This window comes from Emys orbicularis, chromosome 1 (genome assembly GCF_028017835.1).
Source record: "Emys orbicularis isolate rEmyOrb1 chromosome 1, rEmyOrb1.hap1, whole genome shotgun sequence".
In the NCBI taxonomy this organism is placed as follows: domain Eukaryota; kingdom Metazoa; phylum Chordata; order Testudines; family Emydidae; genus Emys; species Emys orbicularis.
In genome coordinates, this window is record NC_088683.1 from 355381701 (window position 1) to 355525879 (window position 144179).

General features: G+C 44.2%; 2 protein-coding genes across 2 annotated transcripts; one reads left to right on the plus strand and one right to left on the minus strand.

The window, feature by feature from the left end:
- Nucleotides 1–38833: 38833 nt before the first annotated feature.
- On the minus strand, nt 38834–89748 carry EMSY (EMSY transcriptional repressor, BRCA2 interacting). The gene is made up of 20 exons (XM_065407417.1): nt 89674–89748; nt 87112–87220; nt 82603–82702; nt 81978–82052; nt 79336–79511; nt 77608–77760; nt 73324–73583; nt 69893–70148; nt 65666–65917; nt 63296–63445; nt 60655–60828; nt 58186–58322; nt 56309–56482; nt 54255–54453; nt 49625–49789; nt 49224–49379; nt 45947–46149; nt 42797–43360; nt 41434–41946; nt 38834–39251 (listed from the first exon to the last, which is right to left on the minus strand). Exons 2-20 carry the CDS (start codon nt 87179–87181, stop codon nt 39057–39059), a joined length of 3972 nt encoding a protein of 1323 aa, XP_065263489.1. The 5' UTR covers nt 87182–87220; nt 89674–89748; the 3' UTR covers nt 38834–39056.
- A 20001-nt stretch (nt 89749–109749) lies between these two features.
- THAP12 (THAP domain containing 12) lies at nt 109750–130474 on the plus strand. Its single transcript, XM_065415557.1, has 5 exons — nt 109750–109884; nt 122624–122744; nt 124672–124779; nt 125837–125873; nt 127596–130474. The coding sequence occupies exons 1-5, from the start codon at nt 109796–109798 to the stop codon at nt 129542–129544; spliced, it is 2304 nt and encodes a 767-aa protein (XP_065271629.1). The 5' UTR covers nt 109750–109795; the 3' UTR covers nt 129545–130474.
- Nucleotides 130475–144179: the final 13705 nt, after the last annotated feature.

Here is a 144179-nt window from a genome sequence, read left to right on the forward strand (position 1 = left end):
AAAGGAGAGACCAGGTTTCCCTGGAACAACAAAAACACATCTCTAACACTAGAGTGACCCCCACCACCAAAATTCAAGTCCCTGTGTGAAAGAACAGAGGAGGTGCTAGACATTTTGAAAGAAAGGAAATTAGAAAGGAGAATCAGATGATAATCTAATGAATCCAAAGCATTTGTTCAGGTGTGCACATGTTCACACATCCGCATGCACACACACAAAGGTATATTTACATGACTGAAATATAAAACATTATTATTCCATTTTCCCTAGAATGTTATTGTTACCTCTAAGGGTATGTCTACACTACGAGGGTATTTCGATTTCACTTAAATCGAATATGTGGAATCGATATTGCAAAGTCGAACTTGTGTGTCCACACTAAGGACAGTAATTCGACTTTGTGAGTCCACACTAACGGGGAAAGCATCGACATTGGAAGCGGTGCACTGTGGGCAGCTATCCCACAGTTCCCGCAGTCCCCGCTGCCCATTGGAATTCTGGGTCGAGCCGCCAATGCCTTCTGGGTAAAAAAAAAGGGTCGAGGGTGCTTTTGGGTAATTGTCGTCATCCGTCTGTCACTACCGCCCTCCCTCCCTCCCTGAAAGCGCCGGCGGGAAATCAGTTCGCGCACTTTTCGGGTCAGTGACAGCGCGGACGCCACAGCACTGCGAGCATGGATCCCGCTGCGACCATCGCTGCAGTTGTGGCACTTGTCAACGCCTCGCAGGTTATCATCCACCTTTCCCAGAGGCAGATGCAGATAAACCAGGCGAGGAGGCTACGCCACCGCGGTGAGGGCCTGAAGTCTGAGACTGGCACAGACCTCTCACAAAGCACGGGACCCAGCTCCGAGGACATCACGGTGACAATGGGTCATGTGGATGTTGTCGAAAGGCGATTCTGGGCACGGGAAACAAGCACGGACTGGTGGGACAGCATAGTGCTGCAGGTCTGGGACAAATCCCAGTGGCTGCGAAACTTTCGCATGCGGAAGGGGACTTTCCTGGAACTTTGTGAGTTGCTGTCCCCTGCCCTGAAGCGCAATGACACCCGGATGCGAGCAGCCCTGACTGTCCAGAAGCGAGTGGCCATAGCCCTCTGGAAGCTTGCAACGCCGGACAGCTACCGGTCTGTCGCGAACCACTTTGGCGTGGGCAAATCTACCGTGGGGGTTGTTGTGATGCAAGTAGCCAACGCAATCGTCAAGGTACTGCTCTCAAAGGTAGTGACCCTGGGAAACGTGGAGGTCATCATAGATGGCTTCGCCGCGATGGGATTCCCAAACTGCGGTGGGGCTATAGATGGAACTCACATCCCTATCCTGGGACCGGACCACCAGGCCAGCCAGTACATCAACCGAAAGGGCTACTTTTCAATGGTGCTGCAAGCACTGGTGGACCACAGGGGACGTTTTACCAACATCAACGTTGGATGGCTGGGCAAGGTTCATGATGCTCGCGTCTTCAGGAACTCTGGTCTGTTTAGACAGCTGCAGGAAGGTATTTACTTCCCGGACCACAAAATAACTCTTGGGGATGTGGAGATGCCTACAGTGATCCTTGGGGACCCAGCCTACCCGCTAATGCCCTGGCTCATGAAGCCCTACACTGGCGCCCTGGACACTGAAAAAGAACTCTTCAACTACCGGCTGAGCAAGTGCAGAACGGTGGTGGAGTGTGCTTTTGGACGTCTCAAGGGGAGATGGAGAAGCTTACTCACTCGCTGTGATCTCAGCGAAACCAATATCCCCATTGTTATAGCTGCTTGCTGTGTGCTCCACAATCTGTGTGAGAGCAAGGGGGAGACCTTTATGGCGGGGTGGGAGGTTGAGGCAAATAGCCTGGCATCTGATTACGCCCAGCCAGACAGCCGGGCGATTAGAAGAGCCCAGCGGGACGCGCTGTGCATCCGGGAGGCTTTGAAAGCCAGGTTCCACAGTGAGAAGGGTAACCAGTGACTTTTAAGTTTCTGTACAGAGAAGCTGAACCTGCCCCCGTTTCTTTACCCAGTTAAGGATGACTATCCTCTCCAGTTAGAGACCCCCTCCACCCCCTTCCAAAAAAATAAAATCAGTTTTACTTTTGTTATTGAACACCGTTGTCTTTAGTACTGTTTTCGCGGGAATCTTTGAAACCGGGGACGCAGACTGTGGTGGGGAGCGGGTGTAGTGTACTGATGCAAATGATCCTTCTAAACTCCAGGAATGACAGGATTCACAGTAGCGGACTGGTTGTTTCAACGGAGCCTGCCAGCCCTCCTGAGTGGGACTGCGTGTATGTGGGGGCTATGTGACTTTATGGCAGGGGGAGGAGGGTTACAGATCCCCTGCTGCGTGGCTCTGTGATCCAGGACAAGGACCGCTGCATACGATCTGTAACTGCCCTCCCCCGCCACAAAGTCACAGAGCAACTAACCCCCCCCCACCCCCCACAGAACATGAAAACCACCTCCCAGACTGACCAGGGTAACTAGTCACTGCACTGTGTATGTGCCCTGCTGCTGGACCTGCCCCCGCCTCTAGCCTGCTAAAGGTGACTGTCCTGTCCAATTACCAAGCCCCTTCCCCCCCTGCAGACAGACTCTCCCTCAAAACAGCCTGACTGAAACAGTAATGAACAGAAACGTATTTTTTATTAACAATCACACATGAAACTGGGGGGTGAAACTTGGACGGGGCCTTGGGTGAGGCGGCCAGGAAAGGACTTTTCAAATTTTGGGGAATGACAGCCTTCTGGTGCTTGAGCAGTCTGCAGGGGTGGAGTGAGAGTTTTCACGGACTCTTCCGCCCCTCCTTCTTTGGACTTTGGGCGAGGGGGGTATGGGACTTGGTGGCGGGGGAGTGCGGTTACTGATAGACTGCAGCGGGGCTCTGTCCTCCTGCCTCCGTTCCTGCAGAACATCAACAAGACGCCGGAGCGTGTCCGTTTGCTCCCTCAGAAGTCCAAGCAGCGTTTGAGTCGCCTGCTGGTCTTCCTGCCGCCACCTCTCCTCACGTTCCATGTGTGTCCGGTGCATTTGGGACAAATTCTCCCTCCACTGGTTCTGCTGTGCTGCCTGGGCTCGGGAGCAGCCCATTAGTTCTGAGAACATGTTCTCTCGCGTCTTCTTCTTCCTCCGCCTAATGTGCGCTAGCCTCTGGGAGTGTGATGCCAGGCTGGGTTGGGAGACAGTTGCAGATGTGGCTGTGGGAATGAGGAAAAGGCAGTGAATTCCTCCGAAAGATAAATGTAGTTGTGAATCAAGAACATAGTCTTTCTCTGTGAACAAGACCATGAACCACACCTATCACATGCGCACTGAGGACAAGGTCGAATTTTCGAACCTCGCCTTCAGTGCCTGGGCTTTTGCACTGCCGATCTGGGAACCGGGGCAGGACACGGTACTCTCTGTAGCAGGCAAACATGGTAAGCCGTAGACTTGTGGCAGATTAAAACTTTAGGAGTACCACTGGCCTCCTTTCACATTGAAAGCACTGCCAGTCTGTGCTGCCAGCAATCGGCCAAGCAGGAACTCTGGCCCTGTCCCACCCCCTCGCGGATGTGCCAGGGAAAGATCCCTGGATGCTGGCCCTCTCCCGCCCCCACCGCGTGGCTGTAAACCAGCGGTCACAGTTCTGTAAAGGAACTTGTTGCAAGCAGTCCCAATACTAACAGTCCCCTACCTAATTCAAAGCAGGTTGTCATGAGCGACATTACTCTCATGAGGATCCCGGACACCAAGATCCAAAGGATGCTTTGAGAAAGCCTGCAGAGACCGGGGCCCTATGCCGCCATGCTATGCAAGGCACTGATACCAGAGTACCTGCTTGTCTCCTGGCGCGGGAACGTCTCGTACTTCGGAGGACCAAGTAAAGCCGCTCTCCCCAGGAACCTGATGAACAGGCTATCCCATTATCTGCAGGAGAGCTTTGTGGAGATGTCCGTGGAGGACTATTGCTCTATCCCCGGACATATAGACCGGCTTTTCATATAGCTGCAGTAGCAGGGACAAAAGAGTGGAGCAGCTTGGGCAGCACAATCATGCACAACCGGACACTGTTTGATTTTTTTTAAATAGTTGTTACTGATTACTTAAGCGCCCAGGGGGAAGAAATCATGAATCACACATTGTTCTTATTGTTAATATTCCAGTTTTGTAAAAAATAAATGTTTAGATGTTTAAAGCACTTACCGCTTGATCCTTCCCCTGAATCTGTGTCCGGGTTACATGCTGGGGAGGGTTGGTAGGGGATCTCTGTAAGGGTGATGAAGAGCTCCTGGCTGTCGGGGAAATCAGCTTGGTAAGCACTGTCGACTGCCTCGTCCTCCTCATCTCCTTCCTCATCTTCCCCGTCCGCTAACATGTCCGAGGAACCGGCTGTGAACAATATCCCATCCTCAGAGTCCACGGTCAGTGGTGGGGTAGTGGTGGCGGCCGCACCCAGGATGGAATGCAGTGCCTCGTAGAAACGGGATGTGTGGGGCTGGGATCCGGAGCGTCCGTTTGCCTGTTTGGTTTTTTGGTAGCCTTGTCTCAGCTCCTTGATTTTCACGCGGCACTGCGTTGCATCCCGGCTGTATCCTCTCTCTGCCATGGCTTTAGAGATCTTCTCATAGATCTTTGCGTTCCGTCTTTTGGAGCGCAGCTCGGAAAGCACGGACTCATCGCCCCACACAGCGATGAGATCCAAGACTTCCCGATCAGTCCATGCTAGGGCCCTCTTTCTATTCTGGGATTGCACGGCCATCTCGGCTGGAGAGCTCTGCATCGTTGCCAGTGCTGCTGAGCTCGCCACGCTGTCCAAACAGGGAATGAGATTCAAACTGCCCAGACAGGAAAAGGAATTCAAATTTTCCCGGGCCTTTTCCTGTGTGGCTGGTCAGAGCATCCGAGCTCGGACTGCTGTCCAGAGCGTCAACAGTGTGGTGCACTGTGGGATAGCTCCCGGAGCTATTACCGTCGATTTCCATCCACACCAAGCCTAATTCGATATGGCCATGTCGAATTTAGCGCTACTCCCCTCGTTGGGGAGGAGTACAGAAGTCGAATTTAAGAGCCCTCTATGTCATAAGAACATAAGAACATAAGAAAGGCCGTACTGGGTCAGACCAAAGGTCCATCTAGCCCAGTATCTGTCTACCGACAGTGGCCAATGCCAGGTGCCCCAGAGGGAGTGAACCTAACAGGCAATGATCAAGTGATCTCTCTCCTGCCATCCATCTCCATCCTCTGACGAACAGAGGCTAGGGACACCATTCTTACCCATCCTGGCTAATAGCCATTTATGGACTTAGCCACCATGAATTTATCCAGTCCCCTTTTAAACATTGTTATAGTCCTAGCCTTCACAACCTCCTCAGGTAAGGAGTTCCACAAGTTGACTGTGCGCTGCGTGAAGAAGAACTTCCTTTTATTTGTTTTAAACCTGCTGCCTATTAATTTCATTTGGTGACCCCTAGTTCTTGTATTATGGGAATAAGTTATTTACGAACTAAATAGCCTCGTGGTGTGGACGGGTGCAGGGTTAATTCGATTTAACGGTGCTAAATTCGACATAAACGCCTAGTGTAGACCAGGCCTAATGGTAGGATATAACTGTGAGGCTGGTAAACCCAGGTTCCAGCTCTTGTCAAGTCTGTAGCTGTCAGCTGAGCACTGATAAATTCATAGTTGGAAACCAGACCCGCTCGCCTATGTGTTAATATTGTTCAAGAGACCTGCTGAACTTGTAAGAATGTGTTTAGACTATGAAATGCTAGTAAGTTGCTGCATGCATTAATCTTACTTGTAATGTCTGTATCCCACACTACAAGGCATAGGCGCCGACTCTGTGGGTGTTCCGGGGCTGGAGCACCCAGGGATAAAAATGGGGGTGCTCAGCACCCACTGGGATGACCAGTTGTTGGTGGCCAGGGATCAGCTGTTGTGTGGGGGTCCCTCAGCAGATGAGCTGTTTGGAATGGGCAGCCTGTGCGCAGCAGCTGCAATCAGCTGTTTGGTGGGTAAGCTCAGATCAGCTGTTTCCCATCTCCCTGCTCTGGCAAGGGCTGGGTGAGACACACACACGCCTTAGGATTTGGGGTGGGTGGGAGTGCTGGGCTATCAGCAGCTGTGTAGCGAGCCCTTGTTCACCTGGGGCCGCCCCCGCACCTCTTGCCTGGTGGCCATGGTGTCCACCTGTATGGTTTCTCCCTCCCAGCCAGGCTCCACTCTGGCCACAGCAGGTGTCAGGTGACCCAAGGGAGCCCAGCTAGGCTAGGGCTGGTGGGTGCTGTGGCAGATTAGGGGAAGAGAAGCCCTCACTGGGGAAAGGGAGAGGAGCCCCCCCGACTCCAGCAGTAGCCATGCTGGGAGGGAAGAGGGAACCCCCCCCCAGCAGGAGCCACACTGGGGGACGGAGGGGGATGAGGAGTCTTGTCTAGGACTGGGAGCAACCTGAATATTTTGTGATTTTTACTGTTAGTGACCATTTATCACTAAGTCCAGTTTGCCTGGTGGCAAGATAGACAGGAGTGCTCAGGGAGACTGTCTGTGATTCCATGGTAAGATGGTTAAAGTGATCCAGTTCACATTTGTGACTGGGTTGGTAAAATCTAATTATAGAACATAACCAGTTTGGGGTGTCTGTCCTGCTTTTCACAGTCTGCCCTGAAGTTGGCATTCAGTCATGAGCCACTCCAGACAGCATGACAACACTGAAGGAAATGTGTGTTGCGTAGTTAGTTAACTCCTTTCACATCCTTTGTCTTATGTACCGTCTTTGTCACCTGCATTTTTGTCCCATGCTAAGATCCTTAACTGCTCAAACAAAGACTTGGAGTGCAAACAGTAGAGGAAGTGTTTTTCCTCATAAAATAAATGCTAGGATTTTTAACTTATCAATCTCAGGCTTAGATTCCAACTTCAGGATCTTGCTTCTTCACAAAATAAGTATTGGAAAAAATATTTTACTGAGAGGTATATCATCATATTCCTCTCTTCAAGTAGAGAGACAAGTTGGGTGAAGTACTTGTGACATACCAGAGTACAATCCAGACCAATGAGTAGCTATGTCACCCCTGCCCTGTAACCTGGAGTGCCCTTTACAATGCCTTGCTGCCAGAGCCGGATTTCCAATTAGGCACCTGCCTAGTGGCGCCTAAAAGTTAAAAGTGGGTTAAAAGTTTCATTTTTTACAGAAAACATGAAGGTCAGCTGTAGGCTGGGGGGGCACTGAAGATGCTGCGCCTAGGGGCATGTAAAGTGTAAATCCGGCCCTGCTTGCTGCTGTAGCCTCCAACCTGGACAGCTCACAAATACCCTCCAGCATGTAAGTTACTCCCAGCTATGTCTGTATGTGTGCTGCATTCAGCCAGCCACACCTTGGCTTTTACCAGCCTTAAAAATTACCACAAGGTGACGCCCATATATTCCCAAGCCCAGGTTCAGCCTCTCCCGCCCCCCTCCCATCCCGAAATATATGTCCTGTACTGTCTTCTCCTGGACAGTACAAATCTATTAAGTCCATTATTCCTTTAAGGGAATAATATGCACACAACTTGTTACCCCAAATGGAGTTATCCGGACACTTCCACTTGTATATACTGGATTATATACAACAATAAAACAAGTTTATCAATTACAAAGAGAGATTTTAGTCAGGACAAGTAATGAGGCATAAAATTCAGAAATGGTTACAAGAAAAAAATAAAGAAAACACTTACTGGTGCCTAACAAACTATATTAGATTCAAAGCAAAATTTTCTCACCATGTGCTTTCAGCAGTCTTACTGACCAAACTCTTTAGGTCATAACCCCTCCCCCGGAGTCCAGTGGCTGCTGTGTCTTTTCAGGTGCAGAGAATGTGATAGGAAGGGAAAGAGAGGGGTGTTTGCCCCTTCTTTTTATAGTTCCAGTCCCCCTCTTGAAAAACGTTTCCAGCTAGGAGCAAGGCAACAAGCAGTCTGTGTGGAAGGAAACTCCATGCTGTTAGTTTGCTAAGATGTAGAATTTTGCCCCTGCCCCCTTTCCACTTAGGCCACTTAGCAGGTTCTTGTTTACACCTGGCTGAGGCATCAGTTTGGCCCCTGTCTCTGAGGAACTGGTTTGGCCACTCCCCAGACTTATCTGGAAAACACACTTTTAGTCACAATCTCATCTTATGTTTATAACTTCACATATAACGCTGCGAGGTGCATTTTGCCATGATATTAGTGATCAGCAAATTAGGAGTTATTAAATGATACCTCACAAGGCATACCTTGAACAAACATGATTACAATAGTGTGTAGGGTATGGACACAAGTATATTCTGTCACAATAATATCTTTTATTGGACCAACTTCCGCTGGTGAGAGAGACACTTTCGAGCCACACAGAGTTCTTCTTTACAGTAGTGCCTCGGCGCTCCAACTGAGATTAAGACCCCATTATGCTAGGCATTGCACACACTTACAAGGTAATTGCTTGTCCCAGAGTTTACCCTCTAAATAGACAAATGGTGGGCGGGGAACCACAAGCAGAGATATTAAGTGACTGGCTCAGTGGTAAAGCCAGGAACTGAACCCAAGTTTCCTGAGTTCTAACCCAGTGCAATTTCCTCTTATGAAGACTAAAAGAACTGAATGAGTGAAAAAATATGAATAACTTCTGAATGGAAATGTGGCTCCAGCCAATTGATAATGATATAAACATAGAACCAACATCTACTGGGACACCATGTCTGCAAGCTATGTCTCTAACAGATCAAGAAAGACTGAGCCAGATTGTTGGAAGGAAGATAAAGTGGGAAGACACCCTAACTACGCTCCACAGTTGGTTTGGGACCTTAATCTATTTACTTTTAGTGGGAAACGTGAGTAGGTTAATATGTGATCTGAATGGATATTTTAGGTAAGGAGTTTAAATTATCCATCATCCAAGTACTATCCTATTCTCTCTGTTTAGGTTGTGAGATTCCCCCAAAATCTCAGAACAAGGTGCAATAATTGCCCATATTTAAATTAGTCCTGGATCTGTATTTTCTGGCTTGTAAATCAAGCAGCTCTCATGTCACTGCTACCCCCAAACAAACATCTGTTGCCATCACACTTATAACAATACCTCTTTATAGCACTTCAGATGCTGGCTGTTCAAGGATGTTTTATAAACAGGATGCGTGCGAGCTTTCTATATAAAAATAACTAGATGCCTGCAGTTGCTAAGTATTAATAGATGTTTCATAATAGTGTGTTTTATGTTATGGCCAACATATAAAAGAGCAGCTTGGTTGTAGAGGGGTTTGTTTATCCACTCATAACCAAACATTGGCCCGGGCAAGGATTTTATTTCACTATCATTCTTTTTCTGAGACTTGTTGCACTAAACACAGACAATTGTCATCCTAACTCGGCTGTTTGTTTAATAAATCCATCCTCCCACTATGTAAATGACCAATAGCCACCCTCTCTGACTTTTGTACTGGCCGGGAGGAAGAGACTAAAGGCAATAGCAGTGTGATCAACTAGAGACGCAGCTACAGGAAGTGGAGATATCTGTTCTGCCTCCGAGGTAAATGAATGAATTACCTCTGAAATAAATACAATCAAATGATAAAGAATTGGCCTCTTGACAAATATAATAGCTTATAATGCAGAAAGCACCACTGAAATGAAGACTCTCTGGGCTAGGAGGTGGTAGCCCAGCCAGAGTATAGTATAACAATGGGAAGGAGGAGGAAAATCTGGCAAAGGAAACTAGTGTTTACTTTTACAAAAGGTGTGAGGGGACAGGAACTGTAGCCCAGAGAGCTAGCTTAGCCTTTTATTTTACTCAGCGGTAATGCAAGGAACATACATGCCTGTATCCTGTTAGACATTGACTTAAGCAAGTTAGCATATGTATAGTAGGCCTATGACCTTTAGCATAAATAAAATGGCCCGTCACTTACCCTCAATTACGGGGAACTGGGAATAGCTTGCTCAATAGCGGGAGCTGGTACATAACGGTACCAGGCAACCGCAGGAATATTAGGGATGATTTTTTTTTTAAATGAGACTTAAAACCAAGATCCTGAACACAGGTGGTCATTGATTACATGGCATCCTTCATAAGGATAGTGACAAATTTTAATTGGGCAAATACATTCCACCTACCTAAATTCACTGGAAGACAAGTGATGGTTGGTGACAGATGGACTGTCAGTCATGGGGATTACAGGACCCGGGGGGGAAGGATCTGGAAGAGGATGGCACATGGTCATTGACAGACTGGCGGTTAGTCTGAGATGTTACTGGAACTAAAGGGAATGTTTTGGAAGAAGGTGTCAGTCAACAACAGACAGGAAGTCAGAGCAATTATAGGGACATGAGGGAATGTTCTGGAAGAGGCTAGTAGGTGGTCAATTAAAAGCTGCCATTTAGCCAGGGAAGTTACAGTGAGGCAGAGAAAAGGTTCTAGAAGAGGATGTCAGAAGGTCAGTGACAGACCAGCAGTTAGTCAGGGCTCTGGAGGTGGTAGTGGCACTGGGGAGGTGGCCACTTACTGATGGGCAGTTACATCAGGAACGTTACAGGGACCTGAGGGAAGATTCTAGAAGAGGATGGCAGTTGGTCAGTGAAAAGGACAGTTAGTCAGGGATATTATGAGACCTGGGGGAAGGTCCTGGAAGAAGGTGTCAGTCAGTATGGTACAGCTAGGCAGTCAACCGAGGATGTGCAGGGACCTGAGGGTAGCCATTTTTTTTTTTTTTTTTTTTTTTACTAAAAGCAGCTAATTAGTCAGGGAAGTTACAGGGCCCTAGGGGAAGATTCTGAAAGAGGATGCCAGATGGTCAGTGACAGACTGGCACTTAGTCAGGGGTGTAACTCAGGTCTGAGGAACTGCAGGGGGGTGGCTGTTAATCAGTTACAAATTGGCAGTTACATCAGGAATATTACAGGGATCTGAGGGAAGCTTCTAGGAGAGGATTTGCCTATCTAGGTTCTTATATGGCCCTAATCACCATCTCACACCCATTAATAGATTTTATCCTCATAAGACCCCTGTGAGGTAGGGAAGTATTATCCTCATTTCACAGATGAAGAACTGAGGCACAGTGTAGATTAAGTGACCTGCCTAAGGTCACATAAGCTGTTATAGAGCTAGGAACTGAACACAGCCAGTCCAGTGGCTGAAGCACAAGGGCATTCCACTTCTCAAGGACAGCACTTAGTCAGTGACAGACTAGTAATTATTCAGGAATGATCCAGGGACTTGGCAGGAAGGATTTGGAAGATGAAGACAGTTAGCCACTAAGACTAGAGCTCATCCAAAAGAAATTCCATCAAAATTGTCAACAAAAATGAAAAATATACTTTTCCCCCCAAGTTTTCCATGGGAAATTTCAATTTTTTTGGTTTAAAACCTGAAAAGCCAAAGTACTTTGGCCCAAAATGAAAGTTGCAATTTGCTCCATGCTCTTGTAGGACTAGACTACGTTGCCCATAATGCATCACAGTTTCCCCTCTTGGAGGAATCTGTGGCTCCTGGAGTCCCTGGCCATGGTGCATTATGGGAGATGTAGTCCACCTGTGGATCCCAGCCCACAGAGGAGAATGGGGACCCAAAGGGCAAACTACAATTAGCGTAAGGCTCTATAACTCCAATTTTCAGCCAAAATATTTCTGTTTTCTCTCAAAATAGGTCAACAAAAAAATGAAATTTTCTGCAGAAAGCAAAAAAATGTTGTGGACATTTTTTAGTCAACCCCCCAATTTTCTGACAAAAACAGTTTTGACAGAAAATTTTCAAGCATTCCTAATTGACAGACTCGCAGTCTGAGAGGAAATTCTATAAAAGCGTGGCAGATGGTCAGTGACAGACTGACAGCTATTCAGGGATGATAGAGAGAATCTGGGGGGAAGGCCCTGGAAGTCAGTCTGTCTGTTACATATTGAAACTTAGTCAGCTGTGTCACAGAAACTAGTGGGAAGGGTTAGGAAGGCAATGGCAGTTGGTCAGGGATGTTGCAGAGGACGGGGAAGGCGGCTCTGGAAGGAAATGGCAGTCAATCTGTTATATACTGCAGTTAATCAGAGATGTTATAGAGACCAGAAAGAAGGTTCTGGAAGGGTGATGGGATTGGTCAGTTACACACTGGCAAAGTGACCATGACTTTGTTTATCAAGCAGCCAGTTTGGGGAGAAGTTAATCTAGTTGTTGTCCTGACGAAGTGATGTGACATGGAAGTCCCACTTGTCAGTTGGCTCGCATATGTGCTCTGTCAGCGGGCTGTCCAGCTCCGTGCAGATAGCTGGTTTAGCAACCTTGATAGAACTACCCAGTGTTGTTAAGTTCTGAAAACTGGAATGTTGTTGCCTTAGTAACGCTGTTCAGGCTATCCTTGGAACCCCAATATTATTAATTATTATTATTATTAACAGCAGATAAGGCAGCCGCTCATTCAGCAGACCTCCATGTTACTCATAAAGAATGACCACAGGCATGGTTCTGTGACAAAGGCACTCAGCCAGGTTTATTGCCCCCGAGGCACAGGCCTAGCACCCTGGCACCGTGGTTACAGGTACGCTAACACGAGTGCCCCATGGCAAGGAGTGGCTCAGTCAGCAGTGGAAATCTCCGCTGTCCCTTGGCCACGCAAAGGATTATGGTGAAGTACCCCGACATTTATAGGCTAAAACAAACAACTAAAATACACAACTTACACACCACCTTACGTATTTCATGACATATGTTTGTTACCTCCCTTTGTTCCTGATATCTTAAACAAAACATCCCTATTCATTATTCTGTCAAACCATCTTATCTTGTGCTACATTGGGATGTATCCGTACTAGCTGGAATATATTTACAAAGAAAAATTTGCAGAAACTGTTACCTGTCCGTGACTTTTACTAAAATTATCCATGACAAAATGGGGATCTGCGGGTCACTACACCGCCAGTAGTGGCACAGCTGTACAGGGGCTAGGTGCTGTATGCAAAGGGAAACCGAGGCACATTACCCTATTGCTTTTATGGTTAAATGCCAAGATTCCTATACTATGGACAACATTAATATCTACATTGTCTTGATATTAATTGGGTTCCAAACATTGCCAGAGCTTGTATGGATAAAGTAGCTATGGTCTTTAGCTCTTGGAAAGATCACATGAGACATACAGGAACCATGCTGCAAGAGCAGGTCCAATACACTATTGTTCTAACCAAGTTTCACCTTGAGTTTGTAAAGAGATTCAATCATGTTATTGAACATGACTTTGATAAACCATTTCTGTTATACACTGATACAGTTTATAATCCAATACTAGCTGTAGTAAGACAGAACCAAGAATGGGGAGCTCTTGGGATGCAGTCAGCGATGTTTGTGTCATCCCTTCCTGCATCAATTTTGTGTTGGGGGGGTGATGTTATTGACATGAACTATGACCATATAGATCATTGTTGCAACCACAGTCCTATAGTGGCACCAAATCTTGTACAAAGGAGGTCATGTAAGGGGTCCATGAAAAGGTTATGATTTGCTGGTTATGATTATGCTATCTGTATACATGTATCATTTTTGTATTTAAAGTTATAAGTATTGGCTCTATACTGTCTGTATTTCAAACTTGTGCTATGCTTCTGGGTGACACCCCAGACAATTTGGCATCAGCACCGCCTAGCCTGCTTGATGGCCCATTAAGGACCATCAGCTATACAACTGACCCATTGAGAGAAGGCAGATACAACTTGTGACTCAGCAAGGCATGCAGGGACATGCCTATGGACAGAACTCTAAGGTTTTTCCATGCCATGTGTTGGGTAGCTTGTGTTTGGAACAAAGGAAGCACAAGCCACATGGCAAAAGGACTATAAAAGGCAGCTGCATCATCTCTATTTGGTCTTCAGTCCTGCTTCTAACCTCTGGGGGAACTTGGCTACATTGAAGCTCTGAACAAAGGACTGAATGACCCATCCCAGCTGTGGATGTACTCCAGAGACTTAATTTGAGCCTGCAGCTTATTCCATCACTGCTACAAGCCTGAACCAAGAACTTTGCCATTACTGTATGTAATTGATTCCATTTCACCAATTTTAGCTCTCATCTATGTGTCTTTCTTTTATGAATAAACCTTTAGATTTTAGATTCTAAAGGATTGACAACAGCGTGATTTGTGGGTAAGATCAGACTTGTATACTGACCTAGGTCTGGGGCTTGGTCCTTTGGGATCTGGAGAACTTTTCTTTTACTGGAGTATTGGTTTTCATAACCAGTCATCCCCATAACGAGTGGCACTGGTGGTGGAAACTGGAGTGTCTAAGAGAACTGCTTGTATGACTTGTGGTTAGCCAGTGGGGTGAGACCGAAGTCCTCTCGGTTTGGCTGGTTTGGTTTGCCTTAATAGTAAAGGAACTCCAGCTTTGGGCTGTAACTGCTCTGCTCTAAGCAATTGTCCTGAATTGATGCTCTCAGTTGTGTCCCACCAGAGGCAGAGAAAGAAAGCCGAACAGCAACCTGAAAGCACAGTGCAGGCCTGGGAGAAGCCAAGAGAGAGGTTCTGGAGTGGGGGGGGGGCCGTAAGCTAAGAAATTACTGATTTTGTTTGTGGTTCCTTCTGCTTTTGGAGAAGCAGGACTTTGTACATTCCTTGTAAATAAACAAGATTGCATCAAAGAAAATACCAGACTCCATCATCAATTTCCGATACTAACTGGGCCCCAAACTTTGACTAGCCACTCTTGTCAAAAAGCAGTCACATAACTTTGCACCTAAATAATTAATTTCCAGTGTACTGCAGAATTTTATATGGCAAATGAGAGAGGAAAGCTTAAGGTTTTGGAAGCTGGGACAGCTGGGGCTTTTGGCATCGGGGAAGGTGAGGGGGTGGTTTGGGGGATGTTTTGGCTAGACTGATCAGCAGTGAAATAGTTGCCAATGTTGACATTTCAGGTGCCATTTCTGTTGGGGAGGGAAAGAAGTGTAGGAGGGATGGGAATTCCTGGCATCCAGGCACTAGTAGGAAGTAGAATATATTTATTTATCCATGTTAAAACATGCATATTTCCCTTGATCCCCTATATCTTGTGTTTTTGCTCTCAGTGTAAAAATTAAGAATGAGGAAACCACACAGACAGAGCTGGGTTCCAAATAACTATGTTTACTAACTATATAGAGAAATAGAGTTTAAGGCCAGAAGGGACCACCAGATCATTTAGTCTGACCTCCTGCCTATCACAGGCCACCATCACCTCCCAACATCTGCACACTAAACCAACTGAAATTAAATCGAAGTATTACAGTGCACAAGAAACTAGACTAATATTGCCACAGGCAGAGAATAAGAGGGGCCGAGGTGTACCAGTATCCAAGGCCCCCTACAATGGCAGGGAAATGAGAACATGAGATAAACCCAGATAATCCTGGCAAATGACCAGCACCCTCACCTTGCAGAGGATGGTGAGAAACCCCAAAGGTCACTGCCATTCTGACCTGGGGGGGAAATTCCTTCCTGATCCCACATATGGTGATCAGTTGTACCCTGAGCATGCAAATAAGAACTAGCCAGCCAAGCAGCAGAGAGAGAGAGAGAATGCTTGGTGCCTCCTCAGAGCCCTGGCCCTCCCCATCCAATGTCCCATCTCCAGATGTGGCCATCCCTGATGTTTCAGAAGGAGATTAAAAACAAAAAACAGAACACATTGGAAGGGAAACGTACCTTCCTGACCCCTGCAGGTGGCCAGCTGAAATCTTCAAGCATGAGCTTTTAGGAATATAAGACAAACTGGAAGTGAGCCCCAAGGCTGCTGAGGTCTGCCCCCTACAATCGTTAGCAACCCTGTCATACAATCACACTCAGACATGTCCAGCTCTCTCTAAAAATCTAATTGTTTGCCCATGCAACTCCTGATGGGAGGCTGTTCCAGAACTCAGCCCTTTGATGATGAGAAACCTTGTTTCCATTTCCAGTCTGAATTTGTTCATAGCCAGTTTATATCCATTTGTTCTTGTGCCAACATTGCCCTTTAGCTTAAATAGCTCTTCACCCTGCCTGGTATTTACCCCCCTAATATGTGTGTGTATGATATATACGTCTCTACACACACACAGCTTAGCTACATATGTATATTACTGCTCTGTTACGTTACAGTGGCTTCTGTAATCGAAGATAAGAGGAGGCCCACTAAAGGGCTATCAAACTAAAGAAATACTACCCAATTCCTGTACGCTACACCATAAGAACAGCTCCATTCTTGTAAGGTGTCCTCTGCCAACATCCCCAAACTCAGGAGGTTCTCTCTGCAGGTTTAGAAATGGGCAGGTTCAATACTTTGAACCCAGGCCCTCTGGTTCTTAAAATCACAGATCTCTTACTGCTCGAACAAAAGGACAAAGTCTACCAGCTCAAAGACAGTAGCTACTCATAAATTTCCCCATAGAGTCTAGCCCAGGGGTCAGCAACCTTTCAGAAGTGGTGTGCCGAGTCTTCGCTTATTCAGTCTAATTTAAGGTTTCGCATGCCAGTAATACATTTTAATGTTTTTAGAAGGTCTCTTTCTATAATATATAACTAAACTATTGTATGTAAAGTAAATAAGGTTTTTAAAATGTTTAAGAAGTTTCATTTAAAATTAAATTAAAATGCAGAGCCCCCTGGACCGGTGGCCAGGACCCGGGCAGTGAGAGTGCCACTGAAAATCAGCTTGCGTGCTGCCTTTGGCACGTGTGCCATAGGTTGTCTACCCCGGTCTAGCCATTAGAGGAGGAAAAAGCATGGGTTACACTTAACCTCCATAGGAGTCTGAAATTTCCCTTCCTCCCCACTCTTCCTTGCTCTCAGCAGATGTTTGACTCTCCAGAAGAGTCTTCTAGATTGCTTTCTCCTCTAGTAGGATTGTATATCCATAATCCTAGTAATCAAAGATGGAAATGACCTATCAGGGCACTAAGCCCATCTCTGAGGCCCACATCAAGATTGTAGATTGTTCTCTACAGAGTGCCCCCAAAGCTTTGCCTAGTCTAATTTTAAGCATCTCAAGCAATAGGGCTTCCACCACTTCTTCTGGGAGATGATTAGAGTTGAATAGAAAAAGGGTTCTCAATCTTTTTATTTCTGAAGCCTCCACCACATACTATAAAAACTCCCCAGCCCACTTGTGCCGCAACAACTGTTTTTCTACATAAAAAGCCAGGACCAGCATTAGTGGGTAGCAAGCAGGGCAACTGTCCGGGGCCCTATGCCACAGGGGGCCCTGTGAAGATAAGTTGCTCAGGCTTCAGCTTTAGCCCTGGGAGGCAGGACTCGGGACCCCGGGCTTCAGCCCCATGCAGTGGGGCTTCAGCTTTCTGATCTGGGACTCAAAGTCTAACGCTGGCCCTGCTTGGCGGGCCCCCTGAAACCTGATCGCATTCCCCCAGGGAGCCCCGGACCCCTGGTTGAGAACAACTGTAATAGATCTCACAATTTGAAAATACTTCCTGATATTCAGCCTAATAAATTTTCCCTTGCTCAGTTTCATTCCTCAAAGATCCCATTACATTCTTCATTGGAGAAGTGGTGTCCTAACCAAATTCAGCTTGAGCAATTAAATTCTGCCTATATAAATTCATGGTAAATTCAGGGGATACAAGGATCCCTTTGCTCAGCCAGTCTTGCTGTCCCATTTGTTCCTCTCTCACATCTATGAATTTTTCCACACTGCCCCGAGTGCTTAGAATGAGTGCCCTATTCGACTACACCAAGCTGCCACCATCTCCTCATTCAAATCATTTGCACAAGAAGTCAGACTACAATCATTATGGGTGGGGGGGCGGAAAACACCAATGAATCTTCAGCTGTGGATTTCTCAGTGCATTCTGTTTTCTACATGCCTGTCTTGAAATAATAACAATTCTTCAACACTCATATTAAACTGTTGCAAAATTTTGCTCTGTACCATTAAACAGTTACAGAATTTGTAAGCCTGCCTCTCACAAGCAAGGAAGTGGGTGGGAGATCATTGTTTGTTTACTCCTGGAAGGCACTCAGATGCTTTTGTAATGGGCACCAGAACAAGAAACTAGGGGTAGAATGTGATGGTGGCATCGTTCCTCTGTACAGTTTGTAAGGTGTACTGGGAGCTATATAAAATTATTATTATTTACATAATTTAGCTACAAATTCAGCTTTAAAGAGGTGTTCCGTTCTCTCCATTTTTTGCTGAGTTGGAGAAAGAAATGAAGAGTCTATGTGAGTTTAGTTTAGCAAAGTGCACCAATGTAAATAAATTTAGGAATATTTTTGTAATTACTTGATGAAGCTGTGACATTTTCTTTTGCAAGAGATCTTGAAAATGGTCATAGGCCACTTTTGGCCCAAGCAGTAACAAAACAGAGTGATAGTTAAATTTTATTGTTCTTCAGATGGAAATTTGTTTACAAGAGGATGTGGTATGTTTTGTTCTGGCTTGGTATTTAATGGTTTACCAGTTACAGTTCATGAGTAACATCTGTGTAGATGGCTTATAATTTCTGTGTAACAAGAATGGGCTTGGAAACTTGCTGAAAGGACTTCAATTGATTTCTATTTGACTTCATATAGGTTACCTGTGACAAAGTTATTTCACTCTATTTTTCTGAAATATCAAAAAAATATTTGTATAAATGATCTTAGAAATATAGTATTTCCATTACATTTAATTTTAATTTCCAAACCTAAGCCATTTTTTCCTCACTTCCTCATTTCCTTGTAAAGTCATGTATCTTGGTTTTAGAATTTCAAGCATCCAGTCAACGTGTCTGTCTTTCTTGAACACCCACGTCTGCTGTCTCTCCTCTATTATATTCATGTTCTGTTCTGATTATTTTTATCATGTGGTAAACAGGTTATACAATGGCTGAAACAAAACACAACACAGGTCAAAACCACCGCACAAAGAACAAGAAAAATCCAATGCAGAAATGGCCTTCACCTCCTCAATGCAACGTATCGATCTTATGCCCCTGCATTACTTACTGTCATTAAGGCCAGGTCTACACTACATACTTACCGCACTATAATTATGTCACTCAGGGTTTTGAAAAATCTTGGGGAGATGGAGTTATTAAGCCGATGGGAGAGCTCCCTCCTGTTAGCTTAGAGCATCTTCACCAGAAGCGCTACAGCGGCGCAGCTACACCAATGCAAGTTTCTAGCATACACTTGCCTTTATTCTTGATATCCATGGGTACCGTGTTTCCTTATTTCCACCTACCCGCAATATTCCAAATACCCCTGCATCCTTAAGGTATTCTACCCCTGACACTTTTGGCCATCTGGCAGCCACAGCTACCCTCTCCTCTGTATCATTCAACCATCTTTGAGAACAGCCCAGATTCATCTGCCCTTGGCTAGAGCAGAGGGTTTAACAAACAGAAGCTGCTGGGGTACTCCCCCAGTGTTGCTCACTGAGCCTGAATCCAGTCAAGTGGATTTGTTTGTGTTTGACAGAGTTGGGTTCAGGCAGGTGGGTATTTTGTTTGGTAAGCTGGCATCTGGCATTGGTCACAGGTCTGGCCTAGCCTCAGTGATAAGCAAACTGTTTGTGTTCAGCTTGGTCCACTTTGACCAGTTCTGCAGAGCAAGAACAGGCAGCAGAGGCTGTATGATCCGTTCACTTACTCTAAGACCCATTGGCCTTTAAGTCACCAAGATGAACTTCTCCTGCCCTTCTTTTGGAGATGGGGCATGAAGACTCTGGTTTATGGTGAGAAGAGGAGAGAAAACCTCTGACCCCTTCACAAGGAAGGGAGTAAAGTCACAATCGGTTAGTATGGCTCCTCCCAGTTTCCAACAGGGGATACAGGCAGGGCCGGCTCCAGGCACCAGGCAACCAAGCACATGCTTGGTGCAGCACCTGGTAAGGGGCGGCCAATCTTGGGGTGGCGGGGGGCAGCGCGGCGCGGCATTCCGCGGGGGGGCGCTCCGGCGGCGCGGCGCTCGGCGGGGGGGGCGGGCTCCGGCGGCGCGATGCTCGGGAGGGCGGCGCGGGGCGCGGCGCTCGGGGGGGGGGGGTTCCGGCGGCGCGGCGCTCGGAGGGGGGTGGGCTCCAGCAGCAGGGGCTCAGCGGGGCGGCGCTTTTTTCTGCTGCTTGGGGCAGCAAAAAAGTTAGAGCCGGCCCTGGATACAGGTGTCAACTTCTGCTTAGCCACATTTTATAAGTCCCTCTCTACAACTCTGCTCTGATGTGATGAGCATGGCATGGCCATGAGGAGGGCTGAAATGTAGCAGGAGCAGAAGGGGAGGCAAAAATATGGGGAGAAGACCCCTCTCAGCCCAGATGTAGGACACTGCTTAATGCAGAACATTTGTCATGGGGATAAGGCGATAAGATTTTTGTATTCACTTACTGCCATAGGCAAGAGGGAGACTCCATTCCCAGAGTTACTGCTGCGGCTGCTCTTACAAGAGAACTTTTCAGGTCCAAAGACAGCAGCAAGAAAACTGAGATATCAATCCTTTGTTTGTTTGTTTGTTTGTTCTGGTCAGGGTTTCTGCTGCAGAATGGCATGGCTGCAAACTCCAAAGGACAGTAATGTGGATCAGACCTTTACACTGCTCTTCTCCAATAGCCCAGTAGCTCTAGTGAGACCTACGGTGGGGCCAGGCCCATAAATAGAAGTCAGATAAGAGACCAGCTGAATGGAGAAACAATGTTTTTCAAAAGTGAATTTTAGAAAATGAAATCTTGTGGTAACATGCTGACAGCATAGGCAGCAAGAATGGAAGCTTCCCCCACCAATGTACATCAACCTAGAGTAGAAGGGGCCATCTCTAGAAGTTAGAAGGGGGTTTAGTGTTCATGGCCTATTCAGTTGTTTGGACACCCCAAATTAAAAAACATAGTAAGAGAACCAAAAAAGAGCCACCATGGCTAAACGACAAAGTAAAAGAAGCAGTGAGAGACCAAAAGGCATCCTTTAAAAAGTGGAAGTTAAATCCTAGTGAGGAAAATAGAAAGGAGAATAAAATCTGGCAAGTGAAGTGTAAAAATATAATTAGGAAGGCCAAAAAAGAATTTGAAGAATAGCTAGCCAAAGCCTCAAAAAGTAATAGCAACAATTTTTGTAAGTATATCAGAAGCTTGAAGCCTGCTAAACAACCAGTGGGGCCACTGGATTATTGAGATGTTAAAGGAGCACTCAAGGATGATAAGGCCATTGCAGAGAAACCAAATGAATTCTTTGCATCGGTCTTCATGGCTGAGGATGTGAGGGAGATTCCCAAAGCTGAGCCATTCTTTTTAGGTGACAAATCTGACAACTGTCCCAGATTGAGGTGTCATCAGAGGAGGTTTTGGAATAAATTGATAAACTAACAGTAACAAGTCACCAGGACCAGATGGTATTCACCCAAGAGTTCTGAAGGAACTCAAATGTGAAATTGCAGAACTAACAACTATAGTTTGTAATCAATCATTTAAATCAGCTTCTGTACCAAATGACTGGAGAATAGCTAATGTGACGCCAATTTTTAAAAAGGGCTCCAGAGGTGATCCCGGCAATTACAGGCTGGTAAGCCTGACTTCAGTACCGGGCAAACTGGTTGAAACTATAGTAAAGAACAAAATTGTCAGACACATAGATTAACATAATTTGTTGGTGAAGAGTCAACATGGTTTTTGTAAAGGCAAATCATGCCTCCCCAATCTACTAGAATTCTTTGAGGGGGTCAACAAGCATGTGGACAAGGGGGATCCATTGGATATATGTTCTTGGATTTTCAGAAGGCCTTTGACAAGGTCCCTCAACAAAGGCTCTTAAGCAAAGTAAGCTGTCATGGAATAAGAGGGAAAGTCCTCTCATGGATTGGTAACTGGTTAAAACATAGGAAACAAAGGGTAGGAATAAATGGTCAGTTTTCAGAATGGAGAGAGGTAAATAGTGGTGTCCCCCAGGAGTCTGTACTGGGATCAGTCCTATTCAACATATTCATAAATGATCTGGAAAAAGGGGTAAACAGTGAGGTGGCAAAATTTGCAGATGATACAAAACTACTCAAGATAGTTAAGTCCCAAGCAGACTGCAAACAGCTACAAAAGGATCTCACAAAACTGGGTGGACTGGGCAACAAAATGGCAGATGAAAATCAATGTTGATAAATGCAAAACAATGCATATTGGAAAACATAATCCCAACTATACATATAGAATGATGGGATCTAAATTAGCTGTTACCACCCAAGAAAGAGATCTTGGAGTCATTGTGGATAGTTCTCTGAAAACATCCACTCAATGTGCAGCGGCAGTCAAAAAAAGCTAACAGAATGTTGGGATCATTAAGAAAGGGATAGATAATAAGACAGAAAATATCATATTGCCTTTATATAAATCCATGGTATGCCCACATCTTGAATACTGCATGCAGATGTGGTCACCCCATCTCAAAAAAGATATATTGGAATTGGAAAAGTTACAGAAAAGGGCAACAAAAATGATTAGGGGTAAGGAATGGCTTCCATATGAAGAGTGATTAATAAGACTGGGACTTTTCAGCTTGGAAAAGAGATGACTAAGGAAGGATATGATAGAGGTCTATAAAATCATGACCAGTGTAGAGAAAGTAAATAAGGAAGTATTATTTACTCCTCCTCATAACACAAGAACTAGGGGTCACCAAATGAAATTAATAGGCAGCAGGTTTAAAACAAACAAGAGGAAGTATTTTTTCCACATAACACAGAGTCAACCTGTGGAACTCCTAGCCAGAGGATGTTGTGAAGGCCAAGACTATAACAGGGTTCAAAAAAGAACTAGATAAGTTCATAGAGGATAGGTTCATCAATGGCTATTAGCCAGGATGGGCAGGAATGGTGTCCCTAGCCTCTTTTTGACAGAAGCTGGGAATGGGCGACAGGGGATGGATCACTTGATGATTACCTGTTCTGTTCATTCCCTCTGGAGCACCTGGCATTGGCCACTGTCGGAAGATAGAATAATGGGCTAGATGGACCTGTGGTCTGACCCAGTTTGGCCGTTCTTAAGTTCACCTACCTGTTGTGACGAACTGGGACTGTTCTTACTGTGATCTGTGAATGCTGACAGGGGAGTGTGGCTGGGATGGTCTCCATTGGGGGATGGGAGAATGACTGAAGGGAAATACCTGAGCCTGTAACATGAGAACCCAGGAGGGGGCTGGGGCGAGGTGACACCTTTGCCCGGGAAACTGAACAAAGGCTGTGGGAGGGGTCGCTGAAGGCAGACTCTGGGAAGCTGGCTGGTGAGGTGGCTGGAGGCAGGGAGGGCTCTGACCTCTGGAGGGGGCCTGGGGTGCCCGAGGACCCCAAGATGGACCTAACTGAGGGGTATCCTGTTGTCTGTGCCTGCAAGACCTGTCTCGGACTGTATTCCCGTCATCTAAATAAACCTTCTGCTTTACTGGCTGGCTGAGAGTCATGGTGAATCGCAGGAAGCCGGGGGTGCAGGGCCCTGAGTCCCCCCATACTCCGTGACAACTGGTGGCAGCGGTGGGATCTACTGCACCCCGTGGACGGCGCTTCCTGCAGTAAGTGACTGGGGAGAAGTAAAACGAAGGGGGATTGACGGGGACCAGGCGTGCTGAGGAATCAGAGAGAGACGGTTATCACCCCTGGGAGTGTGTGACCAGCGAGAAGGACTTTTGCAGTAACAGGGTCCCCCGGGGGATCGCAGCGAGTGGTCCCAGGGGCGGAGGAGTCTGCAGCTCGACCCTGGCAGAGAGGTGGTGACCTCGAGAAGGGCTGGCACACTAGGGGTCTCCCTGGAGACTGTGGGGAGCGGTGAGCACACAGGCCTGTGAGTGGCCAGCAGGAAGATGTATGCCAAGCGGCTTAAGAGCGACCTGGTGGAGCTGTGCAAGCAGAGGGGGGTGCGCATTGGGAAGCTCACCAAAGAACAGCTCATTGCCCAGCTGGAGAAGGGAGATCGCGCGAATGAACTGATCCCTGTCTCTGAGGGAAGCAGCCTGGCAGATGCAGCGCAGGCCCCAGTGTCTGTCCCAGCTGGGAGTGGTCAGCTGGCTGCTGAGGGCTTCCAGAGACCCCTCCTTCCTATGCCTAGGGGAAGGGTGGGGAGAAGCCCAGCAAATACCGAGGGCGCAGGGACCCCCCCGGCCAGCAGGGGATCCTCCCGGCAACGCTCGCCGGCCAGCAGGGGATCCTCCCGGCCACGCGCAGCATCCGTGGAGCGGAATGGGCTGGAATGGGAGAAAGAGCTGGAGGATCGTGAACACCAGAGACAGCATGAAGAGCGACAGAGACAGCATGAACGGGAGGAGAAAGAGAAACTGAGGCAGCATGAACGGGAGGAGAAAAAGAAACTGAGGCAGCATGAACAGGAGGAGAAAGAGAAACTGAGGCAGCATGAACGGGAGGAGAATGAGAGACAAAGGCAGCATGAAGAGAGAGAGAGGCTGAGGCATCATGAACTGGAGCTGGCGAGGCTGAAGGGCCGCGAGCCCCCGGCTGCGGTGAGTGAGGGGGGACCCAGGACTGCACGAAGCTTTGATAAGTGCATCCTGGCCCCACGTAAGGAGGGGGAGGACATGGATGACTTCCTGGAGGCCTTTAAGACGGCCTGCGAGCTGCACCAGGTTCATCCTGCAGACAAACTCCGGGCTCTCACCCCCTTACTGGACCCCAAAGCCTTGGCCTTGTACCGCCAACTGGAAGAGGCGGAAAAAAGGGACTATGAACTATTCAAAAAGGCCCTGCTACGTGAGTTTGGGCTGACTTCTGAGATGTACCGGGAAAGGTTCCGGAGTCAGGATAAAACCCCGGAGATCTCATATCTGCAACTAGCCGTCCGCATGGAAGGATACGCCAGCAAGTGGGCTGCTGGGGCCCAGACAAAGGAGGACCTGGTTAAACTGCTGGTACTGGAGCAACTGTATGAGCGGTGCCCATCCGACCTGAGGCTGTGGTTGAGGGACAAAAAACCAGAGAACCCGCGACATGCAGGCCGGCTGGCCGATGAGTTTGTGAAGAGCCGGTCAGGGGCTGGCAGGGAGGAGTCCCAAAGGAGCAGTCCCACCTCAACGCAGAGCGAGAGTCACCATGGGCCATCCCAGCGGGAAAATGCGGAGAAACCCCACCAAAGGGGAAGATCCAGCGTCAGGTCCATCCAACCCACTCGAGGGGACCCCTGGGACATGGTCTGCTATCACTGTGACCAAAGAGGTCACATACGGGCCCAGTGCCCCAGGCTCAGGGACAGACTGAGCAGACCAAACCCACAGAGGGTTGACTGGGTAGAGACCCAGCCGGGCGAGAGGCAGCACTCCCAGGGAAGGGGGGCTGGCAGAGTACCACCTGCTAAGGAGGGAGGAGAGCTCCAGGCCTGCTCCTCTGCGGGGCGGGATGCTCCAGACTCAGGGTTTTTGGTTTATACGGTGGGCGCGGGGCGGTCCCTCCGGAAAGAGTACCTCGTTCCCCTGGAGGTGGATGGGAGGAAGGTCGATGGATACTGGGATACGGGCGCAGAGGTGACGCTGGCCCGGCCCGAGGTGGTGGCCGCAGATCAGGTGGTGCCCAACACCTACCTGACCCTGACGGGGGTGGGCGGGACACCAGTCAAAGTGCCCGTGGCGAGGGTACACCTGAAGTGGGGGGCCAAGGAGGGCCCCAAGGATGTGGGGGTACACCCGTATTTGCCCACTGAGGTGTTGATGGGGGGGGACCTGGAGGACTGGTCAAGCAACCCACCAAGTGCACTGGTTGTGACCCGCAGTCAGAGCCGGCGAGGGGCACTGCGCCCTGGCCTTGGGGAGGGTGCCTTGCCCGAGGCGCAGGACCCTAACCTGGTGGGGAGGGAACGCCCAGGGACACGGCTCAGGGAGGCTGCGGCCCCAGACCCAGCCGGCAAGAGAGAGCAGGTGGCCATCCCTGTCCCAGCTGCTGAGTTCCAGGCCGAGGTGCAGAAAGACCCCTCCTTACGGAAGATAAGGGACCTGGCCGACCTCGGTGCGGTACAGACTATGGGGAGAGGTGGCCGGAAAAGGTTCCTGTGGGAGAAGGGGTTCCTGTACCGAGAATGGGCTCCCCCAGGGAAAATGGAGTCAGGGGGGATCAGGAGGCAGCTGGTGGTACCCCAGAAGTATCGCCGCCAGCTGCTGTACCGGGCCCATGACATTCCCCTCTCAGGGCACCAGGGAACCTGGCGTACCCAGCAGAGGCTGCTACGGAGCTTTTACTGGCCTGGGGTCTTTGTTACTGTCCGGCAGTACTGCCGATCCTGTGACCCCTGTCAGAGGGGAAGGAAGGCCCGGGACAAGGGGAAAACGGCTTTAGGACCCTTGCCCAGCATAGAGGAGCCTTTCCAGAGGGCGGCCAGGGTAAAAAGGGGGGCTCTGAACCAAGAGAGCCCGAAGCACAGACCTCCAGACTGGAGCGCTGGGAGAAGACCGCAGCCCAGTTGGAACCCCAGGGGTATTGGTGTGGGAAAAGGGCACAGGCCGCATAACCCTTCCCCCATGCGAACTGCAAATGCCCTCGAGCACCCTCGACCTAAGGGGGGGAGTGAAACTGGAGGGGCCTGGTGTAATTCTCACCCAGGAATGGGAGGGATGCGGGGGCATCCATGGGAACGGGGGTAGTTTCGAACTTCCCCGGGTCACTGGCTAAAGTGACCCCGCTCAGTTCGGTCTCGAAGGGGGGAGATGTGACGAACTGGGACTGTTCTTACTGTGATCTGTGAATGCTGACAGGGGAGTGTGGCTGGGATGGTCTCCATTGGGGGATGGGAGAATGACTGAAGGGAAATACCTGAGCCTGTAACATGAGAACCCAGGAGGGGGCTGGGGCGAGGTGACACCTTTGCCCGGGAAACTGAACAAAGGCTGTGGGAGGGGTCGCTGAAGGCAGACTCTGGGAAGCTGGCTGGTGAGGTGGCTGGAGGCAGGGAGGGCTCTGACCTCTGGAGGGGGTCTGGGGTGCCCGAGGACCCCAAGATGGACCTAACTGAGGGGTATCCTGTTGTCTGTGCCTGCAAGACCTGTCTCGGACTGTATTCCCGTCATCTAAATAAACCTTCTGCTTTACTGGCTGGCTGAGAGTCATGGTGAATCGCAGGAAGCCGGGGGTGCAGGGCCCTGAGTCCCCCCATACTCCGTGACACCTGTCCAGTGGGAATCAGACTGAAACCACCTACTTATTTCATATGCACCCAGGGTTGTGAGTTCAATCCTTGAGGGGGCCATTTAGGGATCTGGGTCAAAAATCTGTCTGGGGATTGGTCCTGCTTCGAGCAGCAGGTTGGACTAGATGATCTCCTGAGGTCCCTTCCAACCCTGATATTCTATGATTCTATGAGTCACATGGTATGATATTTTTCTAAAATATATTTTAAAATCCTGGTAATGTAAGAACACTTCTCTGATCTTTGGCTCATTACAGCAAAAAATGTCTGAGTAATGATAAAAGATAAACACAGCCATTCTGATCTTGGCACCTCATGGCAGTCCACCAGAGAGGTGCCTTGGGCCTAGTACTTGGGGTGCCTCGTCTTATGAATCCTTCTATCAGAGAGCAGTTAGGTATTGGCCTTGAAGTCTCCCTGCCCAGGATTCAATCTTGTAATGAGTGATCTTGTTGGGGACCTCTCTGCTGCTGCATTTTCATCCTCTTATCCATATGTAGCCAGCTACCTTATACTTGCTTGCAGGCTGCTTTCCCTGGAGGAACAGTCCACACACCCCACAATCCTCATTGTGTGGTCTACCTCTGTTTTTGGTGAATATAGCTGCCGCTTTGCTTTGTGCCAAACACCTGCTCAGATCAGACTCCTACTCCAGGCTAATCCATTGCATCTGAACATCTTGGCTGCACACACTTTATTAGATGTTACAGCCCTTCTAGGAAAAGTGGCTGCTGTGTTCATGTTTCAGGCCCCTTTTTAGTTCGCTCTGGCTTTAGTGTCCTTTATCCCCAGTCAGCTACTTCTCCACAGGTTCAGCTTCTGCTACTAATGGCCCACTCCCCTGCTGGGTTTTCCTGGCCACACCTCTCACCGTTCAGGCTGCCTCCAACTGTTGCAGAATTCCCAGGGAGAGAATTCCTGTCTAGGGACAGACCCTTCTAAAGGGTTTCTGGCTCCCTTTCTTCAAGGATATGGGACATGATCTGCTTTTCCACTCTCCTTGCTGAACATTCTCCTTCCAAGAGAGGAGAGAGAATAGTGACTCTGTTGTTCAGCAGATTCACCACAGTACTTAGTCACCCCACCCTCTGCATCCTCTGGCCTCTCTATACCAAGTCCATCCTGTATGCTCAAGGCTCTGCATCCTGCATGTTCTGGGTCCTCTCCCTACACAATTTAAATCATTTAAAGAACTTTCTTACAAAAGACTAAGGGAAACCTAGCTCCTGCTTTGAGATTTTAATAACATAGCCTGGGGTATGAAACTTACCTCAGAACACTTGGCTTTTGACTAGATCCTTTTTTGTATAAGTTGTTACAGTGTACATGTTCTCAAAAACGCTTCTTTCGGGGTTCTGAGGAATAGCTACTGCTATAATAGATACAACTGCTGTACAGACAGCTACAGCAATGTTAACCTCGGGCGTTAAGGAGCCTGGAAATCATGTAAAGAAACAGGTAAGAACAGCAGAAGTGCTGATAGAAGCTAACGTTAGATTTTCCTGTTCTGGCACTAGTGGACAAAACCAACCATCTCCTGGTTTTTACATTGTTGTTGCCATAATAAAAAGGACGGAGAGGGAAACCTTGTTCTAGCCTGCAAGCTTGTTATAGTCCAGAAGTGATATTCTTTTCTAGCTCATTCATCTCTTTGTTCTAGTTAAAGGGGTAGAGGAGCAAGTCCAAGTCCACTTCTTCATATCAGAATGTTTCATTTGTTTGAGTCAAATTAGTCACTGGTGAATCTCTGCTGACTTCAGTAAAGGCTAGAAACGTCCATACATGTATACCTGGGATCTCCAGAATGGATAGCAAGGGGCTAAAGAACAGAGCGGTCCTGTTTAATCAGGAATTATGAAAAGTTGTTTTTAAATTATAAGTTTTTTAATAAGCCAGGAGAAACATGAAGTACAAACAACATTGTGGGGACCCTGCACAGGAGGGTGTGAATGAGAGTGCCTCCAGGGCTCGGGCTCTGGCTCTGTTCTGGGGCCCCCTCACATGGATAAGGCCAGGCCTCCAGCAATGTGTGATCAGCCCAGTGTAGGAGGTGCTCTTAGTCCTGAGCTGAAACTGGGATTTCTAAACACCTTCCCCCATCTCCATCTACCAGTAGCCCCTGACTTATCCCTCCTCTCGGTCTCACCCCACTGGAGATGTGCAGGCACCCTCATAGGATTGTGAGCATCCTACACTTCCCTTATGTGTTTGCAACCCTCTTTCGGCACCCATACCTTTCCCAGTAGTGGTGGGAAATTGAGAGCAAGTGTTTGTGTGCATTTCCCAGGAGAAGGCTGGAGGAGGTTCATTGTGAAAAGAAGTCCTACAAGGTCACTTCTGGCACCGCCTGGAATAGAGATCAAGTCCCCAAAATGGCAAACTGTAGCTCTCATATACTCAGTCAGGCTATCTTTTATATTGAATATGTCAAAGGTATGTGCTTGGCTACCCACTTTGTAACAACTTCAGTAACCGCTGCTGTAGACTACATTCTCCTCCCAATGCTACGAACTGAACCCAGGAATCCTGATTCCCACTATTCTGTTTCTAGCAAATATTTGTGTAGCCTACAGGCAATGTATGTCAGGTCCCTTTTAGCGATCATGAGCCATATAGGGTCAGATACTCCTTTTGCTTAGTGATAGAGGCCTCTCGTAGGTCTAATTTGCAGGTCCAATATGTAAATCTTGATGCTGACTCGCAGAGATTCTTCTGTTTGCAAGAGATGGAACTTCTGTTATTTCCCCCCTCCCCAGTTTCTTTTGTAATAGTATTTCTGGAGTTGGTGAGTGAACTTCTTTGAGTGTCTATGTTTACATGAGTAGAGGCATGTCTATATGCTCATCTGCATATGCTTTTTATTGTTGCATGCCCGGGGGTCTGCAATGAGGGGCAGGGAGTGGAAATATTTCAGATCAATCCCCCCCAGACAAATATTCATTCCCTTTCACTGTCCCCTGTGCAGTAATAACAATGTGACTTTTAGAAAAGAGTATAAAGTCTGGACAGGGCAAAATGAGAAGACACCCCTCTATGTGTAAATCCCCTACGGGATCCCTCTAGGTGGTAGTATTGATCATAGGAACGTATGGAGGCTTCTGGATGGCCCAAGATATTGGATGGTGAAGATGCATGATCCCCTACAATATCTGGGGGCAATGACCCATTTCTTTGGGTCTCCTGACCTCCATTTGTGCTCTTTGTTTCAGCTCTTGCCTATTTGCTGTTTGACGAAGAACCCTCAATTGGTAGAAATATCTTTGCCATCTTTGAGCAGATGAACTGGCCTGCACCACACAGACAGTCCTTCTCACTGAGAAGCCACTTCTACTACAGCTTCTCATGGTAACTCTGAAAGAATGGCAGCTGTTTAATCGGCCTGAGGGGAGTCACTGTTGAGCTCCTCCAAGATATTGGAGTAGTTGACAGTGAGGATACAGGGGGGGCACCTGGGATATGTTGTGTTTAGATCACAGTGAAAAGGTAGAGGGTATTTCTCCTAGAGATTTCGGGGGTCTTTTTGCTTTAGTTCTGACCTGTATTTCCTCTTTGTTACCCACTCAAGGGTTTGTAATTTGTCCTGAAACTCTGTCCATAGCACCTGTCCCGCTACACATTTATACTGCGCTCATTATTGTAGTATCTGAACATGCCCTTTGTTTCCATCAGATTGGCACAGGAAGCCAGAAGAAATTGGACAGTTGCTCTCCTGAAAAGGCTCTCCTCCTGCTTCTGTTGGTAAACTTTGTTTCATACATTGTATATGAGTAACATGCATTAACAGCAGCACCAAGTATTGCCAGAACTTGTCTAGTTTATTTGCCAGGAAGGTTTTGCTGTAGTAATCTAAAGTCGAACCAATGATTTACCATAGACATATTCTAGTTGAATTGCTGTAGAATCAGGCCTAGAAGTGTTTTGACAAATGGCCGTGTGCTCCCCTAATACATTCTACTTGAGCTCAGTTCCCAGACCACTGCGTTGTTCCTTCAGTGCAGCTACAGGGTGAGCCCTGAGGGGCTCTCGCTTCTGGCTCCAAGCGCCTGGCACATGCCGGGCATGACCAACTCCAGTGTCAGGTGGGGAGTTTGACTGGGGCGGTAAAACTGCAAAAGCTAGTGAAAGAGTCCGAAGGCAAGAACAGGGAAGACAGAAACCTTCCATGGAACAGAAGGGCAAAAAGCTCAGTGTAGCTGCAGACATGCCAATCCTGGTGCTCAGCATGTGTGTTTAGATTAACACTGTTCATTTGTTCTCCTATAAACCCTCATTCATAAAAGGATTCTTTCCCTAACAGTGTCTCTTGTATTAAATCTTCTCCAGACCAAGGAACAACCACCATGGAATACCAACACACGGGGGAGTCAGTCCTGCCCCCTATTGCGATGCTGCCTCATCACAGAATGTAAAGCAAGAACATCACTGTACAACAGAAGGGGATGGACTGTCAACTTGCCAGAAGGCTGGTGGCTGAAACTTAATTTGTAGATAGGCTTGTATAAATGTTTGCACCTTTCTGATTTTTAATAAAACGTGCCCTATTTCCTTAATTTTGCTAGTTGTGGTGTTGATGTTTGTGATGTGGACACCTGTCTGTATTTAAAACTAGACTAAGATCACCAACTCAAACCACGAGTTGCTACCATAATAAAAATGATAAATAATTGCCCTTAGGCCACCAGTTGTCAGAGGCAAAGAATTTTAATACTGCTGACCTGGGGCAAACTGCCAGATACTGCAGGGTCTAAAATTCTCTCTATCCTGTTGCCAGTTCCCTTCCTACCAGACCCCTGGTTTAACCCTCCGAGTTCAGGGCTAAAACCCTTGTAATAATTTCATTATTATGGAAGACACAACTCCCCCCAGACTGAGCTATCCCTCCCCCCAGGGATAAACTCAGTAAAACCAATCAAAACTGGCCATGGAAAAGGGCCCTAAAGTGAACAACAATAAAACAAAAAGATTGTATTGAAAAAAATGGAAAATTGAGAAAAATCAAGCTGTTTTCATAAGACTTTCCGTTTTCCAAAAATGGCCAAGTTTTGTCCCAAAAAAATTCAAATGATTTTGAATAAACAGAAAACAAACCCTACCTGAAGCAGTTAGCCTCCCACTGAGAAATGAGGACACTGCTGGACCACTGGTTATAATGCCTTAGAATCATAGGATTGGAAGGGACCTCAAGAGGTCATCTAGTCCAGTCCCCTGCACTCATGGCAGGACTAAGTATTATCTAGACCAGCCTTATAAGCTTTAACAATGATTCAGAGCCAAACTGATACCGTTTTTAATAACACTTTAAAAAACTCTCAGCTATCACCTATCCCCCCAATCCCATCCAATGATTCCAAGATATTCATCTCCCTAGAAACCATTTGTTAATTAAGACCCAACAAATCCTTGGGGTATCCAAATTGACCTCAATGTGATATATTTGTCATTTAATTATTACCCCTTATTTACACAGACTTTAAGTAACTTTTGAGCCCCATCTGAATTCTACTGTACAAGTAAAATTATGAGACTGCTGAATGTTTTAACTAAAATATTACATCTGCTGTTTCCTTACATTTGCTGTTCACACTGTCACCTCTAGGTGCTTATAAATTTCTCCTCATATTGGTTCTAATACTTTTTCATAGATTTAAGGCCAGAAGGTGCCATTATGATCATCTAATCTTACCTTCTGTATGACACAAGTCATGAATTTCACTCAGTAATTCCTGTACTTGTGGTTGAACTACAGCATAGCTTTTAGAAAGACACCCAATCTTCATTTAAAGACGCCAAGCAATAGAGAATTTATCGTTTTCCAGGGTAACCTATTCTAAAAGTTACTCTCAACCTTATTTCCAATTTGAATTTTTCTAATTTGAATTTCTAGCCTTTGAATCTTGTTATGTCCGTCTGCTAGATTAAAGGGTCCCGAATACCAGTTATCTTCTCCTTGTAGACCATGATATCACATCACCGCTTTCTAAACATTCTCTTTTGGTACACTAAACATATCTAGCTCTTGTGAGGTACATTTTCCATTTTAAGGAACAAAGTTGGACTTACCTATAATAACTGACAGATCAGCTGTAAGAGATCAGTGTAAGTGCATGGCTTTATAATAAACATCAAGAAAAGTTCCTTAATTCCCTCAACAAGGATAACTCACCTGGGAGTGGACATAGACAGCTTGGAGGCAAAAGTCTACCCATCACTTGACAGATTCCAGTAGATCCAGTATCTCATATCTATACTGCAAAAGAGCATGAGGCCAACTAATGCTCAACTGTCCTCAGTTAGTGGGCCCCCCGGTTGCATAAATATGCATAGGGATCACCCCAAGAGTGTGATTGCACATAAGGTGTCTGACATATTACTGAAAGTATGGGACCACTCCCTGGAATGCATGATGAATCACATGCTGGTCCCAAAGCAGGTACTCAAGACCCTAAGATGATGGGCAGTCCCAAGGAATGCTCACGAGCACATTCCCATATGTCTTCCAGACCCTCTGGTTCACACAACTGATGCCAGCCTGTAGAGCTGGGGAGCACATCAGGGACCCGGAACCACTCAAAGCATCTGGAGCCGCAACAGAAAGCGACCACAGGATCAATCTCCTAGAGCTCTGCGCCTTCAGACTGCCCCTATGAAGGTGCCAGAACCATCTAGTAGAAAATCATGTCCTGGTCCAGTCAGACAACACAATTCCAGTTGCATACATAAATAGGTTATAAGGACAGGGAACTCAGCACTACATGCAGAAATAATGACAATAATGAGATGGGCAGAAAAGTCTCTCCCTTCCCTAAAAGCGATTCACACAAAAGTGGAGCTGAACCAAAAGGCAGACTGGCACAGCAGATGCAAAGTCAACAACTCAGAGTGGCGTTTGAACCAGAAAGTCTTCAACTGATCTTGCAGTTGTTTGGTCTTCCATCACCCGAATACAAAATGTCTGAAGTACTTTGCCAAGGAAGCATACCCTAAGTTCTTAGGAACACATGCCTGCAGTATTCATTCCCACCTTTCCCATTCACAGAGCAAATGATTCAAAAGATACAGTGGGAACAAGCAAAGATGACAGTGCTAGCTTTGTAGTGGCCAAGGAGACCCCGGTTTGCTGGTCTGATAGAACTGAAACTGGAATCACTGTCACGGCTACCAGCAATACCAGACTTCTTTTTCTGAGGTATATTTCCCCAACTGGACCCAGACTGTCTTCATCTAACAGCTTAGCTTTTGAAAAGAAAGCATCAGTAGCACTTGGCGTGTCTTCCAAGGTGACTGGAACTTCGCTCTCATCCAGGAATCTCTACCTTAAATACCCATTCCTCCCTCTGGGCCAAGTTCTGTATCTGGTACAGGCGCACACAGACCCAAGAGACCCAGGGATTCCAGCTATCCTGGGCTTTTTCCAAGAAGGTGTGGATTAATGTCTTTAACCCAGCACCATAGCACGTCAGTTATCAGTGGTTACTAGCATTCTATTCACAGGATCCCCAGGATCCTTGGTAGCGAACCCCCAGGTTTCTAGATTTTTCAGCAGTCAGACTGGCCAGACCAGCCATCAGACCAATCTTCCTTCATTGGGATCTACCATTAGCATTAAACACCCTGACCACTCAAGCCTTTTTAGCCTCTGGCTTCAATATCAGCGTTCTTCTCTCCATCAAAATCAGTTTTCTGGTTGCCATTGCATCTGCTAGGCAAGTTTCTGAGCTGGCAGACTTGCCTGTGCAGGGACATTACTGCATGTTCCACAATGACAAAGTGGTGCTGAGAACTCCAGAATCTTTTCTCCCCAAACTGAAATCTCCTTTCCATACCTCACAGGAGGTTATCCTTCATTCTGCTCAACAACCACAGCAGCTGACCAAGAAACTGTGGCACACTTGAGACATCAGAAGGGTGCTGAAGAGTTATATCTAGTATACAGAATCCACAAGGAGATCATGCACCATTTGTCTCCTTCCATCCAAAGTGTCAAGGACCCAGAGCCTCCAAGCTATCCCTCACTAGATGGATCAGACTGTGCATTATTGAGGCCTACTAGGCATCAGGCATTTCGCTCCAGAAGGAATCAAGGCACACGCCACAAGACTCATGGCGACCTTGTGGGCTGAATAAGCACATTCTTTCACTGCTGAGATATGCAGAGTGGTCACTTAGTGATCAGCAAACACCTTTATAAGACACTATAAAGTGGACTTCATGTCTTCTGCAGAGGCCTCCTTCGGCAGGAAGGTGCTGCAGGATGTGGCCCAGTAAAAGCAATCTTTATGGGGGGAGAAGGAGTGTCTCCTTACCTCATTCTGTTTCAATCTATCTTTATCCCTCCTCACTCCAGTTCACGGCTTGCTACTTCCCATGCATAGCAGAATTGTGGGAGACACTGGGCTGCACTATGGAAAATGTCTTGCCCGATAATTTCCTTTCTATTAGCAGCATCTCCCACAATTCTACCCACCGTGGATAGCTTTACAGGCAAGGGTCACCATTTTATATGGATTATTACTATGCAGGCAGTCATCTGCTGTACATAATTAATGAACTGGCATGTTATTGTTACTAATATTCTTCTATGAGTTTTACACAGCTTTGGAACGACTAATCTGGCAGCAAGCGGGAAAAGGAGGCATAGCCAGCAAACACTGTGCTGCAGCTTTGAACTACCGCTGGGAACTGCAGAGAGGAGGGAAACAGCCCATGTGTAGCAGAATTGTGGGAGATACTGCTAACAGAAAGGAAATTATTTGGTAAGAAATTTTCCATTTCTCTCATTACAACACACTAATTATTAATATAAACAAAAATAAGCAATTCTACACAGCTCATTTTTGAGCTATTCCATTGCAAAGACAAACAGGAAGTCAAATCTCTTCCATTTAAGGAAGATAAAACGTATCTAGCAAGAGTAAACTGAAAATAATTTCAAGCACATACCTTTGGCAGGTAGCGACAGAGATTGTTTGTTGGGAACTTAAAGAGTACATGTTTTATTTTAGTAGAGCTATGATAAGGATGTGAAGAGTAATCACGAAAGTAAAGGAAATGTAATGGATGACAATCTACTTTCAGCTACTGTAGCTGAAACACAAAACATAGTCTGGACTTCAGGTGCAGTATCAAAACCTATTATCTTGTAGATTTCTTTCTAATGAAACTAGTTACCAATTCCAGCATATTCACCAAAGATCATAAATCAAACAATTTAGGGCCTCAATTCACAACTGGTTTGGGAAAGGATTAGGAAAGAAGGAAATCTGAACTTAAGTTTAATGCAGAGAGGTGGGAGTTAGGATATCAGCATTCTTTTCCTATCTACCCAACAGACTTCGTGTATATCTGTGGGCAAAGCAGTTAACACGTGCCTCAGTTTACCAATCTGTAAAATATTTACCTTTCATAACAGAGGTGTTGTGAGCCTTCATGTTTGTAAAGGCTCAATGATAGGAAATGACACTATGTAAGTGCAACATATAATTTCACTACAGATATAACCCTTAGTTTCATGGACCTCTCTCAAAATTTCTTTGCAGCTATCTTAAAACAAGACCACCACAATATAAACTTTTCTGTCAAGAAACCAAAATTGGGCCAGAACTTAAACTGTGTAATACGCTATGAGTATTAAGATAAATTTAACACTTCATTTGTTTTTTTAAAATCTGTTTGTAGAAAAGAGAGCAGCCATCTAAAGTTTCATAGAGATAATAAATTTAAGCGTGGAGCCATACTTTATGGCAAAGTTGTAAACTTCTTATAGTGTAGCAACAGAAATACTGAAAGGGGCTTTCTTCTCTCCTCCTTTTAGCTCGGCCTATGACAGGGACATCCAATATATTGTAAGACCACGAGTGACAACAGCTTGACACAAGCCACTGGGTTTCATCTCATCTGCATAGAATTTGAAATCCATTTTTATGAACAGTAAATATATAGACCAGGCTCATACTAACCCCTTCAATGACAGATGACTAGAAAAGACAGCTTGCCTGAATCTACTAGCAATAAAATCTGCAGCTGATAAGCTTTGTTGTCATCTTTCTTGTCAAGCTTTGTTGTCACAGCCTTTGGGGGGTGGCCATACTTTAAGTATCTCTGTTCTAGAAACAAACACAGCTATTAAAACTGAAATACCATCTAGAATGACTGACAATATTTCTGTATTAATTTTTAACTAGAAAAAAGGCATAAGGTATTTTCCATTTCATATATTCTCTCTTCTCTCCAACCTGAGTGCTTCTAATGTTATGTAAAATAAAGTGGAGGAACAAGTGCTTGTCACAGTATTCAATGTTGTAACGTATTGGTGATGCAGAGAAGACAATCCAATTCTTACCCAACTATGTACAGCTTTTCCATAATATTCAGGCTGAACACTTCTCTTTGCCATTTAGGCTTATAATTAACAGACAAAACAAACATAAAAATGAAAGTCACAAGGACTTTATAAATGAAGTAACTGCTAACAGAGGCTAAAAGGAGAACCAACAGCACCATCTACAGGAGACTGCAGTGTTGTTACGTACATAGATGTTCAGGACAAATATGTTCAGCTTTTTAGGTTCTGTATGTTAGTGTGATGAGCGTTTCTTCAGTTGGAATTTAAAAAACTACAATATCAACAGTAAAATCACATCTTAAAAAAGACTGACACAAAACCTGTATTATACTTTGGGATGAATTATACTTACAGTAGTACTTCAGCACCAAAAAATGGGCAGTTATGCTGATAGATGTATGTACAATTGAATGAGATGTCAAAGTCTTAAAATGCTTAGTTATTTATAATGAAATCTATACAAAATGGTTAAAAAACTTTTCTATATACATTGTTTTAAAAAAAGAAAAGTATTGTCTTCATTACCAGAACGTATTAAAACGGCCTCTCGTCATTCCACCTGCACCCAAATCTCTCTCCGTGGCTTGTAACAATCATAAAAACCCAACATATTGCTTGAACAAGTCAAGTCATAAGGCTGAGGATTACCTCTGAAACATACAACTAATCAATTTAAACTTTTAAACCCCCCAAATGGTCATTTTAAAAACAGCATGTAAGAGTAAAATATAGATTTTTAAAAGCCTCAGCTTGCATCTGAATACAGCAGGCTGAAGTTATGAGATAATGAACCAAATATTTCCAAACTCTGAACATTTGTTTTAAACCAGAATACTTTTCTGCTACCCCACAGCATTAGAATGAAAACATTTGCCTGTTTAACAGGAACTAGTTAAGCAACTTGGCCTGGTTTTAAATCACTGCATTTAAATAAATTATCAGAGGTTAATTAATTAGACTAAATGGGCATTTCATGTGCTTGTGGCAAAAAAAGAAATGTTTTGCACATTAAATTAGCATATTTCTTGTAATATAAGAAAACAAAATCCACCAAACCATGTTACCTGTTAGTGATTTTGCTTATGTCCAAACATTCACCAACAAGTAATTAAAAAAATAAACTATATTTTACGCTTATTAAAAATATGAACATTAATTGAGCTCAAGTGCAAGAAAGCTAACCAATTCAGAAATTCCTGGGGCTTTTCCAGTACTGTCAGAGATACCTTTTATCTCACATGCTATTTAAAAATACAAATATCTACTAAACATTCTTTGTGATGGTGTTTTGCTCAATAGCTACAAAAAGAAAGACACAGCAAAGTAAAAGGTCCCTTTTTACTGAAAAGTTTCAGTATCTGGTCAAGAGCTTCATAGCAAGAACTTCTACTCAATCTTTTCAATTCACTATAGCTTTGCCCCCCCTCCTTTTTTTTTTTTTAAGACATACATTCCACTGTCACAGGTTTACTGTATCTTGGTAACCATCTTTTTTGAAACAATTTTAAGATGTCGTTTCTGCAATACTGTCTTGTTAAAACACACTGATGCTTCAAGGGTCCAATGAACAACTCTAATAGGCAAAGTGCTCTAATACATCACAATACAACGGCATCTTGGACACTCAATTGCCAAGATGAATTTAAAGTGCACTCCAGTGTCCCAATTCATTAGGATTGTTCAGCAGAACTTTGAGAGGGGCTGGGCTCAGTGCCTTCCTCAGTACTGCTGTCCACATCTTGTTCCATTGCTGTCTCCTCATCATCAAGACGTTGACTAGTAAAGTTATTGAGCTCCAGGAGCCCACTGGGTTCCACTACCACATTGGAGCTGGAGTGACAAGGGATGGAGTATTGAGGGATAGTCTAAAGAAAGAAAAAATGAAGTTTTAATACACAGTTTTGACAGGTGAGTTAAGGATTTGTCTGTTTAAATGAAAGAGATACTCATGCCTATTAAACAGTTGTAAGAATCCCAGAAACACTTTCCCAAAGTCAATAAATTTGTTTTCATCCTATTGTTACAATATTGCTAAATTAAATGTAGCATGAAAGGATCATTTTGCAGGATTTTTTCACTGAAGGATAAATTGAAATAATTACAATTAAAGAAAGGATAGTCTTGTGGTTAAGGCTGATGGCTGGGACTCAAAAGATCTGGGATCAATTGCCAGCTCTGCCAGACTTCTTGTGTAACTTTTGACAAGTTACTTAATCTGTTTGCTATCTGGCCCATCTGTAAAATAGGAGTAACACACTCTCGCCCGCTGTATGTTCTGTCTATTTAGACTAAGTATTTTGGGGTCGAGACTTCTGACTGTTGTATGTACAACATATTGCACAATGGGTCCCTGAAATAGGTTGGATCAATACAAAGAAAGAATAGATTTAACTGATAAAAGTACCGCAATAACAAAGGAATACAGTAAATGACTAAATCTTTTTTTGTTTTTAATTTCTAGATCGTATGGAAAATATATCTACATTTTAATTATTAAATTGATAATCAGATAGGTATTTTGATTTTGAAATGGCCCAGACATCATAACCACACCTAAATACTATGGTGATTAGCATCATATAAATATCTATGATATACTGATTATTTTACTCTACTACATCTATCTCTTAGCCCTCACTCCTCAAGAGATACAAAATCCTGAGTATTCCTAGAAAAACTACTTAGTTTCAAGGAAAATATTACAAAATAATTCAAAGCATTTGTAAACTTTATAAATAAATCAAAGTTAGCATATTTGTTTCCATCACAATTACACATTTTTCACCATAACAAGTGTATATAATATACAATAAAATCTCTAAGTCAAACACTGCATACAAACACAATGGCATTCTGTCCACTTCCCTGCAATGAGTCACTATCATAGCATCACAGAAGTGTAGGACTGGAAGGGACCTCGAGAGGTCATCTAGTCTAGTCCCCTGCACTTATGGCAGGATTAAGTATTATCTAGACCATCCCTGACAGGTGTTTGTCTAACCTGCCCTTAAAAATCTCTCGTGATGGAGATTCCACAACCTCCCTAGGCAATTTATTCCAGTGCTTAACTACCTTGACAGTTAGGAATTTTTTCCCTAATGTCCAACCTAAATTACCCTTGCCACTACGTAAGCCCATTGCTTCTTGTCCTATCCTCAGATGTTAAGGAAAACAATTTTTCTCCCTCCTTGTAACAACCTTTTATGTACTTATACTTGTGTATAATTAGGGTTCTGTAAGTGAGATTTCAGATGACTAAAATGTCAATGCTTTGACAATCCGTACTATGGAATGCTTTGACAATCCGTACTATGGAATATAATAATACGTTATGAAGTATCAAAATAAAACTAAATTTGAATAAATAAACATTTTCACATTTGTTCACTTAGGCCCTGATTCATCAAAGCACATAAGCATCTGCCTAATTTAAGGATGTACGTAGTCCTGCTGACTTCAAATCAATGAGATTTACTCATATGCATGAAGTTAATAATGTACTCAAGTGCTTTGATGAATCTGACCCTTATTTACTAATTTGCAAAAGGTCTCCCAGTCAGTTTGAATTAGTGAGATTCTACTAAATCTACTTTATGCTGAAGAAAGTTTTACACTAAAAAACAGGTAAGACTGTAAGACACTGTAAAAAGACATGGCACGAATCATACCTCCATGGTAACAGCAAAAGTTGCATGTTCAAGCATTTCAGTTAGAAGGTGATTTGGAATATCTAGCAAGTTTGGTTTGTTTCCTTAATGGGAAAGCAAAGCAGAACACTTAAAATGCTCAGGAGACAGACAGTAGGAATGCAGTGACCAGCATGTTTGAGAAACTGTATTTAACAACTTATTGCCAATTTAATAAAACAAGTGCCCAACATTTTTATATTCTTAAATCACTTACTGTTTTGGGGTAGAGGAGAACCAAAGTAAGAAAGGGAAAAAAAATACTTGAACATTGTTCAGATGCTATTAAGGCTTTAGACACGCAAACCTAGAAAATATCTGCTTTATTTCTTTACCTTTATTTGCTCTGCTCTTCTCTTACCTGGATAATAATTTCAGATGCAATCTCTTCAGCTTTCTTTTGGGATATATTCTGAATGTGTATAAACTGGTTTGTTGAAGGCACTCCTTGTGCATCCACTTTCTTCTCTGTTAAAGCAGGATCAGCAGCAGGAGGACTTGAACAGGACTCTTTGCATTTCAGTTGCTGAGAGATGGAAGTTGCCGTCATCCCTACTGCAGTCACCCTTGGCACCTGGATCCGAGGTGATGATTCTGCTTCACTAGCGAGTTTACTAGTGGACATGGCCTTGTTTGGGGGATCCACTACCATATGTTCTATGTTTGTGTCAATCTGAGCTTCCATCATAGACATTTTCAAAATGTCTGCTACTGCTGTCTTCACAGATGCCTGCATGGGTAATAGGCTTGTAACTGGCGATGCCAGTTTGGGCACAGAATTGCCGCCTGCTACCTTTGAAACAGTAGGAGGCTGTCGCCCCTCAAAAGTTATCTTTGTAACAGTGGATCCTTGAGTTATAATTGGCTGCTGCACCTGAAAATCAAATTTTTGTTGTGCATGTTACAGCTATTTTTTTATTTAAACCTAATCAATATTTATCTGGACAATATGGCACAAACAACATACTTGCTATTAGGAAGACAGTTGAAGCTCAGTGTTTTAACAAAGGAATCAGCAGTGATACGATAACATTTAATTGAAGCCTGGGGAAGGTAGTTTTTGGACTGCTAGACAATGTTTCTAGCAGAATATCACAGCAGCCTCATTTTCCTTTGGGATTTATATCCCCATGTGATGTATATTAATCCCTTCTTCTTATTTTATATATGCTTCATGGGGCAGGGGAGTAGTAGGTTTTTGGAGTTAGTTAAAATACATATATAGTATTTCATTTTCCTCAGTCTTTACATCTTCCCCTCCCAAGGAAAGTAAAATTGCTCCTCTAGGTACAATTATTTAACTGAAGGGTGATGGTGATGTAAACTACCAAGGAAGACGTACAATGGAGATCCTTGGGAGACTGCAGTGTATTCATCTTTATTTCTACAGAATTTTTTTAAAATGTTACGGGAACGGAAATCAATAATATGTTATACCCAAAAAAATAAAAGAAATTAGGGGCAAATTCCATGCACTGTTGGTTGCAGAAATTCACAAAAAACTGTCCAACAAAATTGATTTGTGAGCTCTATGGATTTTTTCCCCTATATAACAACATGTGCTTCTCTTTCCTAGTGTCAACCTTCTGATGGGGAAATTAATACCAGCGTAATGAGGAGTTCTCTCTTGCCAGGAGAAAACACGGCTACAGCAACTGGGTTGGTGTTTGGATTTTTCCTTGAACAGCGACGTTTTATTTTGCATGCTATCAATATTCTGTTACCTGGCTTGCGGGCTGTTTCTCTGAAGAGGCAGGTAGCTGCAACTGACTCTGGGGGGGTTGGGGTTGCATGTAGATTTTTTGTGCCGTTGGTGCCTGTTGCAGTTTGGGCAGCTGCTGCGTGGTTTTTACTGCAAGCACCTGTACTACAGTTTGCTGTGGCTGTGCCACTAAGGTAGGGAGTTGCCTTTCTTTGGCCATCATGTGGTGTGGGGTGTGCTGTGCATCTGGTTTGGTCTGTGCTTGCTCTTGCTGAAGTGGGGTTAGCTTTTGATGCCGGATAGAAAGCTGGGGCATTTGTGGGAGTTTGTGCTGGATCTGATCAGCCTGCAGGTGGATGGTTTGCTTTTGTTTAGTCTGGAAGCACTGCAGCGTTTTCACTTGCAGTTGAGTCTGTTCCAGCTGTGGTTGACTCAGTTTCTGCTGTTTTTGTGCCTGTGACTGCGTCAGGGCAGATCTGTAAAATAGACCAGTCTGAGGATCTAGGGTATCCATCTCTTCCACTTCTCCTTCCTCAGTTCCAAGTTGTTCACTGTGTTTGGTAAATGCAGTGTGGCTGCTTAAAGCCTTAATAAAAAAAGTTACAAATGAAAAAGTAATGAGACATCATCTAATTTACTGCAGAATACACAAATCTAGTGACATTACAGAATATTTAAACTGAACTGTTTTAAAAGCAGAATAGGTCACAGGATTTCAGGCATACAACTCATGTATAAAAGCAGAAATATCCTAAGATGCTGAGTTCCCAAAGCCATAGCACTTCAATGGCTATTTCCATACCATAACAAACTAAGCCCTGGTGTGCCACCCACTACCTGCCTTTTAACTGTAGATGTCTTGCCCTCAGTGGAGCTTAGGTTGCTCTTACATTTGAAAGATTAAGATTCAGATCACCTCAAACTCCATGATGTCTGAATGGGAAATGGAAGGGATTGGCTGATCCAACAGAGATCTTAGGTTGGTGAATAGATGGTTCCTAGCTTTAACAAGAACCTATTATCTTAAGAGATTTTGATTCTGTTTCCTAACACTGTCTCCTCGGATGCTTCTTGGTGACTTCTTCTACACCACTTTTTACACCTGGAACCTGCCCCATTTCCCATGCACCAAAGCATAATCTCTCCCTCCTTTTCAGACCCAGTTCTTCCTGGGTTGATTTCCTCACCACTGCCATGTCTGTACCGTAATACGCATCAAAACTACTGTCCCATATATCATGTTTGAGTTGGACTAAGTTCCTTAGGGGGCAAGAACACTGTCTTATTACACAATCCTAAATAATAACTAAGTAGCCTCATTCAGCAAAATTCTACCTCTACAGATGCTCTCTACAGAGGCTTTACAACAGACCTTATCTAAATATGAACTATATAGAAAGTGAATGGTGTACATTTACCCAGGGGACCTCACAAAACTAGAGTAGCTTTATTTTTGTTACTGCTGACAGATAACAGAAATGCTAATTCTTGAATTAAATAAGAAAATTAAACTATTTAAACAAGAACACACCAGAGGCTACTTCCTCTGCTTTTTACTGGGTTGTCCCTTTCACTTGGGCTGTTCACCACACATTTTAAAGCAGTCTCACAGTTGTGACTTCGCAAGTTGAGAATTTGCCAGAGGCCTCTGCAGTTTGGCACCTTACAAAGCCAAGCTCCAAATCAAAGGCATCCTGCTTCTTTATTGTCTCCAATTCTACTCCTTTTCCTTCCTCTGCTTCAAGACTAAGGTCTTGTCTATACTACAGAGTTTTGTCAACAAAAGTTATGCCGCTTTAATTAAACCACTGTTGTATGTCCACACTGTGCTCCTTGTGTTGGCAGAGCGCATCCACACCAGCAGCTCTCACATCGACAGAGAGAGAAGAGCACTGTGGATAGCTATCCCACTGTGCAACTGGCCACAGGATGCTTTGGGAAGGGTTTGCAATGCCTCGTGGGGCAGGCACAGCATCATGTGATGCAGGTTTCTCAACCCCATCATTCCATGGGCATCCTACTAGATTGCCAGCTGCTTTTCAACTGAAGTGTGGGTGTGTGTCGGGGGAGAGAGAGAGAGTGTGTGAGTGTGGTGGGGAAGTGTGTATGTGAGAGAGACAGAGTGCGTGTGGTGGGAGAGTGAGTGTGTCAGCATGCAGTCTCCAAGTTCAGACAGCGGCTGGAAACATCCAGTCCTGAGGCACAGGGAGGGGGACACCGCTGACATCAGCCCCCACCTCCCTCCCCGCCTCTGCACAGCACTGCAGTCTCACACACACACACCCTTCCCTGCCTGCCGCTGTGTTCCTAGTGCTGGGGGAGAGCAGAACTCCATGTTAATCATTTGCTTTTGCTGCCGGCATGCTCAGAACTTCCCGGAACTTTGAAAGGGGAGAGCCGCATGCCTGTGTAGTTGGAATGCAGGGCAGCCAAGTTCAAAACAGCAAGCAGAGGCGTCATGGCAGGCATTGTGGGATACTGGGAGAGGCCAGTTATGGCGACATAACGAACAGCAGCGTCTACACTGACGCTTTGTCACTTTAACTTTGCTGCAAAAAGCTCTGTCTCTTGTTGAGGTGGTTTTATTTTGTCAGCAAAACAGGAGAGTTTTTCTGCCTTTTGCTGACAAAACTCTGTAGTGTAGACAAGGCCTAACATAGAATCTTTAGGGCCCTTCCCCCTTTCATTACTGGGTACGAGACAGGCAAGTCCTACACCGCTGTCAAGTGAACCCCACACAAATGGGGAGGGATCATGTAGGCAGCAACATCCTTTCAAAATGGCCAATAGCAAACATGTAGCATATATAAAACAACCCCTCCACTTACTAGACAAGGTACATGAGGTAATACCTTACTGGACCAACTTCTGTTGGTTAAAGGTACAAGCTTTCAAGATAAAAGATATTACCTCACCTACCTTGTCCCATGTCCTGGGACCAACATGGCTACATCAACACTGCAATCAATTATGGAAGATATTCTTAGATAGTCTTTTTTTTTGTCCCACGCTCAAGGAACAGCAACTCACAATGGGCCAAATTCTGTTCTTATGCTTGGGCTTCCACTGACACAAACCAACATGACATGTGCATTCAAATCAAAACCTGGCCCTATATAATTCACATTGTCTACTTATGTTCACAGAGTGTTTGGAAAAGAAAAGGTACAACCTGCTGCATGATATGGGTAATTGCGCCTGTGGAAGATGCAGGGATAGATTTCACCACAACAGAAGTCTGTGTTGCTGTCTGCGACTGAGCCACATGCTGCAGCAGAGTCCTCTGGGGCTGGGATGACTGCTGGTGGGGCTGAGACCGATGACTGACTGAAAGTAAAGAGGTCAATGGCACTTCCCCAGAACTAACTGTAGTAGCTGAAGCTACTTGCTTTGTTGTTTTACCTTCAAGTGAAAGCAAATATGGATGAAATAAAAATCTGAGTATGAAATAAGTCCTTTACTGTATGCTAGCTTCAATCTTAAAGTGTAGATCTACTCTGAGAAGGATCTTAAAAATAGTATCATGGAGTCTGGTGTTTGTCTGAGCAAGTGTGTGCTCAGTTTTAAAATGTCCCTCGCCTCCCAAATGCTAGTCCTGCAAACTGAATTTGTACTCAGAGTCTCAAGCTGGGTTCTTTCATACATCATCAGTATGGACCATTCTGAAGTCCGAATTATGCTGTTACATTTTTGCAACTCCATTGAAGGCAATGCGGTTGCACAGACATAACTGAAAATGCCAAGATGTGATTACAGAAAGAAGGAGAGAACTTTAGGACTCTCAAACCTTACATTAAATGTACAGGGCTGGCAATTAGAAAGTGTTTACGTGTAAAGAACTTGAACAAATTTGCTCAGAAGTCAATGAGACAACAAACATGGACCCATCATACCTCTTTTTAGAGTCACTTATCAGAGTAGAACCACATCAACTTTGGGGCTATAGTTTTGGCTCCATAACTAACAAGATGGGTGGGCAGAGTGAAATAGTCCTAAAGTCAGATAATGATTTATTCTATTATCTAACAAAGCAGTCAACAGCATAAGACAACAGCATCAATGGAGAACCCAAATTAGCTTATACCAACTCATACCATTAAGTAGATATTTGCTTTAATTAGCTTATTCCTAAATGCATCAGGTACTGGAAAACATGGTATGGTACTGGATGGCTCAGAGGAATATGATTATATCCAGATGAAACTGACAGTGACTAGTAGTCATTCTTTTCTGGGTAGTTAGAAGGGAGGCCAAAGTTTTGATGAATATGGAAACTTAACTTGCCACTCCTAGAGGGGGTTGGATAAAGTCAGCATTGCCTTTCATGCTGTACCAGCTATTAGTGGATATCCCCAACAGTTTCTACAGAATTTAAAACTTCATTTAAAAATAAAGTTTCTAACCTATATGGTTGTGAAGAAATTCTTCCGAATGTGAACCAATACAGAGTTGTCTTCCTGAGTCTGCAGACAGACAAAAAATGATAATACTAAGAGGTGTGAACTCCCCCATTCAATTCAATGGGTGTTAATACTGAAGCCCAGCAGCTATTTAAATTTATTTAAAATGTACCTAAACCTTTGCTCTAGGTCCATGTATAAAAATTCACAACATATAAATGTCAATATAGTACATTATTTCACTGCTTATCATATTAGCAGAAAATCCACCTATTCTGGGATTAGTGGCATACTTTTTTGTTTCATATACACATTCAATGACCCCCGTTCCTTAAATTCAAGTGGGAAGGAACTGAAGAAGTAACTGTAGTTGTATGCTGTTACGAAGGCTGCTGCTGTCCAACCCATGGTTGGTTGCATTTAATTGGTGGGAAAAGCAAATGACCCCTACCATGCACATTCCCTGTAATTCTGTAAATAACTTTGAGCTCTGTAAAAAAAACAACCAGTTTTAAGTTACTGATTATTGTAAGTTCAGGGAAGCGTTCATTGCTGTTGTCTGGTATCCTGGATCTATAGATAAAGAGGATTTCAAACTACACGAATATTGAACGGGCATCTTTTCTAAGTACTGATTTAAAATATATGTATAATTCAACTTGACTTTTCCAGTAGATCTTGGAGGAAACTGGAGACTCGAATACAAGGTACAACACACAGTGTATGGTGATGTCAGGGAATATGACTGATCTTCAGATAACTGGTGATCAGTTTAATAATGTTATCATGTACGCTTACTTGTTATTAAATACTTATCATACTACTTGTTATCCAAACAACATTTTAATATTAAGTCAATGCTTTCCCACCAGGGATCCATGGGAGTTATGACTCTCTCACTCAGAATTGAAGCCAGATACAGTAGGCAGTATATATATAAAAAAAAAAGTCCCATCCAACTTAAATCTGGATAGCAGGGGGCGAAAGTGGAGGGGAAAATGAAAAATGGAAATACCAGATTAGACGTTAACAAATACTAAAAACACTGAAATCATATTTTAAATATATTTTAATATAAACAAGCTTTATCCTGTATTTAAACAGACATTTTCACCACAGTTAAAACTTAATTGGGAAATGCAAAATGCAAGCATGTAGAGTATTAATTCAAATGCTGAATTTAAGAAGCTAAACATGCTAACCCTTTCACACTGAATTTATTAAATGGTGCAAATGTCTAGGGGCAGATGAGTGTTCCAGTTTGTGGGAGATATAGTTTAATTAGACACATGTCCAGAGAAAAACACTGAAGGATTGAGGCAACATGAGGACTAGAAAGATGTTTTAGACAGAGAGTAGGTCAGTTAAGGTTAGGGAAAGCTGAATCCCAATAATAAGTGTGATGTGCCAGTTTGAAGCATTAATTTGGCACTGTAAAATGAATATAGAAAACGTTATTAGCCCAAACACAAAATGTACTTGCCCACTATATCATAAGGATGGCAATTATAATGGAAAATGCCCAACTGGCCAAAAAAAGGCTACCTGCTCAGTACCGGTAAGTGAGTTGAATTCCACAAAGTTGGGTGAACTAATTCTGCAAGAAGTCTTTTATCCTTTCACAACAGATAAGTCATATAATGAGAATCCCGAGCTTCATTTTCTACCTTTCCTTCCCAAGAGTTTGCCCCAAAGACATCAACAGGGGCACTTTGCCCTTTTACCACAAGCTCAGAGTATGTTTAAATTATTTAACTTGAAACAATGACCTTTTGTTTCATTTTACACCAGAAACAGATAGATGCACATTCTCTGACCTACCAACGAAGAGCAGAAGCATCCCATGCCCCTTAATATGTCCTCAAAGTAGGGGAAGAAGACTAGCATGAATTTCCTTTACAGAAATACTATGAGGAAAGGAAGACAGAAAATACTGTTCCCCTCCCCCCCACCATATGCAACAATAAAACAACAACAACAAAAAGGCTTTCCACTGAAAACCAGCCATCCTAATTCTAGTATTCATAGTATGTTTTTGTAGCCACTTACCAGTTGTGATATATTCAGCAACTAATTCTGATTCTACCACAGCAATGGAAGGGCTTTCTGGAGAATGCCTCTTCTCCTGAGTCATCTGAATAGGAACTGCCATTTGGCTCAGGTCAATGGTAGGTTGTCTTGGTTTTGATTCTAACTTCTCCTTCACTGCTTAAAGATATTTGGGCGGAGGGGGTGAGGGGAGAGAATGCACCTTTTAGTAAAATAGACTCCAACTGAAGTTAAATACACAGAATGATAAGAGAATCAAACCGCCCCAAGAAAGTGGGACATAATCAAGATATACTGTACTTCCAAACTGAACACTTGCAAGAGCAAAAATACTGAATTTTCATCTAATAAACAATGCAATTGGCTAACATGATTCAAAGTGATCCCAAACACCCACACACCTGTTGTCTGCTGAAGTTCCAGCAGTGCTTTTATTGTAGAAGTAGCTGATTGCGATTCATTGGATACATCTTGATAAATTATTGTGGGGCTGGTGTCCACAGCAATTTCATGTTCTGACCAGTCCTGACTTCTAGACGCAATCACGTGAACGACAGGCTGGGAATCTGTTACACAGAAGAATGAGGACAAATCAAATCAACCAACTGCAACATTTTTATTCAGTGTTTATTACAAGTGGAGCTGGTAGCAACACCTATTGTTAAGGTTGCCTAAATTTCCATTATAAAATATTATTTTCAGTTGCTTTTAACTTTGCCAAATTTTAACCATTCAAACTGAAGTTTTTCTGAGTGTCTGCCTCAAGCTGACTTTTTTTGGAAAATTTCAGCTGTTCAGATATTCAAGTTATTCAGTATTCAAATATTGAACAAAACAAGCCTTAATTTCTTTAAATTTGATCACATTAAGTTCCTTGAAAACCAGGAGTTCCCAAAAAACACTATCAATGTGGAAGGAAAAGTTACTCACCTTGTGCAGTAACTGGAGCTCTTGGAGATGTGTCCCCCTGTGGGCGCTTCACTTTGGGTGCCCGTGTGTCCTGCACCTTTGATTGAAGATTTTTGGAACAGTGCCTGTTTGCTCTGTGTACGTGCCCCACACATCCTAGTACCCTGTGCTGAGGCTATATGGCGAACCACTTTCAATTCCTTTTCCACCAAAGTCCCCCAAAGGAGATTCTGAAGCAGAGGTGGAGATGGGCAAGTAGTGGAGCACCCACAGGGAGACACGTCTCAAAGAACTCCAGTTACTGCACAACGTGAGTAACCTTTCCTTTTTTGAGTAGTGTCCCTGTGGATGCTTGACCTCAGGTGACACCTAGGGAGTATCCCCTAAGGAGGCAGGAGATTCGGAGCAGAGTCCAATATAGGAGAGAGAACTGCATTGCCTACAACAGCATCTGACCTTGCAGCAGGCACCAAGGCATAGTGATTAGAAGTATGAACAGAGGATTACATTGTCGCTCTACTGATGTATACAATTGGTACATCCTTAAGTTAGGTTATAAATGCAGATAGTACATTCCACAGGAGCACTATCAGTCTCACAGGGGGCTGAACATGAGTTCGATCATAACAGATCTTAATACATTCAGAGATCCACTTTGATAACCTGTTTTGAAATTACCAAACCCTTGTTTCTGTCTGCGATGGATACAAATAGTCTAGCAGATCTTCTAAAAGGTTTGATCCTATCTAGGTAAAAAGCTAATGCCCTCCTCTCATCTAGGGTATGGAATATGGCTGTTTCATTAGACCAATGTGGTTTTGGGACAAAACATGACCTTAGTTAAAAATCTTGGATAGGCCCATAGTGATAATTTCTCTCTGGTGAACACCATAAATAGAGAGGGTCTGCCATTAACATTCCCAATTCTCCAACCCTTCAGGCAGAAGTGATAGCCACCAGAAAGGCTGTCTTCATTGATAAATCTAATAAAGAACATATAGCCAGTGGCTCAAAAGGATGCTTTTAAAAGGCAATTAAGGACTAGGTTTAGGTCCCAGCTAGGCACAGAATCTCTTATTTGTTGGGAGAGATTTGACAAACCTCTGGCTGGGTGAGCAAAGAGCAAAAAGCCCTCTATGGGTGTGTGAAAAGCTGTTGTTGACACTAAAGGTATCCTAATGGAGTTCACAGAAAGACCCAATGTTTTCAATTCCAACAGGTAATCCTGTGCTAGCGGCAGCAGCGTCCTGAGCCCTGGGCCCTTTTAAATCGCCGGCCCTAGAGCAACTGCTCCCTTTGGGCCCCCCCCCCCCCCCCGGCCCATTGGCGGCTGCGAGGGGGGGGGCAAAAGGGGCAGGGACATTAAATGAAACTGTGATGCCTCCACCACATTCTATGGCCAATGACTTCAGGCAGTTTCAAGAACTGATGAAGCAAATTGCTGACCTGTTACACATTCCCTTAGAGGAGGTTCAGGAGTCCAACTATAAACTCCTAGATATTTTACACACCTCCACATCTATGAACATTCCCATTCTGGTCAAGGAAGCTCTTATGGAGCCTGCTAAGACTTGTTTGGCAAACCCCAGCTACTGCACCACCTACCTGCAGAAGTATGGATAATAAGTATTCTGTCCCTGCCAGAGAATCAGAGCTTCTATTTTCTCACTCATCTCAAAATTCCCTGGTAGTGAAGGCTGTTAATGAGTGTGGTAGACAGCAGAGCTCAAAGTCCACCCCGTACAGTAAGGACCACAAGAGGCTCAGTCTTTTTAGTCCCAATATTAGTAAGAGGTGTCACCTCTTTACCACCCTTCTTGCTCCTCAAAGGTCTCCTCCTTTGGCATAGATGGTGATAGAGGACGTTGAGAAGAATGGGCCCTTCTCTGCTCCCTCCAGCGGTATGGAGACGTAATTGAAAATTGTCAACAGAATGCCTACAGGCCTCAGCAAGACCACTGAGAGGGGCCAAATGGCATAGATAGAGGCATTCATCTGTGTTCCCGCCATGGGTGTATCATTTGAGATCTATCCTCATGAAATAGGTCAGTGTAGGAGGGAGAGCGATGTGACCTAGAATACCCAGGGGAACCCTAGACCAATATTTGAGAGTCTGAGGAGTGCTCTTCCACATGCTCCAAGGGAAAGGGTGGGGCGGGGAATAGTTGTTCTGCCTGCGAAGTAGGCAAGAGTGCATATGGTACTCTAGTAGACAGAGGGGTCTGTGACTGAGAGAGTCTTGAAGCTGATAAACCCCCAGCACTCGTTAACAGAGGAGACTCTGGCTCCAAAGATGTTATCAGGTCTTCAGGGTACCTAAATTTTTGCAGGACCAAAGGTATCATAGACTGGGTCGAGCGAGAACCTGTGAAGGATGGCTTCAGTACCGATACAGTTGGTACCAAGTGCTTGGCATGGGACTGAATAGACTCAATCTGTAAACAGAAAGTATATGAGCAGTCTTTGGTACCACTGACTTTCTAGTGTTATTCGGGGATGGGCTTAGCCTTTTTTCAACTGCATCTCTGCCACTCTAGGAACTCAGTACTGACTTTGGCTTAGATGATTGACTCCTCTTCACCTTTGTAGTAAAGACGCTCCCCAGGTTACGCAAATCCGGAATGGAACTCCTGCGTAAGTCGGGGAGCGTCTGTAGTGGCATCACTGCATAGAACTCCCCTTGGGACCTGAGGTCTCCATAGTCATCTTGTGTGTTGGTGACAGATTTTCTTGGAGATTTATGCCTTGCCTCCTTTTGCTTAGAGGCAGATATTGAGATTAATCTCCGTTGACCAAGATCTTGATGTGGACGCTGCACTAGTGGTACATCAGGAGGTCTATGTACATAGGTTCCTCCACCCCCTGGATCCGAAGCTGATCATAAAGCTGGCTCCATTATCAGGAGCTTAAAGTTGATTTCCCAATTTTTTGGGGCTCTACCACTGAAGGAAGTGCAGATCTTACACTTACTGGAGACATGAGCACCACCCAGACAGTGGAGGCACTGGGAATGCCAAGACACTGACTGGAGTAGCCTCACGGCAGGATAGGCACCTTTTGAATCCCTGGGAGCCCAGCATTCTTGAGCAAATAAACAAAAACTGATCCCCTATGAAGGGGAAACATCTTAACATCTAACTATATCTATGAATAACTTGGCGCAGGGGTTGGTTTTTTTCTTTTTTTCAGTGAAAGGAAAAGGGGAATATCTGTTCCAACAACTAAAAACACTAAAAGGTCACAGACTATATGCTAACTAGCTAATTGTTGAATACTAGAGAGAACAAGCACAGGTAAACGCCATCTCATGTTGATTGTGGTTAAGAAGGAACTGAGGGACAGTTTGCCTGTGCAGCCTCTTCTAGCCTCGGCGTGGAGCATAAACACGTGTGAGGTGCCCGGGCGGGCCCGATGGGAACAACCACCAAAAATCTCCAATCTAAGGCACAGGGCGCAGGTGCACCTGAAGTGGAAAGCCCACAGGGACACTACTCGAAGAACAAGTTTTTAAAAGTTACATTGAAGGGATGAATGGAAGAGGAGGGCGGCTAGGTATATGAAAAAGATAAAAGGTGTTTGCAGATAAAAACTGACCATTTTGCCTTTGTCTAAAGGACATGTTTAAAAATACTTGTGTATATAGTCTCTTAATGAGTGCGCAAATCTCCTAATGTTACAATGGATGCCACTGCCCAGGTTAGCTGGGGATCAAAGGAAGACCTGAACAGTATGATTTTTTTTTAAAAAGTAAATTATTTTATATTTAGGGAACTGATGATTTTGAGGTGAAAAGTAAAACATTTCTGATTAATACTACATACTTCTCCAGAATATGTCATCAACAAATCTCAAAGTGCTTTCAGAAGTTAATCCTCAACACCCCTGCAAGTAGTAATATCCTCATTTTTCAGATGGGGAACTGAGACATGGGGTTACAGGACTCACAAAAAGTCAATATTTAGAAGCAATTCTCAGGAGTCCTGATCTCCAGTCACCTAACCAGATCAGATGACCATGCATTTAAAACATAATAAAGAGAAACAACAGGTTATAAAAAAACTAGCTTACATCTTTGGGAGAGGAAATCAAAGATTATTTAGCAAACAAAGTGATTATATTTACCCTGGGAGCTCTGGGAGGACTCTGTAGAAGAGGAGCTGCTATCAGTGTAGCTCTGTGGTTCTTCTTTCACTTCTGGGAGAGAGGCGTTTCCTGCCTCTGCCACCCTGGATGCCTGCTGCAATGTTTCAGTTACCAACTGCCTTGTCTGCTCACTCACAACCGTAGCTTGAAATGTCACTGGCTTTGGTTTTATGAGAACCTAATAGAAAAAACAATGTTTCTATTTACAGTAAGAGCACTCAAGAAAGGATCAAACATCAATCAAAGAGTTTCTTGAGCTTCAATTGCACACAGTCGCCTGATATGAAATCAAGACAGCATATACAACCCCTACAGAATCCTCTTTTTGTATATTCCTGTCCATACAGAAGCATGGCAGATTCCTACACAACCAATTAGCATCTGTGAATACTAAGAACTATATAGATCATCTAATTTAAGGTCTATTCTTAAGGTCACAAGCTCCTGATTATTATGCTATAAGGAACTAATCCAGTAAAGTACTTAAGCATGTGCTTAACACAAGTGATATATGGGATTGGGCACTAATTTATTTAGACATGCAACAGGTTTTTCTAGTCCTGACCAATTCAGATAGATTCTGAAAGCCTGTATATGAATATAACTTTCTTTCATTTATCGATACAAGATTAAACTTGAACTCTGTTTAGACTTATAGAGTGCCCAGAATTAGGATAGATTCAATAACATAGGGTGCAGAGGGCTAACATACTAGTCTTTTAACTCTGCAGTCTAGAGTTTATGCCTACAATTAGAGTATACACTTAAAGTTGAGAAACCCAGTAACCATATTACATGCCTGTGTACTACAGCTGTCAATCTGTACTCAATGGCATAGGACCAGAATAGCAGGAGTCAGGACTAAGGTTCATTAGAAGAATTGAAGTTTGCAAGGACCTTGCCTACTTTGTACTTGGCTCAAGCCACTGCTATTAAGCCATCAATTTTATGAGCACTAAATTCATACATAAACATAACAAAAAAGGTATCAAACAAAGGTATCTTCACAGTACCTAAATTCCTACATCTAATCATATCAGATTGTTTTGAACAGGTTCTGGCAGACAAAAGGAAGATAAGAATTACCATATCAGAACTGACTAAGAGTCTAACTACTCTGATATCCTGTTGATGCCAGATGTTTCAAAGTCACTCCACAGGGCAGGATTCACCCTGTTTCTTCCCAGTCCCTCAGGTTGACAGATTATGGAGAGATTCCTCCCATCTTTCATGGCCTCAAGCCCGGCTACGTATTTTCTTTAGGCTACAGTTGAAAGCAGTAGCTTCCCTTCAGGAATATGAGCAGCCCTGAAGAATGAGGTGATTTTTATTCCACACAAAATGTGTTCTTAAACGTGCCATTTTTAACCATATATGATTTCCCTTACTACTCTGAAGCAGTGAATTCCACAAGTTAGTCATACATTGCTTAATAAGTATTTCCTTTAATGTTTAAAATGTGTTGCCTTTTAATTTCATCATGCACTTCTTCTATCATAAAACAGAAGACTGAATAGTGCCTGACTGGCCTTCTCTATATATTTCTACCATATAACTATATCTCAGTCCTTTCAATCTCTCCTCACATGAAATAACCTTCTCTTCCATACCTGTAATCCTCTCTCCTCCTCATTATAGCTTCATGCCTTATCTGATTTTGGGACCTTTGTTGCACAGAATGTTTGTTCAACTGTATAAATCTTCCTGAATGATTCAATCTTAATATATTCTGCTTGAGCTTTACAAATACAGTCACTGGCCTCAAAGGTGAGAGTTGGGCTTCTTCCCCTGGAAAGTAATATGCTTAGATACCCATCTAGAGTGCTAATGGAGCACCAAACTGCCAATCTATGTTAGGCTCCAGGGAGAGACTTACGTCATGAAGTGCGTAAGATACACATTACTATAACCAGATCAATTTCACCCCACACCAAAGGCTCTGAAGTGCAAAGGACTCAACACCATGAAGGCTTGTTTCTCTTTTTATAGAAATCTAAGTGTGTTTCATAAGACAGAAGGAGACCTTGCTGTACCTGTGTTTTCCCTTGCTGCCCATAAACAATTTTGGTTGGGATGATTTTGGTGGCTGGCTGGACAGTAGATCCTATTCCTTTCGGCTGTGTGACAATCATTTTTGTGATGGGCCTGGTTGCAGTGATGATGGCAGGTTTTGCTCCTGCTGGCACTGCTTGAATAGTTTTCTCCCCCTGAAGTAAAGGCAAAATGTACATGTTAACTTGCAATGCAATTTCTTCAGTGATACAGAACACCCTCTTATCTAAACAGATGTAAAATTCATATAAGAGGCAGTACAGTGGTTGCTCTGTAACATGCCAACCAATTTCTTTCATCAGGTTGGTTTCAAGGAGTAGGTGCATTTAATAGGAAGTAAATTCAAAAACCAAGTACAAAAATATCTACTCATTTAACCTTACTATAATGAGGAGGCTGATGATGAAAGGACTAGTAAGAGTTTATGTGGCGTTAAGAAAAAACTCTCTTTTCTGGGAAAGTAGAATTTTACAAGATGTTTAAAGGTATACTCAAAACTTTTAAGAGTTGTTCTTTCTCAGTAACAACATCTTAGATTATTAAAATGGACAACACTTTAATATTTTATTTACCTTTTACAATTTATGCTGTTATGAATTTATTTTGGTTTCCACAATGAAACTAGTTTGGCCAGTTTTATTTCTAATTCTCGTGTGGTTTTCTTGCAGGTGTGGTGGAGGGAAAAGGTGGCTTTCAACAGTGCAAGGGAATGTTCACTTTTAATTTGTTAAGCACATACAGATGCTACATAAGACACAGCTATCAAGATAATCTCTGCTTCAAAGAATTCACAAAACAGAAAACAGAATCCTCTGCAACTCCTTTGCAAACATGCTTTAAAAGCAAGTTAAAAAAATACCAAATCTTTATTAACATTAATTTTTATAAAGAATTTTACCAAATCTAAATCTGGAGTTTACAATGTTTTGACAGTTTGTTCCTTTAATCTATTTTATGTTATTATGCCTATCACCGGGATATCCAGTACAGCTGGTCAGGAATTTTCCAACAAAAAAAATTTTTTTTTTTTTAAATCAGAAAATGCCGATTTGTCAAAATTGAACCTTTTCATGGGAACGGTTCTATTTCAGCTAACTTCCAATGGACCCCAGGCAGACCAGACTCCTGTTAACTTGACAACAAAAGTCTCCTCAGTTTCACTGCTGCCATTTAGTGGTTGGCAGCAGTAAAACTGTCAAGAGTCATTCAATTTCGTTCAGCAGCTGCCAGGGCTTCCAGGGTCTCTGGCTCTGCTGCAGGCGATGCTGGGGAGCATATTTTGTTTTGGAACATCACCTTCTGGTGTTTCTTAAATAATGCAGGATTTCAGTTTAGTGAAAATCTGAGTTTTCAGCTTTTCATCCTAATTCAGGATTGCCGTGAAAAGCTTAGAAGTAAAGGGTATACTTAACTAACAGATGTACAGCTTGATATAAAATTTTACAAACGACATTAAATGTGCAGAATATTTGAAAAAGGACCCTCCCTTCACACATTGGATCAGATGAGATCCTATTCTCACATTAAAATAATTGGTACAAGAATCCAGTCATTTTGTATGGCTCCATCCTTTTTGGACTGGGCAGCCTCTGTAACCCAGAGACAGCTGGACAGGGAATTCAAAGAAGGAGAACATATGAGGCTTTAACCCAACTTTAACAGTCCCTAGTGAGCCTCCGCTTTTGTTAACTGCTCTAGTCCCTGACCTAGGCCCACGCTACATCTGCTAGACAGCTAATGAGAGTTCTGCTAGCCAGGACCACTATATGAAACTAAGTTTATTACAAATAGAGAAAGGCAGAAGGCAACACACACACTTACTTGGTCTACGGATTCTAGACTTAAAACTCTTGCTTACCCCAGCATTTAACAATGTTGTAACAACATTTTTGCCTGGAAGTCCTTGAATAGTTGTTCCTTTTCCAGTAGTCTTTTGCACAACAATCACATTGGGCTTGGATGTCATTGGGATTGTAGTAATTTTGGTTGTAGTTCCTTAAAGCAAGTGGGAAGAAGAGAGGCTTGGGTTAAAAGTGATGAGGCTCATTTATTTTTATGTATATATTTCATGTAACTCTAGAATCTTTATAAAAATGCTTTGGGTGCAGCATAAGGAAGATAATTAGGGCTTCTGATTTTCAGTTTTAATCAGTAAACACCAATAAAACACCCCGGATACAAAAAAATAAAATAAAAATGAAAACAGTGTTTATCCAATAAACACTGGAAAAACACCAGAAATGGTTACTTGTATATAAGGGCTTGTTTATATGGAGCAGTAATACGGACAAGGGATGTGACTTCTAAAGCATGCTAATATGTTGCACATTATGTGGTCCAGGTAGACCCTGCTGGTGCGCACTAAAGGTTCCCTAATGTGCTTTAATATAGTGCTACTATGTTAAAGCACACTAGGGGACATTACAAAGAGATTCATTACTCATTACAATGTGTACAAAGAGAAAGTCCTGAACCACCCCGATTTTTGGAAAGCTATATAAAACTTGAAAATTGCTAAACAAACCCTGAAAAATGAAATTGATATAAACTGAAAAACAGAAGCCCTAAAGATAATCCTACCATCATGGCAGGTTTAAATGCAACTGAAAAAAGTTAAACTGCTAAAGAGACGACATTTAATGCGTGACCTGAAGCCAAGCATGTAGGGCGCACAATAACTGCAGATCCTGTAAGGGGAGCACAGAGCCGAACAGTTTTTATGGTTGATACAAACCAAAGGACAATTTCTGAACAGCTATCATGGAAGGTACAGGTACAAATATTATGGTTGTGTGCATTTTTCTTTGACATATTCTGTAAATATACACATTAGCTCCGGCTCTCAGTATTGCAAATTTTGGGCATCCCTGTGCTAAAAGAAAGTTGTCTACCAAATAAATTACTTCAAATAGAAATAAAGATTGAAAATTGTAGATCAAGCAATTCTATCTTTAGCAGATTTTGCAAGAGAAAAATCTGAGAGTTTACACCTTATAAAAGGGAGGTTTCCCATTCAGGAGAAAGCTGTTCATATGCTGAGAACACATTAACACTATTTTCTCTCTTTTCCATCAAGGGAGGCCAGGTTTTTACTATGGCTAATGTATGGGAATACAGAATTCTGTTACTGGAATTATAAGACAAACTTTTGGTTTCTTTCACAGCATTATTTTTCTTAAAAAAAACTCTTTCCTTTTGAACCCCAGAGTTCAGAAGACATTTTTCTACTGATGAACTTCTTGTTCTTCTTCCCTCCTACCATATAATAACTTGCCTTTAGTGGCTTCTTGTTTATTTACAATGACCCTTTCTGAACAGCTTCTCACAATGGCTAACAGAACATACAAGTCACCAGTGGTATCAATCTGCCCATTTTAGTAATTACTTTTCTGCTCAGATAACTACCACTTCTGTTTTTCCCTAAAAATAGTTCCAACTCTCTGTAAATACATCACACCTAGCTGCTGAAGTGCATGCCAACAAAGAATCCTGGTCATCAACTTCAACCCATCATTGATACCTGGGCAGCTACTTCATAACACATTCCAGATTTAAAAATACATTTAATTTGTACCAATTTTGAGAAAGGGAAATAATTCTAAGATGGTGAAAGTAGGGTTTCTCTCAATTCTAACCTGTTATGAACCTATGAAACCCCTAGTGAATGCTCCACTGAATGGAAAGATTACTTAGATGCCCTGCTCAAAACCTGCATTATTTTCAGCACCTCATGTACTATGCTTCCTTGGAATAAAGGCCAACTACTGATCTCAAGTGCACAGGTTGGTATCAAAGGACAATGGTGCATATGCCATTCTATGAAACCTCCACTAGATCTAGAAATCTCATCAATACTCTGCAGAGATGCTCTCTGCAGGCTACAAAAAAACTAATTTTTTTTTTACTCCACCCGCATTTCCAAAGGAGCTGATATAACCCTCCCTGCCTTCTACAACGTATCACTAATCGTTTTTCCACTCATCAAGCTTTCTTCTGGCTTCTCAGGCTCCTCTTACATTAAGATGCTAAAAATTTGCTTCCTTCCTAAATCTAAGGCATGCCCTAACCCCTGACAATATCTCCTTCCATTCTTCAACACCTTCACCCTCCTTCTCGTTCCTCTCTTATCAATCCGCCATTTCTGATATGTCTAAAGAAGAATAACTCTTTTACAATAATTGGTCCTAAATGCAAAAAATATTTTCAAACATGTACCAAAACTATTTGTCTGTGTACCCACAGAGATAAATCAAACGTGAGGCCTAAAGTATTTGCGTGTCTCTAGAAGTTTTGTATCTCAGATAAGGCTTTATACCAATACACCTACCAGAAACAATATTACTGCTTATAATCTTGCCTCCCAGTGTAGCCAGCGATTTCGGCACTACAGTAATGATGCTGCCACTGGTTGTTTTCACATAAGTGGCAGCGCCTGGAGTTCCAGCCATCCGAGCCCCAATAGAGGGGCTTACCGTTGGACGAGTATATGTTGCTTGTGTCCCTATTTCAAAGTAAAACAATAAAAACAGGCTTGCAATTAAAATATGAAACACTATGAGTATTGCAAATTGTGAAAGAAGGTTTAGATCAAAGAGAAGTATTTAGTTCCACTATAAGAAATTGAACATAGGGACAGAGGAGAGGAAGGGACCTCTCCTGGGTCATCAAGTCCAGTCCATTGCTATCTACAGGCAAACTCACCATACAATCCTATTCATAAATTTATCATGCTCCATTTTAAAACACTAGTTAGTTTGTTCGCCCCCACTACTCCTATTGGGAGGTTGTTCCAGAACCTCACTCTTCTGATGGTTAGAAATCATCTTCTAATTTCCAGTCTAAATTTATTCATGGCCAGTTTATACCCATTTGTTCTTGTGCCAACGTTGTCCTTTAGCTTCAACAGCTCTTCTCCCTTCCTTCCATTACCCCTCTGATGTATTCATAGAGAGCAACCATATCCCCCTTCAGCCTTTGACTGGATACAGTGCTATTTATCATTACCCTTTAAGATCCTCCAGCTAGTTTTCAGTCGGCGTCACAACGTTCAGATACATGCTAATTTAAATTAAATGAAAGATTTCATAAAGCACTGTCTCAAACGTTTTGTCTATCACATTTCAAGTTAAAACTATTCTAGTTGGTAATGGATTTGCTCTTTATAAACTGATGACCTTTATGTTCATGGCTCTGTTGTTCACAAGGTGTTTAGATTCTCTCTCAATATTTGTCCTTTATTTTATTATGGGCCAAAGTGAGGATGTAATTTGCTAGAACTGATCTCTTCCTCTTTAAGAAGAGTGGGGAGAGAGCACATAAACCAATAGAAGTGGCTTAAAAGAATTGATGTCCAGCCTAAATTTCGCTTAGTGAAAGTTATACCATCACTCTTTATAATACAATAATTACTACAATAATAAATACAACTATACATTTTAGAAGTATTTATGAATTCAAGCTAATCTTCTCAATACCCAACAGATAGATAGACCTGGTGTCTGTTTCCTTTCTCCTATTAACTTCAATGGGAGCAATACAGGGCCCACAGAATTAAGGAACTCACTCTAAGGCTACATCCTCACTACGGGGGGGGTCGATTTAAGATACGCAAATTCAGCTACGCGAATAGCGTAGCTGAATTCGACGTATCAGATCCGACTTACCCTGTTGTGAGGACGGCGGCAAAATCGACTGCCGCGGCTCCCAGTCGACGGCGCTTACTCCCACCTCCGCTGGTGGAGTAAGCGCGTTGATTCGGGGATCGATTGTCGCGTCCTGACGAGACGCGATAAGTCGATCCCCAAGAGATCGATTTCTACCCGCCGATTCAGGCGGGTAGTGTAGACCTAGCCTTAGTCACAGAGTGAGTCGGGGGAGAGGTAGAATATGAACTCAATTCCTCACTACCAGTCCCATGCTCAGTCCTCTCAACCACTACGATTAACAGGTATTAGTTATACTTCTGCACATATCTATGATTCTATGATAGTGCAGACTAAACATTGCAGACCTCTTCTTTGTTGCTAAAAGTTATTATACAAAACAGCTAGATTGAATTGGGAAACCTAATATTCAAAACTGGTCTGAAGAGAGAAAGCAATTGGCCTAATCAAGATTTACCAATTAAAAATGAAAAAAACCTCACAAAAAATTATATTCCAAACACTCACTTTCACTTGTTTAAAATGTATCAGGATAATGTTTTATCTGGGTAAAGAATTTAAAGGTGAATTGAAAAGCTAGACTAAAAATTGAGTTAAGCACAGATTTATACCACCTACCCCAACATGTGTGGCGCACTTAGCAAAGAAATGAATTTTGATCAAACTTTAAAGAAAGTCAGCCTTGCCCCATAATCTTCTTCATACATCCAACACTACCCTAACACATCAGTCTGTAACATTGCTGATATAGAAAGGAAGTGTCTCTACTGGTGAATACATAGAATAGAGTTGGGGGATCTGGGTTCTATTCCTGGCTCCTCTATGCACTTACTGTGAGACCCTGAGCAAGTCAACTGTCTCTCAAATCCCCCATCAATAAGACAGGAATAATGATATTTACCTACCTTAAAGGAATGTTGAGAGGCTTAATTCATTTGTTTGACATCCTCTAATATAAGGTGCTACAGAAGTGCAAAGTATCATCATCATCATCGGTTTCAGTGACATTTCTCTCTCAACCAGTGGGAAAGGAATGATTATACTTATGTGTGCCAAGTCAAAGAGAGTACAAGAGAGATAAAAGACCACTCAATGGTAAACTTGAGAGTTTATAATACAGTATTTTAGTATGACAAGGATAAATGTCCTAACCTAGTATGTGACTATCAAAAGGTTTACAAATTTGCTGTTATACCCTTTTTTTAAATAAACAATGAACAAAATGCTATTTAACCCTGCTAAACAGGGTTTATTATCGGTATTGCTGGGTTTACCCTCCCTTACCTTCTAAGAACAGTAACTTACCAGTGGGAGTAGTGACCAGTTTAGTTGTCATGATAGTCCCATTACTGCTAACCACCATAATAGGTGAATTGCTACTGCTGGGCAAAGTCGCTGTAACTGGTTTGGGTAGGATTTTACTGGGCTGCACCTGTTGAGTGATTATTTTAACACCTAGGAAAGGAGAAAAGTCACTGTTAACATACAGGCACAAAAAGTTACTTGCTGAAATTTTTCCTCAGACCATGCCCTAATGGGCAAGTAGCTGCACAAGGCTTTTATTTTTGAGCCAATATATTCCTAAGCCTAAAAATAATATTTAGATTTTTTGCTAGTACCAAGACAACCACCACCTTCACCTTTCATGTGCCTGCTGCCACTTCTTAACTACTCCGATCACCACCAGTGCTTGTGGCACCATTAAGTCATGTGATCTAGTGCAGAGGTTTTTAACCTTCTTTGGTCCATGACCAAATATATCTCCCCAGGACCCACTATGTTAATCAATATCAAGTTGGTCTCAAACCAATGAAATATCTAAAAAATGCATCCATATATTTGTCAGTTAAGTCTCTTCATTATCATATACTTTATTAAGAATTGTTAAGTTTCATTTTGATAGCAATCAAAAATATGTAGAAATGAGAGTGCTGTTGGGAGCAAGGGTGACACTGGATTCAGGAGCTCAGGGTGAGGAGGCTTCTCCCTCCCACTCTGAACTCGTCTCTTGAGCTGGTGCTGCCTTGGAGCTGCAGTGGAATTGGGATGAGGACAGGGGCTGACCAGAGACAAAGAGTGAGGGAGTGAGCAAGTCGCTCCTCTCCCCTTCTAATGGACCATACTGTCTAGGAGGATTTGTCTTCTCTTCCCCACTCCTAACCTGTGGGGCATGACCCAGCAAACACCCCTTGGGATACACTTTTGGGTTGCAACCAAAGGTTTCAAGTAGTCATGATCTAGAAGTCAGAGCAAGAGTTTATCTAGGCCAAGTGGGTCCTGAGTTCTACTCTATGCTAAGTAGATGCACTGATTTGTTGGCTGAGTTATTTGACCCTTATTGAGTCAATACAGAGGGAATACTAGATAAAAAGCAAAATCTCAGTTAAAACATCTGACCTAAGCTTTCCACAGCAAATACGTATTAGAAGGTAGGCTAAAGCTGACTTTATGTGAGGGATTTTAAAAGGTGATAACCATCTTGAGTTTAAAAGCATAGTAAAAGACAAAGACTGAAGCAAGACAATGCAGCTATTTTAAATTTGAACTTCTTTTGTACTTGCTACTCCTTCTGTACCAGTTCTTTGTATGGAGCAGACACAAAAATTATAGTTACTGATTAAGTGGTGAGCAATGACTGTGGAGTGGAGGCATTTTATAGTGTTCATTAATGGACTTTTTATCTAAGCGATGGTCTCATAATCCACGGGACATTTTATCATAGATTCCCACCACCACCCTGCGGTCCTATCTTTTTTAGTTACTCTGACCTAAAGGGTCTAGAACTGAAAAAAAATATATGTTCCCTTACTACAGTGCTGATTTCACGTGCATTAATATAAACCAAACAAGGACTGAATAATACTTTGCACTTTTATAGCACTTTTCCTTAAAATTTTCTAAGAGCTTTACAAATATTACTTCTCAACACCCCATGAGGTAGGTATTAGTAAACTATTTTACAAACAGATCAAACTGATGCAGAGAGACTAAGTGACTTGCCCAAAGTCAACTGTATTAACCAGAGCTAGAACCAGAATTGGATATATCAAAGGAATCAGTGTTAGAAACAGAATCCAGTCCAACTTTCAGTTCTAAGTACTGCATTTGCTATGACAAAAGTCAATGTAACTTTTTGGTTTTTGAACCCAATAGTAGCAGTAAGAGATTCATAGATTCTAGGACTGGAAGGGACCTCGAGAGGTCATCGAGTCCAGTCCCCTGCCCGCATGGGTGGATGGGTGGATGGATTACCTTTAAGCTTAAGTGATATAGCTGAAAAGCTGTTTGTTTGCTCAAATGTTTAAATCTTCAGAAAATTGCCATCTTCCAGGTTGCCCACCAAACTATTGTTTACAAGAGCATGCGTATACCTTTACAATCTCTAAAGGTAGAAAGAAAACTTCCTACTTAATAAGAGATTCATTCTCTTTTGTACCAGGGAGAACAGAAAAACACCGAAACACTTTTCCACAAAGGTAAACTAAAATTATTACCTACACATGCTCTGTTAACCACCTTTTCTAGTTTCAGAGCCAAATTCTGCCCCGAGGTGCCTCCCACTGACGTCAATGAGAGCTGCCTGTGCACATTCCAGGGCAGAATTTAGCCCTTAGTTCTTGTATGGTAGTCAGACTTCACTCATTACCAATATTGCCCAAGTTTAATTCCAACTACCTGATTCTTGTTTGATCTGAATGGTGGGCTTGATGCCAGGTGGCAACTGACACTGTTGTGATTGCTGCTGATGTGCTACAGGAGAAGACTGTGACAGCTGCTGCTGGGTCTGTTGTATTTGATGCAGCTGCTGTTTTGGGGTCTGCTGATGCTGTTTGGGAAACTGTGTTAGAATCTGGGTTGGGGTCCCCACCAAGCTTTTTGGGGAAGGTAGTCTGGTGGATGCAACTTTAATCGCCGACGTGGACACACCTGTGAAAGAGCAAACAAATGTGGATTTAACAATGAACCAAGTGAACAAATTTCTGTTCTTTAAATGCAACATAGCCACTTTTCCATTGCCTTTACTACTGTGAAAAGCACATGTAAGCATGCACAGGATCTGACAAGATGCAATGCCATCTTTCAATTCCAAAGTACCCAAATTTAGAGACAAAGAAAACTTTACGTAAGTTATCAATGTGTCAGCACAACAGGGTAAGATGGTTCTCAACTAGGGGTATGCGTACCCCTAGGGGTATGCAGAGGTCTTCCAGGGGATACAGCAACTCATCTAGATATTTGCCTAATTTTACAACAGGTTACATAAAAAGCACTAGCAAAGTCAGGGCAAACTAAACTTTTCTACAGATGACGTTTATACTGCTCTATATACTATATACTGAAGTGTAAGTACAATATTTATATTGATTTATTTTATAATTATATGGTAAAAATGAGAAAGTAAGCAATTTTTCAGTAATAGTGTGCTGTGACACTTTTTATTTTTATGTCTGATTTTGTAAGCAAGTAGTTTTTAAGTGAGGTGTAACTTGGGCTATGCAAGACAACTCAGACTCCTGAAAGAGGCACAGTCGTCTGGAAAAATTGAGAGCCACTGAGATAGTTAATGTAGAGATCATGCTCCAAAGAGCTTGCAGTCTACTCGGTGCTTTTTGAAGTATAATTAACATAACCCCTCCCTTTCAAGGTTGACCTTTTTTAAACTGCAAGACAATAAAACATTTACAGTGCAATAAAAACTGTTAGAGGTTGAAAGAAAATATGGGGCCATCAAGAGCATTAACACTAACCGAGAATGTTTGTCAACGTGAGTGGTAGTCTTTGGAAGGATAACCAGCTAACGCCCTCTATTTCACAGTATGTGTGCAATACATAACTTGGAAATCAGAAGCAGTCTTGAACAAGGTAAGCAAATCCAAGTCTACTTATCAAGGTATAACAATCCTGTATAGTAATAGTGATTCAGACTACATTTTAGGCATGGGTATTTTTAGTAAAAGTCATGGACAGGTCATGGGCAGTAAAGAAAAATTCACAGCCCATGACCGGTCTATGACTTGTACTATATACCCCTGACTGAATCTTGAGTGCTGCGGGGGAAAAGGGGGTCAGGGCACCACGGTGCTCGGGGGGTGGGGGGGTTTGGGGAGGAGGGCAATGCATGGCCCAGGACCCCCGCAGCAGGGGGGCTTGGGGAGAGCTGGCAGACTCCCTTCCTGGCTCCGTGCAGCTCCCCGTAAGCGGCAACATGTCCCTCGGCTCCTAGGCGGAGGGGCAGCAAGGGGGCTCTGCATGCTGCCTCCACCCCGAGCGCTAGCTCCACAGCTCCCATTGGCCAGGAACCACAGCCAATGGGAGCTGCGGGGGCGGCGCCTGCAGGCAGAGCCCGTGTACAGAGCTGCCTGGCCGCGCCTCTGTCTGGGAGCCAAGGGACATGTCACTGCTTCTGGGGAGCCCCCTGAGTTAAGTGCCCCCGGGATCCCTCACCCCCTCCCGTGACCCAACCCCCTTCCCTGAACCCCCTCCCATACCCAAACTCCTGCTACTGCTGGGGGTGGGGCACGGTGGCCCGAGACTGTTCCAGCAGCGGCTGGTGTGACTGGCCATGGGGCTGCCTGAGCTGCTCAGGTGGCCTCTGCGCCAGCTGTACCGGACGCTGCAGAAGTCACAGAAATCCCGGAAAGTCTGTGACAAACTCGCAGCCTTAATAGTGATTAAAACAAAGCCTGCAATAAGAACTCCACCTTCCCATTTTAAGCCATCACTTTAAAGTATTTCCATTCCTCCCTCCGACCAGGTTTCCAGTAGAATCTGGCTCAATCTATAATTCTAAAGACCACTTCCACTAGGCAACACGTTTTTGCCAGACCTTTGGGAGGCCACCGGACATTTTTACTTTGCCATGCAGGAAGTGGAGTGTGAAAGTTATCTTCCTGCTTCAAGGAGTTAAAATAATAAACTCAAAGGTTTCCTCAGAAATACTGTAAGGGAAAAAAATGCCTCGCATCACTATTTTCTGAACTCCTCTGACCAAAATTAAGAATGCAGACAAACTATAGAAGAACCTATATCAAATCATCGTATACCAAAAGAAAAGTTCATGGCAATACAGGAAAAGACAGTGTGGGAAATGCAGGGAAACAGTAGGGGAATCCTTTGGGTTCCAAAAGGGGCTGTGAACACTCTTAGGAGAGAAGGAGGAAGGGGAAGAAAATGAAGAATATGGGCCTTGAAGAAGTACTTTATGACAGCCAGTGTGATCTATCATATTTAGTTATGACTAGAAGCCAGCAACTCCTGATTTCAAATCCCAGCTCCGACAGATTCCCTCTGACCTTGGGTAACCCATTCTCTACTCAGTTTCTCTAACTCTAAAATGGGGATAAAATTTATAAATACTTCTCCACCTCACAGAAACGTTATGAGGATTAATTGGTAAATACTCAAAAAGTGATCTGAAGACTAGATATGCCAAGTATTATGATTTATCTATTTTTGGGTTTCATTTTGTGAGCCTGTCTAAACAAAAAGAAATTTCCCCAAAAGATTACCCCCAGAAAACTTAGTTACTTTTCATATCTGCGATGGGTGGGGGAGTGTCAAGGCTGATTCCCCACTCTGGCACTTCAAGTGCAGAAGGTGGGGGCCCACAAAGATTCTAAAAATTATACTGGCCACTCCAGGCTTGTATTAAACTTCCAAGGTTACAGCTTCTCTCTGACCTTGGATGGGTAGATGCTGCCACCACCCAAATGCAAAACCTCTTGGAACCCAGGAAGGTGCACGTGGGAATTCCTTCCTGTGGGGTACCCTCAAGCCCTTTCACCCCACCTCTGGGGAACAGCTGAGAAAGAAAAACAAATAAATCAGCTGTTGCCACCAGCTAACTAAAAAACATGTGCACAAACCTCTTAAGACACAAAAATCCAAATCCTGTTCTTAAAAAAGGTAAATTTTATTAAAAAGAAAAAGAAAGAAAATACATCTGAAAACTCAGGCTATTGCTAGATTTTTAAAAGAGTAATTCCAAAAATTAAGCACACAAAATATTTTTTGGGAGGTTCAGCTTAAAGGTTACAAGCAACAAAAGCATCTGGGGTTAGCACAGAGGAATCCACAAGTCATAAGAAATAAACAAAATAAACCTAATCACGTCTTTCTACACATTTTCTGATCTACTTACATATCTGGGTTCCAATTAAACAATTCTAGGTATGATTCTGATGATTTTCATACCTGGCCTTCAGCTTCTCACAGCATAACTGCTGCCCTGTTTCCCTCTTCCCGGGAGAACAACAACAGACACAAAGGGAAAGTTTTTTCCCAATTTTAAAAAGTTCTAGCCTTCCCATTGGCTCTTTTGGTCAGGTGCCTTACTTTACCTGTGGACTTTTTTTTAACCCTTTACGGGCAAAGCAAGTAGAGAACAGCTACTAACAGGGATTTTATAGCTAACTGGCTGGCTGGGTGTCCATAAAAGCGAGTTACTCCCTCGCCCCCTTCATTTATCACAGGGAGTGTTTTAAAGATTAATACAAGTCAGTTTGCGGTTACAAGTTTTTAAAACTGCAGTTAAGTCACATTCACAGTGGAAAGCTGTATAATATTTTCTGGCAAGATTCTCTTTGGAACTATACGATTTGCATATATTAATTGTTGAGGGGAAGAGAAGAAATCTGGATTAAGGATTTGGTTATAGAATACAGTGGACTGGCTGCATTGAGAATCAGATGCATACATATTGTTTTCCATGTTCCATGCACTTTACAAAGTATATGTACTGAGATTAGCGGCAAACAAGTCTGTCTCAAACAAAGGAATGTGTGCTCTGCTCAATTAACATTTAAGCAGTAAACAGAATCATCAAGCAGGTAGGGAAATAAAGGAAGCTCAAACAAGGACTACTATACCAGTAAAAGTTTTGATAAACAACAACTGTCATACCTTGTGCTACCGTTGACATAACCACTGATGGTGTTGATGACACCACAGCAGTCACAGCAATGGTATTTGGAGTGGAACAGTTGCTGCCGCTACTGACCAAAGAGGACTGAGAAGCTGTTATAACCACTGGTTGCTTCTGAGTAGTTGAGGCAATGACAGATGTTGGAACAAGTTTAGTGACTGCTGCGTAGTTGTGAGACTTGGAGAGAATGTTGGGTACAAATGTTGAACTTGGAGAGGTGGTTACTATGATCACCTGAAACAACAAAAATTAATTAATCACTCACACGTGTTTAGAAGTTTTATAGCAACTTTGTAATACACTACACACACACACACACAAAATGGTATTTAGTTTTAGTGCTCTTAGTTTAGAGTTCATTTGCAGATCTGAATACACTTGCCAGCAGCAAATAAAAAGTTTCTCTTGGTTGGAGGCAGGGCAGCTAACCCATCAGTTTCTGAAGGGATAATATTTTCATTTAAAATGGATACGTTTTTGCTTTTGGGTTATGAAGAAAACAGTATGTATGTGACTAAAGTAGTGTTATCTGATGTTGCTGACAAATTGAAACAAGCCAGGTGTTTCAGTTCATCTCACTTGGGCACAAAGTCTGAAGCCTGACTGTCACCATCACTCAAAACTGCTCCATGTCTGGAATTTCAGGAAGGTTTGTCACATATGTAAAGATGATAAAATGAATCTAGTGAGGAATACTGAAATTGTATAGCATCCTTTCACTGGTAAAAGGTTATTTGATTAGCTGACCAACAGTAAGTTATTCAGATTTTTAAGAGGAACATCTGTTTATTTTGTTAAAGACATTTATTGAAAATATACTGAAGCTAATCTTGGCAGTTTTGAGAAATGCCAAAAATTTGGTCCTCTAATCACTTTGTCAAGAGGTATTGAAAAAAGATGCGAGGGTAACAGTTGCCACTGGACTTGACTAGTAAGAGTAGTTACTAGATTGTCCTCTTTTGTATAAAGCTTTATGCAATAGAAAAATGGAAGAGCATTGACATCTTTCAGTGGGATCTATGAATTTTCCTCCAACCTACTGAATTATCACCACAATCCTGAAAAATGGTATAAAAGAATTCAAGAACCACATTCAACATCACTTATTGTTTAAAGAACTGCATATCAAATTCAAGCCTAATCCCAAACCTCAATAATCCTTTAAAATTACTAAAGCAGCATTATCGCTTTGGTTGGAAAGTATGATATACAAACTCAATTTAGAGAGTATCATGATAACAAATTATGCAATATACAAAAACTACACTTCCTATTAGAACAAGTTTAGATCTTGTCATTGTGTATTAGCATGGGACCTGAGTGAGATTTCACTTATAAACTGAAGTATGCATATAAAGCAAAATGAGAAATATTATCTGTTGGAAGGTTTTTGAGAACAAGTGATAAATACCTTTCTGTAAAGGCCTGAGTGAAAGAAGATAAAATTAACAGTATTTCCATTTTCAAAAAGATGGCATCTATTGCTCCATTCAGAAAGGACAGTGAATAATCAGATCGTAATAGCTTAATATCCTATCTTGTGCCTGTACCTTTCCTTTGCAGGTCTATTTCATCTTGAACTACTACTACATCCTCCTTTATAATCTATGCTTTTCAATTTCATTTTCAATATAGACGATACTAAAGCACAGGCTAAAACTTTATTTACAGAGTTCAAAGCACCTGCTCTGAAAAAGGAATAAGATGTATAAGTAGTATGGATAATGAATATATCCTGGATAATGATATGTAGATGAGTACACCAAGCCCCCCACTTTTCTTCAAGCTAGTTATATTTAGTACAAACAATAAATTACTCCAACGCAAAACTTGCGTTCATCCAGACAAATGTTCTGTCACTGGTTAAACCAGACTTTAATCCAAATAATATTTGCTGCATGGAAAGCAAGACCTTATTATTTGATGTGCTTGTGCTCATTTGCATACCATTAACCAGAATGCATTTCCAGCAGACATTTGTTTGAGCAGTGATACTTCTGGACTTCAGGGAACTAAAGGAAAGCATCCCCTACTTTACACAACTGAACAGACATTATGAAAGGCCAGGAATAAACGCACTGCATACTAAAATGTAGGAAGTTACTCCACTGAACTAAGCATCCAAAATCAGGATATGGGAAGTGTGCTAATCCACATAAAGTTAGAAATTAAATCTGAGTCTAACACAAAGATTATGGTGGGGAGGTTGGGCTCAAAAGTCAAGAATCTCTCATTATTTGAAGAATGCTTTCTAGAGGCCAATCTAAATCAATACTCTCTGTGTCAAGGTCAAATTAATCTCTCATGGAAATCTACTGAAATCAATAGATACGCCAAAGATGAATTTGGTTTGCAGTGTTTCCACTGTCACTATTGTGTTTAAATTTAAACAGGATTTATTTATTTTAGTTAATTAAAATACATCCAGCCAATACTCTGGACCCACAAAATCAAAAACAAAATGTCATTTGGGACCAGTCCAAAATCTAAAACCCTCCCCAAAAGCCTGAGAGAACAAGTAGGTCTTGCAGCATGATCTGGAAATCAACAAATGCAGAACACATTTTAAAAACATTCTACAGCTGAGGACTGCTTGCCTCCAGCCCCATTATGGTCAAACATGGGCACTGTTAGTTTGAGTACCTCAGCTGATCTCAACTGCCACAATACTATGTGTATGTAAAGGGAGTAGAATGAAAAGGAAAATAACATCCCCACAATCTCTGTTCAGATCTAGCAACAAGTCCTGCTGGGGCCAAAGAGAGAACTCATGCCTCCCCGAGGCATGATCTCCTACACAAAGTAGAGTGGGCCATGGAAAGACCAAACCCAGTTTCCTGGGGTCTTACTACTGCAAAAATAGAATAATTTTAATTAAGGAAAAGAGAAATAAGAAAGATTACCTTTGACCAAAAGTTGTTACCATCTGATGGCTGCTCATTGGCCTATGTGATCCAGTTCTCAGTGGACTAGTGCCCATATCACAAAACCCAACACCACAAAAGGTACTAACTGGAAACTTGTTGGCAGTCTCACCAGAGAGGCCAATAATTGAATGAGCATGGAGACTAAATTCCCTCTCATCCCTAGAAGGGATCCCTTCAGGTCAGGGTTGATGCACATTGGTGGGGCAGTGTGGGGGAAGCTTGCACTCCCACTGCCTGTGCTGTACCTGTTCTGTGGATAAAAAGAGGGCTTCAGTCTCCAGGACTGTCAATCCAGGTCCCTTCACACAAAGGTGCACTAAATTCACACAAGATTTTTGTTTTAAAAAGAGGGATTATCTTACCCAAAGAACAATCCTTAAAATATAGCTTGACACTTTTGTAGAGCAGAAAAAGCTAAATATCATGTCTTATTCATTGATGGAAATACAATTATGTAATGCTTGGCGGATTCCCCCACGTACCTTCTGTGTTGTTGTGTTTGTCGTCTGTGTTGAGGGTTTAGTGAACGTTATTTTCACAGGAGACATGTGTGGCGGTAAGGAGTTGGCAATGCTCTGCATGATATTACTCATCTTGGGGCTGCCACTTACAGGCACCGTGATAGTTTTAGTGACAGGAGTGACAGCCTTCGGGACTTCTTTCAGAAGAACAGGGGAGGAACTAGAAGAGTTAGTTCGTCGCCTTTTACGGGGCTTTTCATCATCATCTGAGCAGCTGACACCTGGAAGAACAGGACTTTTCAATTATATAGTGCTTTTCATCTGACCATTTCTTACTGCTTTCTAATAACATTAAGTGCTTTCTAACAACATTAAGCTTGTTAAGTCCTACATCCATTTTCAAATGGGAAAACACAAGGCAGAGAGAAGACAAAACCTTCCAAAGGTCACAGCAAGTCCATGACAGACCTGAGAACAGAATCAGCTGTTCCAATTCCCTCCCACAGATCACACTTGTTCTCATAATACTGAATTTCTCTTAAAAAATAAACAACCAAGGCTACTGAGTAATTTTGCAGTTTAATTCTGGATAAGAAATTAAAAGAATGTAATAGCCAGTGTTGGGGTTTTGCTATTCTGTGTAAAAATGGCAGAAGTTACACTAATGAGACTGCATATGTGAGAGGGGGATGGGAAGACATTTTTCAAGTGCATTCCTGTTCAGAACTCCACATTCAGCTTTTCCAGCAGTTTTCATCTATGGCAATTATACACGTGTAACTAAAATTTCCCCCTTTGCTTCATCACCCCATGCCCCCCTTATCCCTTGTGCCTTCTTTAATGCAACCCAGTACACTTGCAGCAGCATCCCTTTCTCCTTCAAATAGCTTCTGAAGTTCTATTGATCAGATGATGCATTCCTGCTGCCAAGACCACATCCCACTTTGCCAACTTGTGCCTTTAGCAGTTTGAAGCAGTGACTATTTTGGCACATTTTACTCACTGTATGTCAAAAAGAAAACTTTTACCAATATGCAATCCTGCAAAAGAAACTTTTTGCCTCCAAAAAGTTTCTTCACCCCCACAATCACCCTCCTCAGGTGCAGAAAATATATCTGCTGTAACACTTCGCTGAACCACTGACACTAGCTTTCTAGAACATGCTCTGTTGATCTTGATAAGCAGCATGGCACTACTTTCATAAAACACTAGACCTTGTCCAAGATTCTCTTACTTCAACTGACCAAAAGGGTCACAGAATGTCAGACATTATATGCATGGATGTGTATTGTAACCACCTTTGACAATACCTCATACAGGCATGATGCCATGCTTATGGGCAATCACATAAGTCAAAGGTGATGAGTTGAAAAACCAAACTAAATGCCTTCAGTTCATCTTTGTACAAGATGGCTGGAGATGCTCATTCTCAGACCCTCATCTTGCAAAAGAAAATTAAATCTGCTCTCAGCAAAAATTCAAATGCAAAAAATTGAGGGATTGGCTGATTTAGGGGATTGAGATTTTTTCATCCCTGTATCATTTGTTTGAATCCAGACCGGTCTTACAGTCATTACTAAGGATACGATTTTGTCATGGAAATTTTCAGTAAAAGTCACGGACAGGTCATGGGCAATAAACAAAGGTTCACGTAAGCCATGACCTGTCCCTGACTTTTACTAAAAACGTCCATGACAAAATGGGGAGGGAGGAGGGTCCAGCACCCCGCCCTGCTGTGGCTGGGAATTGCGGCCTCTGCCCCGCTCAATGGCTGGGAGCGGGGAGGGACCCTCGCCTGCGGTGGCTGAGGAGCTGCGGGGGATTCCCCCGCCGCCCATGTGTAGGCTGGGGAGCTGCGGGGGATTCCCCCGCCAGAAGTGGCAGCTGGGGATCCCTCCCCCCTCCCACCCCATCTGCGGGGACTGGGGACCTCTGGGGTATTCCCCCCCCCCCGCCACTGTGGAGGCTGGGGAGCTGTGGGGCCCCCGCCACGCCAGGCGGCGGGGGTACCCTGCAGCTCCCGGCGACCCTGGGCAGTGGGGTGCCCTGCAGCTCCCAGCCACTGCGGGCTGAAGTCATGAAGGACTTCCGTGACCAAATCGTAGGCTGAGTCATTATTACATGATAGCATTTTTTTAAGGTTTAGATTTCAGTTGTTTGAGCTAAGAGAACATCAATTTTTCTAGATCTTACATCTGAAACAATGTACCTTTCTATAGTAGGTAGGGCAGATTGATTTAAATCCAAGTGATTTATAACTGCAAGTAGGAAACCTTGATTTAAATATCAATTTTAATCTCCATTTGCATTTGTACTTTTTAATTATTTTTCTAAAGGAAGGTTTATTCTCATTGGTTGATGTAAGAATTAAAACACCAAATAAAATCTTTAGACTAAATTTGGCATTTCTTTTTGCTAACCAGGAGGATATGCTATATCTGTACATTTATTTTAGTATTCATATAGCTTAACATACATTTATTCAAATTCTTAATTTTAATTTTTTTTTAATGTTAGAAAATGGTGAATTGATGCCATTCTTATGTATGAGGTGGTAATCTATACCTGGCATTTGTGTCAAGCTGCACTTGAATGGAATTTGGAATTAAATTAAAACTGTACAAAAGCAGCATTTTTAAATTGTTTCTTCGTTAAATAAAATTACCTTAAATGTGCTGGATACATAAGAAAACAAGTTTACCAAAACATGTTTTGCATTTTAAACGGCTTGTTTCTGGTAACCGTGGGCCAAATATTGCAAAGATATGTACATGGCTTTCTAAGGTGATTTCAGTAAGAGTTAGCTGCCTAACCTGCTTAGGCATTTTTGAATATCCCAGCAGACACGTACCTGCATCTTCAGGTGCCTAAATACCTTTGAAAATCTGACCTCATATCCTTCAAGTATTTAGCATTATTCTCATCATCTCCCACTTGGCTTTTATTCTTAGACAAACTTTCCTCCTTTTTCAACTTCCAATCAGTTTCTCAATTTTGACTGAACTAGTCAAAATGAAGAAAAGATTCTCTCTGCACCTGCTAATTACTTTTGGTTTCAGTTTAGTTACAGCAAAAGCTTTTCTGGAAAATGTAAATCGCATTCACTCCACTATAAAGACTGAAAATAATAACAGATAATTACTTAATTAATTACATTACATTGTGACATTTATAAAGCTTGAGTTGACCTCAAATGTTGTTTCCTCTCTGATTCTCTATGTAATTAAAAGCAGAATAAAAATTTGAGGAGGGCTCATTGATGCAGCATATTTTTTTATTTAAATTATTTCAGTAGATTATAGCCCATTTACGCCTTAACACAGGTTATCAATTTCAAATTTAATTTTAGATAGGTTTATTTTTAAACAAAAATGTATATACATTTCAATAAAAAATCTGATTTAAATTTAAAAATATGATTTCTGATTATTTTAAAGTCATCAATTTTTATCCACCCTGATAGTAGGAATAGTCAAATGATGTAGTTGGTTTCTAAGCCTGTACTTCCCAACACACTGCAGAACTGTGGTAGTATGCAAGCCATAGCACTGTGCAAGTAAATGATAATAGAATCCCTGGGTGAGGTTAGTTGTGTAGTTTGTTTAAAAGTTCAGCTACTGCTCAGAAAAACACAGCAGGAAAACTATATTATTTTAAATTTATATTATTTTGGTAATATCCACAAAGGGCCAAATCCTTAGCTGATTTATATAAGGTAAGGATTTGGCCCTTTACCTTGACATGCCATATCACTTGCTGCTTTAGGGCACATGAGTGCTTGTAGGGAAATGATATTCCTAGAAATTCTCCTGCTCATCTGAGAAGGGGAAATGGGTTTCTCTTCCTTCCCACGTCCTCAAATGATAAATGACTGCACTGTAGGCCAGTTGCATACTTTGGGGAAGAGGTGGAAGGGAAACCTTCCTCTGAAGCATTAGGTCTGACCACATCAGAGGCAAAATTCCAAACTAGATGGACAAATGATCCACTATTGCATGGCAATTCCTAGGTTTTATTTTTCATACTTTGCACTTCTGTTATCCCAGATATCAAAATATCTCAGAGTATTTTTCAATCAATGCATTGAGCCTCAACATACCCTCATGAGGAAGAGAAGTATTAGTCGCACTTTAACATCTTTGTGCCTTAGTGTATTTATCGGTAAAGTGACTTGTCCAAAGTCACACAGTAAGTTTGAGGCAGAGCTGGGTTTAGAACCCAGATTACCTGACTCAAAGTCCTGTGCTTTAACCACAAGACCACCCCCTTCCTGTTTTGTTAATCAAAGTTACTGGCATCACTTACTTTTGACGTAAACAGTACTTCCACTTGGCAAGACGACTACATTGGAGGCTGGACTGGCAGGTCTGGGGGACTTCACTGTTGCTACGCTGCCACTTGGAACAGGGGTAGATGTTGGGGTTGAAGTGGTACTTGTGTAGGAATAGCAAACCACCACTGAAGAGGAGAGAAGACACCTTCCACATAACTAAAGTAAAGAATTCCATTATCCTAGCACTATTTTGACAGCTTTGAAGATAAATTAAAGCCTAAGGCTTAGTGGGTCACTATCCACATCCTTGCCTCTGCGGTCCTGCTACTGTGGAGTGCTGGCCGCTCTGACCCAAGAACGACCATAGAATTAGCTGCTTTCAAAGTAGATTTTAAAACGTTTTTACTTGAGAAGACCTTAAAGACACCATTGATATTATTTTCTTCTCTACTGATTGTGTGTTTTACATTATAGTTTATCTTGTATGTGTTTAGTATTTTAATTAACTTTGTTTTAATGTGCTTAGGACTCTTGCGTAGATCAGTGATATAAATATAAAATTGTTATTGCATTGTGCTCAGTGGCATGTCAGTCCTAGAATCAATCTGAAAACCCTCTTTAAATTAAGACAGATTGATGTCCTTTAAAATGGTTTTCCTTGTTTAATTGCTGTAACATTGATGTTTACAAGGAGTAGTGAGAGAAAGCAGGTGGTATAATGTTTCCCAAATCTGTCAGAAAAAAACTAATTCGAGAAGTGTTAGGTTTTCTGTAACTGTGTAAATATACTGAAACTAAATCCCTAAAACAAAATAAAATAAAACGTTGCAGCTTAGATGGAGTTTGTAGGGGGTAAGGGGAGGATGGGGGAGGCATCTTTTGACTTGGTAATTTAGTACATTTGATCTGGAGTGACAAAATAAGAATGGATATCCACGTCATTTTTACAAAGTCACTTTTCTGAATATCACTATACCTTAAAGGGACCTGTAACAACTTCTTTATTTCTTTAATTTTTAGTAATTTAACTTTGCACCATTTCTAACTGCCGCCACACTTTACAACTTCAAAATATTTAGAATGTATGCAGTTTACATTTTTGCCTTTTTCTTGGCATAGACAGTAAACCAGTCCAGTTCCTTTGTGCTTTTAGTCAATTTCATATTCCGGTTCCTAATGCACTAGCACAGGGGTTCTCAAACGTCATTGCACCGCGACCCCCTTCTGACAACAAAAATTACTACACGAGCCAGGAGGGGGGACTGAAGTCTGAGCCTGCCTGAGCCCCGATGCCCTGGGTGGGGGGGGGCCAAAGCTGAAACCCAAGGGCTTCAGCCCCTGGCAGGGGGCCTGTAACCTGAGCTGTGCCGCCCAGGGCTGAAGCCCTTGGGCTTCGGCCCCAGGTGGCGGGGCTCAGGCTTCAGCCCCGGATCCCAGCAAGTCTAAGCTAGCCCGGCGACCCCATTAAAATAGGGTCGCAACCCACTTTGGGGTTCCGATCCAGTTTGAGAACCACTGCACTAGCACAATACTACATTTAGGTTGTAAAAACTCCAAAAGGGACTGCAAATCCAATCAGATTTCATGAAAACATTTCTATTAATATTGTATGAAAATGAAGGAACGGGGTTTTTGTTTGTTTGTTTTAAATATAACCTACACACTTTGGAGCTAAGCTAGCTGACGGGTGTCCCTTTAAAATGTGTAATTATTCTTCTCACATCGTCACTACTTGCAGTAAGATACTGGGATTCCCTCACCTTCTTTGTTCCCAGTTTCTGCAGGAACGGGAAGAGATGAATTGTGCTGAATAGCTGCATTGGCAACAGCATTAGCTGTTACAGTAAAGGCTGTTTGTGGAACCAGCCGTGGCATCAGCGGCACCAGTCGACGACCTTCTATAGACCATTCTGAAGAGCTGTTCGGTCCGGACATACTAAACAGAAATGCATATTATGTGAAAGTGTTCTCTTATCCAGCACATTTACTGACTAAATATGCTTTTCCAACAGAGAAAAGCTATTAGATAACAGGATTTTTCTTCTAGTGACAGCCTAGAATATGTACAGTAAATCATAACTAAAAAGGCAGTCTTGCAAATGAGTGCATATTATACTCCTCAAACTAACTAAAAAATCAGAAGCACAACGTTCATGAAACAGCCATCAAATTAAGTGTGCTATAGAAATAATCGTTTCTAAGGCAGATCTCGTTCTACTTAATTAAAAATATTCTAAGCCCCATCACAATAGCCCAAACAAGTTTGCAACATGTCAGATGACTCAGCCCGTGCATTTCCCTTAACAGAGGCCAACCACCTGGTCTTAACTTCTAATTAGTCTCAATGTTTGAAGACAAAATAGAATACTTAAGAATCATGTTATCCCCTTTTTCTGCTGGGCAAAATTGCTTCTGTTTTGTATGACCATTTCACTGAATCAATGAAGCCAGAACTGTAGACTACAGTTTTCAATTAGAGTTTCATTTGATTTATTACCACATACTGAAGAACTACTTTTAACTCTGGCTAACAGTACTAAGTAACTAGTAAAAAGATTAGCACTAATTAGTCCATCTATTTCTCAGTTAGACCCAGATTTGTTTCAGCATCTTCCATAAATTTTCTTACAGTACTTACTGATTAGCATCAGTTGAGGTAAAATTTAATTTTTTTGTTGAAAGTAACTGCAAACATGAGTTTATATTAAGAGTGCTAACTCCAATATATCTAATGGTAATACTGCACTTTCCTAGCATCATTAAGAATTAATCCACATAAGCCAAATGAGCTCTCTGCTACATTATTTCTCAGTGTGAAAGAAGGAAAGAGATTTTAAAAAAGATATGGCATTCCATAAACTGCACCTCCTTTGGGTTTCCTACCGTGTGTTCTAGATTTTAATCCCCTTGAGGCAGAAACTGCATGAGTTTTGCAAACGGCTGACATCATCATCAGCATTTAACAGGAAATTCAATTTAAGAAATCAATCCTGATTGTTTTAATACATAAGCTATTCCTTATTCACTTTTTCTTTTTAAAGAAAAAAATCTAAACTGTTATGCTATGTAGTTGTCTAATAGGACACACTATTTCCAAGCCTTTAAACCTGAAACTTTTAAATGACAGTTTACAAAAGAATATGCCACTTTTGGTGAGTCTCAGTTCAAAATATTGCTAACTGATATGATAGGCTCCTTATACATGATTGTTTTATTGTTTTTTCCCCCTATAATTTCAGAGTTGTAAGAGTCACACTTAAAATCTATAGCTGTTTTATTATGTTAACTTATGAAAATAAAGAGAAATTCTTATACTCTAGCTGGACATTAAATAATGTAAGGCATTTCTTTCCCCCTTAAAATAAAATAAAAAATCTCTCAAGCCATTTATTTCATTCTGAAAACTACTCTCAGATACTAAGAGTACTAAGTATTTCACTTAAAGATAAGTAAGCACCAGTTTTCTCCCCCAATCATGTGGTCTTTGGGAAAAAAACTGTAGGGAGCCAGCTAGAGACTGAAACTGGCACAACAGCTGCAGAAAGCAGTTCAACCATGTCCTGCTGAACTGGGGCATAAATATGGGCCAGCCAGGCCACACTTCCCTCCAGAACCCAGAACTGAGACCACTCCCCTCCCCACAGGGAACTAGGACCCAGGGGGCATCCCCTTCTCCACAGCAATTGTGGGCTTTGGGAAAGAAAACGCAGGGAGGAGCCAGCCAAAACTGACGCTGCCACAGCAGCTGCACAGGGCAGTTCAAGCAGGGAACAATGGACGGTGATGATGACAGACTGCTTTCTGAAATTTTCACTCCAAACATTTTCCCCAGTGCTGACTGGCTGTTTGCTCCACCCTCTCTGACCCCCTCCCTCAAGGTCACCAAAGATCCTTTATCCCTTCATTTAGCTAATCCCCTCCTAACGTAACCCCATCAAAAGGATTTAAACAAAACTAAAATCATGGCACAAACATGAAGTTTGCAGCCATCATATTGTTCACTCTCCATATACATTATATCAGTTTCCCAACCTTCTGTTTGGTCTTATCTATTTAGACTGTAAGCTCTTCAAGGCAGGAACTCTCTCTTATACTATGTTTATATACAACAAAATGGGGCCCCATTTTCAGCTGACTCCTAAGCACTACCTTAATGAACAAAACACTGACTTGTTAACTGCAGATTTAAACAACTTCCACACATTTTCCTGTAGTACATACTACAGATCTGCAACAGTTGAGGGTATAGTTACATGTACTACTTCAATTGTCAGCTGTGTTATCCCTTCAAGGTTGCTAGTGGTTTAAAATCTAGTATTTGGTTTAAAGGATAAAGGACTGTCCAATGGGAAGACTATTTGGTGCCTTATGGAAGACATGTGCAGTATGACTAATAGCTTACTTATGCGCAATAGTTGTTAGCCGTTCATCATTTACGGCTCTCCGAACTTCAGCACGATGGCGCTCAGTTGAAATGCTGTCAAAAAAGAAAGCAGCCAATATATTTTAGATATGGAAAGACAAATATATTTATCTGATCCTGTTAGCGAAAATGAAAATGTTAGAAACAGCTCCACTCTGGTGGATGGAGGGGTCAGTATTTACATTTTAGAGATTGCCACTTGCTTATCTCCCCTGTGGCAGCGAAAATAAAGTCTTTTATTATTCAGAAGGTAAAAGAAATAATTCTCTGGCCTAGAGAATAGAAAGGATTTCACCACAGTTACTAGAGATTACATTAGCGGCTACATGGCAGGATTTCCAATTCTGGGTTGCAATCTTACAAGGATGGAAGTGAGGAAAAAAATTTCATTTGCAAGATAAGCAAATGTAACCAGGAATCTTTGAAAGAAAAATAAATATGGAATTCCCACTATATTGTTTCTGGAGTCTCTTTTCTGATTATGAATTCATTTTAAGAACCGAAGATGCCTCTGGTAGGAAGTGTGTGCAATGCTTTTAAAAGAAAACAGGCCATAAACCAATTATATATTCACCACATTTACCATAAGTAGAGTGAGGTTTACCTAAGCACTTTGGAGAGTTCTCCAAGAAGGTCTTTCTTATCCTTGGTAAGGTCCCCCTGTGCACGCAAGGCACTGATAACTCCAGCATATGCCTCCAGTTCTAAGGAAATATAGAAATATGATTAGCTCTTAACCATTAACAGCAAAAAGGGAAAAATAAAATCATGGGTTTAAATACAATAGATTTGCTATTAATGTATTAACATCTTATTTAAAAAAGGAGTATGTTACTCCTTCAAAAATGCAGTGTTCTCTACGAGAGACTGATGATTCAGAACTATTTCAGCAAGTTACTCTGCCGTGTACAGTTGTTATATGCAGCATATTTTGTTGTGATTTCACAGCAGATTCTCTAGAAAGCAGTTTAAAAGACTATGACCAGGTGCCACAAAGACCAACCCTGCAAGCCTTCCACACAGAGTGCTCCCACTGATGCCAGTAGGAGTGCCACACGCAGGGGGACTTGAAAGATCAGGCCCTATTTTTGTAAAGTACTATGTAATTTTCCAGGAGTAAATGAAATATTCATAAGATCTTTAACAAAACTCCATAGGAAAGATGGAGTTTAGTTGGGATTATGTTTTCAAATGAGCATTACTTTGCATTTATCGACATTGAATTTCATCTGCCATTTTGTTGCCCAGTCACCTAGTTTTGGGAGATCCTTTTGTAGCTCTTCGCAGTCTGGGACTTGAATAGTTTTGTATCATCTGCAAATTTTGCCACCTCACTGTTTACCCCTTTTTCCATATCATTCATGAATATGTTGAATAGGACTGGTCCCAGTACAGACCCCTGGGGGATACCACTATTTACCTCTCTCCATTCTGAAAACTGACTTTACTCATGAAAAAGTTACTTCTATCAAAAGAAAAACTAATCTTCCCTCTAACATTCATGACAGCTTTTTAGACGGTCGTATAAATTTTCTTGTCAATGTGTCTTGCTTAATTTCCATAACATATGTAACTATTTACATATGTGGGGGAGTGATAGCTCAGTGGTTTGAGCATTGGCTTGCTAAACCTAGGGTTGAGAGTTCAATCCTTGAGGGGGCCATTTAGGGAACTGGGGTAAAAATCTGTCTGGGGATTGGTCCTGCTTTGAGCAGGGGGTTGGACTAGATGACCTCCTGAGGTCCCTTCCAACCCTGATATCACTGGTCTACAATTTAAAGCAGAAAAGAATGCTAACACATTGAAGCAACAAGAAACACTCAGATCTCTAATGTGCAACCAATACATCAAAGACAATGAACTGATTGAACACTGAAAAATGATTAACATTATTCTTTAGCTTACAGAAAATGCTGAAGAGCAGAACATGGGGGGAGGGATAGCTCATTGGGGGGAGGGATAGCTCATTGGGGGGAGGGATAGCTCAGTGGTTTGAGCATTGGCCTGCTAAACCCAGGGTTGTGAGTTCAATCCTTGAGGGGGCCACTTAGGGATATGGGGCAAAATCAGTACTTGGTCCTGCTAGTGAAGGCAGGGGGCTGGACTCAATGACCTGCAAGGTCCCTTCCAGTTCTAGGAGTTAGGATATCTCCATTAATTTATTATTATTTATTAATTTATTTTTATTTATTTATAACATGGAAATACCACTCAGTCAAAATATATAATCCTAATATCACGGGGCACATTATTTGAACATTTCACAAAAAAAAGTGTGACTGAAAGCCTCGTTTTAAATTAGCAATCTAAACCCTTTCCACACTATACATAGCTATACAGACCAACAAAATCAAATCCCAGTTAACATAAAAATAAGTATTAATAGGGACAGAAACAATAATAAAAAAGACTGACTAGAGCACAAATAGCAGTCAGATAATAGCTGCCAAAATAAGCAAGACTTGTTATTTGTATATTGTTTACAAAAACTGTCAGTGAGTGAGTCCAGTGGACCCAATTTACACAACCAGAGAACCATGTCCAAAACAATTCCTACACCCATCCCAGGTCCGACTAAACCTAGGGGAAAACAGAAAAGACACATTTTGGTCAACCATAACCCCCAAACCAGGACATTGGGCAGACAATGACTGCTTAAGTATTTAAGGCTAGGATGAAGAAGCATTTTATATACCAGTCCAATTGTTGTCTTTAAAGTCAACATTTGCTAAGGTACCACACGGTAATATGAGAAATACTACAGTATTTTTCTGTGTTTAGACTATGAAGTTACTTTACCCAGTAATCACTCGATGTCTGAGTTAAGGTTGGTTTTGTTTTATGGAGAGCCACTATATTAAGACCTTTCAATTTATGTTTTAGCAGCTTGGCAGACAGTGAAGATCACAGGACAGATGTAAAGTAATGCACATTGGAAAACATAATCCCAACTATACATATAAAATGATGGGGTCTAAATTAGCTGTTACCACTCAAGAAAGAGATCTTGGAGTCATTGTGGATAGTTTCCTGAAAACATCCATTCAATGTGCAGCGGCAGACAAAAAAGCTAACAGAATGTTGGGCATCATTAAGAAAGGGATAGATAAGAAGAAAGAAAATATCATATTGCCTCTATATAAATCCACAGTACACCCACATCTTGAATATTGCGTGCAGATGTGGTCGCCCCATCTCAAAAGTGATGTATTGCACTTGGAAAAGGTTCAGAAAAGGGCAACAAACATGATTAAGGGTATGGAACCGCTGCCGTATGAGGAGACTTTTCAGCTTAGAAAAGAGACAACTAAGGGGGGACATGATAGAGGTCTATAAAATCATGACTGGTGTGGATAAAGTAAATAAGGAAGTATTATTTACCCCTTCTCATAACACAAGAACTAGGGGTCACCAAATGAAATGAATAGGTAGCAGGTTTAAAACAAACAAAAGGAAGTATTTTTTCACACAACGCACAGTCAACCTGTGGAATTCTTTGCCAGAGGATGTTGTGAAGGCCAAGACTATAACACGGTTCAAAAAAGAACTAGCTATGTACTGCAAAGGTCTCAGGGCAGTGCTAGATATCACACTAAGATATGATTTAAGTATTGACACATTTTTCTAAAATCTGCTATGGTGTTTAATTTACTATGGAGTATCTGAGCCTTGCAGCGTGGTCTAATGAATAGAGCACTGGACTGGAAGTCAGGAAACATGGGCTATATGCTTTGCTTTATCACTGACCTGCTTTGTGACCTTGCTACAGGGCAAGTCACTTCACCTCTCTGTGCTTCCATTTCCACTCCCTTGTCTATCTTGTTTATTTAGACAAAGTTCTTTCCGATAGTATACGCCTCTGTCTCTGTTTGTACACTTGCAATCTCAGTTAGGCGCCTCTAGGTGCTATCACAATACAAGTAATAAATTTTTAAATAATAAAAATAATGGTTCAGATTCTATATTCAATGTGCTGTCTCTTAAAAACAGAACCCCCCCCCCCAGATAACCGAGCAAGATGAGAGAAAATAGTTTCACCCCTTTCTCTCAGCTAATAATAATAGTTTTATAGCATAATCTGGGGACCTCAAAGCGCTTTACAAACATTAACCTTCATGCCTCTGATGCAAGGTATGTAGTACAGTACTTCACTTTTTTTATAGATGGGTAAAATAAAGCCCAGAGAGGTTAAGTGATTTGCCCAAGGTCACACGGGAAGTCAGTAGAAAATCTCAAATATCTAATCTCAATTCCCTCTACTGTGTTCAACCACTAGACTATGTTGCCTAAATGAAAGTCTAAAAAGAAAACTAAGATTTTTCTTCTTCCAATACTAAAATGCTATTAAGTATAGTTGCCTTACTACATATGCATGTTATTACAGATATAACACCCAGAAACCTTCTTACTGATAGCCCTTTTCATTTGGGCAAAGCATCCAGAATTCGATGCATGGCTACAGCAATTCAATAGGCTCCTAATGTTATGACCATTAAACTAATTGAGGAGATTGTTTTCACATCTCACAGCCAATTCCTGTCGTCCTGTAATTGAAGATTGGAAATATTGTATTGTGGGACATTTTCTTTCATTGAGAATCTGCATTACAGTAGTTTTACTGATGTAACTCAAAACACTGACAACTAAACATGGGTAGCATTGCAAGATTCATTTTGACCTTCATATGTTTTCTCTATATAAAACCAAAAAAGCAGGTAGGAAATTAATCAGATATGTGGAAATAGCAAACTGAGGAGTTACTCACTTTTGACAGAAATGTCTCCTATTACACATTAATGTGCATGAAAACATCATAATTTGCAGTGTAGGTACCATCCAATTAAAATGATTCTATGAAATTAGGTGTATAACCAGCTCTATTCATTGAATCCATAAAGAGCATCCAACACTACCAAATACTATCAAAGCAAGAGCTGTGAAAACACTGACACCTACTGATCACTTTCTGTATCTTATAAATTGATTGCAAACATATGAAAGTGTTTAATGAAGACAGTGGGCTGGTGATTCTTTAAACAGAGATAGATACACAAAGTCCCAGCAGCCAGTGGGATGGAGGAAGCAGAGACCCACAAATTGCATCTCACTGTACCCAGTTTGCGAAGAATCCTCTTGCATTCATCCCTGCTGAGATCCAGAAGGGTTGGCCACACAACAGGCATTCTTTTTCTGTCTTTGTGCTCCCACAGAGCTCAACCTCCCTGAAAAAGAATACAAATACTGTAAATACAAGTCCATGCTCTACATCTCGCAATTTGATTAGTGCAACCTCTCCCTTCCTCCAGCCTGCTCAGAACTTCACCAAGGTCATCTTCCTTTCCAGCCACGTATTCCCCTGCCTGAACCCCTGCAAAAGGCTTGCCATTTCACTATAACAGAATTCTGCAACTTCACACCAGCCATTGACTTCCGATAGCCATTTCCTCAGCCTAGGTCTACACTCGAAAATTATACTGGAATAGCTACGTCAGTCAGAGGTGTGAATAAACCAAACCGCTGACCACTGTAGCTATGCCAACATAACCTCCATGTAGACACAGTTATGTCGATGGAAGAGTGCTTCCACTGAGAGAGCTAATGTCCAGGGAAATGATATTCCTACACTGACAGAAAAACCTTTTCTGTCAGTGTAGGTTGCATCTACATTGTGGGGCTATGCCAGTATAGCTCTACCAGAGTAGCTATGCTAGTATAGTCTCTTTAGTGTAGACACACCTGAAGGTCATCCTAGCCTCTCTCCCGAGCTGCCTATATCTTTCTCAGACCTTCTTTCGTGCCATGCTCTCCCTTACATCTAGAACTATCTCTGAATTGATGTACAAGTCCCCTCCCTCTCCTTATGCACAGAGCATCTATTATAGGAAGTCTTCCAGCTAGTGACTATACAACCCATGGGACTGTATTTGGCATTTGTCTGTTATGTTGCAGAGTGGCAAAACATCATGAACATTTACTTGTCCAGGCACAATACACCTCTACCCCGATATAACGTGACCCGATATAATACGAATTCAGATATAACGCGGTAAAGCAGTGCTCCGGGGGGGGGGGGGGGGGGGGCTGCGCACTCCGGCAGATCAAAGCAAGTTCGATATAACGCGGTTTCACCTATTTTTTGGCTCCCGAGGACAGCATTATATCGAGGTAGAGGTGTATAGGCACAGTATCTAACTTGTCCAACCACATCTTGACAATGATGAAAACCACACATTAGAATGATTTTATCCACCCACTAAAAAAATTACTCGCCAGAGGCAAACAGGTTAATAGACTTGTGCAAGACCGTGACAATACTTGTAGTGCACTTGGGCCGTTAGACTGAAGCGCCACAGAGCAGTGATTACGGTTCTGTGTTTAGCAACATGAACAAAAACAAAGCATAGATCGCAACCTACACGTTGCACGAGATGATCTCTCAGAGCACACACAGGAAACTGTGACAGCAGGACCAGGATGCACCTACCCCCACTCCCAAATTCATTGTGCCGATTATCACTATCCTGTAATTGTTGGCTTTAGTGAAAACAAATGATCCCAAACACAAACAACAAGACGTGATAGTGAAGGGGTGGGTGGGAGCTTAGTTACCCCCAGTACAACCCCCACAAGATGGAGGAAGGCACCCTCAGGCGACGGGGTGGCGGGGAGAGATACACTGGGGGAAGGGACAGGAATAGCTCCTTCTACCCCCAGCTGACAGAGCTGCTGCCGCTTTCCCTCTTCTCTCAGCTGGGCTGGGGGCTGTGTGTGTGGGAGAGCACAGCTCCCTCCTCCCTCAGCCGAGAGACGGGTGTGTGTGTGTGTGTGTGTGTGTGTGTGTAGGGGGGGCACAGCTCCCTCCCCCCTCAGCCGAGAGACGGGTGTTGTGTGTGTGTATGGGGGGCACAGCTCACTCCTCCCTCAGCCGAGAGACGGGTGTTGTGTGTGTGTGTGTAGGGGGGGGGCACAGCTCACTCCTCCCTCAGCCGAGAGACGGGTGTTGTGTGTGTGTGTGTATATGGGGGGCACAGCTCACTCCTCCCTCAGCCGAGAGACGGGTGTTGTGTGTGTGTGTGTAGGGGGGGGGCACAGCTCACTCCTCCCTCAGCCGAGAGACGGGTGTTGTGTGTGTGTGTGTATATGGGGGGCACAGCTCACTCCTCCCTCAGCCGAGAGACGGGTGCTGGGTGTGTGTGTATGGGGGGGCACAACTCCCTCCTCCCCCAGCCAGGGGGTGTTGTGTGTGTGTGTGTAGGGGGGGGCACAACTCCCTCCTCCCCCAGCCAGGGGGTGTTGTGTGTGTGTGTATGGGGGGGGGCACAGCTCAGCCAGGGGGTGTTGGGGGGGGGCACAACTCCCTCCTCCCCCAGCCAGGGGGTGTTGTGTGTGTGTGTATGGGGGGGGCACAGCTCAGCCAGGGGGTGTTGTGGGGGGGGGCACAGCTCCCTCCTCCCCCAGCCAGGGGGCCGGACGGAAGCCTCTCGCTCAGCCCGGGAAAGGGCAGGCTCAGCCCGGTGAGAGGACGCTTCGCTCTCCACCTACCGGGCGGGGGGGTGGGAGCGGGAGCTGCCCACTCCTGCGCCTTTCACTGACGTGGACACGGCACCAAACAAGCCCACGGAGGGGGGAGTCGCCCTCCGGCTCCCGCCCAAGCTCCCGGGCGGAGGGGACCCACCTGCCCGGCCGTTCCGGGAACATCTAAAGGCTCCTCAGCGGCAAAGCCCGGGTAGCTTCGGGTTTGTTTAGTGGCGGCGGCGGCAGCCAGCTCCGTCCAGCCAAGATGGCGGCAAAACAGCTGCTCGCATGCGCGGCCGCGCGGGGCAGCGTGGGAATTGTAGTTTCCCCTCATCGGTGCCCTGCCCACGGCCCGCTTCAGACGTCACGACGTACGTCCGGCCATTGCGCGAGACAAGGGGCGGGTCAGGCAATCAAACCAACGCTTCCAAGATGGTGGCCGAGGGCGGCGCGCGGGGCCCGCCTGGGAGGTGTAGTCCCTTTGTGTTTGACAACGGAGCGAAGAGAGGAGCCTTCCGCCACGCCCTCAGACTTGGAACGCTCTACGGAGAGCGAGAGGGGGCAGACATCATCCTGTTCGCGTTTCGCGGCTCGGCGCAGACCGGAGGGAGTTCCAAAGCGAGTTGCAACGTATTTGCCCTGCACGCAGCGCCATTGTCAGGGGCTCCACTTGGCACCCAGGGGCGAAGCACACCCCAGGGCTAGCCAAAGCCCTGCATAACCGAGGGAGGGGCTGCGTTCCCGGGGGACACTGAAAGGCTGTCAGACTGTATGAGGCGAATACGTGCACTGCAGTGTGGCCAACTCTTAGTTGTGTCCCAAGTCTTGTGATAGTTGTGTGCCTTAAACCCTCAGCTCCTGGAGTCATGATGAGTCTCCGCTTTCTTTCTTTCCTTTTTTTTTTTTAAAGTCCTCATCGCTAAAGAGGAAAACTCCACAACCAGAAGCAAATAAAAAGAACTCTGAATTTATTTTTTAAAATCTCGAGATTTTTAAGTCAGTCTCGTGATTTTGGGTGGGCCTGACTTGTGGGTTTTGAAACTTTGGGGCTCGCAATACTGCTTTGGTCATACGGTTTTTCCTTTATCTCCGTGTTAATAGGTTTTAGGTTCATGGGAAATTTTGGGTACTTCTCACAACTTTACACTATTTATGATAAAATGTGTGTTCTGTGAATGTTGAATCACCCTCAGTTGTGTAAGTGGTATGAGCAAAAAGTCTGCACATACCTCTCTCCTATGCAAACAATAAGATAAAACAATTTCTTTCTCCTCCCCCTCAAAAAACCAGATCCAGATGTGCTCCATTCTATGGTCCCCATGTGCCAATCAGCTGTGAGTACAGTGACCATGTAATCCCAAAAGCCAGGAATGTTGTTTTCAGACCCTCATCCCAGATATGGAGTGACCCAGGCCTCAGCTAAGGGCTATGCCTACTGTGGGGAGATGCAGAGGCAAACCAATACAATGGAGATAATTTAAAACTTTATAAAGGAAAAACCCAGAAATTAGGCAGGAACAATAATATAATATACATAATAGAATTATATAAAATAAAATACTTGTTTAGGAGAATAAACTATAAATTACCATCATTATGAAAGAAGTTTTTTCTAAAACATTCTGAGTCACCCCAAGGGAATCAACTCCTCCTCTCCCTGGCTACAAAGTCCAGCTTCACCCCTGCTGTCCTGCTTCCACCTCTATCTGGCTTATGATGCTCCTTTGCTTTGACCCTGTGATGACCAGACCTTTATCGAACAGGTCCACCTGTGAACTACAGCCCTTGACCTGGAGGGCCACACCCATTCTCCAAGCACCCAAACTGTATTTCCCTTTGTCAGCATCCCAACGGTCAACCTCACTGGTCATAGGCTCTGTGCCCCTTGCAGCCAGACTCCTTGCACATGGCCTTTCATGGTCCAGCTTCCTTTAATGCAACTTCCTCTGGCCAAGCCCCTTTTCACCCCAGCACAGTCTCTTTTCACGTTCTTCTCTAACCAGTTTCCAACTACCCCCTCCTTGGGGCAGATTCCAAGCTCCTCTCATTGGCTATTTCTTTCCCCAAAACAGCATTCCAGGCTGCTGTACCATAGCTGCAGCAGGTGCGAATGCCAAAGCCAGAGTTACTAATTTTAAAAATAACGTTTTCTTGGTTTTGTAACTTCCTACAGGCTGGCCACGTGCAGGAGCAGCTGCAGGGTCACTTGATATGCTTCAGAATACTGCCAGGAAAGATACTCAGGTGGAATGGCCAGAAGAAAAACATTATCTACAGAAAAATGTTACAGACAGAGAAAAAAGAAGTAAATCGTATTAGAAAAGAAAAAGTCTCCAGAAGGGGTGACTGTAGCTCAGTTTGTGCTTGCATTTTATAGCAAGAAAGAAAAAAAATCTCATTTCATATTTGGCTTCCAGAATGTAAGAAACAATTGGAAATTTTCTGAGGTGAAGACAAGGTGGAGAATGTGCTTTGATTTGATACATCTATTTCCAGTTCAGTTAGTGCTATTATTTTCACTTCAAGGTAGCAGAGACACTTGGATCTCATCTATGGGGTCCAATATTCCATAGTGGATCACAAGCTAAATATAAGTCAACAGTATAATGCTGTTGCAAAAAAAAAAAGCAAACATTATTCTGGGATGTATTAGCAGAAGTGTTGTAAGCAAGACTCAAGAAGTATTTCTTCTGCTCTACTCTGCGCTGATTAGGCCTCAACTGGAGTATTGTCACCAGTTCTGAGCACGACATTTCAGGAATGCTGTGGACAAATTGGAGAAAATCCAGAGAAGAGCAAGAAAAATGATCAAAGGTTTAGAAGACATGACCTATGAGGGAAGATTGAAAAAAGTGGGTTTGTTTAGTGTGGAGAAGAGAAGACTGAGGGGGCATATGATAATAGTTTTCAAGTACATAAAAGGTTGTTACGAGAAGGAGGAAGAAAAATTGTTCTCTTTAACCTCCGAGTATAGGACAAGAAGCAACGGGCTTAAATTGCAGCAAAGGTGATTTAGGTTGGACATTAGGGAAAACTTCTTGTCAGGGTAGATAAGCACTGGAATAAATTAGCTAGGGAGTTTATGGAATCTCCTTTCATTGGAGATTTTTAAGAACAGGCTAGACAAACACCTGTCAGGGATGGTCTAGATCAGGGACAGGCAACCTATGGCACGCGTGCCGAAGGCGGCACACAAGCTGATTTTCAGTGGCACTCACACTGCCCGGGTCCTGGCCACCGGTCCAGGGGGAGCTCTGCATTTTAATTTAATTTTAAATGAAGCTTTTAAACATTTTAAAAACCTTATTTACTTTACATACAATAGTTTAGTTATATATTATAGACTTATAGAAAGAGACCTTCTAAAAACTTTAAAATGTATGACTGGCACACGAAACCTTAAATTAGAGTGAATAAATGAAGACGTGGCACATCGCTTCTGAAAGGTTGCTGACCCCTGGTCTAGATAATACTTAGTCCTGCCTTGAGTGCAGGAAACTGTACTAGAAGACCTCTCAAGGTCCTTCCAGTCCTATGATAATATGATTATTGAATACCAGATCCTCACCTGCAATTTCATATTGTTCTCTCCAAGTTTATGAACCTCTTGGATTCTAAAAAACAATCATTTTGGACAACAAAATGCTGTACGTCTAACAGAAGACTTTGCCTTTCTGTTTCTTGTTAATGACCACTTCTCAAGAGCCAAAGTGAAGGCAAGTAGAGCCACCTGTACACATTACCTGAAAGAAGAATTTGGCTTTAAATGTTGCACAAATTCAGTTAGATTCAGCAAAACTAGTGCAGGGAGGTATAAATTGCACTTCCCTTTGCCAACACTACCCTTCCCTGGCAAACTTTGGGCCAGATGTTGCCAATCCTCATTTGTGATGTCAGTGAGACAATTTGGCAAGATGAGGCCCAAAACTTCCTATGAAGAATATGGTGGAGCACAAGCTTTTGTGGTTCATTCAATGACAGCAAGGATTTTCCATAATGCATTTGTGTAAAAAAATGTATTTGGTACTTTCTCCCCAAAAATTGTTTTATAAAAAAGAAAGATACTGAAATATGTTCTGTCTAAAGCTACAGCTTCTGTCTTCCTGCTGATGTTGTAAGATGATGTCCAAGAATGTAATGCAGCTGCAAAAAGGGATAAAATCATGGGGTATATTAACAGGAGTGTTGTATGTAAGATACAGGAGGAAATTCTCCCACTCTACTCAGTGCTAGTGAGGCCTCCTCTGATGCAATGTCCAATTCTGGGCACCATACTTTAGGAAAGATGTGGACAAACTGAAGAGAGTCCAGATGACAGCAACAAACAACGATAAAGCGTCTAGAAAACCAGACCTCTGAAGAAAGGCTATAAAAAACTGGGAATGTTTAATCTTAAGAAAAGGAGACTGAAGGGAGGACCTGTGAAGTCTTCAAATACGATAAGCGCCGGTATAAAGAAGATGGTGATCAATTGTTCTCTATGTCCACGGAAGGTAGGACAAGAAGTAATGGGTTTAATCTGCAGCATGGAAGATCTAGATTAGATATTAGGAAAAACTTTCCAACTATAAGGGTAGTTAAACTCTGGACTAGTCTTCCAAGGGAGGTTGGAGAATCCCCATCACTGCAGGTATTTAAGAACAGGTTGGATAAACACCTGTCAGGGATGCTCTACGTTTACTTGGTTCTGCCTCAGCGCAGAGGGCAAGACTTGATGACCTCTTGAGGTCCTTTCCAGTGCTACATTTCTATGATTCTATCTATGCAACTAGTTTGAAAGTTTAACTCTCCTCTCCCACATTTATATATGCCATATCCTTTTGCTTTCGTGGTGTCACCAGAATCATGGTCAACCAACAGATGTCAGGGTCTGTTGAGTTTTGTCTGCCACCACACATTTGAGCACATCTTAAAAGGGATACTGTTCTGGAGGTGCACTCCTTTGCAGTTTAACTTGCTCCCCTTTTTCTCCTTGCACACTGATGAGAATTTCTCCCTTTTATGTGTTGGGAGATAAATAATGATTAGCAATAAAGCTACTAAAAGCTTTCTTATGATTTCCAATTTCCTCTTGCAAATACGCGTTGCATTTTAATAGCAGGAAACCTGCATAATTTATTGTACTTAAACAGTATAATTTAAAAAAAAACAACCAGGCTAGATTTCACTCAAAGATATGAAGGACAGCCAGATCATTTCCCATAAAGTGCATTTAAAGTATTATCTTGCAACCATTAGTAAGTGGTAGAGAGATCTTAGAAGTGAAATAATGCTGACCTTAGACATGTTAGAAAACTCAAGAATGGTAACATAATTAAGAATTCCGCACACACAATTTCATTGATAAAAGGTTTTTTAAAAGGATAAAGAGATAGTGTCATATGTACAGTGACATGACCGAAACAGTCCCTACTAAACATAAATGGAATGTGGACACATCTGTAAAAGCATTTTTGAACAACATTATATTTTGAGTAAGTCTTATAATGTTAATTGTTAAAATAGAAGAGCAATCATACTAAAAGTACTTAGAGGGTTTATAAAGTTTTTTTTCCTCATTTATTATACACCATACATATACCATAAATGCCTCATTACTAGAAACAAATATCTTTAATGGGCTATATACATTCTGCACTCTCCCTCTTTTCAAGAAATTCACATCTGAAAGCCATCATACTAATAAATAGTAGAATTTGGCCCAAGCCTGTTACAAAAGATATTTTCATATTTTTTCCAAGTTGTGGTGAAAAGAAATGTTTCTGATCATCTTGACAGGTTTTGAAAACAATCAGGACTTTAAAAATTGATCTACCTTTCCATTTAATAGAAAGAGATGCATTAAAAATAATTACATCTTGATGAGCATCCCAATCCTGAAAATATGCATATGTTTAACTTTATGCACATGAATAGTTTGTTTGATTTCAATGGGACTCCTCATACCTAAAGTTAAGCTTGTGCATAGAAAGTGTTGGCATGATCAGAGCCTTAGTGTTCACTTAAGGTCTGTTCCTGCACCACTAAAATCAATGGGAGCTTTGCCTTGACTTGAATGGTTGCAGGACCAGAGCCTTAGCCTACGTCTACACTGCATGTGTCTTTCGGTGGGGCATGTACTTGGGTAGCGCCCCGGCACGGGTTTAAGTAGCAGTCTACATGGTGAGGCACAGCTTACTACAGACATGCCTGATGGGTGTGGGTATATACGCAAGCATATACCCTACTCGGCTTTCTACTCACCCAAGCCATGTCTTCCCGTCTGTAGTGCTATTTTTAACTGTGGAGTGTCCTGGTGTCTCCCAGCTGATGGAGCCTTTCCCTGCTGCAGCAAAAGGTTCCATCAGCTGGAAGACAGAAGGACACTCCATAGCTCTGACAGCTGGGAAAGGCTCCACCAGCTCCCTGCTGCTGCCGTCCTCCCTGCCATAGATAAGGACTGAGGCAATGGGGAAAGGCTCAGAGTTCCCCCTTTCCAGAGCCTTTCACTGACACTTGCAGCTACACACAGTAACAGTCCATGCAGTCTGGACACAGCTTGCTTTTCACTGCGACATACCTTCTGAGCTGCCAAAAGTGGCATGTAGCGTAGATGTAGCCTTAAAAGTAAATGCTATTGTTAGTTACTTTAGTTCTCATCCACAAAAGTATTTGGTGCCTAAAGCCCAGACTTAGGTGCCAGGTCTTGGGTTTAGATGCTTAAGATCATAGTTTTAGCCTCCACTGTGATCCCCAAAACTCCCGCTGAACGCTGTAGGTGCCTAAACTCACTCAGCGTCTAAGTTTTCAGGGTAAAAGTTTCTGCCTCTGGGCATTTGCTCTGCAGCATCACTCTAGGTGTCCAAACCCCTATCTCCCACCTGAGCCCCAGAACGATCCATGAACCAAAGGAAGATAGGCAGCAAATACCTATCTCGTGTGCAGGGCCCAAACAGTTAGGCCTGCTCAGAGCCCACTACTGGATCAGGTTCCATTCAAAATCCAGCTGGAAGAGGAGGAGAAAGATGTTAGTGCCCACCTTATAACTTTGAGCCCAGTGATTAGCGTATTCACCTAGGATAAAAATGACCATATTGGATCAGACCAATAGTCCATCTAACTCAGTAGCCTGTCTTCCAACAGCAGCCAGTGCCAGATGCTTCAGAGGAACGAACAGAACAGGGAAATTTTGACTGATCGATCCTGTAATCCAATCCCAGTTTCTTGCAGTTGAAGGTTTCGGGACACCAAGAGCATAGGTTGTGTCCCTGACCATCTTGGCTAATAGCCATTGATGGACCTATCCTCCATGAACTTATCTCAATCTTTTATCTATACTTTAGGCCTTCACAGTGTCCCCAAGCAACAAGTTCCACAGGTTGACTGTGCGTTCTGTGTGAAGAAGTACTTCCTTACGATTGTTTTAAACCTGCTGCCCATTAATTTCATCGGGTGACCCTAGTTCTTGTGTTTTGTGAAAGGGTAAATAACACAACCCTATTCACTTTTTCCATATCATTCATGATTTTATAAATCTCTATTACATCCCGCATCAGTTGTCACTTTTCTAAGCAGCACAGTCCATCTTTTTAATCTTGCCTCATATGAAAGCTATTCCATACTCCTAATCATTTTTGTTGCCTTTCTCTGTACCTTTGCTGATTCTAATCTATCTTTTTTTTTAAACGGGGCAACCAAAACTGCATGCTGTAAAGATCCAGGGACTAGAACCCAGGTCTGCAGAGCCTGGAACAGCTAACGGTCCCATAGTGCCACCAGAAGGCAATACAAAGCTCCCCCCTGGAAGCTCTGTAGAGAGTAGGCACCACAGGAAGTATCACCCAAGAAAACCAGAGTGACAGTGCCTTGCAGCCCTCTGATTGGCCAGGCGCCCTATTTAATCTTGGAGAGTTGCCCCAGGAACTTGTTTGGACAACCACACACATTTCAGGCCTGTGGTGGCTCCAGACCATACCATGCCTCATGATCTCCAGTCTCTGATCCCAACCTAACTCTTGCCTCCTAAATCCAGGGTGATACTATCCCTGACTCTGACTCTAATTCTTGCTTATTGAACCCAGCTCTAAAGAGTCCTCTGATTCCCAGGTCTGGGGTCCTAGGCTGGGGAGCTGGTGGTATTTTGGCTTCGCTATTGTGGGTTCATGAGTGGCTGGCCAGAGCATTCATGAACACAGCTGGGTGTGATCCCTGCCTGTGGATGTTGGTGTGAGTGCAAGCTTGCAGGGCTTTGCAGCTTGTCACAGTGCAAGAGGGAACCCAGATTGGTGAAAAAGGGATCAACTGTACCTCAGTTCTTGGTGGGACCCATCACCACCATCCTCATGCACAAGGCTTGTCGCCCTGTCAAAGAAAGCTATTAGGTTGGTTTGACACAACTTGTTCTTGACATATCCATGCTGACTGTTATTTATCACCTTATTATCTTGTTTGCAAATTGATTGCTTAATTATTTGCTCCATTATCTTTCCAGCTACTGAAGTTAAGATGATTGGTCTGTAATTCCCCAGGTTGTCCTTATTCCCCTTTTCAGTCATTGGAAGAGGGCAAATATAATACCAGTCCTCTGGAATCTCTTCCATGACTTTTTGAAGATAATCACTAATGGCTCAGATACTTCCTCAGTTAGCAACTTGAGTATTCTAGGATGTATTTCATCAGGCCCTAGTGACTTGAAGACATTTAACTTGTCTAAGTAATTTTTAACTTGTTCTTTCCCTGTTTTAGCCTCTGATCCTACCTCATTTTCACTGGCATTCACTACATTAGACATCCAATTGCTATTAACCTTTTTGGTGAAAACTGAAACAAAAACATCATTTAGCACTTTTGCCATTTCCACATTTTCTGTTGTTTTCCTCCCCTCATTGAGTAATGGGCCTACCCTGCCCATGATCTTCCTCTTGCTTCTAATGTATTTGTAGAATGTTTTCTTATTACTCTTTGTCTAGTTTAATCTCGTTTTGTGCCTTGGCCTGTCTAATTTTTTTCCTACGTACTTGTTATTTGTTTATTTTCATCCTTTGTCATTTGTTTTTTCCACTTTTTGTAGGTTTGTTTTTTGTGTGTGTGTGTTTGACAGTTTTGTGCAGAGCAAGGCAGTTGCCTAATTCCTGCAAAAAGGAGTTTAGATGCATAAGCTGTTGAGGGTATGTCTACACTACAAAATTAGGTCGAATTTATAGAAGTTGGTTTTTCAGAAATCGTTTTTATACAGTCGATTGTGTGTGTCCCCACAAAAAATGCTCTAAGTGCATTGAGTCGGCAGACTGCATCCACAGTACCGAGGCTAACGTCGACTTCCGTAGCGTTGCACTGTGGGTAGCTATCCCACAGTTCCCGCAGTCTCCGCCGCCCATTGGAATTCTAGGTTGAGATCCCAATACCTGATGGGGCAAAAACAGTGTCGCGGGTGATTCTGGGTACATGTTGTCAGCCCCCCCCCTCCCCCCCCCCCGTGAAAGCAACGGCAGACAATCTTTTTGCGCCTTTTTTCCTGGGTTACCTGTGCAGACACCATACCACGGCAAGCATGGAGCCTGCTCAGCTCACCGTCACTGTAAGTCTCCTGGGTGCTGACGTGGGACTGCATTGCTACACAGCAGCAGCTCATTGCCTTTTGGCAGCAGACGGTGTGTTACGACTGGTAGCTCCTGGGTGCTCTTTTATCCGACCTCGGTGAGGTCAGTCAGGGGCACCTGGGCAGACATGGGAGTGACTCAGCCAGGTCATTCCCATCTTCTGCCGAGCACCCAGGAGATGACGATAGCTAGCAGTCGTAATGCAGCATCTTCTGCCGAGCACCCAGGAGATGACGATGGCTAGCAGTCATAATGCACCGTCTGCTGCCAGCCTAAAGATGTAAAAGATAGATGGAGTGGATCAAAACAAGAAATAGACCCGATTTGTTTTATATTCATTTGCTTCCTCCCTCGCTCCCTCCCTCCGTGAAATCAACGGCCTGCTAAACCCAGGGTTTTGAGTTCAATCCTTGAGGGAGCCATTCTGTGTGACAGTTGTTTGTGTTTCTCCTTGATGCAAAGCCACCCCGTTTGTGGACTTTAATTCCCTGTAAGCCATGTCGTCAGTCGCCCCTCCCTCCGTCAGAGCAGACAATTGTTTCGTGCCTTTTTTCAGCCCAGACGCCATAGCACTGGGATCATGGAGCCCGCTCAGATCACCGCGGCAATTATGAGCACTGTAAACACCACGTGCATTATCCTGGAGTATATGCAGAACCTGCCAAAGCAAAACCAGGCAAGGAGGCGACGGCAGCGCGGTGACGAGAGTGATGAGGACATAGACATGGACATAGACTTCTCGCAAAGTATGGGCCTCAGCAATGTGCACATCATGGTGTTACTGGGGCAGGTTCATGCTGTGGAACACCGATTCTGGGCCTGGGAAACAAGCACAGACTGGTGGGACCGCATAGCGTTGCAGGTCTGGGATGATTCCCAGAGGCTGCGAAACTTTCACATGCATAAGGGCACTTTCATGGAACTTTGTGACTTGCTTTCCCCTGCCCTGAAGCACCAGAATACCAAGATGAGAGCAGCCCTCACAGTTGAGAAGCGAGTGGCAATAGCTCTGTGGAAGCTTGCAACTCCAGACAGCTACCAGTCAGTTGGGCATTAATTTGGAGTGGGCAAATCTACTGTGGGGGCTGCTGTGATCCAAGTAGCCAATGCAATCAAAGAGCTGCTGATATCAAGGGTAGTGACTCTGGGAAATGTGCAGGTCATAGTGAATGGCTTTGCTGAAATGGGATTCCCTAACCGTGGTGGGGCGATAGATGGAACCCATATCCCTGTCTTGGCACCGGAGCACCAAGCCACCGAGTACATAAACCGAAAGGGGTACTTTTCAATGCTGTTGCAAGCACTGGTGGATCACAAGGGACGTTTCACCAACATCAACATGGGATGGCCAGGAAAGGTACATGACGCTCGTGTCTTCAGGAACTCTGGTCTGTTTCAAAAGCTGCAGGAAGGGACTTTCTTCCCAGACCAGAAAATAACTGTTGGGGATGTTGAAATGCCTATAGTTATCCTTGGGGACCCAGCCTACCCCTTAATGCCCTGGCTCATGAAGACATACACAGGCAGCCTGGACAGTAGTCAGGAGCTGTTCAACTATAGGCTGAGCAAGTGCAGAATGGTGGTAGAATGTGCATTTAGACATTTAAAAGCTCGCTGGTGCAGTTTACTGACTCGGATAGACCTCAGCGAAACCAATATTCCCATTGTTATTACTGCTTGCTGTGTGCTCCACAATATCTGTGAGAGTAAGGGGGAGACATTTATGGTGGGGTGGGAGGTTGAGACAAATCGCCAGGCCGCTGATTATGCGCAGCCAGACACCAGGGTGGTTAGAAGAGTACAGGAGGGCGGGGTGCGCATCAGAGAAGCTTTGAAAATCAGTTTCATGACTGGCCAGGCTACGGTGTGAAAGTTCTGTTTGTTTCTCCTTGATGAACCCCCCCCCCTCCTTGGTTCACTCTACTTCCCTGTAAGCTAGCCACCCTCCCCGCCCCCCTTGATCACCGCTTGCAGAGGCAATAAAGTCATTGTTGCTTCACATTCATGCATTCTTTATTAATTCATCACACAAATAGGGGGATAACTGCCAAGGTAGCCCGGGAGGGGAGGGAGAGGAGGGAAGCATCAGGTGGGATGGGGGAGGAGGGAAGGACAAGGCCACACTGCACTTTAAAACTTATTGAAGGCCAGCCTTCTGTTGCTTGGGCAATCCTCTGGGGTGGAGTGGCTGGGTGGCCGGAGGCCCCCTCACCGCATTCTTGGGCATCTGGGTGAGGAAGCAATGGAACTTGGGGAGGAGGACTGTTGGTTACACAGGGGCTGTAGCGGCGGTCTGTGCTCCTGCTGCCTTTCCTGCAGCTCAGCCATACACTAGAGCATATGAGTTTGATCTTCCAGCAGCCTGAGCATCGACTCTTGCCTTCTGTCAGCAAGCTGACGCCACCTATCATCTTCAGCCCGCCACCTCTCCTCGCGTTCATATTATGCTTTCCTGCACTCTGACACTGTCTGCCTCCATGCATTCTGCTGTGCTCTGTCAGTGTGGGAGGACAGCAGGAGCTCAGAGAACATTTCATCCCGAGTGTGTTTTTTTCGCCTTCTAATCTTCACTAGCCTCTGCAAAGGAGAAACATTTGTAGCTGGTGGAGGAAAAGGGAGAGTGGTAGTTAAAAAGACAGTTTAGAGAAAACTCTTTCACGTTAAACCTTGCTGTTCACATTACACAGCACATGTGCTTTCGTTACAAGGTTGCATTTTGCCTCCTGTATTGAGGGCCTGCCGGTTTGGTGTGAGAGATCATTCACGCTTCACCCCTCCCCCCACTGCGTGGCTAACAGCGGGGAACATTTCTGTTCAGCCACAGCCAAACAGCCGAGCAGGAACGGGCACCTCTGAATGTCCCCTTAAGAAAAGCACCCTATTTCAACCAGGTGACCATGAATGATATCACTCTCCTGAGGATAACACAGCGAGATAAAGAACGGATGTTGTTTGAATGCCAGCAAACACCAGGACCATATGCTGCCATGCTTTGTTATGCAATGATTCCCGACTACGTGCTACTCGCCTGGCGTGGTAGTGTCCTACCATGGCGGACGGAATAAGGCCGCCCTCCCCAGAAACCTTTTGCAAAGACTTTGGGAGTACATCCAGGAGAGCTTTATGGAGATATTCCTGGAGGATTTCTGTTCCATCCCCATACATGTTAACAGACTTTTCCAGTAGTAGTATTGGCCGCGAATGCCAGGGCAAATTAATCATTAAACACGCTTGCTTTTAAACCATGTGTAATATTTACAAAGGTACACTCACCAGAGGTCCCTTCTCCGCCTTCAGGGTCCGGGAGCACACCTTGGGTGGGTCCGGGGGTTACTGGCTCCAGGTCCAGGGTGAAAAACATATCTTGGCTGTTGGGGAAACTGGTTTCTCCGCTTCCTTGCTGTGAGCTATCATCTTCCTTGTCCTCAAAACCCGCTTTCGTGTTGCGTGATTCTCCATTGATGGAGTCAAAGCACAGGGTTGGGGTAGTGGTGGCTGCGCCCCCTAGCATGGCATGCAGCTCATCATCGAAGCGGCATGTTCAGGGCTCTGATCCAGAGCGGCCGTTTGCCTGTCTGTTTTTTTCGTAGGCTTGCCTTAGCTCCTTAATTTTCACGCGGCACTGCTGTGCGTCCCTGTTATGGCCTCTGTCCTTCATGCCCTTTGATACTTTTTCTAACGTTTTGGCATTTCGTTTACTGGAACGGAGTTCAGCCAGCACGGATTCGTCTCCCCATATGGCGAGCAGATCCCATACCTCCCGTTTGGTCCATCCTGGAGCTCTTTTGCGATCCTGGGACTCCATCATGGTCACCTCTGCTGATGAGATCTGCACCCACCTGCACCTTGCCACACTGGCCAAACAGGAAATGAGATTCAAAAGTTCGCGGGCCTTTTCCTGTCTACTTGGCCAGTGCATCTGAGTTGAGAGCGCTGTCCAGAGTGGTCACAATGGGGCACTCTGGGATAGCTCCCGGACGCCAATACCGTCGAATTGCGTCCACACTACCCCAAATTCGACCCGGCAAGGCCGATTTCAGCGCTAATCCCCTCGTCGGTGGTGGAGTAAAGAAATCGATTTAAAGAGCCCTTTAAATCGAAAAAAAGGGCTTCGTCGTGTGGATGGGTCCAGGCTTAAATCGAGGTAATGCTGCTAAATTCGACCTAAAATCGTAGTGTAAACCAGGCCTGACTCAGGAGACAGGCTCCCATTCATGGATCACTTAGCAGAGATAGGCACTTCCCTGCATCCCCGAATTAGGTGCCTTGCTTCAGGAGAGGGGTAGGGCTTAGCACACTGTCCTCTCATTGGCAGTCCCATTGGTTAGTTTAGGCAGCTCCCCACCTAACATGCCGGCTTTTGTGAATTGCATTGTAGTGTGCTGGTCTTTCCCTCTTCACTGTACAGAGAACCTAGGCACCTAACTCAGGCTTTGTGGGTTGCAGTTTTGTTCCTTTCTAAGTGCCTAAAAGTTAGGTGCAGTGGCACTGATCATTGCAATGCTTACATCCCATTGGATAAAGGCCTTTGAAAGTTCCATATAAACATCTGTTTTCACATATCCACACCTACTGAAAAGTACTTACATCAAACAAGGACACTGTCATTCAGAATTGCCCTATAGGGAAATACACACATTCTTAATTTTCAGCAAAAATATATCTACCCAGTTTGAGTTATTGGCGGGGGGGGGTTAAAGGCTTTTTTTGAATCTATCTAGTAGTTAAAAGTGATAGAACTTCACAAGATTAAAGATTTGGGATGGTTACTCCTCACTGAAACCTAAACTCAATTCCTGGACTGTATCTGAGCCGAGCTTTGTAGCTCAGAATGTGCAGTAGGAAGCAAAGGTGGCTTTTGCCCCCACAAGTTTGGGCTTCTCTCTGCCAGTGATCACTTGACTGTAAGAATGCCAGTCATGCGCTGGCAAGGAGGACTGGCACAAGAAGCATTAGAGCAGCTTTGCATCACCTGGAAATTGTCCCATGGGTGGGGAATACAGAACGGCCTGATTCACAAGTTTTCTGGCTACTTTGTGCCATCAGTGCAGTACAAACTAGATAGAGCAGAGCCAAGGCTATGAAGTTATGGCCTCTAGCATTTGAGCCAATTTGTAAAATGAATATTAAATTATAAATAAATCATTGCTAACAAAAAAAAAAGTGTTGCATATACCCAGTAAAGATTTTCAATAAAATGTGGTTTATAATACAGCTTTAGGACTATGAAATAAAATAAATGCATATCAATGTTATGAGGTAGGTGCAAGTTTGAGTTCCATAGATGCATAAGTCTTTTTTTATGATTGTATGAGGGTGGAAGTACATAATGAGCTAGGTAAAGAGATTAAAAGATTTAAATATTTTCACTTCAAACAGTATAATTTAATACAAAAACTTACATTAATATGACATTAAATGACATTTGTTAGAATTTTAAATACAAACATTTAGATATCCACAAGTTATGATTTTCACAGTAACCTTAATCCACATTGCACATATGGGGAAAAATCCTGCAGATGCTAGTTGGTCAAAACTTTCATTAACTACACTACACACTGGGTCTGAGGGCTTGTCTTCACTACCGGGGTAAGTCGACCTAAGTTATGCTACTCCAGCTACACGAATAACGTAGCTGGAGTCGACATAGCTTAGGTCGACTTACCCTGGAGTCATCACTGCGCTGTGCCGTTGGGAGATGCTCTCCGGTCGACTTACCTTACTCTTTTCATACCGGGGTCGATGGGAGAGCGCTCTGCCATCGATTTAGCGAGTCTTCAGTAGACCCAATATATCAACCCCTGCTGCATCGAGTGCAGCAGCGACGATCTCCCCATAGTGAAGACCAGCCCTGATTCTCCACTGTCCTGAACTTTATGTAGTCATTTATACCTGTGCAATGTGAATGCAAACTGGATGTAAAATGCTATCATTTTTTTTAGGTATTATTTTATACCCAATATGCATTCACTCTGGGCAAGTGTAAATAAATGCACCAGTTGCAAGGCAGTGGAGAATCAAATCCAGTGGTCGCTTGGTCATGCATAAAACTTGGCTGCTGTTTTTTCCCCCTTAATTTCTTGGCAACATGATGGTTGATTTGTAATAGATGATAGCTAGCTAGATGATCCAGAAAACATTCCCCATCAAACTACAGCAATTTTAAGAGTGAGTACAGTTTTGTGCATAAACAACTCTTCAGCACCCCATTAATTCACTTGTAGGCTCTAGCCTATTAAAATGGAATTTCTTTGCATTCATTATATTAAGATTTATTATGATTGAAAGTCTTCTGGATAGACTCTAGCATCATATACTATCATTATGCTGAAAGGTGCTATTGGATGCCATCAAATGAGTCTAAGTGTAGACCATGCCTCAAACATTAGATTGACTTAGTTGTGTTGCTCAGGGCTATGAAAAATTTTGCACTGAGTGTCATAGTTAGGTTGATCTAACCAAGACTGTAGATGGTAGATTGAAGGAAGAATTCTTCTGTTGACCTAGCTACCACCTCTCAGAGAGATGGATGAACTACATTGATGGAAAAACCTCTTCCATGGATGTAGGAAGCATTAGCTGCAGCACCATGGCTGTGTTGCTGTCATGGCTATAGTGTAGACACAGCCTGAACCAAAGACTATCAAAGAGTTGTTAAAAATCAATGTGTGTACCAGGAACTCTTGAAGGGTGTGTTTTTACAGTGAGACAATGTGTGTAGCTATTCTCATAGTAAAATTCTAGTGGAGACACGGCTCTACAGTTTTTACCACAATGAAACTAAGCAAGGTCAAATCCAAATGTGGGGTATAGTGTTGACCTCTGCTAGCTACACTGCAGTAAAAACTGCCTGTGCCTTGGCTCCACTAGGATTTTATGGGGAAATAGCTAGTAGGTGTCAGTTATCTCTATAAAAACCTACATTTTTTGGCTGTGAAGACATAGCTCCAGACTCTATGGAAGGAGCAACTCCATTAGAGGCAGTTACAAATAATGAAGGGACTGCCAAGGCACAGGGCAAGTCAGAGTGGAGCTGTATGGGCTGAGGGTTTTCCCTGACTGCAAACAGAGGGGCTGGGATATTGGTTTTGCAGCCTGTGTGCGCGCTACAGGCAAAAAGCCTGGAGAAGCAGTTGTGAGCAGGATCCTGAGAAGAAGCTGAGAGATAGCTTCTTGGACATTTAGCTTGCTGGTGTGGCAGAAATGAAGATTTCTGAGCAAGAAAACTGCCTCCTATTATTTATGTCTACCGTGTTCATGGAAATGGGACTTTGATGTAATCTTATTTACAAAAATGAACACAAAGACCGTAACCTAGCTCATATTGTTGATTTCCCCCCCCCAACAGAAACAGCCCTGCAACGCCCCAGGTATTAGCTGCTTGGGCCAAAGGACAACACTATATTACACATTTTTAGTGTAAAAAAAATATAATTTATAACTGAAGCTCATTCTTATATCTATCCTACAACAGTATAGACAAGAAAGGCTAGATTTTACATAATACAGTTTTACCTTTCCAAAATACCAGAAAACTAGTTTTGTGGGGATTTTTACTATGAGCCTGACTCTGTAAGCTCAACTCCTTCAACTCCCACTGCAGTCAATGCTTGCAAGATCAGATCATATGTAATTAAGCATCTTATGCTATCTGCAAACTGTACCTCTTAAAGTCAAAATTTACTTCCGTTTTCCTAATTTAGCTCCCTAACTTTCCCCTTTTTTTCTCTCTCTCTCTCTCTCTCTCACACACACACGTGTCCCAAATCCCTTTTTTCCTGTCTTTGTTATTACATTGACTTACCCTCGCTATTGGAACTAAACACATATCACACTAGAAAATCCACAAGGGGAGGAGGTAATACAATTAAGTTTTGGCCCTGATCTCAGATATCCATAGCAGCAACTTGTAAAAGTGTCTGTTGCATGAACACAGTAGTTAATTTTGCAAGTTACATGGCAATGCATGACCCTTTGTCTCTGAGGCTAAGATCAAATTCTTAGGCAGCAGTAACAACAAAATAATGTAAATCCTTCAGATAGCAATTTCCCTCAGTATAGGAAAGAACACAGCTGCATATCCTGAGTGCAGGGATTGGCCAGAAAGCAAGGCTGAAACAACTGTGATGAACTAAATAATTCCCATGGTCAGCACACTGTAAGAGGCACATGCTCTAAGGCAGGGGTTTTCAACCTTTTTCTTTCTGAGGCCCCCCCAACATGCTGTAAAAACTGCAGGGCCCACCTGTGCCACAACAACTGTTTTTCTGCATATAAAAGCCAGGGCCAGCGTTAGGGGGTAGCAAGCAGGGCAATTGCCCAGGGCCCAACACCATAGGGGTCCCTGTGAAGCTAAGTTGCTCAGGCTTCTGCTTCAGCCCCCTGAAACCTGCTTGCAGCCCCTGGTTGAGAACCACAGCTCTAAGGAATATGATTTAGAGGGCAGTAGGCCCAGATCCTCAAAGGTATTTAGGCTCTTAACTTCCATCAGATCCCTTAGGCTCCTAAATATCTTTAAGGATCTGGGCCTAGAAGTCAAAGCTTCTTCGTAAGGAATGTTACTATGAAGAAACAACTTTTTGATCCACTCACACTTTGGCTTTTTGGTTGTTTATTAGAAACCAGTATAAAGGAAGCTTAATTAATTCTTTATTTTTAGAGGAAAAACACACTTTAAAATGTTTCAAACAATGAAGCTTTTTTCATACTTCTTGGAAGACTCTTCCACAGACTAACCGATTTCCAAGTCCGGACATTTGTCTGATGTTCAGTCTAAATATCTCTTCTTATCTTCAGTTCATTACACCTGCAGCACCCTGAACAATCCGTGTCCTTCATTGGTATTTACACCTGTCAAATGCTATGGTCACCATGCAGAGGTGAATATAAGCTCCCAATTCAATGAGCAATGGGGCACCAACCACCTGCAGCAGCACTTTCCCTCTTGGCACCACAACCCTGATCCCAGCATCGTGCTGAAAGGAGGCCTGGGGGAGGAAGGGCTGCAGAGTGAGCCCTCACCGCGCTTACCCCACAGTGGCGGCTCCTGTCCTGCTGGGCTGGGCCTGGTGCTCCCCACTCCAGCCAAGCCCAGCCCGACTGGACAAGAGCCACTGCTGCAGGGTTTGCTCTCCAGCATCCCCTTCGGCCCGGGGCCCCCCTCCACACTGGATTTGGGGCTGTGGTGTAGATGGTACCACTGCGGGTGATCAGTGCACCCAGAGTTGGGCCCAGACCCATGGGGTGGGAGTCGCCACTGCAGGATTTCTGTGGGCGCCATTGCATGTTAGCATCCTAACAGAGCTAAAGCCGCCTGTTACCATGTCTATTGACTTCAGATCATTATTTAGCTGAGCTATACATATCATCTCATCCTTCCCCATAATCAAATCTTCCCCCTTGTCTTTTTTGTTACTTTTCTCTAAATTCTGTCCATTTTGTTTTTGACAAGAAGCCCAGATCTGAAATCTGTATTACACATGTAGTCTCAAGAATAACAGAGGGATTTACCTCTTTGCTGTGTGATGTGATGCCTCTATTTATTAAGTCCAAAATTACACAGCTGTTTGTGCACACTGTATTGCATTGCCTACTCAGACATTAGGCACTGTTAGGGCTACTTGATCTCTTGGGAGTTGATGCATGCAACTACCCACCAAGGCTCAACTCTCAGTAATTTGCAGTTCAAGGAGACAGTAATGATCTTTAATAACCTGAACAGTCTGGAATCCTATTAGCCGAGGACTGTCCCTCTCTCACCTCATCACCTTGGTCACTCTTGCAAATAGCCCTACAGTAGAAGTCTCCAGGAATAGCAGCAGTTTTTTCACTACTTTGGAATTCACTACCTTTAATGGGCTAACAAAATGAGAAGTGAAATTTAAGGCATAGCATAGGAATAATTTTTCTTTTGACTTTTTTTTTTTTTTTAATTTTAAACAGGAAAAAAAGGCAAAGCCCATTACATTTGACGGTGGCAAATTTATAACACCGGGAGTTACTTTCAAGGGAGAACTCCAAATTTAAACTCAGCGGGTTACTTGTCCAAATCAAGTTCCTAAAACACACAGGTGATACTTGTAACAGTGGGTGGTAGGGCCAAGGGAGAGCGGAGCTTAGACACCCCAGTGACCCATGGAGAACACAGGTAGCTAAGGCATCAGCTGTGGCAGAGGATAGGTAGTTATAGCTCCTCTGCCTCCAGCATGGGCCTCAGCCCCACTATAGGGCTAGCTGCATTCTCCAGGCTCAGCCCATCTCCTGCCCATATAAACCTGGCCCTCTGGACTAGGCAGCTGCTGCCCGGCTGAAAGGCTGCGCTACTCTAGCATCTTGCTACCCTCCCATCAGTGTCTTCTGCGCATGCGCGTCCCTTTCTGCTCGCTGCGCCAGGCGCATGCGCACTGCCAGCTCGGTGGCGGGAACACGGGAGCGCTTTTCCAACGCTTGTTCTCTTTAAAAACAAAACAAAAAAAAACCACGCATGCGCACCCTGCATCTCCTCCGGGTCGCCCGTACGGCTTGCGGCGCATGCGCGCTACCGCGCTGTCTGGCGTGGTGCACGGTGGGAAGGAGGCGGCTCTGTCCCGGCGGAGGGTGGCGGTGAATCCTCCCGGCCGCTCACAGCAGTGTAGAGCCGCTTCCCCCCCCCGCCCGGAGGGAGCGCGGATTTAAAGGGGCAGAGACCCCGGCACGGGGACCATGCCGAACTTCTGCGCGGCTCCCAACTGCACCCGCAAGAGCACCCAGTCCGACCTGGCCTTCTTCCGCTTCCCGCGGGACCCGGTCAGGTGAGACCCACGGGCAGCCCCGCTCCGGCCTGGCCGCGGCCCCCGCGTGCGGGCCTGGGCCGGGCCCGGCCGGGAGGAGACCCCGGGAGCGCCCAGCCTGGGCGGCCTCCCTCCCGTTCTGGGGCCGCTCCTCACCTGGGCGCGGGCCGGGCCCTCCCCGCCAGGGGGCTGTGTGGGGCGGGACGGGCTGGCGCCTTCCCCGCCCGCAGAGGCGACCCGCTCGCCTGAGGACTCAGGAGGCCTCGCGCGCTGCTCCCGCGGGGCGGGGCTCCAGGCCACCCTCCGCCGGCCTGTGGCTGGGGGGCGGCCGGGCGGCTGCGCAGACACGGCCCAGGGCCGTGGGGGCGGGGCGGGGCGGGGGTGTGTCGCTGGGTGAGTGACGGGCGCAGGGGTTGAGAGCGCGTGTCGGCAAGAGCCTGGCTGGGGGGGTGAGGCGGGCAGGGGGTGGGCTGGGCAGAGCCACGGGGCTGGGGGGGTGAGGCGGGCAGGGGGTGGGCTGGGCAGAGCCACGGGGCTGGGGGGGTGAGGCGGGCAGGGGGTGGGCTGGGCAGAGCCACGGGGCTGGGGGGGTGAGGCGGGCAGGGGGTGGGCTGGGCAGAGCCACGGGGCTGGGGGGGTGAGGCGGGCAGGGGGTGGGCTGGGCAGAGCCACGGGGCTGGGGGGGTGAGGCGGGCAGGGGGTGGGGTGGGCAGAGCCACGGGGCTGGGGGGGTGAGGCGGGCAGGGAGTGGGCTGGGCAGAGCCACGGGACTGGGGGGGTGAGGCGGGCAGGGGGTGGGCTGGGCAGAGCCAGGGATCTGGGAGGAGGGAGGGGGCGGGCATGAGAGTGAGACAGGAGGGGGGAGGTGACAGTCATGAGCTCCCATGTAAGAGCTCCGGTGTGAAAGAGGTAGACACCGGCTCATTTGTGAAACACAGATACAGGCTCCACAAAAGCATTTAAATTCATTTAACGCCCCAGTAGTGTATCTTGCTACCAGTGAGCTGTGCCCTTCAAAGGCCGATGTTCATTTTCTTTAGTCTAACAAGTAATGATGGCCAATATTTTCACGGATTCGGGTTGTCTCTCTTCTTGGTTGTTTGCTTGGGCCTTGTTTTCAGAGGAGTTGCAACTCTAGATGATTTCAGTGGGAATTATGGATGCTCAGCACTTCTGAAAATCGGTCCCAGACTGTCCCAAGCTGAGCACTTCATAACTCAAGTACTTGATGGCAATGGCTGCTTTTGAAAATGTGGTTGTAAGAGAGGTTGTCAAACTTGCCCAGTTGAATATGATGCCGTCTACTTAAACTAGGGTGGTCAAAATGCATTCCACTCGCTGTATACAGTCTGCAGAATTCTGTAATGCAGTCTGTGGCAAATCTACCCTTTACTATACTGGAAGAATTGGCTCCTTGAATCAACAGTCCTCTGCCTGCTGAGGGCGCACCATCTCTACAGTCTGCCTCTTGAATCGAGATGGAATAGTGCTTGCTGAGACCCATCATCTCTGTGGAGTACACTTTCCTACACAATTACGAAGTTGGCTGCAATTTCTGCAAAATGGAAGAGATTTGGTGCTGTCTGTTGAGTTGCACTGTTAATTTGCCAGGAGCCATTGTTGCAAGGTCTGGATGATGACCGGTTGAAAAAGCACATGTGCAATACAGATAGATAGATAGATATGTATCTTCCCCAAATTCTCTAAATCATACGCATTTTTTGACTGCTGGCTATTGAGTGGCAGTTTGATATAGATCAGGCCTGCACAACTCGTAAAGCGGCGAGGGCCATATTACTCCAAAGAAAATAGCCGAGGGCCGAAACCCCCCGGCCGTACTGAAACGTCCCGTCCCCCCCCCCGCGCGCCACCCAGCCCCGCCGAACCCCATCTCCCCCCCCCCCCAGCGCCGCCCAGCCCCCGTGTAAGCAAGCAGGACTCACCCCGGCGGCGCCTCCTGCTGGTCTTCTCGGGAATTAGCTCATCCAGCCGTTGGAGGGTCCGGGGGCATTAGCTGCCTTCCCCGCGGAGCCTCTGGCCCCCCGGCCCGCTGGAGCGCAGCCGAGCGGGAGAGGTGCGGGGCTCCCCGGCAGCGGCGGGGAAGTTTATCGGTTTGGGGGACCCTGACCGGCTCCTCGCCCCTGTACGCCGGCCGCCCCGCCTGGGACAAGTCTCGCCCCGGCAGCCCCTCTCCGCCGCGTGTCTCTGATGGGTGGCCCACACCCCCGGGCCGCGCCGCCCACCCGGGCCCTGCCCGCTCCGCGCTGCCCCCGGACGCACCGTGCTGCCCCGTGGGCTGCAGGGCTGGAGCAGCCGCCGCGCTGCACTGCAGCGCTCCCGGCCCCGGCCGGCCATGGCCCGTGTGCCCAGGCTGCTGCACAGGGGCATCTCCTCCCCAGGCCCGGCTCGGGATCCAATGGGGCAGTGAGGGGGCGGGGCGGGGCTGGGGGCAGGGATTTGGGGAGAGATCCAATGGGGGAAGGAGGAGGCGGAGTGGGGCGGGGGGGGGTGAGAGCCCCTCCGGGCTCCGCCTGTGCGCCGGAGCAGAGGGCAAAATTGTTTGTTTGTCCAGTGTCCCGACCGAACATCGTTCAGGACGCGGGACAAACAAGCAAATATCAGGACAGTCCCGATAAAATCGGGACGTCTGGTCATCCTAGCGCCGCGTCCAGGAGCAGCCCTGGACAGCGCTGCAGCGGCGCTGCTCCAGAGAGGCCTGAGCTCCTCCCGCTCAGAGCCGTGTGGTAAGAGGGCGGGGCTGCGAGCTGCAGCCGAGCAGCGGGAGCTCACGTCCCGCTGGAGCCAGGCCGCTGCAGCGCTGTCCAGGGCCGCTCCTGGACGCGGCGCGCTGAGGCTCTGGGAGACGGGGGAGGCGGGGGTTAGCAGCATGGTAAGGCTCTCTGAGCTGGGCATCCCCCCCCAGCCCTGACCCCCAGCTCCGAGCACAGCCCCTGTGAGCTGAGCAGCCCCCGACCCCATCCCCCAGCAGCCCTGACCCCCAGCTCCGAGCACAGCCCCTCTGAGCCGGACACCCCCTGACCCCAGCCCCCCCCCAGCCCTGACCCCTAGCTCCGAGCCCAGCCCCTCTGAGCTAAGCACCCCCCGATCCCATCCCCCAGCAGCCCTGACCCCCAGCTCCGAGCACAGCCCCTCTGAGCCGGACACCCCCTGAACCCAGCCCCCCCCGGCCCTGACCCCTAGCTCCGAGCCCAGCCCCTCTGAGCTAAGCACCCCCCGACCCCATCCCCCAGCAGCCCTGACCCCCAGCTCCGAGCACAGCCCCTCTGAGCCAGACACCCCCCCCGACCCCATCCCCCCGCAGCCCTGACCCCTAGCTCTGAGCCCAGCCCCTCTGAGCTGGACATCCCCCTGACCCGGACATCCCCCGGACATCCCCCTGACCCCAGCCCCCGTGAGCTGCGGCTAGAGCCCAGGCCGGATGCCTCCCCCCTCGCTCGGACTTACCAGGTCTGCCTCGTGCCCAGCCAGCGCTTCCCGCCTCAGCAGCCCCGGAAGTGACGCTGGACGCCAGGCAGGAGGCGCGGGAGATGGCGACGCGTGTGCGGGGGGGGGGGGGGGGCGACCTCACAGCCCGCGGTGGGGGGCAGTTTCCGAGTTCACCCCCTGCCCGGGGGGCCGACCTCACAGCCCCGCGCGCCGCGCTCTGACTGCCCTGACAGTCAGAAGCGCGGCTGCCGGGTTCGCCCCCTGCCGGCGGGGGGGGAGGGGGGGCCACCTCAGCCCCGCGCGCCGCGCTCTGACTGCCCTGACAGTCAGAAGCGCGGGGCAGGGGGCGAACCCGGCAGCCGCGCTTCTGACTGTCAGGGCAGTCAGAGCGCGGCGCGCGGGGCTGAGGTCACACCCCCCCCCCCCGCGCGCCGCGCTCTGACTACCCTGACAGTCAGAAGCGCGGCTGCCGGGTTCGCCCCCTGCCGGCGGGGGGGGGGGGGGGGCGACCTCAGCCCCGCGCGCCGCGCTCTGACTGCCCTGACAGTCAGAAGCGCGGGGCAGGGGGCGAACCCGGCAGCCGCGCTTCTGACTGTCAGGGCAGTCAGAGCGCGGCGCGCGGGGCTGTGAGGTCGGGCCCCCCGGGCAGGGGGTGAACCCGGAAACCGCCCCCCACCGCTTGCCCGCGGGCCGCACAGTGGGCCCATGGCCCGCGGGCCGCGTGTTGTGCAGGCCTGATATAGATACTCTCTGTGTTGGCAGTATAGACGTTTTTGAAAAACATACAGTTTATCGTGGATAGTATGCCTGTTAGAAAGTAGAATATATTAATGTGTTTGAATATATTTCAAATTAACAACACTACCCTTTGCAAAAACAACGAGGAGTCCTTGTGGGACCTTAGAGATTAACAGATTTATTTGGGCATAATCTTTCGTGGGCTAGAACCCACTTCATCAGATGCATGGAGTGTAAAAGGCAGTAGCAGGTGTATATATACATAGTACAAGAAAAGATTACCATGTATATATAACTGCTACTGCATTTTCCACTCCATGCATCTGATGAAGTGAATTCTAGCCCACGAAAGCTTATGCCCAAATAAATTTGTTAGTCTCTAAGGTGCCACAAGGACTCCTCGTTGTTTTTGCTGATACAGACCAACACGGCTACAACTCTGAAACTACCCTTTGCAGTTTTTCATTCCACGTGAAAGTTATCAGTTGTTTGAAGACCCTTAGAAAAATACAGGTCTGTCGCATCTTACGCGCATTTAACATGCGCGATTTCAGCTTTACGCGGTCGGCAAAAACAAAACAAAAAAAAGAAAAGAGAAAAATAACAATTTTAATACTGTACCTGTAGGGCGGGCAATTCCGCCCGCCATTACACTCAATGTAATTTTGACTATACGCGATTTTCGCTTTACGCGCTGACTGCGGAACTTAACCCCAGCGTAAGATGCGACAGACCTGTAAACAATATTGTATCTCAACTGTAATGTGTCACAATACCTGCTCCTGAAAGCAGACACTTGTATAAAATTTAAATGCATTAGTTTGCTTTTAAGTTGAATGCGTTGTTATGTATATCTTGGTTGCTGCACTTACAGCCTTTTTGTACTCCGGTGTAGTGTAATCATTATACATATGAACGTAACTGCATGTATTTTTGCACATTCTGTCTTTAGTGCCATAAACTCACTACTAACTACATTTTATTGCAAATCTGTTTATTCTAAAATAGCTGATCTTCATGATTTATGCCTGTTCATCTTGGGTTGTTGTACTGTGCCTAGCCTGGGCATGAACAGTTTTTGGTAAATTTTCCATGCCTTCAGTCTCTTAATCTTTATTAGCATAAATATTTAAGAATGAGGACAGCTGTCCTCCCATTGTGCACAATTATAAGAAAAGGGGCTAAATATTATAGTGATGGGGGGTGGGGCGGGGCAGGAAAGCATTTCCTTAGAGAACTGTGATCTTTGGAAACAAATGTAGTAATATAGGCCCCAAATCTGCAAAAACTCAGGCATGTGCTTAACTTGACACACTGTGTATAATCCCACTGAGGTCAAGAAGACTACTTGCTTTGTGTAAAATTAAGCAAATATATAAGTTTTTTGCATCATCAGGATTATAATTATTTGCACTGAGTCTTGATAGTTTAACTGAAAAGTGGTAGGAAGAGGCTGGAAAAGAATTTTAATCTAATACATTAAAATGACATGGAGTTACTTTACCATATTTTTAATGGAGTGTCTATAATTATTCCCTTCATAAGAATATTTGTTTCGTGCTTAAAATTTTCCTCTTATCTTCCACTCAATACTTTAGCACTTATGAAAAGTGTACAACAGTTATGTGACCCACTCAGAAAACTGGGAGGTAGATAGCATGCCATGCAAGTATTACACAGAGGTAGCTCTCAACAGTTTTTATTTTTTCTGAAACCTATACAGTTCTGCTTTGGTCACATTTTTCATTTTAATTATATTTAACATTTATATAGTGCTTCCAAGTCATGAAATCATAGAAATGTAGGGATGGAAGGGACCTAGAGAGGTCATCTATAGCCCTCTTCCTGAGGCAGGACCAAGTATACCCAGACCGTTCCTTCCTTGGAAGTCCTTTTTATAATTATCAAGTAATTAGAATAAATTCATTTTGTTTTATCACTCTCTCTTTTATTGCTAAAGCAACTTTGTTCAGAGGTTCCCAGATTGAAAACCACTGCTCTAAAGACCAAACTTTTTGGGGGGAGACCCAGTTGAAGAAAATTGTTGATGCTTGCGACCCAACGGAGCTGGGGATGAGGGGTGTGGGAGGGACAGAGGGTTGGGGAGTGGGGTGAGGGCTGTGGGGTGGGGCTGGGAATGAGGGGTTCAGGGTGTGGGAGGGAGCTCTGGGTTGGGGCAGCCATTTGAGGTGCGGGAGGGAGTCAGGATTCTGGGCTGGGAGTACAGGGTCTGGGGTGAGGCTGGGGATGAGGGGTTTGGGGTCAAGGAAAAGGTTCTGGGTTTGGGGGGCTCAGAGCCAGGGATTGGGGCACCTACTTACCTTCAGCGGCTCCCAGTCAGTGGCGCAGCTGGGGTTCAGAGGCAGGCCCTGGAAGTGGCCAGCAGCAGGTCTGACTATGAGGCAGAGGCATGTGACTCTTGCCCGCAGGCACCGCCCTCACCAGCTCCCATTGGCCGGTGCTCAGGGTGGGGGCAGTGTACGGAGTCCTGTGGCCCCTCCCGCCTAGGAGCTGGACTTGCTGCTGGCCACTTCCAGGGTGCAGCACAGTGTCGGAACAGGTAGGCACTAGCCTGCCTTAGCTTTTAACGTCCCGGTTGGCAATGCTGACCAGAGCCGCTAGGGTCCCTGGGTGCTGAGGAAGGCAACCCAGTGTCTTACATGCTGTGACCCAGTACTGGGTCGCAACCCAAACTTTGAAAAACACTGCTTTAGAGCACTTATTGACCTCTGGCAGGGTGGTTAAAAATCAATGATTTTTTTTTTTTTTTTAAAGAAAAAGATTTTTTTGATTATTTAAATTTATAATTTATTCCTTTAAACCTGTTCAAAATGAAATTTGAATTTAATACAAAATATGTTAAGGCCTAGACTTGTATTCTCTCAAAACATTTAAATAAAAATAAATCGGTTGAATCCATGAACCTCTATCCAAAAACTTTGAGTTAACAGGTGCTTTTCTATATAAAGAAAGAACGGGGGAAAAACATTTAACTTTTGAGGTTGAGCTTTATAAATGCATTCTATTAAGGGCTTGTTTTGTTTTAATAAAAATCTGATATGCTATTTTGTGTTTATTTAAATTTCAGTTACCATCCTAATGCAGCTTGACACAAATTATGAGTAATGCTACGAGTTTGTCATGGATTTCGTGCCCTCTGTGACTTCTGCGCAAAACGATTGTCTGCCGTTGCTTTCACGGAGGGAGGGGTGACTGACGACATGTACCCCAAACCACCTGTGACAATGTTTTTCCCCATCATGCATTGGGGGCTTAACCCAGAATTCCAATGGGCAACGGAGACTGCAGGAACTGTGGGATAGCTACCCACAGTGCACCGCTTTGTAATCGATGCTAGCCGCGGTAGTGAGGATGCACTCCACCGACTTAATATGCTTAGTTGGGACATACGCAATTTGACTGTATAAAATCGATTTCTAAAAATCGACTTCTATAAAATCGACCTAATTTCATAGTGTAGACATCCCCTTAGTTACTGATTGCTTTCTTTTGAACTTGAAAGAAAGTTTTGCATTTTCTGGCATTACCAAAAATGTTTGGTTTTGCTATGTTTCCACTGTGGTATATAAATGAGCTACTTACTGAAAGTATCAGTATAAAATTTCTCCATTCTTCTAAAATAAGCATTTTTTTTAATTAATTGGTGTTTGGAAGATACACTGTCACAGGTCTGTTGTGTAGTTACTGGGTGTTGAGTTCTAGGCTCCTGCTGCTGTATTTTTCCTGCTTTGGTCCCTCAGAGTTAGCCTGTATCATTCTTCTGACTGAATACAGGACTGGAACAGGATACATTATTGCTGAAGTGAAAGTAGGCAGTGACTGCAGGATCTGCCAGTCTGCCAATTCTGCTTCTCTTCGCCCCCATACCTCCTGCAAGTCAGTTTATTAAAAGTAGTGTATAACCCCATAGATTGCACATAACATTCCTTTCACATTCTTTACACCTTCCACTGGTATGTCACCAGTCTGTTGCACCTACAGCATGTATGAAACTTGAAACTGCTACAGACGTTGTGGTCCAAAAAGAGTGCAAGCCTAGTTGTCTTTCTCATTCAGCCTAATAAACCTAAGTCTTTTGGGCTCAGTGACTGAAACTTCACATTTCACGTGAACCAAACAGCCAAACTTTTGGGACTCTCATTCTGTAGTTTATAAAGTAGAGTGAGGGTGGAAGGATGAATTGATTGAATCTGGGAGGGTCCTGAGGATAAGAGAAGTCAGCAGAAATAAGGTTATTTTTCATTGCACTTTGAACTAGCGATCCTTAGCTTGTGCAGTATGCCATTTTCTTTATTAGTTATCTTCATTTATTTGCAACATGTTTGTTAATATTTTCCCCTCCTTTCCCCCAATTTTGCAAAAAGTACACTTTTCTTAACAAGGACTCTGTATTTACTTTTTGAAATTGTCAATTGTAAGTGCAAAACAAGGATCTGAGGGGATTTCGTTTTGTTTTTAAAGTGGACTGAAGATTTTTTTTTTTTTTTAATAGCTGAATGGATTTCAGTAGTGAATAGACTGAGGTAGGATGTAATGAATTTTAGTAAAATGGTACACCTCTACCTTGATATAACGCTGTCCTTGGGAGCCAAAAAATCTTACCGCATTATAGGTGAAACCACATTACATTGAACTTGCTTTGATCCACCGGAGTGCGCAGCCCTGGCCCCCCGGAGCACTGCTTTGCCGCGTTATATTCAAATTCGTGTTATATTGGGTCGCGTTATATCGAAGTAGAGGTGTATATGTTTTTGTTTGTAAATCTCTCCACACCTTTCCTATAACTTTTTGGAGAAGGGAATGTGTCTTCTATGTTTGTAGGAGGGGCAGTCCCATGACCACTGGGAGCCCTACCAGAATACAAACAATATCTTTTAAAAAGAGCTCTAGACTAAGTGTGAAAAATTTGAGCTCCGCTTAGAACTTTTGGGGAGTGGCTAGAAGTTGGATCAGTTGAAGTAAAATTGTCACTGAAAATGGGAGTTATAATGAGAGTTCCTTCTGAGTTACTGCTATAGTGTCCATCATAATGCTGTAATTCTATATAGTCATCTGTGGTCCTCTTTGACTTTGTTTAGGTTGGGGCATATGTCAAGGGGGAGCTGGTGGATATAGAACAGCTAATTATATGATTATGATAGTGACCCAGTCATTACTCTTGTATGGGAGTTGTGTAGGTTTTCAGGCATCATATTGTATCTCAAAGACTGAAGATAAGAATGGCCATACTGGGTCAGACCAGTGGTCCATTTAGCCCAGTATCCTGTCTTCCGATAGTGGCCAATGCCAGGTGCTTCAGAGGGAATGAACAGGTAATCATCAAGTGATCCATTCCCAGCTTCTGGCAAACAGAGGCCAGGTAACTTCAGAGCAGGGGTGGCTAACCTGAGCCTGAGCAGGAGCCAGAATTTACCAGTGTACATTGCCAAAGAGCCACAGTAATACATTTGCAGCCTGCCATCACCTCCCCTTCCCGCCCCCAGCACCTCCCACCCGCCAGCAGCCCCGCCGATCAGCACCTCGCCTCCCTCCCCGCGCCTCCTGCCCACTATGATCAGCTGTTTCATGGCATGCAGGAGGCTGGGGGCGGGGGGGGAAAGGGGGAAGAACTAGGACCTGACAGACTCGGGGAAGGGGCAGGGGCCTTGGGGAAGGGGTGGAATGGGGGTAGGGCCTGGGGCAGAGCCAGGGGTTGAGCAGTGAGTGCCCTCCGGCACATTGGAAAGTTGGCACCTATAGCCCAGCCCCGGAGTTGGCGCCTATACAAGGAGCCACATATTAACTTCCTAAGAGCCACAGGTTGGCCACCCCTGCTTCAGAGCATGGTTTTGCATGCCTGACTAAACTGGCTAATAGCCACTGATGGACCTATCCTCCAGGAACTTACTTAGTTCTTTTTTGAACCCTGTTATAGTCTTAACCTATACAGCATACTCTGGCAAAGAGTTCCACAGGTTGGCTGTGCGTTGTGTGAAAAAATACTTCCTTTTGTTTGTTTTAAACACGGTGCCTATTAATTTCATTTGGTGACCCTTAGTTCTTGTGTTACGAGAAGGAGTAAATAACACTTCCTTATTTACTTTCTCCCCACCAGTCATGATTTTATAGACCTCTATCATCTCCACCCTTAGTCGTCTTTTTTCCAAGCCGAAAAGTCCCAGTCTTCTTAATCTCTCCTGATATGAAAGCTGTTCCATACCCCTAATAATGTTTGTTGCCCTTCTCTGTACTTTTTCCAGTACATCTTTTTTGAGATGGGGTGACCAAATCTGCACGCAGTATTCAAGATGTGGGCGTACCATGGATTTATATAGAGCAGTAGTTCTCAACCAGGAGTCTGGTGCCCCCTAGGGGGCCTCAAGCGGGTTTCAGGAGGGCCTCCAAGCAGGGCCAGCATTAGACTTGCTTGGGCCCAGGGCAGAAAGCTGAAGTCCCTTTGCATGGGGCTGAAGCTCAGGTCCCTGAGCCCCCCACCTCTTCAGGTTGAAGTGGAAGCCTGAGCAATGTAGCTTCATGGGGGCCCCTGTGGCGTGGGGCTCCAGGCAATTGCCTGGCTTGCTACCCCCTACTGCCGCCCTGGCTTTTATATGCAGAAAACCAGTTGTTGGGGCACAGGTGGGCCATGGAGTTTTTATGGCATGTTGTGGTAAACTCAGAAAGCAAAACGTTGAGAACCCCTGATATAGAGGCAATACGATAGTTGCTGTCGTCTTATCTGTCCCTTTCCTAATGATTCCCAACATTCTGTTAGATTTTTGACTGCTGCTGCACATTGAGTGCATGTTTTCAGAGAACTATCCACAATGACTTCAAGATCTCTTTCTTGAGTGGTAACAGCTAATTTAGACGCCATCATTTTCTATGTATAGTTGGGATTATTTTTTCCAACGTGCATTACTTGGCATTTATTAACATTGAATTTAATTTGCCATTTTGTTGTCCAGTCACCCAGTTTTGTGAGATCCCTTTGTACCTTCGCCATCTGCTTTGGACTTAATGATGTTGAGTAGTTTTGCCACCTCACTGTTTACCCTTTTTCCAGTTCACTTATGAATATGTTGAACAGTACTGATCCCAGTACAGACCCCTGGGGGACACCACTATTTACCTCTCTCCATTCTGAAAACTGACCATTTATTCCTATCCTTTGTTTCCTATATTTTAAGCAGTTACTGATCCATGAGCAGACCTTCCCTCTTATCCCATGACATCTTATTTTGCTGAAGAGCCTTTGGTGAGGGACCTTGTCAACGGCCTTCTGAAAATCTAAGTACACTATATCCACTGGATCACCCGTGTCCACATGCTTGTTGACCCCCTCAAAGAATTCTAGTAGATTGACGAGGCATGGTTTCCCTTTACAAAAACCATGTTGACTCTTCCCCAACAAATTATGTTCATCTATACGCCTGACAATTCTGTTCTTTACTATAGTTTCAACCAATTTGCCTGGTAGTGATAATTGGCTTCTGTGGTGTCATGTAGTGAAGACTTCATAATACCAATTAGCATATATCTACAGATAATACTCCTTCCAGAGAATTCTATTTGTTGGTAGAGTCAATTTTTTGGAAAATAATAAGATATTATAATAGCTGCCAGAAACTTACAGATTAATGACATTTTTCTGAGGGACATGCACAAATGAAATAGCAGATCAGCTTCATTATAGTAATTTTGCATCAGTCTTGTGCATGTGCTGGCTCAAAATGTCCTTGGCAAAGACTTGATTAAATATATCCATTGGATAAATGGAAAGCCAACTAATAAGTTTATATCATTTGCTCCTTAACATGTCTTATGCACAAGAGAAAATACTGTCTTCCAGATTTAAAAGGGGTCTTATTAAGAGCAAGAGTTCTTTCAAGCCCTATGATCTGTGACACAAAAGTAAGCAAGGTTCTTGAGATGGCACAAAACCAAACGTTTTATAATATATATAGTGTATGTCTATTGAAGATTTATTTCAAACTGAGATGATTCTCTGGATTGCCTGTCTTCTACTTGACATTTTTTTACTTTAGTGTTCAAAGATCCATTGTAAATTATAGCTTTGCCCTTGGAAATCACCAACAAGAAAAATACTCAAAATTGTATTTTGTGTCAAAAAATCTACTCTTTTAAAACTTGTCAGATTTATTAAGGGAGGAGGGAAATGGTTTTTCTTCAGGAATAAAATGTTAGCATGTCTTCACTCACGAACAACTGCACAACAAACCATTGTGCTTCTGAGGTGTAGTTAGAAAAATGTTGCTTAGAGGAAAAGTTTGAAATATTTAAGCATCTGAGGTTGCGTTAAACTGAGTAAAAAGAGAAAAGCAAAATTTTTAAACGGTTCAAACAGGAACATGTTTGGGTGTCGTCCCCCCCGCCCCTTTTTCCTTGTAATTTGACTATAAGCTCCCAACCCCCCACCTGAAAATGAATAAAAAGGCTTATTTCAAACATTAATGTAAAAAAATGTTGTTTATGGTGACTGTCTTAGAAATTATAGGGGGCTTTTTTGTTTAAACTTAAACTATTAAAGTAACTAAAGTTTGTGTTTTACATGCAGATGTCAGAGGTGGGTGGAGAACTGTCGAAGGGCAGATTTAGAAGATAAAACTCCAGATCAGCTGAACAAGCACTACAGATTATGTGCCAAACACTTTGAGACCTCTATGATATGTAGAAGCGTAAGTAAAGGCAACTAAACATCTATTTCACATTGTGTCCCCCCACCCCCCAATCTGATCCCTTGTTTAAACTAATCCTGATGAGGGAGAAGTGAAGGTAAATTTGCTCCAGGGCAGAAGCTGCTGTTCATAGTGAAACAGGATGTGCAAGCAGGTTGTGGAATTGGAAGGGGAGCCCATGGAAACAGGTGAAACTAACTGGGTACATATTAGAGAAGTGATGAGCTTGTGAAGCCCTGTTTGCAAACATGCTCTTCTGTGAATGTGTGAACTTTTTAAGGCGCTGATCATTTCGGTTCCCCTTTTCGGGTGCAAAAACACTTATTGTTTAGATATGAATTTTGACTTTAAGCCCCTTTATGGATATGAATGTTGTGCTGCTTTATGGCTCTCTCTTATGAAACCAACTGGTACTGTACAATATTTAGACTTTCATATCAACTCAGACACTGACATTGGTAACGTTCCTGGGAAAATGCTGATGTACACGGAACCCAACTGCAGTTCAGTTCAGCTGATGTACACGGAACCCAACTCCTTTGCACTCAAAGGAGAGTTGGCCATCAGGGATGGTCTAGACAGTATTTGGTCCTGCCATGCGTGCAGGGGACTGGTCTCGATGACCTCTCGAGGTCCCTTCCAGTCCTAGAATCTATGAATCTATGAATCTATGTGTAAAATGTACCTAAGTTCATTTTCCTGCTTAAAACATTAACCTTAGGATCAAGAAGTCTTTTTCTACTTTTTTTAAATAGAGATGTCTTATCAAAGAGAAATTTTTAAAGTGAAGATAACTGTTTCACTCCTATTTTTATGTAGTATCTTTAGCTAATGGAGTGACAACTTAACTGTTCCCATGACAGTGGGAATAGGATCGTGGGTTTTACAGCAAACTTAAATTTGTGGGCAGAATACTATTTCTTGATTTTTATGTGCATGACTCCTGTTTTAAATGGTCTTTCAACCACATAATGTTACTTAATATAAAAATATGCAGGGCAGCGTTTTAGCTCTGGGAGTCAAAGCAGCCAGCGTCCGAGAAAAAACTATTTTAGGGACTAATATGTAATCAAAATTGGAATTTCATGAAGTTTAGTTTGGCTTGAGATGATTTTTTTAAGCAATAATACATATTTGAGAATGATCAGCTGAATCCAGTTGCTAGCAGAATATAATCAGCTTTGCTGGCTTATGTTTTCGCTATATAGAATACCGTACTTAAAGAGCATCTGATGCCTTATGCAAAACTATGAAATATATTCTGTATAGGAAATGTGAGCATAAAGTTTTTCTTAGCAGAGACATTTGTATGAAAACACTATGTAGAAGGCTTCTGCTACTGCTTATTCTGCAATTAAAATAATAATTATCCATCTGATATTTTAAAGTAGTTATGTCACAAGTGGACACTCTGACTTGAGATGCAGGAGTAGATGAACTTTTACATGGAGAGAGAATATTTGTTTAATTGTCCCTAGTGAAAATAAGTAACGAAGAAGAAAACATGATAGAAGCAGAATTTCCTCTTCATAAAATGGTTTCTTAATGATGCATGGTGGGGTCTTTCTTTCAGAATAATTGCTTTTAAATGTGCAATAGTTAAAGTAAAAGCATTGTATTGGGGGAAGATGGTGTGATCTAAAGATAAAAAATAGATTTAAGAGACCTTTATATAATAAGTGGTGATTATGGGTGCCACTTTTTTGTTAAAATATTCCACTACAGCATCAAACAATCAAAGTGAAACTATCTGGAAACAGACCAGCCTAGCTTTAATGCCCACGTAAAGTTCAAAACGACAGACTTCCAAATATAAATGGTAAAATGTAAGCCTAAGCTTTGAAATTGTTATGTTTAATAATTTTTGTACTGAGACACAGAACGTTTTTAAAGGAAATTTCTGATCTAGACATCTTTCTCTTTACAGAGTCCTTACAGAACAGTTTTACGAGATAATGCTGTGCCAACTATATTTGACCTTACAAGTCACTTGAACAATCCACACAGCAGGCACAGAAAGAGAATAAAAGAGTTGGTATGTTTAAATTTAATCTTCTTGTACTAAGGCAGTAAAAGCAAGCAAGTGCAAATAGAATTTGTGTAGAGATGCCCAGATAACCGTAATACCTTGCACTTGTGTATCCTTCTGAGTGTCATTATGAAGAAAATATCATAGTAGGCATTATTGGAAAATTTAAATATTAAAATCTTAAACTAATATAACCTACTTATAGAATTAGGGAATATCTAAGGAAATGAAAATGATAAAACAAAGAAGTGTTGCTCAGAGCTGGTTTAGAAGAGACTTGATACAGATTATGGGTGCACTTCATAGATTTTCCACTGAAAATCTTGCTGTATGTGGATTTGCATGATCACCGTTTTACTGTCTAGCGTTTTGAACTAGGCAGAATTCCAGAGTTGGTTTGTTTTGTTTTTAGTTCATTGTTGGATGATAGTGACCACCTTTTTAAATGTTTGTAATCAGAAGTAAGCAGCTTCTGCTGAAATAGCAGATTGCCAGTGGCTCCATTGTATGTTTCACAGAGACCCTGTCTGCAGGTTTTGTATGGTCTAAATGTTTATGTGTGACGGAAATTAGGGGCTATAACATTTCATAATTATAGTGGCATTTGCAAAACATTACAGATTTCTAAAAACTTCTTTATAGTTTTGATAAGCCTACGTAATGATGATAAAATCCTAGCAATTAGAATTGAAAAAATTCTGCTAGTTTACTTAGTACATCTCCCTGCCAGAACAAAATTCTTCCATAAAATTAATTATCTAGTGCTTTCAAAATTAAAACTGTACAATGTTCTTAATGACAGGGCTCACTCCCACTTACTTTGGGGTACTGTTCCACTATGTGATAGATCAACACATCTTCAGATAGACTTGACATTATTGCTGTACCCTCACTGAGATATATCTGAAAACATTCAGATTCTTCTGAATGCATAGCACCTGTCTAATAAGTATTAGGACTCCAAAAACAGCTTTATTTAGAATTTTAATAGCTAGTCTTGAAGTTCTTCAGCAATTTGAGACCATATGCCAGACAGTATCATAACTTTTTTTTCTTCCCCAAGAGTGAAGATGAAATAAGAACATTGAAGCAGCAAAAGAGTAAGTGGCCAATAAATTTAAGTTTGAGTTTGTAGTGATGAATAGATTTTAGGTATAGCACTAGTTTAGGCAAATAAGGTAGTATGAAATATCATAAGCCGGTTTGTTTATAAGCCGACCCCCTTAAGATGGATAAGTAAAAATGGAAAATTTTTATAACCCGTTCATAAGGTGACCCTATAATTCAGGGGTCAGCAAACTTTGGCTCCCGGGCCATCAGGATAAGCCGCTGGTGGTCCGAGATGGTTTGTTTACCTCGAGCGTCCGCAGGCATGGAGGTAAACCTAAGTAAACAAAGTGTCCCGGCACGCCAGCTGCTTACCCTGACGGGCCGGGTCAGCAAGTGGTGGGGAAATTTTTTTGGGGGGAGAAGCTGGGAGTCAGGGGAGTAACCCCTGTGACCACCCCCCACATGACCCCACCCCTAGCCTGGGACCCCCACACTCTCCCCATCCCATCCCTTTCCACCTTATCTGGGGAGGGCCAGGGGAGGATGTCTCTGGCCTGGCTGAACCTGCTCCGGCAGGCTGGGCAGCGTGGCCGCAGCCTGCTCCAGCGGGCCAGACTGGGCGGCGTGGCCGCAGTATGTTCCAACGGGCTGGGCTGGGCGACACGGCCGCAGTGTGCTCCGGTGGGCTGGGCGGCGCAGCCACAGCCAGCCCCAGAGCTGCGGCTGCTGTGGAGGCTGGGGGGAGAGCAGCGTGGCCAGAAGTGGAGAGACTCTGGCCCCGCCTCTTCCCTTCTGTCTCTGCTGGCTGTGCTGCCTCTCTTTGCTCCCTCTGTTGGGGGGGGGGGCTGTGTCCCACCTCTCCCTCTCTAGACCCGTTCATAAGCCGACCCCCTTCTCTGGTGCTTCCCTTTTTTACCAAAACAATTCGGCTTATGAATGAGTATATACGGTACATTATTTTTAATTTGTACAGTAAGGTTAGGTAGAGCAATGCCCCTCTGCCACGTACATTGGCCAAACCGGACAGTCTCTACGCAAAAGAATTAATGGACACAAATCTGACATCAGGAGTCATAACATTCAAAAACCAGTGGGAGAACACTTTAACCTGTCTGGCCATTCAATGACAGACCTGCAGGTGGCAATTTTGCAACAAAAAAGCTTCAAAAACAGACTCCAACGAGAAACTGCTGAGCTTGAATTGACATGCAAATTAGATACAATCAACTTAGGCTTAAACAGAGACTGGGAATGGCTGAGCCATTACAAACATTGAATCTATCTCCCCATGTAAGTACTCTCACACTTCTTATCAAACTGTCTGTACTGGGCTATCTTGATTATCACTTCAAAAGTTTTTTTCCCTCTTACTTAATTGGCCTCTCAGAGTTGGTAAGACAACTCCCACCTTTTCATGCTCTCTGTATGTGTATATATATCTCCTCAATATATGTTCCATTCTATGCATCCGAAGAAGTGGGCTGTAGCCCACGAAAGCTTATGCTCAAATAAATTTGTTAGTCTCTAAGGTGCCACAAGTACTCCTGTTCTTTTTGCGGATACAGATTAACACGGCTGCTACTCTGAAACCACTTTAATTCTGTCCAATAATATTACAAATAGTGCCCCACACTGACACTGTTTAATTAAATTGTAAATACTATGGATTTTCCAGTCGGCAATTGTATAAATATAGTTGTAATGGGGGAAGTAAATGCAGCAAACTTTCTATATGAAGAAGTCTTAGGCTTGTGATGTCTTTTATTTTGTAGTTGATGAAGCCTTTGAACGGGAACAGGCAAATCAAGAGTTGAATGAGAGCAGTGCTCAGAACACTGTTTCAGAAGAAGGCGGAGAAGAGCAAGAAGAGGAAGTTGTTCCTTTAACGCTGGAAGAGAGGGAAAACAAAGATTACCTTAAATCTTTATTTGAAATTTTGATCCTCATGGGCAAACAAAATATTCCTTTGGACGGCCATAATGCTAATGAACTTCCAGAAGGTATCTTCACCCCAGATAATTTTCAAGCTTTGTTGGAATGCAGAATAAATGCTGGAGATGAGGTTCTGAGAAAACGGTTTGAGATGGCTGCAGTAAACCTGGAGTATTGTTCTAAAACGCAACAGAAACAGATGCTTGAGATCTGTGAGAGCTGTGTAAGAGAAGAGACGCTCAGGGAAGTAAGAGACTCCCACTTCTTTTCCATTGTCACTGATGAGGTAGTAGATATAGCAGGTGAGGAGCACTTACCAGTGTTGGTCAGGTTTGTTGATGAGTCCCACAATCTGAGAGAAGAATTTGTAGGGTTTTTGCCTTATGAGGCAGATGCTGAAATTTTAGCTGTTAAGTTCCATACAACTATTATTGAAAAATGGGGTCTAAACATGGAGTACTGTCGAGGTCAAGCCTATATTGTCTCCAGTGGATTTGCTTCAAAAATGAAAATTGTAGCTACAAGACTCTTGGAAAAGTATCCACAAGCTGTGTACACGCTCTGTTCCTCTTGTGCTCTAAATGTATGGTTGGCAAAATCAGTCCCTGTTGTTGGCGTTTCTATCGCTCTAGGGACGATAGAAGACGTTTGTTCGTTTTTTAATCAGTCACCACAGTTGTTAGTAGAACTGGACAACATAATCTCTGTTCTTTTTCAGAACAGTGAGGAAAAGAGTAATGAACTGAAAGAGATTTGCCATTCTCAGTGGACAGGTAGACATGATACTTTTGAGATTTTAGTGGACCTAATGCAAGCACTGGTACTGTGCTTGGATGGTATAAGCAGTGATGTGTCTGTCAGGTGGAGTAACTTCGTTGTTGGACGAGCATTTGTACTTTCAAGTGCATTAACAGATTTTGACTTCATCGTCACTGTTGTAGTTCTGAAAAACATTCTGTCTTTTACAAGAGCCTTTGGAAAAAATCTCCAAGGCCAAACATCAGATGTGTTCTTTGCAGCCAGCAGCTTAACAGCAGTGTTGCATTCGCTGAATGAAGTGATGGAGAATATTGAAGTTTATCATGAATTTTGGTTTGAAGAAGCAACAAATTTGGCCACAAAGCTAGATGTACAAATTAAACTCCCTGGAAAATTTCGCAGGGCACAGCAAGGTAGTTTGGACTCTGATGTAACATCAGAAAATTACTACAAAGAAGCACTTAGTGTTCCAACTGTAGAGCACATTATTCAGGAATTAAAAGATATATTCTCAGAACAACACCTAAGAGCTCTTAAATGTTTATCTTTAGTGCCCTCAGTCATGGGACAACTAAAATTTAATACGTCTGAGGAACATCATGCTGATATGTACAAAAATGACCTACCTAATCCAGATACACTCTGTGCAGAACTTCATTGTTGGAGAATCAAATGGAAGCATAGAGGAAAAGATATTGAGCTTCCAGCTACCATTTATGAAGCACTTCATTTGCCTGACATAAAGTTTTTCCCTAATGTGTATGCATTGCTTAAAGTTCTGTGCATCCTTCCAGTGATGAAAGTGGAGAATGAGAAATATGAAGTAGGACGAAAGCGCTTGAAGGCGTACCTGAAAAACACCTTGACAGAACAGAGGTCAAGCAATTTAGCTTTGCTTAATATAAACTTTGATATAAAACATGACTTGGATTTAATGGTGGACACCTACATCAAACTCTATCCAGACAAAGTAGAATTTCAAGAAGACTTTCTTCCCTCAAACAATTCAGAAGTAACTGAAGATGCTTAGAAAAAAATCTTTAATCAGTTTGTTGAAACAGTTTTTCTATTCAGACTTTAACATCAAGAGGAAAACTATAAAATGTATGTAATCTACTTAATCATTACAATTGTATTTCCATTTTAGACCTCAGATTGAAGAAGCAGTGGCCAGTAACACAAGTTCTGTTCTGTTGATCCACATTAAATTACTATTATGTGAACAAAAACACCTTTGAAAATAAACAAGTGTGCTTCACAAAGACAGTTCTCAAACGCTTCATCTGATTGGCATGACTAGGTGCTCATTTTTGTTGTGTCATTTTGGAAAAGTAATTTATGATCACTGTGGATCCTATGGAGTTGTTTCATACTTATGCATAAAAAAATGCAGGAAAACAAGGTAGAATGAAATCCATTGCTTACCAGTTACTACTAGGATTTTTGGTTTATTTGGAAACTGTTTAAAAAATATGGAAATGGTATATTTGAATAACTTAGTGGAGAGTGAATTCTTCTATCACAGTCATCACACTGTGGACTGTGTTCTCCACATCAAGTGAATATCAGTGAGTGTGAAGGTACGTTAAGGTTTCAGTGGAAGAGCTAGCCTTTCTCAATCACCTGATTGTATTGTTTACATTCCTTTGTGTGAGCCGCACAACTATTTTTTCTTTTTACGCTTTTAACAGGTATGAATTGAATATTAAATCTAAAACCCTGAAAGATACTGACTGTAAAATTTATTCCATAAGCATCTAAAATTATTTGTTTTTGTCTTTACTGTTACACAAAAGTGTATCTATTGCCTCCCATCTTTATTTGTAAACATACCCTGGAAAAATTAGAAATAAGTTTGTTGTTTGTCCAGAAGTGACTTGGAAAATATTGCTGTTATTTTTGGCACAAAGTAAACAATTTTGTATAGTTTTATTTCAATCTAAAATAAAATGTGAATTTGCTTTTTTTTTTTTTTTTTTTTTTTTATAGTAGTACTGATATTTATTAGTAAAGCAATGCTTCCTGAGGGGAGAGAGTGTTTTTTATGAAGTGATTTTTGGCTTATATTGTTCATACAGTTCCATCCAGTGGCATTACATTAAAATGTTAGATGGGAGTAAATTTCAATTTCTCGTTAGTTTGGGAATGATACATGTAATATCACCTTTCATGTATATGGTACACTTATATTGTGTAAGAGTTTTTAAAAATTTCTTGTAGCATAGCTTTAAATATAACATTCTTCAAGATAAAAATACTTTATTTGAATGGGACGTAGTCATTAAAAAATTTATTAAAATGTAACTTTAGTTACTACACCTGAGTTCCCCTGGCCAGTTTTTGTAGGTTTTTTTTTACTTACGGTCACACTTAATTTCTTTTTAAAAAGAAATAAAAATGTTTCTCTCCCAAATTGCAGTGGGAAAGATTCCCACAAACAGGGAAAACTAATTATACATGAGAGAGTGTGACACAATGTACATAGTGCTGTAAAACATACAAAGTGAAAAACATGGAGAAAGTAGCATTTTTCCCATCTTAATCATTGTTATAGGAATCTTAAATCTCTCAAATCAATGCCAATACCATTGTTCCCAGTTTTGGCGGGCATTGCACCTGCCAACATCAGGTGAGACACTCCTGTGATCTGGGAGTACAAGAAGATCCTGGCTGCTCCGGACCTGCTGATACACCAAGACCTCAATTCACTGCCACTCTTCCATCTCAAATCCAGGAAGCCTTTCTGGCTCCATGTGTCAATGTAACAGGTATAGGATGCTAGCACTTGCTGGCTTGAATCATGGGCCGCTTGTGATGTCCCAAACAAAGACTTGATTGAAGATCCAACGAAAAGTCCCAGGATTCTGCCTTCCTCATAGGCAGTGGACTGCATTCAGACAGCATATGGAAGGTGTAGGTATCTCTTCCACAAATGGAAAATCAGAGAATCACTAAATTGTGACTATGGTGAGGTACAAACCATGCGACACATGACGGACAGCTGCCCCCGTTCACACTTACAGTGGTGGCACAGGTGCCTTTTTGGTTGATTGTTTTGTGTGTGTGTTTTGCCACTGATACCACTTATGAATTGGAACACAGAAAATCATGACACATTTTTGAAAACCTGTTGAACTTGGACTATCCCTAGTCTGACCTTCCTCCTTTTTATTAATATGGGAAGGGCAAAATGGTGATGTCCCACAGGATGAACACCCCAAACTGACTTAGCTTAATTTCCTTTAGAGAGCATTCCCAATTTTGGTTATTTGGTAAAAACTTATGAGCATTGTTTCATTTATTTTTCAATGTAGAAATGTAGCTAACTAACAAACTGAAGTGCAATTCTGGCGACATTTATTGAATTCCCTGATGCACAACATCAGGCAAAGTTGTTTTGGTGGGATATTTTTTAATGCACTGTGTGTATATATTCATGTTAATAGAATGCTGCTAACACCACATAATTTATGACCAATAGTGAGCTGGAGACAGCAACTTACAGGCCCCTTAAAAAAAGAATTTTAGCAGGAAAGCTGAGACGAAGGATTAGTGAGCAGAAGGGGGAAATAAGTGGCCTGCTCCCTCTGAGCCACTGAAAGAGTTTATATAAAGTAATGGCAACAGACAAGAGGTAGAGGAATGAGGGAATGGCAAATTGCCGTGGTAGGCCTCCTAACTTGGAAGACTTGGGTGGAAATCTACATAGTAACTTAATGGAAGTAGGAATAACTTCCAACTCACCTCTATGGCTTCTGGAAAAAGGGAGTTAAGATGCAACTGCAGTGAGATTGGCCAATGATACCATAGCTTCAAAGAGAGCTTTACTGTCACCATAAGGCCGATAGTAGTAGAGGGGAAAGTAATTGACAAGGTTTGTGCCCTCCTTTTCTCATGGATCCTTGGGATCCATGCAGTTTGCAATTCTGCAGACTTCCCCTTCTTCAGGGGAGTTTGCATTTCCAAAGTGAATCTGAATTTGGGTTTTTTTTTTTTTTCTGCATAATCAAATGACCTGCCCATTTAAATCAATTTAAATATAAATACTTTAATAGTCTGCTTTCACTGAAATATAGAGGATGAATGTCCTAACTCACTAGTTGGTTTTAACTTAGCTAGTCCTAGCTGGTTGACTTCTGTTAATGACAATAATTCTTGTCTTAAGAATATGCTGCTTTTATTTCCTTTTTCTATACCCATATCAAATACTTCACCACAGCAGAGAACTCCCATTACAATTCACTGTTCTTTGAAAAATAGCATGGAGATTTTTATCTCTTGGAACACACTTTCTAACACTGACTGTAGAAAACCTTTCACTTCTTGTTTGGCTGCCAGAGCACGGTTGCAAAGGAACAGAGAACCAGAACTACTTAATGATTCTGGATGCAGCTGTCCTATTGTCATTGCACTCAAAAGTTGCTGTGAACACCAGACCAGAGTTGCCAGAAACAGCCAAATTACTTTAATAGAGATGAAAATAAATCTCTTTACTGGATCAGTTTCAAGAAGCAATTACTAACTTAAAAATAACAATAAGTGTGATCCCCAAGTAGGCTTTACATTAGATAATTTCCAGACCTTTAATACTTCCTCCTTCCCCTCAAGGAAAGAGGTCTTACAGTATGCACATTATAAGTCCATATGTCTTCCCTGCAAAAGTAGCAAGACATCAGAAAGAATTAGAGTTAGTAGATATATCTATAATTTTTAAAAATTATTTTAAAGTAATAATTTTAAATTATTTATTTGATACAACTTTTTAAAAAGCTTCTAGATACTTGCAGTATTTAAGAGAACATACATATTGCATGGTTAAGCACTCAGTACAATAAATGCAACCTGAATGTTGTCCTGTTTTGTATATTCATTACAACAGTCTTTTTAATTACATGATTACATTATTATCAAGTAGAAAAATTTGTATAATACTTTATCATATATACACACATATCCTAATGAAATATTTTTGTTTTTACACTTGTGTTAATTGTATTGCCATAAGGGTCCAGAATATCTTTGAATTAGACTTTTTGTGGTAAGTTCTCTTCTCTAAGGTCAGTGTCACGTTTCCCCTTTTTCTTCAGCCAGCAGCACAGTTGTCTTAAAATGTAATGCAAGGGACAAGGCCGGTAACTGTAGAACTCATTAGCGAGACTGAGGAGGAGGAAAGCCATGGAGATGCTTATTTTTTCTGTCCCCAGTATTAGCAGCAGCCATTGGAGGATAGGAGGGGGAGTGCTGGACCCCATGCTTCACCCTGTTAGGATTTGCTGTGCAGGTGTATGCAACTTTTGGGGGGTACTTTTTGAGCTGTGGGGAAAAAATTCTACTTTATACTTACTATGAGATTTTCAGTGGCAAATACTTTGGACAAATTGAGCCAGTTTATTTCAGAACAGTGAAAGGCATTGCTTCTTAGGCCTGGTCTACACTAGGCTTTTATGTCGAATTTAGCGCCGTTACATCGAATTAACCCTGCACCCGTCCACACCACGAAGCTATTTAGTTCGACATAGAGCTCTCTTAAATTCGACTTCTGTACTCCTCCCCAACGAGAGGAGTAGCGCTAAATTCGAAATGGCCATATCGAATTAGGCTAGGTGTGGATGGAAATCGACGGTAATAGCTCCGGGAGCTATCCCACAGTGCACCACTCTGTTGACACTCTGGACAGCAGTCCGAGCTCAGATGCTCTGATCAGCCACACAGGAAAAGCCCCGGGAAAATTTGAATTCCTTTTCCTGTCTGGGCAGTTTGAATCTCATTCCCTGTTTGGACAGCGTGGCGAGCTCAGCAGCACTGGCAACGATGCAGAGCTCTCCAGCAGAGATGGCCGTGCAATCTAATAGAAGGAGGGCCCCAGCATGGACTGATCGGGAAGTCTTGGATCTCATCGCTGTGTGGGGCGATGAGTCCGTGCTTTCAGAGCTGCGCTCCAAAAGACGGAATGCAAAGATCTACGAGAAGATCTCTAAAGCCATGGCAGAGAGAGGATACAGCCGGGATGCAACGCAGTGCCGCGTGAAAATCAAGGAGCTGAGACAAGGCTACCAAAAAACCAAAGAGGCAAACCGACGCTCCGGATCCCAGCCCCACACATCCCGTTTCTACGAGGCACTGCATTCCATCCTAGGTGCGTCCGCCACCACTACCCCACCACTGACCGTGGACTCTGAGGATGGGATATTGTCCGCGGCAGGTTCCTCGTCGGACATGTTAGCGGACGGGGAAGATGAAGAAGGAGATGAGGAGGACGAGGCAGTCGACAGCGCTGGCACCGCTGATTTCCCCGACAGCCAGGAGCTCTTCATCACCCTTACCGAGATCCCCTACCAACCGTCCCCATCCCTTACCCCGGACACCGAATCAGGGGAAGGATCAAGCAGTAAGTGCTTCAAATATCTAAACATTTATTTTTACAAGAACTGAAATATTTATAATATTAACAATGGCTTTTTCCTAAAGTGCTTAAACATGTAAACAATTATCTGCAAAAAAAAGTGGAATATTTACAATAGTAACAAAGGGTTTTTCATGATTTGTCTGCCTTAGGCTCTTCACAATTTAGTCCCAAGTATTTAAAATTTTTTTTACAATGTCCGGTAAGTCATGATTATGCTGCCCAAGACGCTCCACTCTTTAGTCCCAGTGCACCTACGCGAAAATCCGGTCAATATGGCCGGGGATAGAGGCGAAATCCTCATAGGAGAACTCCTCGTAGGTCTCATGAAGGTACATTTCCAGCCTGTTCATCAGGTTCCGGGGTAGGGCGATCTTATTGGGCCCTCCGTGGTAGGACACGTTACCGCGCCACGACACCATCAGGTACTCTGGTATCATTGCCCTGCAGAGCATGGCGGCAAACGGCCCTGGTTTCTGAAGGCTTTCTCGAAGCATCCTTTCCCTCTGGGACTCCGAGATCCTCAGCAGGGTGATGTCGCTCATGACGCCCTGCTTTGAATTAGGGAGGGGAATGTTAGTATTGGGACTGCTTTACAGCCACGCGGTGGAGGGAGAGGGGCAGCATACAGGGATCTTTCCCTGGGACAGCCGCGAGGGGGTGGGACAGGGGCATAGTTCATGCTGTCCTGATTGCTGGCAGCAGAGACTGGCATTGCTTTCAATGTGAAAGGAGGCCAGTGCTACTAGTACAGTGTTAAGCAGCCAGAAGTCTACGGCTTACCATGATTGCACGCTACAGAAGTTCAGGTGTCCTGCCACGCTTCTCAGATAACTGCAAGACCACTGCAAGACCCCAGGCACTGAAGGCGAGGGCCGAAAATTCGACCTTGTCCTGAGCGCGCATGTGAGAGGTGCAGTGCATGGTCTTGTTCACAGAGAAAGACTAGGTTCTTTGTACACAACTTCATTTATCTGTCTCAGGAATTCACTCCATTTTTCCCATTCACACAGACACATCTGCGACTGTCTCCCAACCCAGCCTGTCAGCATACTCCCAGAGGCTAGCGCAGATTAGGAGGAGGAAGAAGAAGACGCGGGAGGACATGTTCTCAGAACTAATGAGCTGCTCCCGAGCCCAGGCAGCCCAGCAGACACAGTGGAGGGAGAACTTGTCACAAATGCACCGAGCAGTCATGGAACGGGAGGAGAGGTGGCATCAGGAGGACCAGCAGGCTACTGAAAAGCTGCTTGGACTAATGAGGGAGCAAACGGACACGCTCCGGCGCCTTGTGGATGTTCTGCAAGACCGGAGGCAGGAGGACAGAGCCCCGCTGCAGTCTCTCTCTAACCGCCCTCCCCCGCCACCAAGTCCCACACCCCCCTCACCCAAAGTACAAAGAAGGAGGGGCGGCAAGGGCCGTTAAAACTTTCAGTCAACCCCTGCAGACTGCTCTAGCACTACAAGGCTCTCATTCCCCAAAATTTTAAAAGTCCTTTCCTACACACCTCACAGAAGCCCCCGTGCAAGTTTCAACCCCCACGTTTCCTGTGTGGTTCATAATAAAATATTCGTTTCTGTTAATTACTGTTTCCATGATTTTCTTTTGGAGGACAGTCTGTCTGAAGGAGGGGAAGGGGCTTGGTAATTGGACAGGACAGTCACCTTTACCAGGGTACAGAGGCGGGGTCAGGTCCAGCATCAGGACACATACCCAGTGCAGTGACTAGTGACCCTGGTCAATCTGGGAGGTGGTTTTCATGTTCGGGGGGGGTGGTTGCTCTGTGACTTTGTGGCGGGGGAGGGCAGTTACAGATCTAATGCATCACAGAGCCGCGCAGCAGGGGAGCTGTAACCCTCCTCCCCCTGCCAGACAGTCACATAGCCGACACATACACGCTGTCCCGCCCAGGAGGGCTGGCAGGCTCTGTTGAAACAACCAGTCCACCACTGCGGAACCTGTCATTCCTGGAGTTTAGAAGCATCGTTTGCATCACAACACTAAACCCGCACCCCACCACAGTCTGCGTCCCAGGTTTAAAACATTCCCGCGAAAACAGTAATAAAGACAACGGTGTTCATTAACAAAACAGAACAGATTTTATTTTTTGGGAAGGGGGGGAAGGGGGTATGTAACTGGAGAGGATAGTCAACGGTAACTGGGTAAAGAAACGGTGGCAAGTTCAGCTTCTGTGTCCACAAACTTAAAATTCACTGGTGACCCTGCTCAGTCTGGAAACTGTCTTTCAAAGCCTCCCGGATGCACAGTGCGTCCCGCTGGGCTCTTCTAATCTCCCGGCTGTCGGGCTGGGAGTAATCAGCAGCCAGGCGATTTGCCTCAACCTCCCACCCCGCCATAAAGGTCTCCCCCTTGCTCTTACAGAGATTGTGGAGCACACAGCAAGCTGCAATAACAATGGGGATATTGGTTTCGCTGAGATCACAGCGAGTCAGTAAGCTTCTCCATCTCCCCTTGAGACGGCCAAAAGCACACTCCACCACCATTCTGCACTTGCTCAGCCGGTAGTTGAACAGTTCTTTTTCTGTGTCCAGGGCGCCAGTATAGGGCTTCATGAGCCAGGGCATTAGCGGGTATGCTGGGTCCCCGAGGATCACTGTAGGCATCTCCACATCCCCAAGAGTTATTTTGTGGTCCGGGAAGTAAAGACCTTCCTGCAGCCGTCTAAACAGACCAGAGTTCCTGAACACGCGAGCGTCATGAACCTTGCCCGGCCATCCAACGTTGATGTTAGTAAAACGTCCCTTATGGTCCACCAGTGCTTGCAGCACCATTGAAAAGTAGCCCTTTCGGTTGATGTACTGGCTGGCCTGGTGGTCCGGTCCCAGGATAGGGATGTGAGTCCCATCTATAGCCCCACCGCAGTTTGGGAATCCCATCGCGGCGAAGCCATCTATGATGGCCTGCGCGTTTCCCAGGGTCACTACCTTTGACAGCAGTACCTTCACGATTGCCTTGGCTACTTGCATGACAACAACCCCCACGGTAGATTTGCCCACGCCAAACTGGTTCGCGACTGACCGGTAGCTGTCCGGCGTTGCAAGCTTCCAGAGGGCTATGGCCACTCGCTTCTGGACAGTCAGGGCTGCTCGCATCCGGGTGTCCTTGCGCTTCAGGGCAGGGGACAGCAACTCACAAAGTTCGAGGAAAGTCCCCTTCCGCATGCGAAAGTTTCGCAGCCACTGGGATTCATCCCAGACCTGAAGCACTATGCGGTCCCACCAGTCCGTGCTTGTTTCACGGGCCCAGAATCGCCGTTCCACAGTATCCACAAGACCCATTGCCACCGTGATGTCCTCGGCAGTAGGTGTCGTGGTTTCAGACAGGCGTGTGCTACTCTCGGAGTTCAGGTCCTCACCCCGCTGCCGTAGCCTCCTCGCCTCATTTCTCTCTATCTGCCTCTGGGAAAGGTCGATGATGAGCTGCGATGCGTTGACAACGGCCACAACTGCAGCGATGGTCGCAGCGGGATCCATGCTCGCAGTGCTGTGGCGTCCGCGCTGTCATTGAACAGAAAAGTGCGCGAACTGATTTCCCGCCGGCGCTTTCAGGGAGGGAGGGAGGGCGGTAGTGACGGACGGATGAGGACAGTTACCCAGAAGCACCCTCGACAAATTTTTTTACCCAGAAGGCAATGGCGGCTCGACCCAGAATTCCAATGGGCAGCGGGGACTGCGGGAACTGTGGGATAGCTGCCCACAGTGCACCGCTTCCAATGTCGACGCTTGCCCCGTTAGTGTGGACTGACAAAGTCGAATTACTGTCCTTAGTGTGGACACACACGTTCGACTTTGTAATATGGATTCCACATATTCGATTTAACTAAAATCAAACTACTCTCGTAGTGTAGACATACCCTTAGTAAAGGGTCAGGGCTATTTTTCCTATGCTGTATTTTACCTTCCACACTTTAGCCATTTTGTCCATGTAGGGCTCGTCCTAAAAATAAAGTAAATGGGAAACGTTGGGTTTCTTCTGCCTTCGCCTTCCCCTCCCCCACTGTCTTAGAACTCCATAATTGCGATACCGTTTTTGTTCAGACTCCCCCTCATTTTTATATAGAAATTCACCCTGGGGCAGAGGTCAAGCCTGGAAAAATGTAGCTCAATAGTTGAAAAGTTTTCAAAAGTTATGAATGACTGAGCACAGGAGGCTAGAAGATAAATTGTTATGCAACCTTAACTACAGGGGTTAAGGCAAATGAATAAGGGCCAGAAATTGTCATAATTAAATCAGAAATGTCTGAAGCTATTTCATAACTGTCATCGGAATGGTTGCTGTTGGATTTCTTCCAAATGTAATAATATTTTCATTTTAATGAGCTGTTTTATTATGGGCACCTCTTCTGACTTGTACAAGTGGTTGTATTGATATAGCAGTATGGGTAAAAAACGAACAATCCCGCCTATCTTCCCAAATTTGAACCTTCCCATTGGATTCACCATAACATTAGAAATGGCAAACTTAATATAGCATTTATCTAATTTGGGTAATTTTAGGCCAAATCAATGGGATTTTCATTAATCTGACAGAATTGAAGATATTGGTGGTTTAATGGAGCATATTGTTTGTTAATACAACTTTATTATAGTAGCACCTAGCTAGGATTGGGGTCTCATCATGTTAGATGCTATACAAACATGCTAAAGGACAGTCCATATCCTGAAGAGCATCTTCCTGGTGTATATCTTGTAAATACTTTTACTGTAGATTAGTACCCCTTCCCTATCATTAAGGGGCTCCCTTCGCCCCTGGGGCCAGGCGTGTCCCAGTCCCTGGGCTTCAAATCTTGTGCCTCCTGTGGCAAGCCTATGCCCATGAACGACCCACACGCTAGTTGTCTGAAGTGTCTGGGAGAATCTTACATGAAAGACTGCTACCAAATTTGTTGGGACTTTGAACTTTGCACAAAGGACAAAGTAGTCAGACTTAAGGCTATCTTAATGGGAGCTGCTCTTAGACTGGCTTCGGAACCAAGCCACTCGGCTTCAACACCAAGCACTTAAGCCTCAGTGTGAAGCATATCTCTGGTGCCGAAAGAGAAATACAAAAAGCAGCACACTGACAGAGGGCTCTCGCAGGTGCCGAAGAAAGGCAAGCAAGGGGAAGGCAGTGGAGTGCAACCTGCATTGGGTCACTCCTCCACCCCGGTCCCATGGCGACACCATCAACCACTGAGATCGTTGAGTCCAGTGTGGGACCCAACACTGGAAAATCATGGTGGCACCAGTGGAATTGTGATGCCTTTAACCTCAGAGGCCTGTGCAACGGCCAGACACTTGTTGTCACTCCCAGTCCCACTGACCCTGATAGGTCAGCCACCGGCTTCGTCATCCTTGAGCAGGAGAGAGCATGGTGCCCTGAGCTCCTTCCTGGCACTGGGCCTACCAGCTCCTTCTAGTGACAAGCCGACTCTTCTGTCCTCTGTGAGGTCGTCCCTGGCCCGCTATCCGTCACAGGACCCTCAGCAATGATCGGAGGCAGTGAGAGGTACCACTCTTCTGTGGTCACCTAGGGAGGACTCTTCATCTGAGTCTGACGCGGAGCCCTGTGTTCAACCTAAGGGTCACTGGTACCCATCCTACATGCCGCTGGACCTTGGTGTGGATCCCTCCGCTGGTACCTGGCCAGGAGGACAGTGGCCTTTGCAGTAGCCATTCTGGAACCCTTGGGGGTTTCCCCCTGGAACCAGGTCCACCCTCCCACTGTTCATACTTGGTTGCTTCCAAGAGGCGGGCTCCCGCTCTGCCACGATCAGCACCAGACCCCAACTCCAGTACCGACCCTGCTACTGATTTACAGGACATGGCACCTATGAAGGTTATTGAGGCTGAAGCTGAGGAAGAAGCCCCTCCTCCAGTACAGAACTCTTCCTCCTCCTCCTCAGACTGTCTCGGGGCCGAGCAGCTTGTTTCCCCAAGATGACTTTAGGGCTCATCGAGAGATACAGCAGATACAGCTAACCTGGGACTTGAGATTGAGGAGCTCAAAGAATCATTTCACAGCCCCATTGACGTTCTGGCTGCAACAGCTCCATCTAAAGTGGCCTGACCCATTAATGAGGTGGTAATGGGTCTGATCAGCGCCCTGGCTGACCCCATCTTCTCTGCCTCCTACTTTGAAGAGGGCAGAGAAGAAATATGTGCAAACCAGTGGGTATGAGTATCTGTACTCTCACCATCCTCCGGGGTCCCTCATGTATCGGTGGCTAATGAAAGGGACAGAGTGTCAGTCAAGCACCCCCAAACAGACGGATGCAAAGAAACTTGTTCTGTTTGGGAGGCAAGTTTATTTGACAGTGGTCTACAGCTACTTATCTCAAACCAGCAAGCCTTACTGGGGAGATACAACTACCGTTTGTGGGACTCCTTGTCCAAAGTGAAGGACTCCAGGCCCCAAGACTTAAGGCAGGAATTCTCAGCCCTCTTAGTAGCAGGAAAGAATGTTGCCAGAGACTCTCTACAGGCAGCACTGGACTCAACAGACATGGTGGCCTCCACTGTCACCATGAGATGATGCTGTTAGCTGCAGTCCTTGGGATTCCCTCAGGAGGTCCAGCAGTCTATCCAGGACCTCCCTTTCGAAGGCTCCTCGCTATTTTCAGAGCAGACGGACATGAGACTACACGGCCTTAAGGACTCAAGGGTTACTCTCAGGTCCCTGGGCCTCTATGCTCCGTCCACTTCGAGGAAGAACTTCAGGCCCCAATAGCCGCCATGCTTCTCCGCTCTGCCTCCAAGCCAGGACCCCTATAAGAGAAAAGGGAGAGGCTACAAGAGCCATCAACCGCTTCTGTCCACCTCAACCTCCCAGCCGTGGTCACATATGTGCTACGGTGGGCCCAAGCAGGCCTTTTGAAGGTGCACCTGAGGGTACTATACTTGCTTCAAATCCTGCCTCCCCTTTTATTTTTGCACCGACTATCCCACTTCAGCCTGGCATGGTCCTGCATAACATTGGACCGCTGGGTGCTAAATACTGTGGCGATCAATTATACCCTGCAGTTTTCATCCACACCTTCCTCCCACCCCTGTCCCTCTTCAGGGACCCTTCTCGTGAGTAACTCCTTGCTCAGGAGGTGCAGACTCCCCTACGGTTGGGGGTTGTGGAGGAGGTATCTTGAAACTTGAGAAGGAAGGGGTTTTACTCTCGTTATTTCCTAATCCCAAAGGCCAAAGGGTGCCTTTGTCCCCTCCTGGACCTGTGTCACCTCAACAGATATCTCAAGAAACTGAGGTGCCACATGGTCTCCCTGTCTTCCATCATTCCCTCCCTGGATTCAGGGGACTGGTATGCCGCCCTCAATTTGAAGGATGCTTACTTTCACATTTCTATCTTCCATGGCTGCAGAAGATTTCTCAGGTTTATTGTAAACCAGACTCCTTACCAATTCACTGATCTTCCCTTCGGCCTGTCTGCAGTCCCCAGGGTTTTCATGAAGCGCATGGTGGTGGTAGCTGCCTTCCTCTGAGGGCGAGGCATTCAGGTCTGCCCTTACCTTGACGATTGGCTGATCAAGGGTCATTCAGAGGCTCAAGTAAAGAACAGCATTAACCTGGCCCAAGCCGCCTTTCAAGCACTGGGCCTATTGTTAAATGAGCAAAAGTCGACTCTTACTCCAATTCAGAGAATAGAGTTTATCGGGGCAGTTCTCGATTCAATCCAAGCCAGAGCCATCCTTTCTTCCGGAGGCCCAGTTCCAGACTGTGTCGGATTTGATATCCAAGGTCATGGTGCACTCAATCACGACAGCCCAGGTTTGCCTCAAGCTACTGGGACACATGACCACGTGCACGTACGTGGTCCAGCACGCAAGGCTATGCCTCAGGCCCCTGCAGACGTGGCTAGCTTCAGTTTACTCTCTGAACAGACACCACTTGGACTCTGCGCTTACTGTTCCAATCTTGGTCCTCACCTCCCTCGACTGGTGGAAGGACCCATGGTCGATGATGATGGGAGTCTCCTTTGTTGCTGCCCCTCCTCACCCCCCTCCCCAGCCATCAGTGTCCCTAGTCTCAGATGCATTGGACCTGGGTTGGGGAGCCAGGAAAAAAACACCCTGCATACAAACATCAGGGAGCTCAGAGTGTTCTGCTTGGCTTGCCAAGTGTTCCTTCCCCGGATGACAAGGTCGTGCAAGTTCTGATGGACAATACCGCAACCATCTTCTATATCAACAAGCAGGGAGGTGCTCGTTCCTCCGCCCTGTGTCAGGAGGCTGTCCGTCTATGGGACTTGTGCATGAAGCACTCCATCCACCTTGAGGCTTCATACCTTCCGGGAGCCCAGAATGCATTGGCGGATCACCTCAGCAGATTCTTCTCTTCTCACCATGAGTGGTCCCTTTGTTACCCCTCTTTGCTTAATATGGAGGTGGAAGGGGTTGATCAGGTCTCAGGCCTACACCTTCACCCAGAGGTCACCAAGGTTATCTTCCAAAGGTGGGAGTCTCCCCAGGTGGACCTGTTCGCAGAACAGGAAATGCCATCAGTTTTGCTCACTGAGAAGGCACAGCCCGGCCTTCCTCTCCGATGCCTTCCTGCTTCCTTAGACAGAACTCCTATTGTACGCATTCCCCCCAGTTCTTCTGGTTCACAAGGTCCTCCTGAAAATCAAACGCAACAAGGCGAGAGTTATCCGTAGAGTCCCGGCGTGGCCGCACCAGCACTGGTTCGGCACACTGCTAGATCTGTCAGTAGCAACCCCACTTCCGCTCCTGCTCCATCCGGATTTGATCTCTCAAGACCACAGTCGGTTACTCCACCCAAACCTCGGCTCCCTTCACCTAACTGCATGGATGTTATATGGCTGAACCCGGAGGAGCAACCTTGTTTGGAACAAGTTTGACGGGTCTTGCTGGGTAGTGGGTAGCCCTAGTGGATGGCTTCCTACTTCGCCAAATGGAAGCGTTTTTTGATATAGGCATCCCAACGAGACCTCTCTCTGACTCGGTCTTCCCTTCAATCTGTCATGGACTACTTGCTCCATCTTAAGCAATAAGGTCTGGCCCTTGCATCTATCAAGGTGCATTTAGCAGCAATTTCAGCTTTTCACCCACAGGTGAACGGCAGGTCAGTGTTCTCTGACGAAATTACAGTCTGCTTTCTTAAAGTCCTGGAGAGATTTTAACCTCAGGTCGGCGAGCCAATCATCCCCCCCTCCCTCCCATGGAAATGTGTTGAGGTTCACAGGTCCTCCCTTTGAGCCGTTGGCATCGTGCACTCTACTGCTTCTCTCTTGGAA

Excerpts from the sequence above, each read along its gene's own strand:
- THAP12 (XM_065415557.1), top strand. The coding sequence starts at position 109,796 with ATGCCGAACTTCTGCGCGGCTCCCAACTGCACCCGCAAGAGCACCCAG. Across the intron at positions 122,745-124,671 it reads CCTCTATGATATGTAGAAGC|AGTCCTTACAGAACAGTTTT; the intron begins GTAAGTAAAGGC and ends TTCTCTTTACAG. Across the intron at positions 125,874-127,595 it reads AACATTGAAGCAGCAAAAGA|TTGATGAAGCCTTTGAACGG; the intron begins GTAAGTGGCCAA and ends TTTATTTTGTAG.
- EMSY (XM_065407417.1), bottom strand. The coding sequence starts at position 87,181 with ATGCCTGTTGTGTGGCCAACCCTTCTGGATCTCAGCAGGGATGAATGC. Across the intron at positions 63,446-65,665 it reads TCAGATCAAACAAGAATCAG|GTGTTAAAATAATCACTCAA; the intron begins GTAGTTGGAATT and ends CTCCTTTCCTAG. Across the intron at positions 49,380-49,624 it reads GGAACTTCAGCAGACAACAG|TGAAGGAGAAGTTAGAATCA; the intron begins GTGTGTGGGTGT and ends ATCTTTAAGCAG.